This window comes from Pinus tabuliformis, chromosome J (assembly GCF_031772625.1).
Source record: "Pinus tabuliformis cultivar Carrire ecotype Pingquan chromosome J, CPIR1, whole genome shotgun sequence".
Classification (NCBI taxonomy): Eukaryota; Viridiplantae; Streptophyta; class Pinopsida; order Pinales; family Pinaceae; genus Pinus; species Pinus tabuliformis.
In genome coordinates this window covers 216,531,564-216,675,742 of record NC_142295.1, presented here as the reverse complement: position 1 = coordinate 216,675,742, position 144,179 = coordinate 216,531,564, and the positions used below count along the sequence as shown (strand labels likewise).

Below are 144,179 nucleotides of genomic sequence, written 5' to 3'. Positions count from 1 at the left end.
CTATGACAGAGGAGTTTACTTTAAAAGCTGATTTGGGAAAAGTTTTCTGTTTTACCATTATAAACCATTAAAGACCTGTTTTAAAACTTAGAATGCATTTATTTTCTTTACAAAAAGAGGAAGTCAACAGAAGAATTCTACTTTATTCAGAATCAATAGATATCTAGTTATATTAGAAATTTTCTTTCCCTTATAGAGATTCTATTTGAAAAAGTTTAAGTATTTTTATCAGTCCAGAGATAACTGGTTCTACCAACGAATCGCCAATTGTTGTGCCCTACAACAACCCCCCATTTCATAACATTTTCATTCACAAACAATTAACATATGAAATGGGTCCCTTTTAAAAATTTAATTGGCATTAATGAATTTGTTCAAAAAAGGTACGATAATCAAACGAATTTGTGAATGAGAGCCTTTTTGAATAAATATCAAGCAATTTTTGGTTAATGCGAAAAAGCAATCGCAAGATCGCATGACGCAATAACAAGAGAAACACATTTAAATATCACCTTGGTCCTTGCCGATGCGATATCGCTATCGGCGATCGGCGGTATTCAATGCACACACAAAAAGAGCACATATCTTACACCCCGATGCGATGTGATATCGGCAATCGGTTATCGGCGCTGCCTCTTGTGGAAAAACGCCTTAAGTTATAAGCCCCGACCCGATGCGATATCGCTATCGGTAGTCGGCGGAATCCCAAACACTTTCACAGGACGCGCAGGTCTTTTCCCCGATGCGATGTGATATCGCAATCGGAAGTCGGAAAATCATTTGACATACATCTGGTAATGTGCTCATGCGCTAATTCGATGCGATGTCGCAATCGGCATTCGCCAAAACAGCTCCCAAATGATAGTATCACTTACACCCCAATGCGATGCGATGACGTGTAATGATGATTAGAGTTCTTAAAAGGTGATTGCTTCAAGCTTTTAAGTTATATTTAAATCCGGTTGATAAAGCACAGATTTCAAAATGCCGTTAAATGCAGGGATAAGGTAATGCATGCGTATTTAAAACTTTGCCCCTTCGATTTAACGAACATTTACGATTAGACCTTTAAAAAATCTGTTGCACGCTTTAAGGGGTCATTCAGCCTAATAACGATGTAATGGTCATTTATGGAGCTGCAGGCCGTAAAATCACCATCATTGCATCTACGGTGTCTTCTTAAATAATTAGATCCGCAGCCCCTTTTAGAATTGATCTTGCCACGCTTCAAGTGATATATCTTTCCCGTTATGGATTGTCATTGTTATTTCCTCGTTACGATTTCTCTTGCATTTGTGTAGAGTTCAGCTGTCGACAGAAGCCTGAACATGATGGGGAAGAAGTTCAAGAAGGCTGCGGGTTCTACTGCAGCACCCGTCGCAGGTCAAGCTACCACAGTTTCAAAGAAAGGCCTAATCTCAGATACTACATGCACCGGTCTTCCTAGCACTACATGGCAGGGTACATATAATCTGTTAGAAGCCGAGCAACCGGCGAAGACAGTGACAGAGGCTAGCGTGGATGAACAAAGGAAGTCTGATGCAACTCTCAAAGACTTGGCCGACTCCTTTTTGCACAGAATAGCAGCAAGAGAGCAGGTCCTACCTTTCACTGATGTGGTACGCTGGGCGATCGAGGAAATTCCTCTCACTGATAGAACTTTTCATACAAGGGATGGAAGGATTTTCGGGTCATTCAAGCCTGATGACCTCAGGCAAATGTATCATTTGCCTGAACCGGAGCTAGTCTATAACAGAGCTTTCGTGGAGAAGTTCGCGAACGAGAATGAATCACCATCCGAACCCCTCCGAGATTGGAGGCAGAACCCAGCCAAACACAAGCATGAAAGTTCGGGTAAGTACTCCAATGCTTCTTTGGCTTCTCCCTATTGCTATGCGGGGATTATGATGTGTAGATTGTGGGGATTACATGACTCCGCTAATATCCATATTGACATGGTTCCCCTAATGGAAGCGGCTGTCAATAGTACAATTATGGATTGGGCCACTATTCTGTCTGATAAGTTGGTCATAGCTGTTCGTGAATTTAGAGCCAAAACCATAGTCAGCGAAAGGAAAATCCCACCGTTTTATTACTCTGCTTACATTATGGATACCCTGTGTTTTAATTCTGAGTTTCCTGTCCTCGGATGGAGATGGACCACCCATGATCCAACACCCATCCATTTGTACCATCGGAAATTGTGGAAGTCCTCTTACAAGGACCATTTGTATCAAATTTGCAATGGTTTCATGGTGCCCATTCACTATTCTATTTTCGACAGACCTATCCCAAGAATTTCTCATGAAGCTTCTTTTGACTTACCAGCCTTAGCAAATTGGTTCGGGGAAGAGCATTTCACCTATATTAGAGTTTTTGGAAGCAAAGCTAGGCCACACGTTCCCCCTTTATACATCCCAGACAAACTGTTAGCCCGGGAAATCTGCTACCAGATTATGTCCGAGAGTGTCACATAAACTCTCAAAGAGGAGAAGAAAAGAGGTTGGCCCTCTTTTCCTTTAAGAATTGGAGTTTATACTTTACTTAACTACAAGCATGCAGAAAAAGAAGCAACAAAACTCCAAATGATATCCCTGGCCACTATCCCAAACAGACTCTATGATCCAAACAAGACTGCTTTCATTGCCCTGGAACAGGCCAAACTGTCAAAGATTGTCCATCAAGAAGACGTGTTTGATGACCTGTTCGTAGGTGCCGGTTCAATAAGCCAAACCAAACAGCTTGCTGCAGTAAGATACAATGATGTGGCGTTAACTGAGTTTAATAAACTTAGAGAGCAGAGGTTGCAAACTCTGCCTCTAGATTTATTATCCACAACCCCAGCATCTTCTTCAAGCGAGCCTGGTCGGCAACAGATACGTTCACCTCCTGTTACAACTAAAGAACAGGATAAACATCAGGAGGAAAGGCAAAACAAGCTGCAGGCAGAAAGGCAGAAAAAGGAGCAGTTAGAAAGGCAGCAAAAGGCACAGAAGGATCAAGAGCAAAGAAAGCAGAAAGAGATAGAGGAACAGAGGAAGAAGAAAGAAGAAGAGAAAGCAAAGAAAGAATGGGAAGATAGGCAGAAAAAGGAATTGGAGGAGCAGCAGAGGGCAGAACAAGAAAAAGAACGGAGCAAAGCCCACACAGAGCAACATGAGCAAACCTCCACTGATCCTGAATTGATTAAAGAATGGAACCAATTCGATTCCATTATCAGTGGTAAGGAAGCCTCCAAAGACTCAGACACCTCTAAAACAAGCAATGCTCCCGATACTACTTCTTCTCAGGTTCTAGAAAGAACCAGCGGCCCACCCATTTCACAGGATGTCGAGGTAATCACTCAAGACCCGTCCGATCAAGTTGATCTCCAGGTGGAAGAAATTCCTCCCCTGGATATTTTCTACAGCCCAAAGCATAGAGCCATTGTTAGGCGCTCTAGGAAGAGACGAAGGCTTGATCAACCTTCTATTTCTCCTAAGCAAACAGTCACGGGCAATGTGGTCTGGAAAGGGGAATTGGACCCCTCCGATGATCTAACTAAGCTATCGCAATTCGCGGGAGCCTATTCGGCAGCAACTATCGACAAAGCATCAGAGGTAAGTCTTATGTTAAAGACTAAGGACCATGAAATTTATGCATTACAGGCAGAAGTAATTGAGGCGAAAAACAAGGCAGCATAGGTAGAAGAGCAGTTGCTGGCTCAACAACAAGAAAACAATTTGTTAACCCAGCAGCTGCAAATCGAAAAACAGAGCGCAGTCCAGAGGCAGAATGAATTGTCAGAGACATTGGCACAGTTGAGAACGGTGAATGAGCTGATAATGAAATCGAAAGATGAGCAAATAGATTAGCTATCGGTACAGCTCGAAAGCATCAAGGACGCCCAGAGTGTTAACGATTTCAAAGCAGAGGCAACTCGAATAAATGGCGCATTAATATCTCAGATCAGGCTCTTATGCCGACAACTTACTGACGCTGAGTCATTATGCGAAACATCCACAGCAGTATGTCAGCAGATAGAGAAAGCCAGAAATGAGCTAGATCAGGCCGAAGATACCATATCCGAATATCTTGAGTGGCAAGATTCTGAAGAAGGGAAAGTGGCAAACTTGCCCCGAATTTATGAAGCGTACAAGGACATACTCTTCATGGAATGGAACACCCAGGTAATGAAAGCGGAAAGGGCGGCCTCAAGATGTAAAATGATTGCCAGCAACATGATCAATCTAGTCAACGACACACTCTATCTGGCAAACATGATCTCCCAGTGCACACCTGGAAGCATAACAACAGCAAACATGCTTGAGCAGAGAAATTATCCTGATCTGGAGAAACAAGGAAGGTTAATCGCTGGAGTAAATACTTTAACCTCCGACGCATACTGGCTCTTTCTGATTAAACCACACTCTCAAAGGTCGGCTCTCAACTGTTTAACAGATGCCCTCTGATACCTGATTTCCGACATTCAGGATGCCACATATGATGCCCAGCTAACTTCGCGTCTCAACACTCCACCAGAAGTAGAGCCAATGCTGGCGATATGTCAGCAAAGGAGTAAAGGCAAAGAGACCACCGAATGAAGCATCGCCGCCGACTGCCAGATCGCCAGAAAAGATGATGATATTTGTTAATGCCAATTTAGTAGCTTTTCAGTTTTTTTTTAGATATTTAGATTAGCATAGTATTTATAGACCCTTTCATTGTTTTGGAAAGGGTCGTAAAATTTTGTAACAGACTTAAAAGCTGAAGTTTGCACTACTGTGCTTCAGCCTATATTCTTTTGTGAATTTCGACCAATAGTTCTTAATTTAACGAGAAGGCTGTTATATTCAATTGTGCACTATTGTCTCTTGTTTGGAATGCTTTCTGGTTTGAAGGAAGAACTGCGACATAGCGATTGATACACTGGATTGTTGAGCAGCTTACATGGTACTTTTATCTGCATCTGCATTCTTTCTTTTTATATGAATTGCTGTGTTATTATCTTTGCTATTGTTGAATACATGTATGCGATATAACAGCAAATCTTCATTTCATTTCACTATTGAATGTTTTGTGATTTGTTATCTCTTTTAATCATGCGTGTGTCAATAATATAAATGAATAAGTGTAGTAATTCGCTATTATCGCTCTGCATAACTAATTATGCAGAGCAATCTTAAATGATTTAAACCTCTATGCTTTAGTGTTAGAGTCATCTATATGCCTGCCTTAAAGCATAGATTATCAAACGCTACGCTTTGAAAGATTGATAAGACCCCAGGATAGATTTTAGTTGTTATATTCTTGCTAATAGTTTAAGTCCATCGCTTATCGCTAGAATAGTTTATAAGTCACTCATCCATCCCATTTATCTATATTTCTGGGAAACTGGTCCCATTATCCCCAGTCGGAGCCACTATTCCAAACGGAAAAGGAGCTGCACTAAGGTCCGGACCGGGTGGTTTCCCCCAATGTTGTTGCAACGATTTTCGGGGCATCAACAGGTCCTAGGATATTTTGGATTGGATTAGATGAGTTGTGTTTCTTCCCTTGCACTACGTCTTGAAAGAGTCTGATCCGTTAGGGTTTTTCAATCGAACGACTTCCTTGTATGACACTGATTTACTAGGGTTTCTAAAAACATGTGCTCCACCTCGCATTCGTAGATTTAAGATAATGGTGGAATCCCACACAATGACATATTCCTTCATTGTAATAGAGCCTTTTAGTAAATTCCCCTCATATAACAAACTTTGAGAAGGAGCAACTATTCCAAGGATTTTATGAATGCTTTGTTTAATATCTTCAACCAGATTCGAGCCCATGGTCTAGAGAAATATGGTTTGCCCCTGAAATTATTTAATAAAATCTGAAATGATCCCTCTTCCATCTTCATTGTCCTTGTGGTCATATTTGTGGGAAGGAATTGGTGGATTCTCCTGTTATGATCAAAATTTTCTATTAGGTTTTTTTTGATCTGGGATCTAAGGGGTCGAGATCCTTAAATCTAAGGGAAGGAAGGCCGTGGGAATCTCTATCAAATACATGAAAACCCACCACGAGTACAACACACCCTAAACAAAAAATCTTCTTGCCATGTGAGCCGCCTTACCCTAGCATTTTTCATGTCCCACAAAATATTCTAAAAAAATGAAATGAGGAAATCCACACGTTGGAGAATGTAGGGAGATGAACAACCAACCGGAAAATTTAAGTCAACCATGCAAAAATGGATGTGAAACATCGCCATCCTCTAAACATGCTTTGGAATATCGTTCAAATGCTTCCAGAATATGATCAAAAGTATGGCATATATGATCTATAACTAAAATCAAAATTGTTCAAGTCCCACAACGAGGAAGAAGGCACAAATGGAACTACCTCTCCTCCACTTCCTCTATTGTTTCTTAGTTTCCCTCTCTCAAGAGATTTGTGGTTACTAGTTTCAAAACCTACCGACATGCACCTCTCAACTGCAGAGAGAGGAGAATATTGCCAGATTCACCCTTACTTAGTCCAAGAGGATCAATCTTCCATTCTATGGTGGTGTTGGAAATGACCAAAGGTGATCCAGGAGGATCTCATCAAATCAGTTACACAGTTTCAGTTTCGCCGTCAGCGTTTAATCCGATGTCATTCAGCTTCGACAGTGTTTTTTATGGTTCAGGTTGTTCAGGTGATGTCTATGGTTTTCATGGTGTTCGAAGGATATGGTTTTGTACCTGGTTGTCGACATGTGGTTATCGTCAGTTCCACTAGGATATGGTTGTTGACATGTGGTTGTCATCCACTTTGTAGGATTTGGTTATTGACGGGTTTGTCGTCATGTGACGTTTGTTTCTAATGTTGCTTTGTGACATTTAGTTGTAAATGGGTTTTTTTTTATTTAATGTAAAGTCCTAATGACTAAAACCCTAAACCTAAGACATTATGTTAACCAAACCCTAGAACCTAATCATAAACCTCAAACCATACATTAAATACCATAAACCTATTGTAAAAAACATTACAATACAAATCAAAGGCATAACCCTAAGTCCTAAGAACCTAAGCCATTTGTTAACAAAGAACAATACAATACCTTAACCTAAGGTATAAACCCTCTTGGGTTATGTAATACAAAACATTACAAATAATAAACATAACAGTCATTAAACCGCAGCTAGACCGCGGAGTTTAGACTGCATCAGAACCGCACTATGTGAGCAGGAATGTTTACCGTGGCAGAGTTAACCGCAGTGGATAAATCACATGATAGAGTTAACTGTAACGTGTGAACAGGCGGAGACTATGCCATGTGAAAGACCAGTGGTAAGCCGTCGGGGTTACATAACTCTCAGTCCTAAACTGCGTGGGGACCGCGACATGTGAATGGAGATTGATAACCGTCAGAGTTATAATACATGTGAGCAGGAAACTATAATATGTTAACCACCGGAGCACCATCAACCGAGACCATCGGAAAGCAGTTGTCACATGTGTTGTCTCCTCCTCCGCGTGGTTAGCGAACAACTAACGGTCTTTGAGTTAATATAAAGTTTATATTTTGGTTTTCGTTATATTTTGTTCTAAAACTAATTGAAAGACCATGAATGATAACCCTAAGGTGGAAAATCATGACTAGACAGAGCCTTTAGTAACCAAAATTAGAGAAAAATCATTCCTAAACTCAGTGGAGGGAGTTCGAATGCATCTGGTAGGTTATAAATGCAATTTTGTTCATGAAGAGGACATTAGAGTGGTTTTTGAGTTTCATGTGCAGGTTCTGGAGGGATATAGGTTGTTTTATTTTCGGTGTAACATGAGCATCCAAAGTTAGAATTTGGAACTATGATAGGCATTAGAAAGTTGGTTTAGAGAGCTATCTTATGACAGTGACCAAAAGTGCCCGTGTGCACATTCAGTTTGGTCAAACTTCTGTGTAATCGACTTCTTCGTTTCAATCCTAATAAATCAGTCGCCCATCTTGAAAGTGGACCTGCAGACATATTCCATCAGGGACGAACTTCGTAATCAATCTTATTGTCTGGTATCATTGTGTACTTGTTGTTTTCACTTCTGTTTTGCATCTTACTTATGTTTGATCAATTGTCATAAAGTCATTCTTCTCAAGCAATTCTCATGATTTCAACAATTTAAGTTAACATTCATTTCATTGTTGGCATAATCAATTCTACTTCAATTTTAACATATGATCATTTCAGATCATATAATTTGGTGTTAGAGCAGGTTTCATTTGTAGAATTTTCCATTGAATGTTAGCCAAGTCTAAGTCACAACGTGGAGAAGGAATCCTTGAGTAGATTGATCCAGAGATTGGAAAGCGAAGAGTCGTTCATAAGTCGACCATGACAAGATCTAATGCAGGTGAAAATCTAGAAACTAAGATGAGTGATGAATAGTTTCAACAAGCATTCTTGACTATGCAATAGATGTTGGGAGAGCTTTGCGAAGACAATAAGGCGAGAGATGCAGCTTCTTCTTCAAAGACATCAAAGAAGGACAAAGGTAAAGGCAAGGTTGATAAACCACCTTCACCTCCATCATCTCCATCATCATCTTCTTCTTCTTATTCTTCTTCTAGTGTCGAATTTGAAACAGAAAAGAAACCTAAGAAAACATATATTTTGAAACTTGATGTAAAATTTGAGTTACCTATTTATGATGGCGAAATGAATCCTGAAAATCTAGATAACTGGATTAAGCAGTTAGAAGTGTATTATCATATTTAGAACATCTCTGACGATAAAATGAAAATTCATTTAGCTACACTTAGAATGGGGGGGACAACTTTAATCTGGTGGAAAAGTAAAACTCAGATAGATGTAAAGCGAAAAGGAAAAGTCATCTCTTCATGGTCTAAGTTTTTAAAAGCTCTTAGGAAACAATTATATCCTTTAGGATACATGCAGCAAGATATCACTGATTGGTAGCATTTGAGGCAAGGTAAAGAGAAGAGTGTTTAGGAGTTCAGAAAGAAAGCATTGGCGCTTGGTATTTCATTGGTTACACGTGAAACTTTGTTAAAATACTTTGGCAATTTACATTCATATTTACAGCATACATTATTGGTGTTTAATCCTGATGATTTTGATGAAGTGTGTGTTCAAGCCATACATATTGAATCAGGTGGCAGACCATTCAAGTTTTCATCACAAACATCCAAAGAGTTGGAAATCAAAGATTCCAATGACAATAAGGAGAAGAACAATTCGAAGAGAAAAAAAATCAGAGATAGCTCAGAAGGAAAGACCTACTTTTTCTCATTGCCATAGAATCGGTCATGATGAATCTAAGTGTTGGAAACTTCATCTAGAACTTAAGCCCAAAAAGTTCCTTAAGGAGAAGGATGAAAAGAAGGCAATTGCAGCAGTCTAGCAAGATCTAGGTTCCGATTCAAGTGATGAAAGGAGGATAACTGCCATGGTTACGACAGGTAAAACTTCTGACACTGGTTCAAGTTCGAATACTATTGCATCTTCATCAAACATAAATCCTTCAAATGAGGATAAAAGAGTTGAATTATTTAACATAAGGATAACTTCTAAGCACACAAATATAGATACAATGTTTGACAGTGGATCACAGGCCAATTTAATATATGAATATTTAGTTAAGAATTTGGGTTTGGAGACACGAAATCATCCAAGACCTTACCCATTAGATTGGCTAAATAAATCAACTCAAATAGAAGTCCCAAAACAGTGTCGATTAAGATTTGCCATTAAAGCTAATTACATTGATGAAGTGGAATTAGATGTGGTTCTAGTAGACATATGTGGAGTTGTCTTAGGAAGTCCTTATCTTTATGATCGTGATGCAGTATTTTATAGAAGAGAGCATAAATATCACCTTAAGAAATATGGGGTTGAATTTATTGTCAGGGCACATCAAAGTAAAAATCACTTGAATTTAGTTGTTGCTAATCAGATGAAGCGATTAATAAGTTCAAATAAAAGATTTGTAATCATGTGTGTAAAGGAACAACATAAGAATCAACATGATGTTTGTTCAAGTTATGAGTCTCAGTTTAAAGATAGTTTGATCAAAGAGGTAGAAAATTTTCCAGTTCTATTTAAAGAAACCAAACATCTTACTCATAAGTAGGGAATACAACATGAATTACAGTTGATGCCTAAAGGTCCTCTTCATAATGTCAGAATGAATCAATTCAGTCCAAGTTTGGAAGTAATAAGTTATAGGGATGCAGGTCAGTATTGGGGAAAGTCAGTGTTAAATTTCTCTTGTATTGTGTCACCAATTCATGTTTCAAACAGTTTGGAAGCCTCTTTTCAAGTGGAGAGGAAGCCTATTTGTTTTCATATCAAAGCCTTTTCTAAAGCAGTGTCAAAGTATCTAAGGGAAACTTATGCATCAGGGGAAAGTGCTAATCAATGGAACATCATTTAGATCAAATTCATTCCTAAAGTCGGTGGAAGGAATTCAAATGCATCTGGTAGGTTATAAAGGTATTTTTGTTCATGAAGAGGACATTAGAATGGTTTTTGAGTTTCATGTGCAGGTTCTGGAGGGATATAGGCTGTTTTGTTTTCAGTGTAATAGGAGCATTCGGAGTCAGAATTGGGAATCGTGACAGGCATTAGAAAGTTGGTTCAGAGAGCTATCTTATCACAGTGACCAAAAGTGTCAGCGTGCACATTCATTTTTGTCAAACTTCTATGTAATCGACCTCTTCGGTTTCAATCCTAATAAAGCAGTCGCCCATCTTGAAATCGAACCTGGAGACGTAGTCCATCAAGGATGAACTTCGTAATCAATATTGTTGTCTGGTATCACTATGTATTTGTTGTTTTCACTTCTGTTTTGCATCTTACTTATGTTTTATTAACTATCGTAAAGTCATTCTTCTCAAGCAATTCTCACGATTTCAGCACTTTAAGTTAACATTCATTTCATTGTTGGCATAATCGATTCTACTTCAGTTTTAAAATATGATAATTTCATATCAAAAGGCCTACATAATGTCAAAACATTAAAGCTCCTCTTGGCCTCCATCAGGATTGTTTTTTTGTTGTATTTTTTTTTATGAATAAAGCTATTTAATTCAACTAATAAAATTTTAAACCTGTTAACTAACAATATTTATTAATTTTGAACTTGTTAATTAATAATATTTATTATAAAATAATTAAGTTACATTTTAATTAATTAATGGTTAATAAGATTTCAGAAAAATTGCAAATTGATATATGAAACTGAAAAATTAATTGCCTACTAAGGGCCAAAGACTTGCATGAATTTTGGTGGGTAGTAACCACTAAAAAGTATGCACATTTTCATTTTTACTCCTAATTATTAAGTCTGCATATTTACATTTTTACTCCTACTTATTAAACTCTTGAAGAAAACATAAATAATGGTGTGTTGTAACAACTCTTGGTAAGTGGGCTGTAACGTTATGGTAGCATTTTAACAAGCCCTAGTGATGGAGTTGTATATGCATGTACACCAACAATGAGTTGGACTCATGAATTGGGATTAGTTTGAATAGCATTTAAAGTGTCTAAGAAAGTTTGAAGCCAACTGTGAGAGAACAAGCCCCAGTAAAATATCTTATTGTCATAAGATTGTGTGCTTGTGAATACATTGAAGTTGATAGCGACAAGTCTCAAGAATCGACTTTGAATGATTGGTGTTTGAAGGATAACAATAGCCTAAAGAAATATGACCACAAGAAAAAAGTTCCTTTTTTATTTATTTATTTCACTAACAGAATTTTGTTGAGTGTTTTCTATCTATAAGACATGGATAAAATTGATGGAATGGCATCCTTACTTACCATGACGTGAAAAGTTTTAAGTGGCATTATAAATTGCGTGAAAGCCTAAAATCCTCGAATCCAAAGTATTTTAACAAAGCGTAAACAAAGAGGGCCAAGACTGAGTATAGGCTGGACTATGAAGTAAAAGGGTTGAACAAAACTCTAGAAAGCTAAGTTGCAAGACATAGTTTAGGCCTAGTTGAAAGGACTGTGTTGAGGCCTATATACGAAGTTATCTAGAGGTAGAATCAAAAGTGTTGTCATTAATAAGACTTATTCCAAGGCAAGATAAGGCTTGGAAAGATGGGTTGAACTGAGTGTGATCCATTCACTTGTATCGAAACAACTTGGCAACCTGAAGTGTGATGTGTTGTATTAAAGTTTCTTTTAGAGATCATTGCTTGTATTACAGAAGCAAAGTGTTGCCTAGAAGTTGTACATTTTCATTAACCTTGTACTATATGGTTTAAGAATGGTCATTAACAAACATGTGTGGAACGCCCGGATGTGGGTGATTATCATGGTAATTAAATTGATAAGACGGTCGGATGGTGGAAGGGTTGGCCACATGGCCGCCTGCGTCGTCCCCCATGCCAACCTAAGATGCATTCAAGGCACCTTGCAGGCACCATTAAATGAGTCTGATAGTTGAGATAGCTCCACAACACTCATAGCCATGGCACCTGCAGATCATTATGCAATTCCTACCCCCTTGCTCCATTGTGTTTGCCCTCCGCAGGCCGCAGAGCCCTGCTCACGCACTGTAACAAGTAGCTGATGCTGGCTGCTAAGTTGTATTGACCTGGGCAATGGATTTCATTATTCTCATTCCAGACTCTGCAACTTAGCCCAGGCTCAGACCTCCTCTGTCCATTCTCTGCACAGTTATTCCACCAACCCCTCTGCTGCTAACCTTGCTCTCAATCCTGCCATGGCTCGCATCCGACATCGAATGCGAAGCAGGAGAGGAGGCACTCACGGCGGCAACATCCGCCCTCCGGCAACGCCCAGCCCTGACTCTTTCTCCCCTGCTTCTTCAGCTGACAATCCCAATCCACATAGCTCATTCTATGGCCGTTACCCAAACACCTAAAGTGGAAGGAGAAAATCCAGGCTCCAAGGTACAGGACAAAGGGATGCTGCGGTCCACACAGCCAATTTTCCCCTTCCTCCACATCTAACACCCCATACCACTCCATTCCGTTTTCATAACACCCTGAACTGACCCGTAATCACAACCACTGTTACTATTACATTCTCTAAAGAAATTGACCTGCAGGCACCTCCGCCTGAGCACAATGATGAGCAGAATAGGGAAGCACCAAGCAACAGGGGCATTCGCATCCCAGGAAATCAGCAACCTGACAAAGACAGAGCCACCCTGCATGGTAAATTGTTAGCTGGCAGTCAACCAACCGCGGATAGCAAACATGGTGACACGCAGGCCTCAGGAAGCCGATGGGGCGACACGTCTGGAGTGCATGCGGGCGCAGGTAGCACCGAGGGTGTCCATCCAACTCAAGGCAGTGGCATGTCAGACGAAGAAGATGATTGGTACAAATACGCATGTCCGATCGAAGAAGAACCGGCCCCAAACAATCTCTAGTCTCACCACTTGGCAGCCAGGTGTCGCCCTTTTTACCAGGTGGATGCTTCTCACGATGACTGGGAATTTTCGGTTAAGTGTTTTATGGTTATGTCTATGCAATGTCTTTTTGTTTTTTGGACAAAACTGATAACCCCTGTGTGGGTTCCTTTTTATTTCATGGACTGGTTTCCCCTTTGTTGGGGCAGTCAAGGCTAGACAATTTTATTTTGTGATGAATGATGCTCAGTACTATTGAGGCCATGCCTCTTTGTAATTAATTTTTTGTATCATATTAATAGAACAATATTACTTAGAAAAGAAAAAAAAAACATGTGTAGAAGAAGCCTTTGTGTGAGCATTAGAGGACAACCTGTAAGACTTATGAAATTGTATGCAATGGGAAGCTGCTAATTTGGCAAAGCACATTGATTCGAGCACTAAGGAATTTACTCTAGAGCCAGAGGGAGTTAAAGAGAAACCCTCCTTCACCTACTTTTTTGTATAAAGCAATAAATTCTAGTGAAGAGATTAACGAGTGGTCGATGATATTTAAAGGTTTGAGATGATATGATGGCAGCCTGTAATGGATTCTTTTCAAGGGCAATGATTGTTCCCATGACTATAGTGATATAATTTGCACATGACAAGTTTTTTGGAATTGCAAAGGGTTTCAAAGAAATTTGAAAACCCTAGAAGTATAGAAGGATATGACTTGTATTGAAGTATTGGTCCTAAGGGTTTGTGAAACCCTAAAATGAGACCTAGAGTGTCGAATGTTAATGGAGTTAGTACTTGGTTCATCTTCCTATTAGCATGAAGAATGTCTTAGCTTGTAGTTGAGCCTTTGGTGTGGCTAAATAACTCAAGGATTAAGAAACCATAGCTCATACAATTCATTTAAGGAAGGAAAGGAAAGCAACATGCATTAGTAGATGATGATGAGGACGAGGATGAGAATTTCTAGCTTGATGAGATTGCAAGAAGGAAATGATCAAGAGGGAGCTGACAATTTCCTACAATCATCAAATTAAAAGATACTTCATATCTTTCTTCCTTGATTACTTTATTTTTTGGTCAACCTCTTGTATTTGTATCTTTTACTTGGTTATAATCGTCTCTTCCATGTCCTCCTAATGAGGTTTGCAGGTACATCATGAAGGCTACCAAGGCAATTATTTTGGCAACAAATGGAAGCATCAAGAAGAATGAAGCCAAGTTTGTGGCAAGAGGATTCTCTTAGGAATGAGCATAAACTTAGCAAGAGTGATTTGTTTTTGAGAGGGGGAAATTATACATATGTCTAGAACCATGCTAGATTACCAAAAACACTTCTAGTTAGAGGTAGTAGGCCAACAAGGATGCCATGATGGAGGAATATCAATGATTGTGTTGAAATGTGAAAATAGAGTTAGTGGTGACTTCCAAGTGGATCTACAAGATCAAGTATGTGGTAGATAGTAGTATAGAGAAGTACAAAGAAAGATTTGTGGCAAGAGGGTTATCTTAGAAAGGGAGAGAACTATGAAGAGACATTTTTACTAGTCGCTAGGTACACTTATATTAGAACTATTATTTATATTTCTTATGTTATGGGTTGGAGGTTCCATCAGATGGATGTAAATACCACTTTCTTAAATGGAGTAATTGAGGAAGAAGTGTACATAGAACAACCTCATCGCTTCGAGGTACATGAGAGGGAGTCTCATGTTTGTAGACTGAAGAAGGATTTGTATATACTCAAGCAGGCACCTTGGGCTTGGTATTCTTAGATTGATGGATACTTCATGAGTCTTGGTTTCACCAAGAGTGATGTTAATCCCAAACTTTACTACATGGTTGTTAAAAGTGAACCTATGATCTTGTTATTATATGTTGACGACTTGTTTTTTGAAAGGAGTAGAAATTTTCATTGATCAATGTAAGAGGGAGTTGACCTCTAAGTTTGAGATGAAGGATATAGGTTTGATGCATTAATTCATGGAATTAGAAGTGTGGAAAAAGTCGGATGAGATCTTCCTTGGTCAAGGGAAATATATTATTACAATCCCTCATAGGTTTGGGATGATGGACTACAAGTCCATGGCCACTCCTATGGTGATTAATTTAAAGAAGTTGAGAGACTCTAATTCAGACTTAATGGATCCCTTTATGTATACACAATTAATAGGATCCTTGATGTATATGGTTAATACCATACATGATATTTTCTTTACAATGATCATTTTGAGCCAGTTCATGGTGGAACTTAGGCATGTACATTAGATTGTGGCAAAGCATGTGTTGAGATATCTACATGGTACAATCAGTTATGGATTGAGATATGTCTCAAATGGTGAAGTGAAACTGCAAGGATACACAACTTCTGATTGGGAAAGAAGCACCAAAGACAGGAAGAGCACATCACGATGCTTCAATTTGTGTTCTATTATGATATCCTGGATAAGCAAGAAGTAGATATTTGTTGCACATAGCACTGCAGGGGCCGAGTATATTGCAACTAGTCTAGCAAGTTGTGAAGCAGTGTGGCTTTGGAAGTTACTTGCAAGATTGTTTGATCAAGTGTTGGAGGTGGTTTAACCTCTAGATTCCTTGGTTGGTTTTGTTTGGTTTATCCCATGTGATCCCACATTCATGCTTGGAACATGGCACGAGGTTGATTGCCTAAAATAGAAACTTAGTTCAGCCCGATCTATGGTCGGGTGGTACGTGGAAGTCCTTGACTTGGTTAGTACTATGCATATGTTAATATGTGTTATTCTTTGTTGATGATCAATGAACATACGTGTTCATTTATTGATGTTTATATGACTAGTTTGTCATGGCTTCACTCTGGTTAAATGTTGGTTACATGCATGGTATATTTCTTGTTATATGATGTGCTCTTGATCTGGATCTAATTCATGGTTTGATTGCTCATGGTTGATTTATATGAATGCATGTGTTAATCTATGTTTTATTGTAGCTAGTGTGAGAGAGAAACAAGCCTTATTGATGAATATCTGATGAACTAATCAAAACAATGAACAAACTACAAATTCATCACCTACAAGTACCATAGTTACAAAGCGTTTGTATAAATGAATAATTTGGACTGCCAACTTCTAGGGTCGTAACTTTGGTATACAATCTTCATTTGACTATCGTAATACCTTGTTTCAAAGATCTCCATGAGAAGACCAAAAGAAAACATGTGAAATCAATGTTGGCACTTTTGAAGGCTTTCTGTTTTCCCTAAAAATGTCGTTTAGGCCCTCAAAATGGCCTTGGAAGTTTAGGACCTGAAAACTACCAAAAATAGAAAGTTGTGTTAATTTAAGGAAATGAAACTGAAAGGAAATTGTAACAACCCTTATCGAAATTCCATGTAATAAAGTTAATAAAGGAAAAATAATAACCAAGGCCATGGGACACTTATTCCAAGCTAAATTTTGGGCAAAACATCCTAATGTGGGTGTTCATTTGGTTTATTATGGCTAAGGAAATTGGAAAAGACAAAGGAAAAGGCTTCGGAAAGGAAAAATGACATTTTTGGCAATTTATTTATAAAAATAATGGAAATTAGGAGAAAAAGAAGGTGAAAGGTCACAGGTTACATTTGAGGAGGAAAATGAAGGAAAATAATAGAAAATTGAAGAAAATAGAGGCCTCATTAATAAAAAGGCTTATGATGATCAGTTGGTACTTTTTGTCAGTTCAATTTTTGAAACTCTCTCTATTCTCTCTCTCTCACTCTTGGACACTTCGAGTTTTCTTGGAGCACTCTACCATTGGATCAAGGAAAGGAAAGGAAGAACCAAGAAAGCAAAGATCAAGCAAGGAAGAGCAGCATTAAGCAACTACAACAGGATTATTTGCAGGTATCGATTTGCATGTGTGATTTCTTTGCTAGATTTTGCATGCATGGTACATGCATGTTTATATTTGGTTATCTTGTTGTCATTGGCATGGGTTTTGGCAGGTGTGACAATGTTCTTCAACCTTGCCTTTCCATTTCTGGATAGTCAGTGAGATGGGTTCTCTTTTATTTGGTTGAGTTGGATTGTCGGATGGTTTCAAAACTGAGTGAGGTGGTCTCTTAAAGAAAGAACACAAGGCCTAGGAATCCCTCGACCATATTGGGATTGCGGTGAAGCCAGATTTTGTGTGCCTCGGTGGGCCTAGGAATCCTTGACTAGTGAATGATGAGATATACGATAAAGCCTAGAGGTGTGTGCCCTCGACTAGGCCTAAGAATCCTCGACCTTTGTATGGTGGTATATACGGTAAAGCCTAGAGACTATGAGACAAACATATTCCTCACGGTGTAGGTGGAGAAATCTGGTGGCATCCATGCTTGTTTCGGGCTTGGTGATCTGGTGGGGATTGCGATAAATCTCAAGGAAACCTGGTTTGGTCTGGTTTTGAGTCCCACATCCATGCTTGGAATATTGACTGGCTGAAAGGAAGATTTGGTTCAGCCAATTTATGGTCAGGTGGTTCCTGGAAGTCCCATACCTGGTTGGCTTTTTCATTCACTAATAAGAGCTCTTTCTCCTTGGTATTTCATGTGTAAATGTACTAGCTTATATGTGGATTTTATGGCTATTATATCCTTGTTATTATTGTTGGTTATATGCTGGTTATGAGTATGTTTTATGATAGACTTGATGTATGTCTCTCATCATGTTTTGATTAGTAATTGAAAGTACAATTAATACATGGCCTAATAGATGATAATGCAACTATTGTCATATGGAAACAATGCTTCTTTATGAATATCATATAAGTATGAGACCCCCATTCTCAGATATGTTGTTATGGCCTATAGATTACATATTTGTGACATGTTTGACGAAATGCTTGTCATGGCTAGTAGGGGCTCAATCAAGTCACTGATCAAGTGTTTGCATTAATACCTTTGCTCCAATGCCATTTATCATTTTTGGAAGTTTCATGAAGTTCTGGGCAGTGCCTTGAGTCCTAGACCTAAAAAATTGGCACAAAATCTGGGGTTGCTCGCTCAGAACTAGCTGAAAAATTCCATAGTCATTGGCATGCCCTTGCTGTGGTTGCAACTAGAAAGGCTCAATCGCATGCATGGCTTGTCATGGGAGCGGTTGGGGGTCCATATCAATGAAATGTCAAGTTGTCTCAGGGGTTGGTGTAACGACCAAAAGTTGTATACGCAACAGAAATATTTAAAACACTTCGAAGACAAAGACATCCATCATAGGACAATAATTGTAAAATGTATATTGTATTAAATAATTTATGTAGGATGATTACAAATGAGAATGAGGGTCCTGTATATATAGCCAGGTAAGTACCCTTTCACGAACAGGCATGTCTATAGAGACATGCCTCTTTGTTTAGCTAATTATTATTTAATTACACATTATTATGATTATTATTTATTATCTATTTTTATTTATTTTTTCATAATTTATGTTCATAACATTGCCTTCACCTTCAAAAAGATTTGTCCTCAAAGCTTATTAATGAAGGATCAGATCTCTTCTACCGTTCAACATATCTTCTTGTTTATGAGATTTCATCTTTATTGATACAAGACAATATGATGTTCTGAGTGATAGACAGAATTGTAGTACTAAAAATGGATCGGACCATCCTAGATTAACCTTTTGTGGAATCTTCTGATCTCTGGGATTTTTTGATGAATTGTTATCATAGGGATGGGTTCTGCAAACTTCATTATTATTTGGAACATAAATCTATTTTTTGTGCTCTGAATGATATTGATACTTAGATTGATTGGAAAGTCTACTCTTGCGATTCAGATCTCGATAAAAAGCTCGTTTGGTTGGACTCTCCCTTATCATGTTAATGGTAGTTTATTGATTTCCTTCAGGCATTGTTGTTGAATTGATTATTGAATCCTCATTTGGAGTGTTCATCATTTGAATGGAAACCTTTGAGTATGTCTTTACTTCAATAGGATTTGGATTTGCCTGAATTGTGAGATTAGTGGAATCGGTGTTTGTTTCTTTAGCTTGAACTGCCACATCTGGGGATTTTGATGCTTCCTTTGTGACAAGTTCTTTGAATCTATTCTTCAATGATTTCTTATTAGTCTTAATTTTTTTAATCTCGTTAAGCAGATTTTGGTTATGATTTTTAGATGTAAAAGTTCTTCCTTTTCTGAATTGTTGACCTTGTCATTAGTACCCTTCCCTTTATCTTTTAAGTTTTTAATTTGTTCTAATAATCTTTGATTTAGGATCTTTAAACGTAAATTTTCTTCTTCCTTCTTCGATAGACTCTCAATAAATTTCTTCTTAGAACATTCATTTTCTTGCTTTAGTTTTTGTTTCTTAACCTTGGAATTTTTACTTTGTGAAAGCAATTTCTCATTGTGGTTCCTTAGATGCCAAATTTCTTCGTTGCATTCTGTTGATTTTGCATGAAATCGATTTGTGAGACCTTTATATTTCTTCTGTGAGGCTTCGTTCTTTTGTTGAAGTTTTGTGACTTCTTCTTTTAATTTTTTAATTTGTGTATAGGCGTTATCTTTATATTCTTCTAAAGTAAACAATATTCGACATTTGGGACAAGGTATTGTGCGATTTTTAAAAATCGACAAATACTGATCTTTTGCTCCACAAAATCAACATCTGGTCCAAAATGTAGAGTTATGTACGGAATCCATAGTTTCTTTGTTCATCTTCAAATTAGAATCTATCTTTCTTCACTGATGAGCTTTCTTTTGTGTTTGTCGCTAATCTTAGGGTTTAAAGGTAACCCCTTAACTTTTATTATTAAAAACTTCCTTCTATCTTTTATAAGGTACTCGCTTTAGATTTTTCTATTAAAATCTCAATAATTATTATTTGAAATATATAGAATTCCTTTGAATATATATAGAATTATTTAATTAAATAAATAAATTTATATATATAACTATATCAAGTTCTTAATATATATACATATGTGTGTGTGTAACGAGATTCGAATAAGCATGATTTAACCAAAAGACACATGCATCCGATGTTCCTAGTTCTTAATGCACATCGAGTCAACGTTGGTGTCAGCGTGGAATATGGTGCGGACAATGGAATTCAATGACAACAACATATGGCAGACATGCAGCATCAGATGAAAACAGTAATGGAAGTCAGTGGATGACAAAGTTTCGACCAACTGGGTGAACGGACGAATGATGGATGCGGTTGGGCCTCCGGTGACGGTAAGGGAAATGGGCAATGGTTGCAGCGTGGCAAAAATGAAATGAACAATGAATCAGGGTCAGCGATGAAGACAGTGGTTGTACAATTGGGTCGCTGAGGTTTTTTGCTCCAAACGGTTACCTGCAGTGGCTGGATCCGGATTCGTACGACAGGAAAATAGGTGACTTAACGAGTGGTGACAACAGGGATTTTGTTGCAGCTGCGTAGGTTGGTAGGTTCGGTTGTAGTGTAATTTCTTTGTCGTTGGTGTAGTGTATGGTGGCAGTAACAACCTAAAGAATTCACTATAGTTGGGTCTGATGTTGTCCGCCACACAAATTTTTATTTTTATTTTTTTATATTTATTCTTTTTTTGTTTTCTAAATATGTACTTTTTTCCTTTTTGTATTATTTTTATTTTTTTTCCTTTTATACCTTTCATGTTAAATATATTTTTCTTTTCGAGATTCTCTTTTTCTTTTCTTTCTTTCCTTTTTCTTCTCTCTTTTTTTTTTTAATTAATGATTTTTTTTATGGCCAAAGGCCTAATAGCGAAAATAGAGAAGAGGAGAAACTCCCAAATTCTGAGCGAAACACTTTAATTATATGGCAACAAGGTTGACAGAATGTTGATGGCCAAAGGCCTGGATCGGAGAATGAGGCTCTTGTGCAGCGGTTGATCTTACCAAAGGATCGAACACTCTGATACCAATGTGACGACCAAACATCGTATATGCAACAGAAATATTTAAAATACTTTGAAAACAAAGACATCCATCGTAGGAAAATAATTGTAAAATGTATATTGTATTAAAGAATTGATGTAGGATGATTACAAATGAGAATGAGGGTCCTGTATATATACCCAGGTAAGTACCCTTTCATGAACATGCATGTCTGTAGAGACATGCCTCTTTGTTTAACTAATTATTATTTAATTACACATTATTATGATTATTATTTATTATCTATTTTTATTTAATTTTACATCATTTATGTTCATAACAGTTGGTCACTTGGTAGGGTTGGTTGGCTCCAGAAGGTTTTGTAGCATGTGTGGAAGGTCAGGTTGGTTTGATTTTGTCAATTCCACTTCCTTAACTGTACATGGGGAGTTGCATAATATCATAGTAGTCTCTCATCACATGTTTACCCTAGCGAACCATTTAACTCGGGTAAATGTGGGAGGTGTGTGTTATTCCTTGGCACTTTTCAAGTCTCTCTGTTTTCCCTGAAAATGTCATTTATGCCCTCAAAATGGCCTGAGAAGTTTAGGACTTGAAAATTGCCAAAAATAGAAAGTTGTGTTAATTTAACGAAACAAAACTGAAAGAAAATAGTGTTGGGTCAAGTTAGGCTGATAACAATGTGATCATGTGTCAAAGGATGTTGCAGTTAGTTATGGACATGTCAACCCCATTGTCCATAAGTGTATCTTGGAAATAAGGTCATTGTTGGTATCAAAATATGACTATCCATTTCACTTAAAAATCCTCTTTTGATTATCATTTTTTACCATTTAACCTTCATATTCCAACTATAATCCTTAGAAACTAAATGATATGATGTCATTATCATTAGTTTTAGCTTGAAATTATTGTGTTAAAAATTACATTTTCCAGAAAATTACAAGAAGTTGTAACTTCCTGTAATTGCTCCATGGTTTGACATGTTGCATAACAGGTTGGCGAATTTGAAGATTGTGGGCATGAAACTAAATGTACATGGATGGTGGAAACCTATCAACTTTCGAATTTGAAGAAAATAGGTGTCTACTCAACACTGGTCAAACTCAGCCACTTTAGCAGAATTTCTAGATTTTGTGAACAAAATAATTTCCATTTTGAGAATTTTTGCATAAATGAAGGAACTGATCTAATTTCGACCTTCTTGGATGTAATTAATAGAATTCCGTTAGGATAATATGGAGGAGGAATAACTTCTTTTGTTATAGGATTTGTGATAAATAACCTATGAGGAAAGACTATGTTTCTGCTAGATTTTGGACACATGAAAGTATAGTTTATGCATTTTTAATTCTAGACTTAATACAAAATTCACTATCAAGTTTATACCTTCAGATCCAATAGTCAAATTCTTCTGAATCGTTTTCAGCGTGCGTGTGAAGTGTTGAAGGGCCCTCATCACTACACTGGTACACTCTGTCATCAGGTTTCTTTACTAGTTTCATAGATAGATTTAAAACTCAGAGATTATTTTATGTGCTGTGAGGAAGGTTATGTGATTGCAGTTATTAATTGGAAAGGATTTGCATTCATTGTGGAAAGAGCCTTGTAAAAGGACTCAACCAATGTTGATCTTGAAGATTGACATATATATGATTGTTGTTGTATAATTTCGATATTTGCTTATTAACTTTAATTTCAAAGATAGTTCACGGTTTGATTTCCAAGTGATTCAGATTTGTAATTGTTAAATTCAATTTGCATTTAGATAAGTGATTCTTGTAAGAGATTCAACTGTCATTGGTTTGCAACGTTACTTATCTTATTTGTTGCTTGGATTAGTTAGGTGTTGAAATTGCTTTGAACTGTTATGATCCAAGGATTGGAAAGGATTCTATTAAGCAAGATTCTTGTAAGGGAATGATAGGATTTTTAACCAGTCATTAATACTCTGTTTTGTTACTTAGACAATCAGAATTTCATTAGATTTGTTTTAATCTAAATTGATGCTTAAGTGTTTGAAAAGACAAGGAAGAACCTCTTGTAAGAGAGTATTGTTAATCTCATTTCACTAGGCTATCATTAGAACCTTAGATCCTTCTAGATCTATATACATTAGATGAGTGCCTCTAAGTGTACTTTCTCAGGTTGATAAAGGAATTAAGAGCTTAACTTACCTTAGTAAGTAAAGACCAAACATTTTGGCGCCGTTGCCAGGGAGGTGCAACTAGAAAGATTTAGAAAAAAATCTAAAAAACACTTAAAATCAACAAAACAACAAAAACATAGATTTAAATTTAATTTTTAGTCATGTTTATTTATGTCTAGATTTAGGGATGAGAAAGGAAAATTCACAAAAAACCCCCAACCAACAACTAACCCACCATTAGGAGCAGAACCATTAGAAAGGATTGATTACACAACACCAAATAGAAAAGTTATTGTGGAAAAACTTGAGGAAAAACAAAGATCAGGCCAAAGACTTACTCTCGTTGAAAGACAAATCCTACTAGCTCATGAGGCAAAGAAAAGATATATACCTGAGACTTCTACAGTAGGGAAACTAAAAGAGAGTAGTACAAGAATCCAACAGCCTATCTTTGAATAGATTTTCCCTCAAGAACTAAAACAAGAAGAAGAGATAGAAACCTTAGACAAATCACAAATCACAATGGCTGAAGACGGAGGATCCAGAGGACCTACTGCAGAACAACTAAGAGAGTATGAGAGACAAATGGAAGAAAGGAGAAGAAAAAGAGAGAATGAAGAAAAACAAGGAAATGATACTCTGTTTGGAGGAATCCAAATCCACCAGAGGCAGAGGAATCCACATTTAAATTTCCAATTCAAGATAGAGGAGAGTATATGGATGAGGAAATTAAAATGAAAAATATACCACCATCTGTATTACCAAACTTTTATGGTATGGCATTTGAAGACCCTGACTCGTTTTTGTTCTAATTTGACATAGTATGCCGAACCTATGGATATACCGATAATGCACATAGACTTTGACTTTTTCCTACTACATTAAAAACAATAGCACTTAGGTGGTTCATGGGGTAAGGTGAACATTCAGTCACTGATTGAGATGACATGAGAAAAATCTTTTGAAGAAGTATCAACCTTACTGTCGATCAAAAGATTCTAAAGATGACATCTTTAGAATGAATCAACAAGAAGATGAGACCTTAGAGGAATACTTGGAAAGATTCTCATATAATCTACAAAAATCAAAACATAGAACCATGTCTGTTGATCTTATTCGAACAATATTTCTTAAGGGCATTCGGGATGAGTATCTAGATGACCTCAATCTCATGGGTAAAGGGGACATTTCTAATTTACCTTTTGATGAGATTGTTGACTTGTGTCAAAAGTACTCTAGAAGTAGGGCAAGAAATGGAAAAAGAGCTATGACATCTAAGATCACTAAATCTGCCATAGGAAATATTACTAGAGTTGAACTAGGCAATCTATTTGAAGATTTCAAAACATACCTTTTAAGCACCTCGGGGAATCAAATAAACACTTTAAAAAGAAAGAAAAGACAATATGAACAAGAACAAGAGTTATCTATATTCTGTCCCAAATGCAAACGAAAACATGCTTTGAAAGAATGTCCTTTAGATAATGTGTAGATTTGTGGGTTTTGTACAGAAAATCATGACACTAAGGATTGCACAAAGATGAAAATTTTGCAGAATTATAATTTGGAAGCCAATGCAGAAATGGAGAACATGTATTTCATGGGAGCTAGAAGGCCATGGCAGCCAAGACCTCCAGGTATGTATCAAAATCCAAATCCAACAAATTATAACATGCTTGTTCAAAATTCTTGGAATGTTCCTATGCCTTGGCAAAATTGGTTTAATCAACAACAACAAACATATCCACAACAAGGATGGAAAGGATATTCTTATCCTCAGCAGTTTACTCAACAACAACCTCAGCAATATCAACAACCATTTTCTCAACCATATCCCCAACACTATCAGCAACAATATTCTCAGCCATATCCACAACAATACCCTCAGCAACCAGTTGCTTATCAACAACAAAATCCTCAACAAATCTTACCTGCTCCTCCACAAATAAATTCACCACAGCTACAATTACCATCCAACCAACCTCCTAAACCCACACAGCTACCAACTCAACCCATAGCTAACCCAAATAACCAAATAGATAGACCAGCTTACAGTGTGGATGAAGGACCCTTATACCCAACTCTGCCATTGCAAAACATTGAACTAAGGTCAGGTCGAACTCTGCAAAATGAAACTCCACCTGTTACAACGTAGTCACAAAAAGAGAGTCAAATTGATGAACAAGAAAAACCAACATGCAGTAAACAAAATGACCCAACACAAAACAATTTAGAACAGGGTCAACAAATCAAAACACTACCATCACCTCCATTTCCAGAACGATTACTTCAACCAAAGTTACCCACACCATTGCCACAATTCGATGTTCTTGATGAATTGAGAAATGTGTATGTCAAAATACCATTACTCCAGGAAATCAAGGATATTCCGATTTATACCAAAGCCATTAAAGAGCTCTAACTCAAAAAGCCTACAAAGAAAGGATTTGATCCACAAACAATACATGTTATTGGCAGTTTAGCTGGCCTGATGTAAAATATCATATCCATGGAAAAATACGTTGACCTAGGCATACCTAGAGTCATATCAATTATCAACAAAATTTCAATTCCAAACACTCTGATTGATTTAGGAGTTGCAATAAATGTAATGACATTGGACACAATGAAAACTTTGCAGCTAACAAATTTACAGTCAACCCCGATTGTTTTGGAATTAGCAGATCACTCTAAAGTCATTCCTGAAGGGGTACTGGAAGATATAATTGTTTCACTGGACTCTTGGGAGTATCTAGTTGATTTCTTAGTACTCCAGCCAAAATCCAATTTAGGAGGACACCCACTCATACTTGGCAGACCATGGTTGGCAACTGCTGATGCATTCATTGGGTGTAGATCTGGTAACATGATCATTTCTAGAGGCACAAAGAGAAAACAACTTACCTTGTACCCATCAGCACAAGCCCCAACAGTAACACAAAACCTATGGCTTGATGACAAATACAATGATAAGGAAGAAATATACTCTGTTTTAAGCATCAATCAAATATATGATATCGAGGAGAACAACAATGAAGATTTAGTGGAAATGTTTATCTCTCAACCTGATGTTTCAGAAGAGTTGAGAAATGAACAATACACTACTACAGATCAAATATTGGCACAAAGCTTTCAGGAAACTTGTACCATGTATTCTCTGAAAACATTATTTGAAGAGATCTTTCCAATCAACTCCATTACAAACACACAAAGCAAGACTATAGAAATCAGCCCAGGAAAAACATTGAACATTGGGGCATTTCTAGAAACATCTCAGGAACGGAAATTGCTTGATTTTCTTACCAAATACCAAAAGGCATTCGCTTGGGACTACACTGACATGCAGGGAATTCACCCAGAAACTTGCACTCACCATATCTATACAAACACTAGTATTCAACCAGTGAGGCAGCCATAGAGACGGATGAACCCCATGCTCAAAGAGATTGTAAGGGATGAATTGCAGAAGTTACTAAAAGTAAAGTTCATATACCCCATTTCTGACAGCCAATGGGTATCTCCGTTAGTATTAGTTCCCAAGAAAAATAGTAAGTGGCGAGTTTGTGTTGACTATTGAGAACTAAATAAGGCCACCCTTAAAGACTATTTTCCACTGCCATTTATTAACCAAGTTTTGGATACATTAGCTGGAAAAATGTCATTTTCCTTTCTGGATGGTTTTAGTGGCTACAATCATATTAGCATAGCCTCAAAAGATTATGCTTACAATGTACTACCATTTGGCTTGTGCAATTCTCCAGCGAAATTTCAAAGAGCAGTATTAGCAATTTTTGCTGATCTGGTCCACGAATGTGTTGAGGTATATATGGATGTTTTTTCAGTATATGGAGATTCCTTTGACAATTCTTTGCAAAATCTAGAGAAATTTTTACAACGATGTATAGAAACAAACTTATCTTTAAGCAATGAAAAATGTTATATGATGATAAATGAGAGAATAGTCTCAGGACATCATATTTATCCCGAGGGAATCAAGGTAGATCAAACCAAAATACAAATTATTGTCGAATTGCCAATTCCAACAAATCAAAAAGATGTAAGAAGCTTTATTGGTTATGCAAGCTATTATTAGAGATTTATTGAAAACTTTAGTAGGATAGCTTTGCCTTCGTTTAAACTTCTTGCAAAAGATGTGTCCTTCAATTGGAATGAGGCTTGTCAAAATGCTTTTGGGAAACTAAAAAAGAAACTAAGCACTCCTCCAGTTTTAAGGGGACCCAATTGGACTTTACCTTTTCACATATCAACTAATGCATCCGATACAGCGATAGGGGCTTCATTAGGGCAGAAATAAGATGCTTTAACTTATGCCATTTACTTTATTAGTAAAAATTTGACTCCTGCTAAACTCAACTACACAGTAACGGAAAAGGAAATGCTTGCAATTATATATGCGGTGAACAAATTTTGTCACTACATAATTGGATATGAAGTCCTCGTGCACATTGACCTCTCAGCCATTAGATACTTAATGAACAAACCTATTACTAATGGCAGGATCACCAGATGGTTACTTGTACTGCAAGAATTTAATCTCACCATACTGGACAGGCCAGGGAAAGAGAACCAGGTAGCAGATTACTTTTCTAGACTACAAAATCCACGTGAAGCTGTCCAAGTTGAAGATTCATTTCCTGATGAACACTTGTTTGCAATTTCAGTGTTAACTCCATGGTATGCTAATTTAGCTAATTACTTCTCCATAGGAAAAGTACCTCCATCTTTGAGTTCAAAGAAGAAAATACTCATCAAACAAAGCGCAAGATATTCATGGGTTAATGGCGATTTTTTTTACACTTGTTATGATATGATCATTAAAAGATGCATAAGAGAGGATGAAATTATTGATATACTAACATCTTGCCATGATCAACCTTGTGGTGGCCATTTTGCAGCTAAGAGGACAGCACATTAAATTCTTAGCCTTGGCTACTATTGGCCATCAATTTTCAAAGATTCAAAGAAGTATGTAAGAAGTTGTGACAGCTGCCAACGCATGGGCAAGCCAACCACCTCTGATGAGATGCCACTATAGCCACAAGTACATCTAGAGACATTTGAAAAATGGGCTCTCGACTTTGTTGGACCCATCAATCCACCATCCAAAGTTAAGAAGTGCATTCTTGTATGTATCAATTATGTGACTAAATGGGTTGAAGCAAAGGCACTTGTAAGGGCAACTAAACAAATAGTAGTCAATTGCCTTTTCGAAGAAATATTTGTTAGATATGGAGTTTCCAGAGAGATAGTAACCGACCAAGGAAGTCAATTCACTTCTAGAATGGTTCAAGAAATTACTAACAAGTACAAAATCAAGCACAGAAGGAGTACACTATACCATCCGCAGGCCAATGGCCAAGTGGAATCTACAAACAAGACACTAGAAGGGATCATGACAAAAACAGTGGCAACAAACAGGAAGGATTGGGCAGATAAGCTCAATGAAGCCCTCTGGGCATATAGAATCACTTGGAAAAACACAACAGGGTTTACACCTTATCAGCTAGTGTATGGCAAAGAAGTCATGTTGCCAATAGAATTTCAAATATATACGTGCAAACTGGCTACAGACTTAGGAATAGATCTCTTTGAAGCTCAGCAAGAAAGAGTCATGCAATTAAATCAGCTGGACAAGATGAGACTGCAAGCAGTGGAAAGGAATCCAATGATACAACAACAAAGGAGACAATGGCATAATAAATTAATTAATAAGAAAGAATTTCAAGTTGGTGACTGGGCATTACTCTTTGACTCAAAATTCAAAGACTACAAAGCCAAATTTACAACCCATTGGATGGGCCCTTATGAAATCATTGAAGTCTTTGAGAATGGATCAGTCAAACTCACCACAATTGACCAGGAAGGACAAACATATCTAGTAAATGGACATAGGCTCAAGATCTATCATAAGCCTGTCAGCAAAGAAGATTTCATGGAGACAGTATCACAACAAAAGGAGGTACAGATAGTACAACAGTCAGATGTAATATCTAAGCCTTAAGCATTTTATTTTAAAAAGTAAAAAACAAAAAACAAAACAAAAAATAATCAAAAATCAAAAATCAAAAAAACATAATAATGTTTAGATATGAAAACCAGATATGGCATACTCTAAACACGAATTCTTATGAGAAAACCAAGCAATTGGCTTGTAAGAATTCTCTTTCATTCAGTTTGATGTTCAAAATAAAATCATTTTCCAATTTCAATCTCAGAAAAATGACTTGAGGACAAGTCAAAACATCAGTAGGGGAGGAGAAAGTCTGAACTTCTTCATGCTTTCATCTCCTTAATTTCATTTCCAGCAGAAGAAGAGATTTGTCTTTACATTTTCTAATGGATTCTCAACAAGAAATGATTGTTGTTCAGTATTTGATCAAACTTTAAACATATCTCAGAAAGGGACCTGTTATCTATAAATTCTCATTTTTCAGAAAGGGACCTATTATCTATAAATTCTCATTTTTCAAAAAGGGACCTGTTATCTACAAATTCTCATTCTCAGAAAAGGGACCTATTCTATGCACATTATCAGAATGGGATCTGTTAAGAGGAAGATTGCATCTGCAAAGAAGAAGACTGCACCTAAGAAGAAGAAGATTGCAAAGAGGAAGACTGGACTGCACCTAAGGAAAAGAGACTACACTTAAGAGAGAAATGGACACCATCAACATTCTGCTATGCTTGAACATATCAAACAAGGAAAGCTAGCTTCCAAACAAAGACTTATCAGAGGGTTGTAAGAATTTTCATTTTAATACTTTTAATTTCTTTTATTAATTCCAAGTTTTAAATAGTGGTTTATGATGATTATTGATTTTAGTTTCTAATATCTAGCCTATCCTATATCATACATGCCTATTTTTATATCCTGTAGGAGTCATTCCTACTCTTAAAAACTAGATTTTATATCCTGTACATACATTTCTAGTTACATTAGTCCTATTTTCTATCTTGTACATATCACTAAACCTGATTCTTAAATCCTATCTTTTATCCTGTACATACATTTCTAATCCAACATTCAACCTACAATCATAAGTACCAACAGACCTACTAAAACTAAGCATGCATACTCAGAACCAATTAATTCAACAACTATAGATTAGAAGCCATCAATTAGTAGCTACAGATCCGAATTTTGAAAGATGGGATAAGGACACAAAGATGAAAGATTTATAAATTTTTATGGTTTTCAACCTAAATTTTTTTAAATCTAGAACATAAAAGATATTTGATAAGACAAAGGGTATGTTATCATAATGAGGATTAACGGTTAGTTCAGAGAAATCATAATGACCCGATGCCCTCACGATCTGAAGACGCCATAATGATCTGTAGCCTCACGATTTTAGTAAAGGGCTTGCACCATACCCAATTTCATCATTCCAAGACTGCTGCCAGGACTGCTCAGGACGTCATTAAAAATCCCTGTGTAAGGAACTGAAAGATTATCATTGAAGTATCTGTTGTGAGAAGGGACCAAGGGTTCGTTGCATAATCAAGTGTTGTATGGAGGCAACAAGGTTCATTATGAATGAAACCGTTGTGTTAAAAAAGGGAAGTAAACGTTATATTTATCACGGAGTATAGGTAGAAGTCCTAACTTGTAGAGAATGTTGCGCATTTCTCTTAGTGACTGGTAAGAGCTATTTAAAATTCTGAAGATTAAAACGAAATCCTCACTGAAATACGTATGGGTATAGCGTTACGAGTATGTTGACAATAACAATGTCAACATACGAGTAAAAGGGCCACGACACAGGGGAGATTCTATAGAACTGGTTGAAGGGCATTCCAATTTAATTAACAACGTCCTCCACTAAAAAACATAGACACGCATAGCACTCAGGCTCAGGTAGTATTCTTATCACAATTATTGTAAAATTATTTTTATATCATAAGGAAAATGCAGTAATTTTTTTTGCCGTAAATTCTTCTTACAACACAGGGTAACTGGAGGTAAAAAAACTTTTCTCTCATGGTAAACAGAATAGAGCCAGACCAATTTGACCCTTCAAAATTCCATAAGGACTGTATAGACACTTTTAGGGAAAAACAATGGCTGACATTTCTAGAATAATTTAATGGGCATAATGAGCTAACAGCAAGGGAGTTTGCCTCTTCATTCACTGGAGAGAGGGCCATTGTAGGAAACTTGTCTTTTAGGGTCTCAGAAGACACAATTGCTCAAGCAATAGGCATAAACCCAGAAGGGGAGAAGTATTTTAAAACAAAGCAGTTCAAGGATAAAACATGGACGCATTTCATATCCAGGACAAGGGTATCATCAGTTGACTGGAAATCAGGGATTCCTAGGAGTTGGCTCATTCATCCATGGGATGAAATAGTTTATGTCATTCAAAAATTTATAACCTGTGAGGGAAGATACAACATTGTATTTCTTTATCATATCAAACTGTTAATGCATCTAAGAGGGGACTGTGTTATAAGCTTGCCTTATTTTCTTTTGCAAAGCTTAACTAAGATGTCTAAGACCATACAAAAACAAAGAAAAAACAAGGATAGGAGTTTATATCACTATGGCTTGGTAAAAATCTTGATTGAGTTTGAACTGCAAAAGATAAGTGTGACATGGAAGAAATTCTTGGTGACTAATGAGTTTATAGCAAATGAGGAGCAAGCAAAGCAGCAAGATTCACAGGAAGAACAACAGAATTTAAAGGAAGGGCAGCAACATGCAAAACTATTGATTGATGTAGATGCTATAGAGGAAGACTTTTTAGAGTACAAACAAAGTAACTCTGCTCCATCTAGCAGCAGTATCAAGACAAGAAGAATGTGAAGAGAGGAAGCTGAGAAAGCTGAACATGATAAAAATTTTACTACCTACACAAGGAAGTCCAGAAAGACTAAGTTTGATCAGAAAGGGAAAATGGTGGAAGAAGATGACATTCTACAACAGCCCCAGTATGATTACATACAAGGATTGGAAATAAAAGACAAGGAAAAGGAACAACAAGAACATAAATTCTCAGGAAAAAAGAAAAGGAAGCTGGAAAGGAAAGTTGAGAAATTACAGCAACAGCGTATGGAATCAAAAGTTTTGGAAAGAGTGGTGAAAAGAGAAAATGAAACGCTCAAAATGCAAAGTAAGAAATTTCAAGATGAGAATGAAAAATTGAAAAATAAGGTTAAGAAACTCAAAGCTTATAAAATGCAAATCTGTAGGAAGGCCTATAAATTTTACCAGCAAAAGAAGGCAATTAAAACCAAGTATCAAATCTTAAAGACAGAGTATGAAGCCCAAATGAACATCAACACTTTACTTCAGGCAGCATAGGCAGAAGGTAGAATTTGAAAGGTTAGAATTCATTTGCACGAGGGCATGCAAAATCATCAGTTTGGGGGAATGTTGGTTTCAAATTATGACTATCCATTTCACTTAAAAATCCTCTTTTGATTATCATTTTTGACCATTTAACATTCATATTCCAACTATAATCCTTAGAAACTAAATGATATGATGTCATTATCATTATTTTTAGCTTGAAATTAATTTTTGAAATTATTGTGTTAAAAATGACATTTTCCAGAAAATTACAAGAAGTTGTAACTTCCTGTAATTACTCCATGGTTTGACATGTTGCATAACAGGTTGGTGAATTTCAAGATTGTGGGCATGAAGCTAAATGTACATGGATGGTGGATTACCTATCCACTTTCGAATTTGAAGAAAATAGGTGTCCGGTCAATGTTGGTCAAACCCAGCCACTTCAACAGAATTTCCAGATTTTGTGAACAAAATAATTTCTATTTTGAGAATTTTTGCATAAATGAAGGAACTGATCTAATTTCGACCTTCTTGGATGTAATTAATAGAATTCTGTTAGGATAATATGGAGGAGGAATAACTTATTTTGTTATAGGATTTGTGATAAATAACCTATGAGAAAAGACTCTATTTCTGCTAGATTTTGGACACATGAAAGTACAGTTTATGCATTTTTAATTCCAGACTTAATACAGACTTCATTATCAAGTTTATGCCTTCATATCCAATAGTCATATTCTTCTGAATCGTTTTCAGTGTGCTTGTGAAGTGTTGAAGGGCCCTCATCACTATGCTGGTACACTCTGTCATCAAGTTTCTTTACTAGTTGCATAGATAGATTTCGAACTCAAAGATTATTTTATGTGCTGTGAGGAAGGTTATGTGATTGAAGTTGTTAATTGGAAAGGATTTGCATTCATTGTGGAAAGAGCCTTGTAAAAGGACTCAACCAATACTGATCTTGAAGATTGACATATATATGCTTGATGTTGTATAATTTCGATATTTGATTATTAACTTTAATTTCAAAGATAGTTCATGGTTTGATTTCCAAGTGATTCAGATTTGTAATTGTTAAATTCAATTTGCAGTTAGATAAGTGATTCTTGTAAGAGATTCAACTGTCATTGGTTTGTAATGTTACTTATCTTATTTGTTACTTAGATTAGTTAGGTGTTGAAATTGCTTTGAACTGTTGTGATCCAAGGATTGGAAAGGATTCTATTAAGTAAGATTCTTGTAAGGGAATGATAGGATTTTTTAACCAGTCATTAATACTCTGTTTTGTTACTTAGACACTCATAATTTCATTAGATTTGTTTTAATCTAAATTGATGCTTAAGTGTTTGAAAAGACAAGGAAGAACCTCTTGTAAGAGAGTATTATTAATCTCATTTCACTAGGCTATCATTAGAACCATAGATCCTTCTAGATCTATATACATTAGATGAGTGCCTCTAAGTGTACTTTCTCGGGTTGATAAAGGAATTAAGAGCTTAACTTACCTTAGTAAGTAAAGACCAAACATTTTGGCGCCATTGCCGGGGAGGTGCAACTAGAAAGATTTAGAAAAAAAATCTAAAAAACACTTAAAATCAACAAAACAACAAAAACATAGATTTAAATTTAATTTTTAGTCATGTTTATTTATGTCTAGATTTAGGGATGAGAAAGGAAGATTCACAAAAACCCCCCAACCAACAACTAACCCACCATTAGGAGCAGAACCATTAGAAAGGATTGAGTACACAACACCAACTGGAAAAGTTACTGTGGAAAAACTTGAGGAAAAACAAAGATCAGGCCAAAGACTTACTCTCGTTGAAAGACAAATCCTACTAGCTCATGAGGCAAAGAAAAGATATATACCTAAGACTTCTACAGTAGGGAAACTAAAAGAGAGTAGTACAAGAATCCAACAGCCTATCTTTGAACAGATTTTCCCTCAAGAACTAAAACAAGAAGAAGAGATAGAAACCTTAGACAAATCACAAATCACTATGGCTGAAGACGGGGGATCCAGAAGACCTACTATAGAACCACTAGGAGAGTATGAGAGACAAATGGAAGAAAGGAGAAGAAAAAGAGAGAATGAAGAAAAACAAGGAAATGATACTCTGTTTGGAGGAAATCCAAATCCACTAGAGACAGAGGAATCCACATTTAAATTTCCAATTCAAGATAGAGGAGAGTATATGGATGAGGAAATTAAAATGAAAAATATACCGCCATCTGTATTACCAAACTTTTATGGTATGGAATCTGAAGACCCTGACTCGTTTTTGTTCGAATTTGACATAGTATGCCGAACCTATGGATATACTGATGATGCACATAGACTTCGACTTTTTCCTGCTACATTAAAAGCAGCAGCACTTAGGTGGTTCATGGGATTAGGTGAACATTCAGTCACTGATTGGGATGACATGAGAAAAATATTTTTGAAGAAGTATCAACCTTACTGTCGATCAAAAGATTCTAAAGATGACATTTTTAGAATGAATCAACAAGAAGATGAGACCTTAGAGGAATACTTGGAAAGATTCTCATATAATCTACAAAAATCAAAACATAGAACCATGTCTGTTGATCTTATTTGAACAATATTTCTTAAGGGCATCCGGGATGAGTATCTAGATGACCTCAATCTCATGGGTAAAGGGGACATTTCTAATTTACCTTTTGATGAGATTGCTGACTTGTGTCAAAAGTACTCCAGAAGTAGGGCAAGAAATGGAAAAAGAGCTATGACATCTAAGATCACTAAATCTGCCACAGGAAATATTACTAGAGCTGAACTAGGCAATCTATTTGAAGATTTCAAAACAGACCTTTTAAGCACCTTGGGGAATCAAATAGACACTTTAAAAACAAAGAAAAGACAAGATGAACAAGAACAAGAGTTATCTATATTCTGTCCCAAATGCAGACAAAAACATGCTTTGAAAGAATGTCCTTTAGATAATATGCAGATTTGTGGGAGAAAATCATGACATTAAGGATTGCACAAAGATGAAAATTTTGCAGAATTATAATTTGGAAGCCAATGTGGAAATGGAGAACATGTATTTCATGGGAGCTAGAAGGCCATGGCAGCCAAGACCTCCAAGTATGTATCAAAATCCAAATCCAGCAAATTATAACATGCCTGTTCAAAATTCTTGGAATGTTCCTATGCCTTGACAAAATTGGTTTAATCAACAACAATAAACATATCCACGACAAGGATGGAAATGATATTCTTATCCTCAGTAGTTTACTCAACAACAACCCAACAATATCACCAACCATTTGCTCAATAATATCCCCAACACTATCAGTAACAATATTCTCAGCCATATCCACAACAACACCCTCAACAACCAGTTGCTTATCAACAACAAAATCCTCAACAAATCTTACCTGCTCCTCCAAATCTTACAAAGCAAGACTATAGAAATCAAACCAGGAAAAACATTGAACATTGGGGCATTTATAGAAACATCTCAGGAAAGAAAATTGCTTGATTTGCTTACCAAATACCAAAAGGCATTCGCTTGGGACTACACTGACATGCAGGGAATTCACCCAGAAACTTGCACTCACCATATCTATACAGACACTAGTATTCAACCAGTGAGGCAGCCACAGAGACAGATGAAACCCATGCTCAAAGAGATTGTAAGAGACGAATTGCAGAAGTTACTAAAAGTAAAGTTCATTTACCCCATTTCTAACAGCCAATGGGTATCTCCATTAGTAATAGTTCCCAAGAAAAATGGTAAGTGGCGAGTTTGTGTTGACTATCGAGAACTGAATAAAGCCACCCTTAAAGACTATTTTCCACTGCCATTTATTGACCAAGTTTTGGATACATTAGCTGGAAAAATGTCATTTTCCTTTCTGGATGGTTTTAGTGGCTACAATCAGATCAGCATAGCCTCAGAAGACCAAGACAAAACAACATTTACTTGTCCCTGGGGCACGTATGCTTACAATGTACTACCATTTGGCTTGTGCAATGCTCTAGCAACAATTCAAAGAGCAGTTTTAGAAATTTTTGCTGATTTGGTCCACGAATGTGTTGAGGTATCTATGGATGATTTTTCAGTATATGGAGATTCCTTTGACAATTCTTTGCAAAATCTAGAGAAATTTTTACAATGATGTATAAAAATAAACTTGTCTTTAAGCAATGAAAAATGTTATATGATGATGAATGAGGGAATAGTCTTAGGACATCATATTTCTCTTGAGGGAATCAAGGCATATCAAACCAAAATACAAATTATTGTCGAATTGCCAATTCCAACAAATCAAAAATATGTAAGAAGCTATCTTGGTTATGCAAGCTATTATCGGAGATTTATTGAAAACTTTAGTAGGATAGCTTTGCCTTTGTTTAAACTTCTTGCAAAAGATGTATCCTTCAAGTGGAATGAGGCTTGTCAAAATGCTTTTGAGAAACTAAAAGAGAAACTAAGCATTGCTCCAGTTTTAAGGGGACTCGATTGGACTTTACCTTTTCACATCTCAATTGATGCATCCGATACAGTAGTAGGGGCTTCATTAGGGTAGAAAGAAGATGCTTTAACTTATGTCATTTACTTTATTAGTAAAAATTTGACTCCTGCTGAACTCAACTACACAATAACGGAAAAGGAAATGCTTGCAATTATACATGTGGTGAACAAATTTCGTCACTACATAACTGGATATGAAGTCCTTGTTCACACTGACCACTCAACCATTAGATACTTAATGAACAAACCTATTACTAATGGCAGGATCACCAGATGGTTACTCTTACTGCAGGAATTTAATCTCACCATACTGGACAGGCCAGGGAAAGAGAACCAGGTAGCAGATTACTTTTCTAGACTACAAAATCCAGGTGAAGTTGTCCAAGTTGAAGATTCATTTCCTGATGAACACTTGTTTGCAATTTCAGTGTTAACTCCATGGTATGTTGATTTAGCTAATTACTTGTCCACAGGAAAAGTACCTCCATCTTTCAGTTCAAAGGAGAAGAAAAGACTCATCAAACAAAGTGCAAGATATTCATGGGTTAATGGCGATTTGTTTTACATTGGTTATGATATGATCATTAGAAGATGCATTAGAGAGGATGAAATTATTGATATACTAACATCATGCCATGATCAACCTTGTGGTGGCCATTTTGCAGCTAAGAGGACAACACACAAAATTCTTAGCCTTGGCTACTATTGGCCATCAATTTTCAAAGATTCAAAGAAGTATGTAAGAAGTTGTAACAGATGCCAACGCATGGGCAGACCAACCACAAGTACATCTAGAGCCATTTGAAAAATGGGCTCTCGACTTTGTTGGACCCATCAATCCACCATCCAAAGGTAAGAAGTACATTCTTGTATGTACCGATTATGTGATTAAATGGGCTGAAGCAAAGGCATTTGTAAGGGAAACTGAACAAATAGTAGTCAATTTCCTTTTCGAAGAAATCTTTGTTAGATATGGAGTGCCCAGAGAGATAGTAATCGACCAAGGGAGTCAATTCACTTCTAGACTGGTTCAAGAAATTACTGACAAGTACAAAATCAAGCACAGAAGGAGTACACCCTACCATCCGCAGGCCAATGGCCAAGTGGAATCTACAAACAAGACACTAGAAGGGATCATGACAAAAACAGTGGCAACAAACAGGAAGGATTGGGCAGATAAGCTCAATGAAGCACTCTGGGCATATAGAATCACCTGGAAAAACACAACAGGGTTTACACCTTATCAGCTAGTGTATGGCAAAGAAGTCATGCTGCCAATAGAATTTCAAATACATACATACAAACTGGCTGCAAACTTAGGAATAGATCTCTCTAAAGCTCAGCAAGAAAGAATCATGCAATTAAATCAGCTGGACGAGATGAGACTGCAAGTAGTGGAAAGGACAACAATGATACAACAACAAAGGAGACAATGGCATGATAAATTAATTAAGAAGAAAGAATTTCAAGTTGGTGACTGGGCATTACTCTTTGACTCAAAATTTTAAGACTACAAAGCCAAATTTACAACCCATTGGATGGGCCCTTATGAAATCATTGAAGTCTTTGAGAATGGATCAGTCAAACTCACCACAATTGACTAGGAAGGACAAACATATCTAGTAAACGGACACAGGCTCAAGATCTATCATAAGCCTGTCAGCAAAGAGGATTTCATGGAGACAGTATCACAACAAAAGGAGGTATAGATAGTACAACAGTCAGCTGTAATATCTAAGCCTTAAGCATTTTTTTTTAAAGTAAAAAAAAAAAAACAAAAAATAATCAAAAATCAAAAATCAAAAAACATAATAATGTTTAGATACGAAAACCAAATATGGCATACTCTAAACACGAATTCTTATGAGAAAACCAAGCAATTGGCTTGTAAGAATTCTCTTTCATTCAGTTTGACGTTCAAAATAAAATCATTTTGCAATTTCAATCTCAAAAAAATGACTTGAGGACAAGTCAAAACATTAGTAGGGGAGGAGAAAGTCTGAACTTCTTCATGCTTTCATCTCCTTAATTTCATTTCCAGCAGAAGAAGAGATTTGTCTTTACATTTTCTAATGGATTCTCAACAAGAAATGATTGTTGTTCAATATTTGATCAAACTTTAAACATATCTCAGAAAGGGACCTGTTATCTATAAATTCTCATTTTTCAGAAAGGGGCCTATTATCTATAAATTCTCATTTTTAAGAAAGGGGCCTGTTATCTACAAATTCTCATTCTTAGAAAAGGGCCCTGTTCTATGCACATTATCAGAATGGGATCTGTTAAGAGGAAGATTGCATCTGCAAAGAAGAAGATTGCAAAGAAGAAGACTAGACTGCACCTAAGGAAAAGAGACTACACTTAAGAGAGAAATGGACACCATCACATTCTGCTATGCCTGAACATATCAAACAATGAAAGCTAGCTTCCAAACAAAGAAATATCAGAGGGCTGTAAGAATTTTCATTTTAATACTTTTAATTTCTTTTATTAATTCCAAGTTTTAAATAGTGGTTTATGATGATTATTGATTTTAGTTTCTAATATCTAGCCTATCCTATATCATACATGCCTATTTTTATATCCTGTAGGAGTCATTCCTACTCTTAAAAACTAGATTTTCTATCCTGTACATACATTTCTAGTTACATTAGTCCTATTTTCTATCCTGTACATATCCCTAAACCTGATTCTTAAAGCCTATCTTTTATCCTGTACATACATTTCTAATCCAACATTCAACCTACAGTCATAAGTACCAACAGACCTACTAAAACTAAGCATGCATACTCAGAACCAATTAAGTCGACAACTACAGATTAGAAGCCATCAATTAGTAGCTACAGATCCAAATTTTGAAAGATGGGATAAGGACACGAAGATGAAGGATTTATAAATTTTTATGGTTTTCAACCTAATTTTTTTTAAATCTAGAACATAAAAGATATTTGATAAGACAAAGGGTATGTTATCATAATGAGGATTAATGGTTAGTTCAGAGAAATCATAATGACCCGATGCCCTCACGATCTGAAGACGCCATAATGATCTGTAGCCTCACGATTTTAGCAAAGGGCTTGCACCATACCCAATTTCATCATTCCAAGACTGTTTCCAGGACTGCTTAGGACGTCATTAAAAATCCCTGTGTAAGGAACTGAAAGATTATCATTGAAGTATCTGCTGCGTGAAGGGACCGAGGGTTCATTGCATAATCAAGTGCTATATGGAGGCAGCAAGGTTCATTATGAATGAAACCGTTGTGTTGAAAAAGGGAAGTAAACGTTATATTTATCATGGAGTATAGGTAGAAGTCCGAACCTGTAGAGAACGCTGCGAATTTCTCTTAGTGACTGGTAAGAGCTGTTTAAAATTCTGAATATTAAAACAAAATCCTCTCTGAAATACGTATGGGTATAACGTTACGAGTATGTTGACAATAACAATGTCAACATACGAGTAAGAGGGCCACGACACAGGGGATATTCTACAGAACCAGTTGAAGGGCATTCCAATTTAATTAACAACGTCCTCCACTAAAAAACAGAGACACTCATAGCACTCAAGCTCAGGTAGTTTTCTTATCACAATTATGGTAAAATTCTTTTTACAGCATAAGGAAAATGTAGTAATTTTTTTATCGTATATTCTTCTTACAACATAGGGTAACTAGAGGTAAAAAAACTTTTCTCTCATGGAAAACAGAATAGAGCCAGAACAATTTGACCCTTCAAAATTCCATAAGGACTGCGTAGACATTTTTAGGGAAAAACAATCGCTGACATTCTTAGAAAAATTTAATGGGCATAATGAGCTAACAACAAGGGAGTTTGCCTCTTCATTCACTGGAGAGAGGGCCATTGTAGGAAACTTGTCTTTTAGGGTCTCAGAAGACACAATTGCTCAAGCAATAGGCATAAGCCCAGAAGGGGAGAAGTATTTTAAAACAAAGCAATTCAAGGAGAAAACATGGACACATTTCATATCCAGGGCAAGGGTATCATCAGTTGACTGGAAATCAGGGATTCCTAGGAGTTGGCTCATTCATCCATGGGATGAAATAGTTTATGTCATTCAAAAACTTATAACCTATGAGGGAAGATACAACATTGTATTTCTTTATCATATCAAACTGTTAATGCATCTAAGAGGTGATTGTGTTATAAGCTTGCCTTATTTTATTTTTCAAAGCTTAACCAAGATGCCTAAGACCATACAAAAACAAAGAAAAAACAAGGATAGGAGTTTATATCACTATGGCTTGGTAAAAATCTTGATTGAGTTTGAATTGCAAAAGATAAGTGTGACATGGAAGAAATTATTGGTGACTAATGAGTTTATAGCAAATGAGGAGCAAGAAAATCATCTAGATTCATAGGAAAAACAACAAAATTTAAAGGAAGGGCAACAACATGCAGAACTATTGATTAATGTAGATGCTATAGAGGAAGACTTTTTAGAGTACAGACAAAGTAACTCTTCTCCATGCATTAGTAGTATCAAGACAAGAAGAATGGTAAGAGAGGAAGCTGAGAAAGCAGAACAGGATAAAATTTTTACTACCTACACAAGGAAGTCTAGAAAGACTAATTTTGGTCAGAAAGGGAAAATGGTGGAGGAAGATGACATTCTACAACAACCCCAGTATGATTAAATACAAGGATTGTAAATAAAAGACAAGGAAAATGAACAACAAGAACATAAATTCTCAGGAAAGAAGAAAAGGAAGCTGGAAAGGAAAGTTGAGAAATTACAGCAACAGCTTATGGAATCAGAAGTTTTGGAAAGAGTGGTGAAAAGAGAAAATGAAACACTCAAAATACAAAGCAAGAAATTTCAAGATGAGAATGAAAAATTGAAAAAGAAGGTTAAGAAACTCAAAGCTTATAAAATGCAAATCTGTAGGAAGGCCTATAAATTTTACCAGCAAAAGAAGGCAATTAAAACCAAGTATCAAATCTTGAAGATAGAGTATGAAGCCCAAATGAACATCAACGCTTTACTTCAGGTAACAAAGGCAGAAGGCGTAATTTGATAGGTTAGAATTCATTTGCATGAGGGCATGCAAAATCCTAAGTTTGGGGGAATGTTGGTATCAAATTATGACTGTCCATTTCACTTAAAAATCCTCTTTTGATTATCATTTTTGACCATTTAACCTTCATATTCCAGCTATAATCCTTAGAAACTAAATGATATGATGTCATTATCATTACATTTAGTTTGAAATTATTTTTTGAAATTATTGTGTTAAAAATGACATTTTCCAGAAAATTACAAGAAGTTGTAACTTCCTGTAATTGCTCCATGGTTTGACATGTTGCATAATAGGTTGGCGAATTTGAAGATTGTGGGCATGAAGCTAAATGTACAAGGATGGTGGATTACCTATCCACTTTCGAATTTGAAGAAAATAGGTGTCCGGTCAATGTTGGTCAAACCCAACCACTTCAACAGAATTTCCAGATTTTTTGAACAAAATAATTTCTATTTTGAGAATTTTTGCATAAATGAAGGAACTGATCTAATTTCGACCTTCTTGGAAGTAATTAATAGAATTATGTTAGGATAATATGGAGGAGGAATAGCTTCTTTTGTTATAGGATTTGTGATAAATAACCTATGAGGAAAGACTATGTTTCTGTTAGATTTTGGACACATGAAAGTAGTAACTGTTTATGCATTTTTAATTCCAAGCTTAACACAGACTTCACTATCAAGTTCATGCCTTCAGATCCCATAGTCATATTCTTCTGAATCATTTTCAATGTGCTTGTGAAGTGTTGAAGGGCCCTCATCACTACGCTAGTACACTCTGTCATCAAGTATCTTTACTAGTTTCATAGATAGATTTAAAACTCAGAGATTATTTTATGTGTTGTGAGGAAGGTTATGTGATTGAAGTTGTTAATTGGAAAGGATTTGCATTTGTTGTGAAAAGAGCCTTGTAAAAGGACTCAACCAATACTGATCTTGAAGATTGACATATATATGCTTGTTGTTGTATAATTTCGATATTTGCTTATTAGCTTTAATTTCAAAGATAGTTCATGGTTTGATTTCCAAGTGATTCAGATTTGTAATTGTTAAATTCAATTTGCAGTTAGATAAGTGATTCTTGTAAGAGATTCAACTGTCATTGGTTTGCAACGTTACTTATCTTATTTGTTGCTTGGATTAGTTAGGTGTTGAAATTGCTTTGAACTGTTATGATCCAAGGATTGGAAAGGATTCTATTAAGCAAGATTCTTGTAAGGGAATGATAGGATTTTTAACCAGTCATTAATACTCTGTTTTGTTACTTAGACAATCAGAATTTCATTAGATTTTTTAAAATCTAAATTGATGCTTAAGTGTTTGAAAAGACAAGGAAGAACCTCTTGTAAGAGAGTATTGTTAATCTCATTTCACTAGGCTATCATTAGAACCTTAGATCCTTCTAGATCTATATACATTAGATGAGTGCCTCTAAGTGTACTTTCCCGAGTTGATAAAGGAATTAAGAGTTTAACTTACCTTAGTAAGTAAAGACCAAATAGTCATGCATAGTAACTCTCATCTCATGTGTTACCCTGGTGAGAAGGTTGAAGTGGGTAATTGTGGGGTGGGGTTTTACAGTTAGCTAGTGGGTAGAGTGAGTGCCCCATAGCATCAAGCAAGTAATTTTACCATTAAAATGCCATGTGACAACATGGGGGGAATGGTAAATTGGCCCAAGGCTTCATCATTGGTCAAGGATAATTAACCTTATTTCAAGCAACAACTTGGCTAATTGGTGACCTAACACTAGTTTTGTTTTATCCCGATCAAGGGGTACCTAACCATGTCGCTAAAGGGTATTTGGCTAGTGGGTGACTAAATCCTTTGCATGAAGTTGATGCAAGATGCATTCTGCATGGTTCTATAATAGAACATGAATTGGATGAATACATTAACATAGCTAGCTCATTCAATCTTTTCTTTGGATGGATAATTTTTTCAACAAAGTGGAGACCTGAAGAAGTCAAGGTGAATACCTCCCTAGCTAAGAGGGAATGCTGATTTTTGGGTAGCTTTGGGAGGTATTCCCCAACTACATAAGTCAACTAAGAAAGGAAGTTAATTTTAATTTTTAAAGTGCTCAAGTTGACCCTAATTGGTCAAGTTGCCCCAAAATTTTTGTGTCTCTTTTCTGCTTGGTTGTCTCTTTATGGTCCTATTATCGTTATTTCATTACTATTAAGATTTTCTATGTATAATTGCTTAATGATATATGTGGAGTAAGACAACTTGATTAAGAAATCATTGGAAAGTAATTATCATATTAGAAGATCAATTTCTCTTAAGAAAATTAAACAATTCACACAAACAATATTTACCAAATTACAAATTTGGATCATAAATTGCTATTTTTAATGCAAAATTAGATTCAATGCTCTCAAATGCCCTATTGCATTTAGACTGTGCAATGCCAACATTTTATATTTGCAATTCAATTAATCTAAAATGAGCCTTGATATACTTTATGGAGAAAATACCATTTTTCTTTCTTTATATTTTGGATGGTAAAAAGAAAAATAGAAATTCATATAACATTTAGATTACAACAATATCCATATATTAATATTCTAAAAACCAATCCAAGTTTTTTTGTTTGTTTGTTTTTTTTTTTTTTTTGTCGATCAAAAGTTCAAACGTTATATTACCTTGAAAAAAACATTACATACATCTGTTTTTTCTACTGCTATTCCTGCCTCTCTCTGATTGGATTTGTTAGAAAGGAGAGTTGGGCTATGAGATGCAAAATTAAACAATTTACCCTTTATTTCTAGAGGGATACGTAGCCAGATAAACCAAAATATAGAAAAAAAGAGAGAACAACCTATCAATTTCATATCAAGTTGGCTAATGAGGGAGATGTCGTGGTAGACTAGCAAGAGGATCCTGTAGCTCGTGCATGTGGAAGTCGATGTGATCCAGGGATGCCTCTTGCTTGCAGATGTTCATTTGTGTGGCGTAGGCTTCTGCAGATATTATCTTTCTATTTCAGAATTTATGCCTGGATAAACTTAATGTCATTGAGGTATGCCACCATTTTGTTGCGGTCCTCATAGCGATGGTTGCACATGATGTCCATATTTTTCTGAATACTCCTCAATTGTTGAGAAATTGAGTCCAAGGAGGCTGGCTGGATGACAAGTCCCAGGGAGAGGGATGGGTCCTAAGTGATTCCCTCCTCTCTATCTATGCTTGTTGAGTTCTCCTCACTGGAGGAGGAGCCTCCTCTCGCATGGTCCCTAGGGTGACCCTACTACTGACCCCCTCTGCACTATCTCCCCCTTTGTCGTTGCATGTTTGCAAGAAGGAGGTCACGCCCAAACTGAGCTAGCCCGCACATAGAATTGTCCATCGGCTCTTGTCCCCCTTGGTCGCACATGGAAGGATTCAACCAATTATCCCTACAGCAAAAGAACTTTGTAGAATCAACATGATACCATAACCCCACTCACTTTCGAAGTCAACACATAAAATACAAGAACCCAAACAAGAGAGACTTAGGGCACCCTCGCCCTAAACCACCAAATGTAGCGGCTAAAGAGCAAAGGTTGAAGAAAATACCCCAATGTTACGCTTGTTGAAACCAGGGCAACCCTAAGTGGACTAATTAATCCCACCAGACTCCCAAAATTCCCACAAAGCGCCCAAGGAAAGTACAGAGAACCCCCCAGTGGAGGCTGTACTACCCACCCAAGGATGACCACTAAATCGCACCACCTGAGGGTTAATAGACCATCCCATACACTCAAATCCTCAAGGCTAGAACAAGATTCCCATAGAAAATTGAAGACCCCTTCTATTAGAAAAACAATTACCTCGCCCAAACTGACGAAGGGTGAATGTTGAGCCTTCCACCTTGGCCCCAAGTAGGGTTGATAGGGAGCCCAAATTCGATACACCAAACCATGCCTCCTACCCAGTAGTAGCTCATTTGTCGGACACGAGAGTGTTTTTCCAAGCATCCAGGCACCACTTTGTGTGACTTGCTCCACCCAAATTGCCATGCTTGGGTCCCAGGAAAAATCAACGAACTAAACCAAGCATCCGAGTCACCTTCCTTGTTCTAGCCTCCAACACCCCGCCCTTTCAGCTTTTGACACAAACCTAAATATATGACAAAATTGACACCACCCTTCTCTGTTGCTTTTCTCATCGCCCGGTCCGCAAAATAATTTTCCTCCCAGGCCAGCTTAAGACTTTAATACATGAACACTCCCATGACATTCTCTAACAGGTGGGAAGCCCAGTCGTGTCCCATCTATTGCTTTGCATGAATGAAAGGTGGTCAGGGAGGGTGGGGATTCCAAGGCCCCCTCATCCAAGGGTTGGTCACCTCCATCGGGGGAATACAAGTTAGTAAAATTAATGAACAAATCCTAAAAGAATATAATTTACTAATTAAATTTAATTAATTACTTTGATTTTTAACTATTTTTCTTACAAAACTTATAAACATGGTATTAAATATATAAGGGGCAGGCCTTGCGCTCCCTCCCTTAGGAACCCAAGGCTAAAAAATTGACTTAAAAAATAATTATTTAGTTATTTATATTATTATTTCATCAATTCATATATCAACAAGTGCTACATAGAAGCTAGTACCTATCACTTAGTTTAAATATAGCTAAATTAAAGTAAAAATATTGAATTCAAGTTAGTGTTAAGGTTTAGAATCTAGTCAATTTAGGTTTTACTGATTGGTAGATTGAGGTATTTTGTTAATTGTAATTTTGCATTGTGGTGGTAGAGAATCCAATCCTACCTAGCAACAATAATAATGTCTTATTATAGTGATAATGTTTTTGTTGAGAAGGTTGTCTAGAAGGTTTTACATTTTCTGTGTAAAGTATAAATAGATATATTTTAAAGGGTAGTTGTTCTTGCCAGATATATATGTGAAAGATAGGTTGAATATATTCCTTAAAAAATATAAATATTAAAAATGAAGTTGCTTTATTTACTTAGTTATTTGTTATTTGAATTGATAACCATTTAAATTTATTATTATTATTTTTTTATTGGTTTCTTATTGATTTTTTTCCTTGGAAAAAATTGTAACATTCCATTAAGTATGGAAATATACATTCTGTAAATGCAGATCTTGCATATTCAAAAATAGGATCCAGAGTTCGACTTTTACTGACCAGTGAAAACATAACCAAAGAGTGCACTATATGTAGTGTTGTAATGCCCATACATATCAGGTAAATATAAACAAATTGCACTTGTAGATAGTCCATAAAGCAACATAGATCAAGAAAAAATATCACAAAAAGATAGCAACTTAATAGTGCAGATTGTGTTCAGAGTTTCTAGTCTACCTTCTGTGAATCTGACTAGTGAAAACATGACCAAAGAGTGCACCGTATGTAATGTTGTAGTGTCCATACATTTAAGATATATATAGAAAAATCCTATAGCTGTAGATAGTCCACAAAGCAACTTAGATCCACAAAGAATATCACCAAAAGATAGAAATATTTTTTTACTGTAGTTGTGTCCATAAAGTAGCATAGATCCATAAAGAATATCACAGAAAGACAGAAACATAAGAGTGTTGATTATGTTATGGATTTATAGTCATCCTTTCGTTAAAGGACGATGGAAATATTCATGCGTCTTTGCACCTAATTGTTTTGAAATCTTCCAAATGCCCAAAGCTTGTTCAACACCTGCCTTAGATAGTCTGTGTGCCACTATGTTCATGTCCTTGTAGATATGACAACATGCGATATGATCAAAAGAGAATTTTACATGTAGAATTTCCGCCATAATAAGTAGCGGTGTGTGATTATGGCATATTTGAGTTTTATTGTATCAGTTAATAACATTCATAGAATCACCATAAATCTATAGTGAACTACATTCCTTCTCAATGGGAAAACAGAGGAGTGGTTTTAATGAGAGCATCTTTGCATAATTGTTTGTGTCCTAGCCCAAACCAATCTGAGATTTATAGAAGTCATAAAAACAAAAGAGTAGTTTTAATGAGAGCATCTTTGCATAGTTGTTTGTTCCCCAGCTTAAACCAATATGAGATTTATAGAAGTGATGTTCATGGAGATACGTGATCAACCCACCTCCACATAATCCATCGTCATGAGAGACACCATCAGTAAATGCCTAGGGAAGAGAGTAGTTTATAGATTCTTTTGAAATAACTCGGGGAATATGTGAAGTATCCGTGGAAGGCAGGTGGGAGAAAATTATGAGAATTTGAGTAGCCACATGATCAAGGGAAGTGACTTGGTCCGGAAAGGTTACTGATTTCTTATTGATATAAAGTGAAATTCTATAAATTTTTACTATAATTTAATTTATTTGTTAAAATTAATTTCATTTTCATGTGCTTAAACCAAATTTTGTAATAAACAATAAATACTTAGGTAATATAAACAAGTGGTTTTTATTTTTAAAATAATTATATAGTAATTAAATGAATCTATATTAATTTTTTAAAGTGTCTAACTAATTTTCATATATATTAAATAAAATTTATAGTTTGAATCAATTTTCACTTAATTATTAATGGGTTTATTCGTTATTTTCTTTTTGAAAGAAAAAAATTGTAATTTTATTCATTGGGAATGATAAAATTACATTCTATAGGCACGCTAATTGTGTGCATGCATTTAGAAGTCATATTAGATGCATATTGCATTCAAAGGTATAAGCATTTATGACTTATGAAATAGTAAATAAAAGAAAATACAGTAAAAATTACATTAAAATGCCAGAGTTACTTTTGCGAAACATCACTAAGCTTCTCCTTTTTGTTTTTCTTCTTCTAAACTTTTTCTAACCCCTAGGGTTGGGATCGACAATTACCATTGCCATCTCTTTACCCTCTGTCAGCAGGGCACTTCTTTATCTGAGTTTGAAATCTCATAAATATATATTCTCTATGTTCCACCTGCACCCAAAATGTTGTGTATTTACTCATTCTGTTGCATGCAACTTGGATCATTGCTATTTCGATACCTTTCTCGGAAAGACTTTCTATTTTGTGTTGATTCTTAGCTCCCCCACCTACTGGTGTGCCATGTTGTTTAAGTAGATCCATGTTTGAAGGGTTCTCTATCGTTTCTTCTTCTTCTTCTTGTGAAATGTGAGGATTTGAAACCTGTCATCCCTTTAGCTTTTGGGACTATCTCTTTTCCCCTTTTACGACTTTCTTAGTTTGTGGACATGTGTTTTGCAGGTGTTCTATTTGAAAATAGATAAGACACCTGAATGTTGTATTTCCAAAAGCTAGTGATTAGGTCCACTGAAGATTATTATGAGTCAGGTGAATGCGATTAGGTATACCTTTACTAATGTTTACATCTCCACAAATTCTGACAAAAGTGAAAATTCCTTTTTTCTTTTCTTTTTACAGTTCTTTCCAGATCCATCTTTATGAACTTTCCTAGTGTATTTCCAATTCTCTCTGACACTTGGCGATGCCAAAAAGGAAGAGGGAGGTTGTGGTCTCACCCATACCAGTATTTTTGAGACCACCATTGTGGTAGCATCGGATTTTGGAAAACATGGAGTTATGAAGAGCCCTGCTCTGCCCCAAAACCATGGCCCCTCATTTAGAGTGAATTCTAGATCCTTTTGTGTATCAAATTGGAAAATAAAGAATCCCTTAGAGCATAAGTAAATATCACAGTTAGGGGTCCAAGTGGTGAATAACCAATAATGTAGATCCTTTGATTAGGGCCAGAACCCATTGAATTTGCAAATAATAGCTCTAGATTAGAGAACATTGAAAAGGCCATTTACCTATGGTAAAGTAACTGTTATAGTTAGTGCCTGTTCCATCATTTCAATGTTGTAAGGTCCTGGGATATTTTGGATTGGATTAGATGAGTTACATGTCTTCCCTTGCACTACATCCTTGAAAGAGCCTGATCCATTGGGGTTTTTGGATCGAATGACTTCCTTGTAGGACATTGATCCACTAAGGTTTCTGAAAACCTGTGCTCCAACTTGCATCCATAAATTTAAGATAATGGTGAATCCCACATAATGACATATTCCTTCATTGTATTAGAGTCTTGTAGTAATTTCCCCTCATATAACAAACTTTGAGAAGGAACAACTATTCCAAGGATTTTACGAATGCTTTGTTTAAGATCTTAAACCAGATTCGAGCCCATGGTATAGAGAAAGATGGTTCCCCCCCAAGATACTTTAATAAAATCTGAAATGATCCCTCTTCCATCTTCATTGTCCTTGTGGTCAGATTTGTCGGAAGGGATTGGTGGATTCTCCTGTTATGATCAAAATTTGCTTTTAGATCTATTTGGATTTGGGATCTAAGGGGTTGAGATCCGAAGGAAGGTCATGGGAAGCTCCACCAAATACATGAAAACCCACCACAAGTATAACACACCCCAAACAAAAAATGTTCTTGCCATGAGAGCCGCCTTACCTTAGTAATTGTCATGTCCCGCAGAAGATTCTAAAACAATATGAAATCAGGAAATCCCCACGTTGGAGAATGTAGGAAGATGCAAAAATGGATGTTCAACACCGCCATCCTCTGAACTGCTTTGGAATATCGTTCAAATGCTTCTAGAATATGAACGAAAGTATGGCGTATATGATCTGTAACTAAAATCAGAATTGTTCAAGTCCCACAATGAGGAGGAAGGCACAAATGGAGCTACCTCTCCTCCACTTCCTCAGTTGTTTCTTGGTTTCTCTCTCTTAAGAGATCCACAGTCACTAGTTTCAAAACCTACCAACATGTGCCTCTTGATTGCAGAGAGAGGAGAATATTGCCAGATCCGCCCTTGTCTGCACCAAGAGCATCAATCTTCCAGTCTATGGTGGCGTTGGCGGTGACCAAAGGCCTACAAAATGTCAAAATGCTAAATCTTCTCTTGGCCTCCATCACAATCTCTTTTATGTTGTATTTTTTATGAATAAAGCTATTTAATTCAACTAATAAAATTTTAAACGTGTTAAATAACAATATTTATTAATTTTGAACTTGTTAATTAATAATATTTATTATAAAATTAATTTAAATATTATAAAATAATTAAGTTACATTTTAATTAATTAATGGTTAATAAGATTTCAGAAAAATTGCAAGTCAATATATGAAACCAAAAAATTAACAACGCTTGGTAAGTGGGTTGTAATGTTATGGTAGCATGTTAATAAGCCCCAATGATGGAGTTGTATATGCATGTACACCAACAATAAGTTGGACTCATCCCTTAGATGTCCTCCTACCCAAGTGAGAGTAGAACATGAGATCTATAAAACATACAACAAAGGTCTGAACCAATTCCCCCAACACATGATTCTAAAAGTAAAGCACTAAAAGTAATCTAAAAACTCTTAAGAGTAGAGTTTTACACACACATACACCACTGGTAAGTCAAACTTAGAAAGCCCTTGGATGCTCTTTGATTCTAGTGAGAATGGAATGATAGATTTGTCGAACATGCAATAAAAGTCACAACCAAATTTATCAATACACAACTTTAAAAATCATATGTTGGTGGTAAGCCAAGAACATTGAAGGATGGCCTTGTATACAAATGCAAACCAATAGTAAGTGGAACAAACTTATAAAACCCTTTGTATGTCTTTTTATCTAAGTGAGAATGAAACATCAAATATTAAAAATAATTTAAATTGTGTAACATCATAAGGATACAAATCCAAAATGCTAATATGGTATGGGATGTTTGTATCATTTAATCCAAACGTTCCATCTTTATGACACATCTAATAAAAATGTTTATTCTTTTAAATATGCTAACTAATGTAGCAAGCTATTAGGCCAAGTCCACATTTTTATCATGACATGGAAAGTTCATAACAATTCATTACAATTTTTGTTTTGTTTTTAGGGGGACATTGATAAGTAGAAGATATAATCATTGTTGCCACCAAGGATCACAATGCATTGTTGCTAAAAAAAAAAACCTCTTGACTCAATACGATAGCTTGCAAACCATACCAAGCAAAGTTAGCCAAGATTCATAGTGGTAACCTTTGTGAGTATGAGCATTTTCCAAATCAACCATGTCTTTAAAAAGATAGATAACCAATATGTATTCATCTTAATATTATATTTATTAATTATAAAAACCTAAAATTTAATTTTAACATAAAATAAACTTACATTAAGTGGGCTTAATGATTAAGAATACACGTTTCTTCCTAAAGGGACACACTAGGTTCAAATCCACATGAGGGTAAAGTATGTACACCTTCATAGAATTTAATAATAAAATAATAAGCTGGTCCATTATTCCACAAATCAGGATCTCATACAAAAATTTGGTGTCTAACTTAACCATAATCTTAAAATTAGATTATTATTAATATTTTATTATTATTATCCATTTTTAAGTTCACACCAAGCTGACACCAAATTGGTATATAAGACCCCTTGTTTGTAAGACAAAGGACCCACCTCTGCTTTATATAATATTTTAAAATTATTTTATTGTTAGATCTTAGGCTTTTGTGATCCATAATGTAGTAAACAAGTTTTTCGATTAATCACATCATAATTATTTGGTCAAGGTTTCGAACCAGCTAATGTGGTTCATCTTCAGGACAAAGGTGAAAAAAATCCATAGATCCTAAGGAATAAATAGCAAGGGAGCATGAGGGTCCAGAGTTAGCAGTTTAGAAACTAGCCGTTAGGAAATTAGTTAATTAATTAATGAAATAATATATTTTTAATTTTTAATTACCAATTAAAAACTAGCCGTTAAGTGTTTATATAAATGTTTAACTATTTGTTAATAATATAAAATTATTATATATATATATATATATATATATATATATATATATATATATATATATATATAAATAATAACCAAATAAAAAATTATTAATAATATTAAATTATTATGTACCCTATTTCGTATCATACCTAACAAATAAATCAATAGATGGAATAATAAAAGTAGAAATATTTATTAAGAAATATGATGATGATGATAATGGTTAACGTTTGCTGAGACCAAACAATGATCTATCGGACCTAAATAAACAAATTATTTATTTTGATTTAAGATTTTATTCCTATGCTCAAAAAGCTTGGAGAGAAGCCTCCCGAGCTCACTATAATTTTGACATTGTAAAAGGCTAGGAAGGTCAGTGTTGTAACAAAGATTGTGAAACTGAGATCTAATGTGGTTGTACGCAGGGCACTCTAAGAGGAAGTGGTTTTCATCCTCGATGCTCCTATTCTCACATATATGGCAGATCCTTTCCATCCATGGCGTTTTAGGAACTGTCCAACGACCTGTTTCACTATGGAGCTCATGAGAATTCGTTCTAATCTTTGCTATATTAATTTTCTTCTTTGAGCTAGTTAAAATAGAGAGATACTTTTGATCTTCTAGGGTGGGGTTGATGACCTTCTTATAATAACTTAATTTTCTTTTAGCCGCTAAATCTTTCTCACACCACAATTTTTCTTTGAACTTAGAAGTAACAATATCTTTAATGGACCAAATAAGAAATAATATTAAAGAGTTACTGATATTAATAACCAATTTTTATTCCTAAAACAAATTAATATTCTCTCTATTTCGAAAGCAGATATAATATAATATCTACTAATAATATAAATATAAATATATGAAATTACTTAAAAAAAAAAAATCAACGTACAAGCGTTGGAATCCAGCTTTTACTTAGCTTTAACCTATCATCCCTATTGAGATTGACATAATGCTTCTCAATTTCAATCGCCTCTTTTAGCTTCTTATGGTGGAAATGATCTACCCTGACAATGACCTTTGCATCCTCAATGCAAACATGGTGTTTATAGTTTTGAGCATGCTCAGCAAGAGCAGATGAGCAAGATTGGTTGTGCCTGATATCACGACATTTGCATCCTCAATGCAAACATGGTGTTTATAGTTTTGAGCATGCTCAGCAAGAGCGGATGAGCAAGATTGGTTGTGCCTGATATCACGGGAATGCTCCTGGATTTTTTATTTGGTTATTATATATATATAATAATTTTATATTATTAACAAATAGTTAAACATTTATATAAACAATCAATGGCTAATTTTTAACAACTAGTTTTCAATTGGTAACTAAAAATTAAAAATATATTATTTCATTAATTAACTAACTAATTTCCTAATGGCTAATTTCTAAACGGCTAACTCTGATCCTATGCTCCCTTGCTATTTATTCCTTAGGATTTATGGATTTTTTCACATTTACCCTAAAAATGAACCACTAACTAGTTCAAAACGTGGACCAAATAATTATTTTATTATATAAATTATTTTTTAATATAATTTGTTAATAATAACTTCAAGCATTTACTGCGCTGTAAAGTGTACCTATTTTTATGGATATAATCATAGCTTTAAATTTAAATTTAAATTTCATAGACCATATCAAAAGATCAAACTGATACTTCAACAAAAGCATACATATTTATTTAATTCTGCTAACGAACGTGAAGAACGAGCCGTACAAACCGAATTTTATTCAAAGTGTGACGGGAATATTTTTTTAATTTTAAAATGGGAATACACGCAACAATATTATACATATAGATTATCCAAGATTGAGATGAATGAGCCCATCTTTGTGTATTTATGCTGTTAGAACAGCAAGGTGGTCGATTAGTTTGAGGATTGTTCGTTAGGCGTTCTTTTCTGCGCATGTATATATACACACAGCTTCATATATTTCGTTTCAGGACAAGGTGAATTCTTCACCCAACGACAGGTAGGTACGGGAGTTTTGATGAATTTTTCGTCTTTTTAATAAACTAATAATAAACCATCCCACCTGTCGTTCATTTCGATCAAAACTCCAACAATTTCTTTATGATAATATCTAGGAGTTGAATCAGTCATTCCCTCAGAACCAGTTATTCCCTCAAATGATGTTTTATAGCGATTCTGAGCATTTCACTGTTAGTGGGTATTTGTTTAATCATCAAAGGTCATTTCATGACATCGGTGTTGCAGGAGACATTGCATTTTATTCCAATATTGGTCACATTATTATTGTTTTGTCTGAAACATTGCAAATAAATTGATATGTTGGTACCTTCTAGCCTTCCCTTCAAACGGTTCTGTTGGATTACGTCTTATTTGAAAATTCGCTTCATTCTTGATAGGTGCAGTTCAGTACAATGATATAGGAATTGGGTTGTGTGGAGAAGGTTGGCTGCTTTACGTTTGAGCGGAATTGATTTGGAAAAAATAACATATGGAGGATCAGGGTCTTCAGGGTGTTCTTGAAGGTAGCCAACCTGTGGATCTTGAGAAGCATCCCTCTGGATTAGTTCCAATCTTGCAGTAAGTTATCTTTAGCTCTAACATTATTGAATTGAAAAAAGTAATAGATTTATAGATTGTGATCTCTTCTATCTCTTTGTAATTGATTCCACTGGATTCAATCGATTTGTATTTGAATATTATACCATTTAGTATAGTTACAGAAAGGATATATTGTTTCAGACAACGGCACTTTCTATCTGACTTGCATGTGTTAAGGATGCCGCCAGCAATCATCCTGAGCCAGGATTAAACTCTCCGTGAGATTCATAGTTCCATTACTGATAGGTTCCTTCCTTTTAGACAAAGCCGAACGATACAAGAGCCTATGCTAGTTGAACTAGCATAATAGGAAAAAAATTGATTTGGGAATGTGTTTCATCATTCCCTAGTTAGCATGGTCCTTAATGCTAACTTTTCTGCTATGGGTTTCATCTTTCAATGACCTAAACACACTAGCTTTTGCAGATTTGTTCTGATATGTACTTTTGCGATAGAAGGAAATATATTCCAAATACTCATTCGAGAAGTCCATTTTATGAAGTTCAAAGATTCAAAAGCATGATTGCAGATGGCTGTTTGTGTCATGTTTGAAACTTGACGGTTCCTTGTTTTGCCTGTTTATGAACCAACTACGATAGGGCCTTATGCAAGCAGTTTGTACAAAAGTTGAATAATTAATACGTTGCCTTTTTTCTATGAATTCAAAAATTTGTTTTGGTGACAAATAGTTTTTTAACTAGAGGCAGGTTATGAAATGGAATGCATTCTTGTATGCTCTGGAGTACTGTGCTCTTGAATTGAGGTGCATATGTTTGGGTGCTATCCTTTTACCTGCAATTATGTAGGCCTGCCCTGATATCTCAACTTGTTTTTGGTTTGCAATGACGAATGTTGCACATTCTGGGAGTCTTCACTGTATTTCTACTGACAAATGTTCTCCTTGATTGACTCAAATTTGGTATATTTACTCAACTATTTTCATTAAGATTCTTTCCCGCAACTGGCAAATATTCTTGAACTGTAATTTGACGTTTTTGATTATTTCTATATGCTTCGGTATGTATCTGTTGGAAGCTTTTCTTGATCTGATTACTTTAACCCTGTGAAATTATACAATGTTTTGATGCTTTCATCTATCTTCATCCGAAAGATTTGAATCTGGAAAGTACTTTTTGCATATTAGGGCCTTCTCAATGTTGAAGACATTTCTATAAAGTAAACTTCTAGAAATGAAATTTAACGTGTTGTTTTTCCACGATACTGGTGTCTACGATAGAATCTTAAATCATTGATGCTACCAAACCAACTATCACAACAAGTCTACTTTGCACAACGGAATATAAACAACAGTAAATCTACTAGTGCACAAAATATACACAATTTTACAATAACCCAACTTCGTTATATTAATCCAACTGAATAATACAACAGTCTAGGGCTCCCGCACCAGGGATAATGGCCCTCAAATATACACTAGTAGAAGAATACAAAATACAATACATTGACAATCTAGCTGATGTAGCATGCAATCACAGCTGCTTTGTCATATCCTGTACACTATGGGTCCTTTGTTTCCGTTCTGCAGCATTGCCTCTATCAATGCACCAACTCCTTTAGGCCACTGAACCCAGTGTCTACAAACTGCCCTCTAACTGATCATAAGTCCATCTACAACCGGCACATAGGGTCTTCATGCTCACTAGCTGCTCCTTCATCCTTCAAGGTCACAACACTTTGGGACTTCTGCCCACTGATGCTCAGCTCTATTGGGACTTGTTCTTCCCACTATAGTCTTCCTGCACTGCTCCAATGAAGACAAACATAGGGCAGGAGGGCTGCCACTGATCATCATCAAATGACTCTTCCTAGCTGGCCAAACCTTGAGCTCCCCCAAACTGCCACTCCTAGCAGCCACTTTTGTCCATCAAGGTGCTGCACTTAGGGCTCAGACTTGGGCACTTTCACGCTGCCCTCCAACAGATCTCAAATTCCCAATACCACACAAACAACTTGTCCAACCTGGACAGCATCCACCTAGCAACAAAATTCTACTTGAAACATTAATGTACCTCTATTTCTGAAAATGATGCAACTGCTGTAGGTTTGAAACCTGGTTAGGGCTTGATTGCAGTCCTCAACAGCCCACTCAAACTCCTCCAACAGTCCTTCCAATCACTGCAGCTTGCCTCCTTCCTTATGCTGCCTGCCCATGCTGCCTGTAGCTTGACTTTGCTATGAGAATTAGGCCTTATGGCCCCTCCAACAAGCCAAGAACGGGCCTGCAGTGCTCCTGCAATTGCCTCAAGGCTTGCAGCCTATCAAGATTCAAAACAGGGAGGAAACCAACCTTTCATGCATCTACTATCCCAGATTTACCTCGGCCTGCCTCTGCTGCACTTCAGACCTGCCAAAACCCATAAACAGACCCCAAAACAGCCCTTTGCTACCCCGGCCCTGTCCTCTAGTGCTGCCGCTGCCATAGAAGATGTTTCCTTTGAATTTGTTGCACTTGGGATGTGAGAAATGACCTCACAACTCACTCCTATTTATATCTCTTCCAAGGGCTCCAACGAACTGCCCGTTAGGGTTTGTCTAGCTGTCATTAGGCCTCTTAACACTAGGCCGACTTGATCTCTCCTTGTGCAAGCCCACACAGATACTTCAAAAATTAATATCTCATGTTCTACAACTCAGATTTTGATAATTTTCACTGCCCCTTTCTTCTCTAAGGGTCCTCTAACACCTCCATGTGTCAAATCATCGAAATGCCTTGTGGTTCCACACCCACCAGCTTGGGTGCAAAGCCCACACCTTGGGTTCCAAGCCCACAAAATACTTTTGTGGCACTCCAACCTCCAAACCCTGAACCCTAGGGCTTGGAGTACCTCCCAAGCTACCAAATCTCAACATAACATCCTGAAGTTAATGAAACTATATTTTATCTTTGAGGATTCATTCAGTAAGTCAGTAAAAAGGTTTTGGTTTCTCTTATTGTGGTTATGATTGGGAGCGTGTATTCATTTTCTGAATATCCTCTGGTTTGTTTGCAGACTCCTTTGAAAAGGCATCATTAATTGCATTGGACTGTTCATCTCACCTGTGACATTGTTGTTTTAGGAATGTAGTTTCAACAGTCGATATGGGTTGCCGGCTGGATTTGAAAGAAATTGCTCTTCATGCTCGCAATGCAGAATATAACCCCAAGGTACATACCATTCAAATAAATGAGTGACTCTTTTGTTGCTATTTGTTCAAAAATTAGATGTCTGTAATTTTCACAAATGCACATGCAGTATGTATATATACATAAATCAAACCCTATTTGTTAAAACTTAAAACAATTAGATGTCTAGCGAGGCCTTTTCCCTGTTACAAAATAAAGAACAGTCCAGGATTGCATCAGCAGTTAATTTAAAATTTGAACAAAAATGGGTCAGGCAATAGATATTGACTGCAATTTTTGGCTAGAGAATTTTTTTCGTTGCAAAACCCCTTTTCAAATGCATAGTGTACACAACTAATGAATATCAGCAATTCAATCAGAGGATCTTTAGCTACAATGTCCTGACTGGTGGCTATCTATTTCATCAAAATCATCCAGGACTTGCACCTGGGCTCATCTGCAAATAAGAGTGCATTAGCATAGGAACTTACCTTATCAGCACAACCACCTTATCATGGAAATTAGTGTTGCTGCGTTAACACAACCTGTACTTTGAAACATTGCATCAATCACATTTTTGAAGCATGAACACCTTGGAAACAAGGGGAATAGTCAATAATGTTTCTCTTTTGGGAATGGTTTTTAGCCGGATTCATGGTAATTTCTTAGGAGATGGACTTGTTTTGGTCAGTTCTGTGCATAAAACCGCCAGAATTTTACTGGGTCACATGGAACAATGCATCTTGTTATCTCTCAAATCTTCCTCCAGGAAAACCTGAGGCAACTTAGAATCCAACCCACTCACGTGCAAGGCTTCTCTCACTTCACAGCTGGTGCATTTGCAGCTGTACGGTGGTGTCCTTGTTTGTTGTATCTAATCTTAGTTTCAGATGTAGTGACAGATTGGAGAGTAACATTAATACATTTTCATAGATTTTTGTGATTTTCTATTCCAGGATTGGCTAATGCTTGTGAGAGCAAGCTCATTGTAAGAAGCTTTCATAAAAAAATACATTAGTGAATAGAATCTTGGTAATATGATACAATAATCACGTCTTCTGTTCTTCTAGCCTCTTTCCTTCTGCTATAGGATACAAGAATTTGGAAATGATTCTTAGATGGATCTTATGGGATAAACAAGGAGGGAAGAGAGGCCCCTCACTAGTATCATGTAACACTTGTACATTGCCAAGGGAGGCTAGAGGACTTGGCTTGAGTGATGTACAAATTCAAGGGGCAGAGCTGGAAACTAAAGCAATTGTCAAGACTACAAGAGGAAAGGTGGCTTGGTAGACTCTTGTTCATCATCGCATATCTAATTCTATCTGTGTAGAGGGCATAAACGGGTCCTTTTAGGGTCTGCAGTATAGTTGGTGTAGCTGGTGCCGCCACAAGGATTTAACAAGTTTGGTGCTTAGTGTTGAAGGAACTACATTGGATTTTGAAGGTCCTAGAAGTGGATGGGACAAGATCAATTTGGACTTTTCCTTCAACTAGAGGGTATATTGTTAAACTCCTTTTATTCTAAGAAAGAGATCAGCCAAGAGAGGCTTCCACCAATGGGGGCACTTGTGGGACAAAGATGTGGATCTATTTGGACTTTTCCTTCAATTAGAGGGTAGATTGTTAAACTTCAATTATTCTAAGAAAGAGATCAGCCAAGAAAGGCTTCCACCAATGGGGGAACTTGTGGGACAAAAATGTGGGTGGTTGGTTGCTTCAGAGAATTACTAGTTATTTTTTTTCAAGAGGAAAAAAACGCACCATCTTTTATTAAAAACAAAAGATAGTTACAAATGCATGGATCTTGAATCCCAAAATTCTGATTACAGTGCAGTAGGAGCGAATAGATCTATTAGAGGTTGTTCATCACTAAATACTTGAAACAAAATGGAACCCAAAGAAACAAACATAATAGATCTCTTTACAAACTGCTATTGCTAAAAACTTCAAACCTGATCATTTGTAGGAGCAAAAACAGCATGGCAAAAAAGACCAAAGATAAACCAACTCGCGAGAGAAGACTTTTAGGAGGAATGTCCCTGATGATGTTGGAAAACACCGGTCTAGAGACAAAGCAAACAAAAACGTCGGTTGAAATCATCAACAGGACCACCCAAAATTTTCAAAGGCTGGAGCTTAGGTAGCAACATATTGACAGAGGCTGCGCCATCAAACCAAAATATGTCCAGATCGCAAAAGGCCAGAATCAAAACCCTAGATCAAAAGTAGCCAAATGGAGCATGGAGAAATGTGTTAGAAGGCAATCTGGTCGAGCGCAGAAGAAAATTTGAAGAAAATTCCTGAAAGTGAATCAATCCTAGAGCCGCAGAGCATCAACGCTTAGACGAAACAACATCTTCTCTGTTTTGCTCACGGAAAATGTGGGAGAAAGAGATCCGATGAAAGGACAGTGTCAGAAATCTGATTCTTTGTTGCTAGTTAAGGAGAGTCGGAGTCTAAAGATTGCAGCGATTATTGACCCAATCAATAATTACCCTAGAGTCCCCAAAGATGACAATATCTGATAATCCAATCCAAGTAGTGCAGAAGAGGGTGCCCCATAATGCCAGAAGCTCAGCCCTGGTGTTTGAGCCCTTACCATTGTACCAAAAGAAGTTGAAATGATGAATATGGTCCAGATAGATAGCCATACCACAACCACATAACCCGAATGAGTTGGTGCCATCGAAGAAGCCAACAGGGAAAGAAGTCCAGAGGTCTATAGAAGAGCAGGGGGAGCAAGGTGAAAAGGAGGGCATAACAGAGAATTCCTTATAGAATGCCACGATCGAAGAGCTAATCCTGAAAAATTCTGGCTGAATGGAATCAAAGATAAGGGCATTACGAGCTCTCCAGATGCCCCACATAAGAAAAAAGGGGAGAGTCCTGAGGTTTATATGAACAAAAAACCAGTGATGGAGGCAATCAGAGATGTGTGACCAGACCGGGACAACATTGGAATCGAGGAGTCTAAGCACTTCAAGCCAAACCGATCTGGAAAAAGGGCAATGAAGGAAAAGGTGTGTGATCTCCTCACCATGTTCCCTGCAAAGGCAACAACGTTCCAGACCCAGAAAACCTTGCTTGGATAGGTTATCCCAGGTCAAAATCCGATTATGGGCCACCAACCATAGAAAACTCAAATGTTATAGGCTATTGATAAACAAATCTTACAAAACATTGTAAGGTCATTCCTTACATTAGTTCATTTTAGGAACTTTATTATAAGATCTCACAAAATCATCCAAGTGCACCTCAACTTAACAAAAGTTGGGCTATTCATTATGTTCAAATTTAGATGATTTAGGTGTAAAGATATATTGAAACCCCACTCTACCATTAACGCTAGGGTGGATGGTTTTCATTGAACAAACTAGCCATTAAAAATTGGCTCCACCACTTTGCTGTAATAGATGGTTTGGGTGTGATTTGTAATATAATCAAGCAGAGGCCTATGATTTTCATTAGGGTATGCACTTAGCAAAGAAAGCCATAATGAAATCCCTGATTGTCGTGGGAGACTCAATCACAATTATGAAACTGATGGGCATTTGATAGCAAACTTGCTTCAATTATAGCCCGAATCTAGAAGGAGGTTGGGAATTTGCATAAAATCTCATTTTATTAGTTCTTATGAGAGCACAACCAATAGGTTGATTCTTTGGCTAATGAACTTGCCATTGTCAAATTAGGTGTCCCATGAAAAAGATGAGGGGTGCATGAAATTAACTTTGCTTTGGGACTTGAATTCCTTGGCTAGAGTCTTCATTGGCAAGGTGGTATAATGAAACATTATATAGGAGATTCTAGTTGCCTTGAAGGGAGGAAGATCATTTGTCTAGAAATGAACCTGGTAAGAGTGTCCCTTAGTCTTTTTCTAGTTTATTAGATTTTTTGCCTATTAGATTTATCTTTGGGCATGCATAAAGTGCAAATGTTTCTTGATCTTGGTCCTTGGAAGATGGATGTATTTTGTGTTCATTTCCTCTATTAGCATTTTTCACTTATATTTTGGTATTTTTGGAGCGATTTCGGCATAAACCCTACTAGTTCTTTGGCTTTTGCTTGCATGCTGGTCTTTCTCTACTCAAATATCCTTCAACTTGGTCTTGGGAATCTATGGTCAATTGGCACTTTGTTTTGGTGGTGTAATTTATGGAGTAGCAAGTCTACATTTGTTTGTTCAAACAGGGATTTCTTTAGGTTAATCCCTTTGCGCACTAGCTTGATCCTAGAAATATCCTTGGCAAGAGTTGGCATCCATGGTTTTCTTTAGTTGTTTCTCGCGTGGATTATAGGGAAGCTCAAGAGTTGGCATCCATGGTTTTCTTCAGTTGTTTCTCACGTGGATTGTAGGGAAGGCACGAGGAGTCCATATAATGTAGCAGACCCTCTTTTTTTTGGTGGCCTCTAAGGTGCATTAAAATGGACACCAATGCACTTTACAAAATTTGATAACCATGATTACCCTAGTGCAGCGAAAGCAAAAAATTTGTTTTGGAAGTAGAATGTAATATGCTGAGGAATATGATCACCAATCTAAGTAAAGACTCCCACTCTGCTTCTAATTGCAGGATGTCAATAAACTCTATCCAAGCAGATTTAAAGGAGAAATACACAATTCATCAAATGATGCATGAAAATTTCAATCCTTAAGTGACTAATATCCTTATTTCCAAGAAATCTAGCATGCCTACTACGAAGCTACACTAGAAATCCTAGGTCTTATGGCATAAAAGAGATTGGCCATCGTTGTCACCTCAGTGACCTCTCTCTAGCTATCCAGTGTTGGATGTTATCTCCACATGGGAGGCTTCCCTAAAGAAATCACCTAGCAAGATATTTGATAAACAAGGGCTCAAGGGAGTTATAAGATTTAATGGTTATGGAGGAGGGTATTGGCAAGGACTTGATGGTCATGATAACAGATACGAGCAATCAAGCACACTTTCCACCAACCCCAATGGCCTAGGAGAGGGTTGTTATAAATTAGGGATTTTATAATATGCATGTTTACTACATGCAAAGCATATAAAAACCAAGAAATAACCAGTGTTCCAAAGGGTCGCGTCCCCCCACCTGGGGGTCGAGTTTCCTAGCTCCTTCGCGCTCCGGGGACTTGGGGACAAGAGGGGGTCGTTTCCCCACGCTCCCAAAAAACAGGGTACGCGAGGAAACTTGAAAGGGGTTGTTTCCTTCATTTTTGGGATCGTTTCCTCCAATTGGGGTCATTTCTTAGGCAAAAGGGGTCTTAAGGGTCATTTCCCTAGAAAAAATTCGCAAATTTTTTATGAAACAAAAAAATCATAATTTTAATATTTGTTGACCTACCGGGAAGGGTTTACGTTATGTTCATTTCACATTTAATTTTCTATTTTCTCCTTCATTGAACTGAACACTGCCGCCATCGCCAAGTAGCCTTTTGTTTGCTCCTTCATTGAACGGAATGTTGTCGCCATCGCCAAGCAGCCTTCTACCTGCTCCTTCGTTGAACGGATTACCTTGAGAAATTATGCTCATTTATCTTTTGATATGTTCTTATGTTATTTTGACTCTATAAAATTAAAAATTTTGACTCTTGATGTATCAAACTTGACTTTTATAATTTTATTTCAATATTCACTATTCAATGTTCATAGTTGGAAGTGGAACATCAATATGGTTTAAATTTTAAAGTTTAAACATTTATAATTTATTTTCATTGTGCATTGTTAGTAAGTTAGTAGAATAGTAGTTACATTGTATAGTTACAAACTTACATGAATGATGTATGATTATAATTTATATGATAATGATATCAATGATCATGCTTTTTCGTTTTAAATTTGTTTCAGTTATATGATTCATCGATTTATATTTTATATTTATAAGTTTTTAAGACCCCGACGTCCCCCCACGTAAATTGGTGGGGAGCTTTTGCGTAGGCCGCTCTTGCGTATCATTGCTCCCTCGCCTCCTCGTCCTGGAAACTTGGTGGAACATTGGAAATAACCTCTGAGGAATAGATTCATTAACTCATCAAATGATATAAAGGGGTAAGCCAGGGAAAAGAAAACTTCTGTAGTTTTTAATGGTTTAATATGCAATAAACAACAATAGAAGCCTAGATGTCAATCCTAATTTGGGGACAAATTATACAATTAATACTAGATTTTGCCTTTTCAATTTATTAATAAAATTTTTATCAACAGAATAATGACATATAAATGCAAAATTACCATAACATGCAAATTAGAACCAAACCCTAACCGTAGCTACCAAGAAATTAGAAGTGGAAATTTAGGATGTTCACCACAATTAGGCTAGTGCCTTCACTCAATTGAGCAATGGAGTTGTTTAGGGCAAGGTCTATGATGGAGGGCCTTGGATGTAGAGGGTGGAAGACTAAATTTCTTCTCTTAGAAACCCAAATGACTTCTCGGTATGGGAGATTTAAAGTCAAAGGATGCAGGAACCAAGTTCCTTTGATGGATCCTTGCAAGACAAATTTTTAAATACCATAAATAATCAATTGAGCAATGGAGTTGTTTAGGGCAAGGTCTATGATGGAGGGCCTTGGATGTAGAGGGTGGAAGACTAAATTTCTTCTCTTAGAAACCCAAATGACTTCTCGATATGGAAGATTTAAAGTCAAAGGATGCATGAACCAAGTTCCTTTGATGGATCCTTGCAAGACAAATTTTTAAATACCATAAATAATCAAAATTTCAAGAAAGATATTACACTTTTTAATATGGCACAAATAGATACCCTGATTTAAGAAAATAACATGCAAAATGGAAGAAAATTGACAATAAAATTAAACAATTCGAAAAAGAATTGCATAATCAATCCCAAACAAGTCTCTCCATGCAAAAATTTGCCTCTTAAGACAATTCGCTCCATTAAATTTCCATTGTGTACAAGAGAAAAGTACAAGAGAGTTATTGCTTACTCTTTAGAGAGAGAAGAGTGAGTGAAAATGTGATGATACAAAATGACTTTCCTCTATTTATATGAGGGAAACCAAGTCACTTTTCATAATTTTACAATAAAACCCCTAAAAAAGTTTTCTTGGAGCATTCATCTAGGCCTAAAGGTCACAAGCCGACCTTAAGATAGCTTTAAAACATAAGAAATACGTCAAACTCTCCATGAGTTGTCTTCACTCCAAGGTACATCTCCTCTATCATGATATCATTATCAAGAAGGCTCATGTTACCCTTATAGGACATCTAGGGATGATATGGCTACCTCTTGGGCAAGTGTTGGCATCTAAGCATGGTGTGCTAGCCCTTCTAAATCATCTTAGTGATCTTGATCATCATTTGGGCTCTAGAACAAGGAAACACTCATCAAATAGAGTTAGGGCTAGCTTGGGGGCATCCTGGGCACATCATCAAACAAACCAATGCCTTGGCTTCTTGGTTCAACATTTCGACACTTGCAGGTGTAACAAGGGGGGTACAACCATGTGGAGGCTCCTCAAATCCCAATGCTCATCTTAGGAGGGCAACATTGGGGCTAGAAAGTCATATTTTCTCCCAATACTAGGCATGACATCTTTTAGGTAGTGCTGGAGAGGTACCATGCTGGTGACTAACCAGATCAAAATTTTCAGATGCTGGTGACTAACCAGATCTCACCTTAACAGCGAGTGCGGATCAGAATTATTAAACCTGCGAGTGCGCATGAGCAGAACCTGTAGGAAGATGCGATTTGGGTTGGCATGGTGCAGCAGAACATACAAGCGGTATTTGGGTTGGCGTGGTGCAGCAGAAGGTCGTGGCAGAACGGCAGATCGAAGATCGCAGCAGAACAACAGAATGGGACCACACAGATCGGATGTGTTTTTCGGACAGTAGAACAGGACCACGCAGAACAACAAAACGAGACTGCTCGCATAAACGACAGAGACAACCGTAGAGTATATCCACATCCACAGATATGGATATACTCTAGTAATGAATCACCTGAAACGTGCCCTCAAGCTTAAGTGAGATCAGCATCATCAGGGAAGAAAACCATTAAAATATCATAGTGGACCATTTTCAATGTTAGGGGTACAAAAATAGTTCACACAAACCTTTCCTTCTAATGTCTTTCTAGCTTAGGATTTGTAAGCAAGTTACCACACTTAGCTTAGGGATGATTATACCATCGGCTCTATTAGGTGCTTCTGGCCCCCAAGGGAAAGGACATTTCATAGGTAGACCTGCCAGTCCATAGGTCCATGTGATAAAGGTGGTGATGGAATGGGAAAGACTTCAAGGAAGATGGCCATAGCCATGGTATTGTCTGATGGAGGTCCAACATCTCTAAGTGCTATAATGAGAGGAGGGAGCAATTGTGGATGTCAGATGAGCATGAGTTAGCCTTTTCCTTGGCCTTTTTTTTCTACCCATCTGGTGCGCTTTTGACTTTAATATATTTCTTTCCTACATAGCTTAGGAGGCCTAACTCGCATTTTGCTTTTCCAATACCTCTTGAAGATGTAGTAGTTTACCGCTCATCAGGGCTGGGACATTCAAGAGTTCCTCTTAGATAGAGCATGAGGATTTGAGGAACTAGGTGATATCCTCATAAAGTATGAGGCTATTCCCTCTTCTTTCGATATCCTTAGCTTGTAGAGTTCTTGCCTTAGAGAGATAACTTCTCCTGCAGTGCTTACAGAAAACAACTCTACCAATTTGTCATATATTTCTTTTGAGGTGTTGAGTTTAGATACATATGGAATGAGGGGATCCTTGATGGATTCTATGAGAATCCTTTGAGCCCTCAGTTCCCCTTTCATAAACTTTGCAAGTGCTTGAGCATCTTCTTTTGCTGGTTTGGTGATAGATCCTTTGATGTGATCCATTACCTCATTTTCAATGAGATTCAGATCTGTCCTCTTCTTCCATGCAAGATTGTTTGAAGCCCCAACCAATTTGTTGCTTTCCTTTCAAAATGACATTTTGACAGATTCAAACATAATATACTTACTTGAGAAGATGCTTCTTCCACTTGATGCCTCTCTTGAATTTGATGATAGTAAAGATGATAGAGAACTTCTCCTTGATGAAGATAGATCTCTTCAAGAGTGATCCTTGATTCCACAAAGAAGTAGATTACTTTAGATATTTTGATGGTGATGTCCTTGTTGATGATGATCAATGATGACTTCTTGATGATGTCTTCAATGGTAAGGACCTTGCTTGAGAGGGAGATCACTTTAGAATCTTGATGACAATGTCCTTGATCTTGCTTCTCTAGAAAGGAACTTGATGTATAAGTCCTTCAACTTGAGTAGTGTCTTTGAGGCACCTTGAGATGACTTGAGGATTCTAGTGTAGTCTTTATCTTTGATATAGGGTTTTGATACTTCTTTTGAAGATCTTGACTTCAAGATGATCTTCTAGATTTGCTTTGATGCCTTCCTCGAGATTTGATCCTTGAGTGTCCCTTGATAAGATGCCCTTCCTTGAATTTGTAACCTTAGCTCTGAAACCACATTGAGAAATCTAGGGCATAGCAATTAGGTGATTTCTCTTCTATTGGTAATTGCTTGTGAATGCTTTTTACTTCTTTAGATTAGGATCTATTTCATTAGATTATTGTAGTGTTCTTCTTCATCAAACAACTACCAATGCATAAACAACAAAGAGACGAGACACAGAATATAGGCTATCAGCTAGGGCCAAAACCTCTCCCACTTGAGAGGAAAACCCAAACAAATTCTTCTTCTTTTAGAGACTTCAATTGACAAATACCAAGACCAAGACCCTTAACCTATTTGCCACTGCAAGACCAAGACACAAAGCTTCCTTGATGAGATCCTTCTTACTTGAGTCAACAATAGTCAAACCTCTGCTTCTTCCTCCTTCTTGGCTACCCTTTAGAATTCATCTTCCTTTTTCCTTGCTTCAGACCTTTAACCTTTTTGGCCCTAATTCAGAAACCCTAGCTGCAACACTTTTGAAATTGTCACTTTCTATATAGTGCCTGTGACTCCTTCGCTTAGGATAAAGACTCCTTGTTTGACTCGACTTCTCTTTTGACTTGTCCTTCTCCCAATTTGGTTACCTAGATGACTGAAATCCCTTGTCCCTTTTTCCTGTGGTAGACAGTCTTGTAATCGTGCACCTGTGGAGTGATATTAGCTCTAAAAACAAACCCAAACAACTTTGATCTTCCTTGCTTCTTCTTCATTGGCTATGAGACTCCTTTCTTAGTGATTCTCGCACTTCTTATTGCAGACTACTCCTTGGCCGAAATTTTGTCTCTGAAATGAGGCCGAGCTACCCTATTTATAGTGGTTTGCCCATCAAATAAGTCAACTTGAACTATGGGTGAGCCGACATGTCCTTTGGTGTAGATCCATTACTCCATCTTGAAGCCGACTTGAAGGAGATGCTTTAGCTTGGTCTTGGAGGGCCTTTTTATTCTTTTAATGACTCATACAAATATGTAACATGCCCAAGAAGGGTCCTTCATACATGACATTGACTCAATTTGACTTTATGACCAATCCTAAGGGCTCACAATGGGAGCCTTACCTAAAAATAAAATTCCTTGCTCATGAAACCCATGAGACAAGCATTACAATAATAATTTTATTTTTCTTCTTTGCATCAATTACATAAAATCACAATTACACATGTCATTATGAAGACTGAACCTAGTTACACTTTTCAACACATATGACTGTATGGATTTGTATGGTATTGTTAGTACAACTGTGCAATATTGTTTCAAATGATTGTCTGAACTGTGCGTTTCCTAGAAATGCCTCTTTCTTGGTCACCTACTCTCTGTCTCTCGGTCTCAGTCACTCAACTTGCTCAATTGTTGATGTGTGTTCTAAGCCTCTACCTTGGCATGTCTTTATAAATTTGGCAGGGAATCTATTTTTGAGATTACTTCTAGTCCAAGTCATGCATGAGATACACTTCTATCAAGAGACCTCTGTGGTTCACTTAGACCTCAATTGTTCAGTCAAACTAAATATAAGATTATGATGCCACTTTTGAAGTACACCCCTTGACCATATCACTTATCAAATTCACTTATTAATTGAACGGGTGTCCTAGGAATTGTTCCTCCCCTTAAGGCCTTTTCTTTCACTGTCATTGGAAGCACATAATAGAGGTAGTTGATAATTTCGCATTCCTAAATTTGGAAACCTATATAAGGTCATAAGCTATTGTGAAGTTTGAAGATACCTAATGTGGTCTACTTACATGACCTTTACATTAAATGTCTCGCTTCTTATGTTACATTGACTCTACATGATGGATTGATCTTAGTTGATTCCTTGAGTTGTGCTTGATCATTTTAGATACATACACATGGTCTTTTAGAGGACGTTGGAGACTTGTTGATGGATGTTGGAGCCTTGAAGCTATGACATTGCATGGATGGGCTTGATGTACCACTTGAGGAGGGCATAGAGTCCCTTGATGATACCATCATCCTTTGATGACATTGACCATTGATGTGATGATGTTGCTCTTGTTGATGATGCTACACCTTTTTGGAGAGGTCATGGAGCCACTTACCTTGATGATGTCATGAGGATGCTTGAGGATGTTGCTTTTGTGATTGCACCTTTATAATGATTTGACATTTATTTGAGCCAACCTAGTATGATTTGATGGTGATGTGGTACTATTTGATGAGGAGACATGACCGTTGGAGGGTACATTAGACCTTTTGGAAGGAGATATGCCTTATGGCGCATTTTTACTCTACTATGGAATTTGCATCACCCTTTCTTGGCTTCTACACTTGAACATGTGCCATTTTGGAGGGAAATCTTCATGTTTTAGCATTGTATTTCCATGTTAGAGGTATATTTTGGGGTCAGATGGAGACATATCCATGTTAGAGTGTTTAGGAATAGGAGCAAGGAGGAGAGAAGGTGAGAGGATTGAAAGGAGAGAGGCTATACCCTCTGACCTGTAGAGAGTTAGTGAGGGGCCATACTACGAAGGCATTCTCTCACCGACCATCTCTTTGGGAAGGGAGCAAACCAATTCAAGCAAGTGGTTATTAACTATTCTAGGATTTCCATGGTGATTCCCATGGAATTTTCGTGTTTCAGGGGATTTTAGCCTAATTTGAGGTAAAGTGCTTAGTTTCCCTAGTACAAATATGGGAGTGCTTAAATTCTTTGGATGATTGCACACATGAGAGAACACTTCTATTGTACTTTCCTCCTCTCTAAATTTGCTATGGAGCATGTGTTGAGCAACTTTTCTCTTGGGGTATTTTGTGATGTGGATGGTTCTCTTTCCATGGATGATTACTGATGATCTTTGAATGCTATATACTATTCAATGTGAGTTATCAATAAGGATTATTAAATATTCACCATAGTTTTGTTGGTGTTTTTATCTCTTAATTCTCACTGAAAAAGGTTCTTTATCAAGCTCTCTTGAGTTGGCCTAACTTAAGCTGCCTCCCTTATTTGTCTTTGAAAACAGGACACTATGGTTAGAGGATTAAGGGACATAAGTTAGTCTCCCTTAATTTCTTTGAACCCACATCCATCTTTTTTCTTCCAAGGTTGTTACTCCTAGATTGAGAAAGGTGTTGGAAAACTAGTTAGGGCAACAATGTTTTCCTTAAATGAAATTTACTTGTGATATTAGGATTTTCTTCTTAATTATGATTATGTTCTCATTATCAAATAAATGCCAAAAACAAAAGTGAACACAAGATATAGGCTCCACGCTAGGGAACAACCCCATCAAGGGGAAAACCAATTAGAACTTCTCTTCATATCAATTTTCAAAGGACACTGCCAAGACCCAACACAAGACCTCTCACTCCCATCAAGATACAAGTCAACCAATCGGCCAATCTTCACTTCTGCAACTTCGACTTCTCTATTTTTGCAAACTCCAGACATGTGGGAAACCTCAAGAATTTCGCATATTTCAAACTTCCAAAACTTCTAGGGCACACTGTACTTTCACATGGCTCTTCTAGCATCCTTCGCATGCATCTCTAACTACAGACCATGTACAAAAGAAGTATCCTTGAATGTGTCTCTAATGGAGGTCGAAGTCTCTCATAAATCGCCTCCTTCCAAGTTGCTTCTCCAAGCCCACTCTAGGCTAACTTCCAATGGCTGACTAACTTGTTCTTTGGGAGCTCACCTAGACACTTCTATAAACAAATAATTTTTCTTTCTTTGATACAAGTGCCCAAGTGGGTCTTTTACAAAATGATAATGACACTTTGACTCAAGAAAAACCTAAGAGCATACAATGGATGCTCGACCTAGTAATCAAAGACATAAGCATGAAACCCATGCTTTACAAAATAATTTTCCTTTACATCTTTTGATCAATACATAAGAATTACATCATGACATAAGACAAATGACAATTATGAAGACCGAAACTAGTTACAATTTCCAACACTCCCTCTTAACTAGGGAGGTATTCATAATTGTCCAACTGGTACAAGGATAGTACTCCATTTGAAAAGTTCTTATAAGAAGAGATCCAGATTGATAAGCATCACTCATCATAGCCAACATTGTCACATTACCCAAGGCCTTGACAGGTACACTCTATCTCTCACAAGATCAGAGCACAATGCTGGGAGGCATTCCATAGGACACCATACTGCCTCATCATGGTACATACTCCACCTAGGATACCCGAAGTAATCCTACCACCAGACCATTCTTATCCAAGTCCATGTGACTTAGGATCTTCATCCTAATCCATCACATTACATGACTCAAGAATGTTTGTCCAAGATGCTTATCCAATCCAACATTCTCCTTATCCATGTCCATGTACTTGAATTAAGACATCAATCCTAATCCATCAAAGTACATGACACAAGGAGAACCAAACAAGTTATCATTCTCCCTATCTGTGATGCATGCACTAGACTTACGACTGTTAGTCCTGGTCTAGTACATGACACAGGGAGAACCAATGTCCAACCATACTCCCTCTCAATCAGGGAGGACATCCCTATTCTCTTTTTAATCAGAGAATAGATCTTGCTCCTATTCAAGGAGACTCCTTTTACTCCCTCTCAAACCTAGAGGAGATTCCCAACTTCAAAATCACAGCCACAAGTCCTCTTACTTGTCTTTCATAAAAGCACCAACTATCAGTTCATTATAGCTTGCATGGCTCCCTCACATCTCATTGTACAAAGCATGCTTCCTTTCATGGTATCATGGGTCACAGAGCCATCTTCTCATGATAGATTCAAGTTATCCATCTTGCACATCACTTTCCTCTCGACTTTATCAACGAAGGCATTCTATTGAACCATCCCAAACTTCAAGTTGATCATAGATTCCTTACAAAAGTGATCTCCCTTTTAGATGGTTAGGTTATCTTCTCACACTACTACCTTCCAATCCCAAGATGAGCACATCTTGATTTTCATAGATGTCAAGTACCAGATGTTGAGCAATGAGCTTTCCCTCAATATAGTTGAACTTGTCTTCAACTGTTATTATGTACCCTTGCAATATCTTTCCAGGTAGCAAAATTATATGTTAACCAGATAACCAATAATAGATATCAACATCGGATTTACCTCGTCATGATGATCTTCTCAACAAAGTATCAACATCCTCATGGTCCATCTTCATATGAGTCTACCTTTATGCATCAAAGTTCCTAAGGATCCAACTTGATTACAAAGTTACCATATTTCCTTTAATGAACTTTGATGGCATCAATTCCCTCAGGGTCTTTACAGTTCCCTCCATTCATCATGCTCTTCATGGCATAAGATCAACTTTGCTTATCTTTCAATATTCACTAACAAGTACCACCAAGAAAAATATACAAGTGCAAGAGCATGATTATGATTTTTACAGTCTAGGGATTCCATGGTATTTTAGAGAGGGAGAACCCTAAGGTTTTTAGATCCAAACCCTAAGTTCCTTGATATTTCATTTTGAAACATCAACCCCAGGGTTTGAACTTTGAACCCAAATTTTCATCCAATTCCACCCTCACTAGGGTTTGCCAGACACCCGAGACTATCTACAAACCATAGAACCAAACATGTCCCATTAACCCTAATACAATTTATGTCAGATCATTTATGTATAAAAAGCAATTATATATACCTTGTAGACAAGGACTACATACCTCAGTCCTCCATGAAAGTTTGCTACAAAGCCTTCTTCACAATCTTCTTACTGTTTTCAAGAGTAAAAATTTCAAAGATGCCAAAGCCAAAGACTGCCTTCAAAGGTACTGCAACTTCCATGGATGTCATGATATTTTCAAGAGCAATGCTCTACACAAGGTGACTAACTATAGCTTCTTTTGACTTCCATAGTCCTTCAAGCTTGGTACCCGTGCTTCTACCAAGTTTAAAAATCCTTCTTTTAAAAAAAATAGGTCTGGTACCTATTTCTTCCAACCAAGCATACTTCCTTCACCAATTTGAATTTGAATGCAAATATAGATGCAACTTGTCTGCTTCCCATTTTCACTATATGAGATTATAGAACAGGCCTATATAGGTCGGCATAGATTCAATGCTAGGCGTCATTCCTATATAGGACTATATCTATGTTGTTGTCCCTTCACATTGTAACCATAAGATGTCTTCCAAACAAGGCCTTTTAACATGCCTTACGAATTTCAGAAGATGGTAATAAGGGTGACTTTTTCAGCTTCCTTTTTGCGTTCCATGGTTCTGTCATTGACACCGAGGTCCTGACCTCTTTCGCTGTAGGTTTTGGTCCTTCTATACAAAATTATAAGGTCGCTTTTCATTGCTTCTGAGGTTTGACAAGTACAAGATTTCAACCTAATTTAGGCTTCTAGGATCTCTAAAAAGATGAAGTGTAGAGCCTTATGGTCTTTTATTATTTTAATTAGCGAGCAATATAGGGTATGCAAACTTTTGTCTCGGTCCTTATCTGATTAGGTCTTGTCACAATGCTTCTAAAGCTCGACCTCCTAGCACAAAACCTTATTATGATTTTTGGATCCTTGAAATGATGATGTGGATGTTTTATCCAGACCTTCTTGATGCCTTAAGAACTTCGGAACTCTGAGGTGATAAAATGGGTGTCTGGAATAGGCTTTACGTCCTTTTCAAGACCCTTGAACTTATGCACAAGCCTTCAGTCTTCCTTACAGGACCCTCAACCATATCTAGGCCTATTACCTTGCTTCTTGGATCCCTGGAAAGATGAAGAAGCTACCAACTGAGTGCTTTTCGATTCCTACAAACCTTTGGCCTCCTTGAACAGGTCTATGGTCTAATCACTGAGGTCTAATCTCACTGTTGCTTTCTAGCTTGGATGGCAAGTGTGTACAGAACTTTAGTTTCACCCTCTTGTACAAGGATAACCCTTCTTATTGTGATCTTCCAACTGCTTACAAGATGAACCTTAGCTCTGATACCATGTTGAAAAACTGGTTAGGGCAACAATGTCTTCCTTACATGACATTTACTTGTGATATTAAGATTTTCTTCTTAATTATGATTATGTTCTCATCAAATAAATGCCAAAAAAAAAGTGAACACAAGATATAGGCTCCACGCTAGGGAAAAACCCCACCAACGGGAAAACCCATCAAAACTTCTCTTCTTATCAATTTTCAAAGGAGACTTCCAAGACCCAACACAAGACCTCTAACTCCCATCAAGATACAAGTCAACCAACCAACCAATCTTCACTTCGGTAACTTCATTACTTCTGCAACTTTGACTTCTCTATTTATGCAATTTTGGACCTGTGGGAAACCTCAAAATTTTTGCATATTTGAAACTTCCAAAACTTCTAGGGCAGAATGTACTTTCGCATGGCTCTTTTAGCATCCTTCACATGCCTCTCTAACTGTAGACCATGTACAAAATAAGTATCCTTGAATGTGTCTCTAATGGAGGTCAAAGTCTTTTATAAATAGCCTTCCAAGTGGCTTCTCCAAGCCCACTCTAGGCCGACTTCCATTGGTTGGCAAACTTGTTCTTTGGGAGCTCACCTAGACACTTCTAAATATAAAAAATAAATTTTCTTTCTTTGATACAAGTGCCCAAGTGGGCCTTTTACAAAATGATAATGGCACTTTGACTCATGAAAAACCTAAGAGCATACAATGGATGCTCAACCTAGTAGTCAAAGACATAAGCATGAAACCCGTGCTTTACAAAATAATTTTCCTTTATATTTTCTTTTGATCAATACATAAGAATTACATCATGACATAAGACAAATGACAATTATGAAGACCGAAACTAGTTACAATTTCGAACAAAAGGCACTAGTCTTGTCTCTTTTATCAATCATTTAGATTTCTAAAACTCATTTTTTTGTTCTAGTGTGAATTAAGGTTCAATTGTAGCAAAATCATATATTTTCAGTATTTATTGACTTAAAAGTTAATTTCCTATGGTTAGAAACTGTTTGAGATATATTTGAAAAACAAAAATGTCATTTCAAGTGGATTTTTCAACCATAAATTAGAGCTGATGTCTAGGGTTTTAATTGTTTTTATATGCCTTTTTGTTGGAAAATGTAACTAGTTTTGGTCTTCGTAATTGTCATTATACTCATGTCATTATGTATATCTTAAGTATCAAGCAAAAGAAGAAAGAAAAATATTATTTTCAAGCATGGGTTTCATGCTTCCCTTGATTGGTCAACTAGGTTAAGCATGTTCTTCATGCTTCTAGGGTTTGTCATGTCATAAGAATAATGGTCATGAGTCAAGAGAGTCATTATCAATTGTATAAGACTCTATTGGGCAAGTTGTAATGTGTAAAAGAGTTTATTTTTGTATCTACAAAGTCAAGAAGATCTCCAAGACCAAGTTGGCCCTACCATGGTGAAGTCGGCCTAGAAGAGGCCTATTCAACTCCTCAAGAAGACTATAAATAAGAGGGACTTCGACTCATTTGGATCACTCACTCACACAAGTTCGATATGCAACAAGATAAGAAGAAAAACAAGAAAGCCTAGAAGAAGGAGAAGTCTAAGCGAAGAAAGAAATCTTGGAAAACATCTTTTCTATCCACGTGCAAAGTTGTCTAGGGTTTTTGTGCAAATTGCAGGGGCCAAAGTTGTAGGCCGAAATTGCAAACCTAAAGTTGCAGAGCCGAGATTTTGAATGAAGCTGCTTTGATAGAGTTTGACCTTCACTAACTTTGGAAGACTTTGACTTGTTTGGAAGAGATCTTGTTGGAGGGCTGACTTGGTTCTTGGAGGAGGTTTTGACTTTGGTCTCGGGGTCTTGGATTTCTCTTTTGAACCGATTCTATAAGAAGAGAAGAGTTTCTTTTTGGGTTTTCCCCTTAGAGGGGTTTTACCCTGGCTTGGAGCCTATATTTTGTGACCACTGTCTTTTATGATCTTCATGGTTTATGCTCTTGATAATTGTTTGATGAAAATAATCTAACAAATAATAATAAGAAGATAACATAAGTTCACAAGCATTTATCTAGGATAAGGAGAATTTGTTTTAATAGATGCCCTAGTAGATTCTCTAACATGGTATCAGAGCTAAGGTGAAGAGAAGGCAACTTGAAGATCATTGTTGTTGGCATAAGTAGAGGACGTCCATTGAAGGACATCATTTGCAAGGACACAAGGAAAGACTCTAAGAAGACTTTAAGGAGGGACATAAGAAAAGGATATAAGGAAGACTACAAGAAATAGGAATCAAAAGGAACATCTTGAAGGAAGGTTGCTACTCCTCTTTTGAAGGCTTTGTATCTTGAAACAAAATATTGATCTCTCTTGGAAGGCTATCATTTTAAAGGCTTGTTGGAAGACAAGAAAGCATCAAGAATCCTAGGAACATCATCCATTCTTTGGAGCAATTTGAATATTGTTGAAGGCATCCTAGAAGTCATCACTCTAGGGCATCTTTGAAGTCGTTTGAAGATTCTTAAAAACATCCAAAGAGCACAACATCACAAGAAGTATCTCTGATTTGGCCGCAGATAAAAGGAGCTTAGCGAAGGTGAGGAGTTTTGTTTTTGGTTCATTCTTGAGACTGCCTATGCCGAGTTTGATAGAGGAGTACAGTTGAGGATATGAGGAGCAAATCTAGATAGATCTTGTGCATGGTATTGGGGTGTTTTCTCTTTGTTTAGGCCGCAGACTTTCTGTGGGATTGCAGGTAGAAGGACTCTCTCTAAAGAAAGGCCAAGAGGTCTAGAAAGGCTCCATAAACTCTAGGCTACGTACATAGAAGTGCCAATGCAGTCGATTGAGGAGAACGCAAGTTTGTAAGGAGGGTTTGCAGAAGACTATTAGGGCTAATGCGTGCCCTAACCAAATTTGACATAACTCAATGAAAGTACAACAGGTTAGAAAATATCCTTGAAGAATCAACTATATAGAACAAGGATGTCAAAGGATGAGGATATGCCCACATATCTCATGAAGATCTCACAATTAAGTGATCAGTTGCAAGGGATTTGGGTAGTCATTTCTGATTCAAAGATGACTAGATGTGTGCCAAATTCTTTTTCATCCGAATGGAGCAGTTTTGTGACTAGTGTCTACTCAAGGAAAGACACTACTCCATTTGATGAATCTTGGAAGAAACAAGGATAAAGGTGAAGGATGACATCGAACCAACTGAAAAGTATCTAGCCTTTATTGTATAATCCAAGAAGAAGAAGAAAGAGAAGTTTGGAAATTCTAAAGGAAAACTAGATATGTCCAAGATTCAATGCTATGTCGCAATGAGTATGGACATTTTAAGAAGGGACTGTCCAAACAATCCACAAAACATGAAAAACAATAAAAGGAAGGAAATGAGTGGATCTCACATAGCTGAAGAAAAGGAAGAACCTGAGAAAAAGCCAATTGGTGAAGATCCCAAGGATCTATACTATTGAAGGAAGCTTCATCTCTATGAGGTTTATGTACAATTTGTCATTCTTTTATTAGAAAATAGCAATTAGAGCAACATGCATTATTGCATTCTCTAGAAGAGTTTTGATTTTTGTAGTATCATGAATGGAAGCATGGCATCATAAAAGAAGGCATATGATAGTAGAGTCTACATGATCAAGTTGCTTTGTAAAATGTCATCTAGCTAACAAGAAGGAGAAGATTTGGACCATCTTGCACATTATAGTTCATTGAAGTGTTTTATATCATAATGTTAGAGGTAGTCCTCTTGTAGAAAGGATCATGAAGATCCTCTAATAAGAACCATCATTTTGGAGGGTTCTTGGAAGAAGCATTATGACTAGTATATATTACATCTAGTATGGAAACAATAGTCTTGCAGGATGAAGGTATGCAGATGATCGAGTCATAGTTTGAAAGGCAAAATTAAATACTTTCAACTCTTAAGGGAAACTTATCTTCGATAAGGAAAGAAGCAAGCTCATTCAAAGAAAGGATGGCTAGATGGTCAATTGTATAGAATTCATATTTACAAGAATTTTGTAGAAATAATTGGTCATGAGAATGTGCTTGATAACATAAGCATGAAAAGGATTCCATGTAATTACTCGACACTTGGAAGAAGGAGTTTAGCATGCTTTGGAATGGTTAAGGATCAAGACTCTTCCACATAAGTGACATGACCTAGACATGATGATATTGATCAACATTAAATGTGGTTTCCTGAAGAAAGAAAGAGAGTTGATAATGACAACTCCAAGGAAGAAGAAATTGCAGCTTGCTGGTTAGTTTGTTCAATGGGCACTTTGATTACAAGTAATTAGCATGGAGAAGGATCTTTGGTAAAAGATGAAGATAGACCATGCGAAAGGATGTTGATCTCAAAAGTAGGAAGAATCCAAAGAGGCCATCATATTGAGGTAATTTTGATATTGTTGTCTTGGCTTTGCTTATCTGGTCAATATATGTTTTGCTACCTAGAAGGAAATTGCAAAAAAGCATAATGGCAGTTGAGGCAAGTATATCTATAACTGTTGGTCTTGAACTCAATTCAATGAATACATGGATTGAATGGATGGTTTTGGTAATCCTTGAAGGATTGTATGGTCAAGATGTGTGAAAATTTCTAAATTTAACACATTAGAAACTGTAATATCTGGTTTATTATCTCCTACTTGTTCTTTACATTAACAAGTTATTTATATGCATAAACATCGAAAAAAACACAATTGCAACCTTCACAAACATACAGATTAACAACTGAAATAAATTGAGACAACACAAGGGACACCGTTATTTTTGGACAATCGTCCCCAGAAAAACCCAATGCGGGAAAACCAGTGCAACAAATATGATGGTTTTATTATTATGCAATTTTTTGAATACAACTAGGGTGCCAAAAATGGCTCACCTTTAAGAGATTATCCTCAGTAGAAGTACCTTTCTCCGGAGACAAATATTACGGTTAATCAACAACCGGATGATTGGCCCCACAACAACTTCTACTGTTCCTTAACTGGACAGTGAAAGCTGCTCCAAGCTATCTTCTGGAATTGTGTCACCCTCCTATAGCTCTGCGTCAGCTGATCAACTCCCAGTCTGGCCCATAAAATCACCTCAGCGCAACCTCTTCAACTCAGTGTCGGCTCTGCAGCTCTATGTTGTCTGCGTCAGCCTCTGCGGCTTCTGTGTTAGCCTCTGCGGCTTCTGCGTCAGCCTCTTGTCCATTTTCATCCTCTGCGCTAGCCTCTTCAACCTCTGCGTCAGCTCTCCTAGGCTATGCACTGTCTCTTTGGCACTTTCTTTGCCTCTTTGATATGTATTCTTGGACCCCTGTCGAACTGCTCCTCGCTGCAACAGATCACTAACTCGATTTCTCAGCAAACTCTGCCCTAGAAAATCGAATTGATTTATCAACTTGGTGTTTCTCCAGCTGACCCTCAAGCCTCTTATACTTTTCCTGTTGATGATTCAATGGCTGAGATTAAGTCCCTAATAAACGACTAAGATTAGATTTGGCTTGATCCTCGTAAGTTTAGACTTATTAACCCCATTAATACACAAATATTTTTTATTAATACACATAAATATTTTAATTTTCCCAAGTTTAAACTTATGAACCCCATTAAAAATATCAATTATTTTAATATCTCTCCATCCGGGTGGAATTTCCCCAAACGATTTCTGGGTCTTGGATATCTCATGTGCCTTAGCCTCTCCACCAAATTTCATGGCTAGAGCACATCCGATGCTACCAAAAATCAACACTCCCTCTTAGCGAGGAATGTGCTCTAGTAATACTTTACCATAGAAGCATCACACTGATCTTCCGCATTGGTACTTGCGTTGATGCTTGGACTGTTGCCTCACATCCCCAGCACTGTTGCTTCATGTACTGTTGCCCATGACACTGCCACTGCTAAATCTGTACTATAGCTCCCTCCTATTGTGCTGCCCATGCTGCCACTAACAGTGTCACTGTTAACTGTTGCACTATAACTCAGTTACCGACAAGTAAGTACCTGTGCTGATGCTTGGCCTGCTGTCTCACATCCCCGACACTGTTGCTTCATGTACTGTTGCCATGACACTGCCACTGCCACTGCTACATCTGTACTGCAACTCCCTCTTAATGTGTTGTCCATGCTGCCCCTAACACTGTCACTGCTAACTGCTGCACTGTAACTCAGTTACCGAGAAGTAAGTAACTGACTTCTCCCAGCCGCTGACATTCTGATTCCCAGTCAGTCTGGAAGCCTCGTGATGTTGAAGCTGCTTCTGCTGCTACCCCATGCTCCCTCTGTTGCCACTGCGTTGCTGCAACCTCTTCTATGCCTCTCGCACTGTTGCAACTTCTACTACATTGCTACAGAACTCTACACTCTAGCCCTGCCTTGCTGCTCCACCACACTTTGCTCCACCCGACACCTGTCATCATGCTACTGTCGTTAAGGGCTCCCATAGCCAGATGTGATCCAAGAGTTTGGGCACCTCAAGGATCCTGCCTTACTCCTGTAGTCTTTCGACTACAGCTCTATGTCACCCCACCTCTTCTCTAGAGGCGCATGAGCACTCATGGCATAATCGTCATCAGTTTCGACATCCTTCTCTGCCTTTGAGTCAGAAACTTTTACCTTGCCTTTCTTCCTAGGGCACTGAGATGAATAATGTCCCAGCTCCCCACAATTGAAGCACTTGACCTTGGAGATGTCCTTCTTCTTCCTCTTTTGAACCCCCTGTTGTCCCGCAGATGCTAAAGCCGCATCCTCCTCCTCTTTCTTGACTCGAACTCCTTTACCGCTACTCCCCGCCTTAGTCAACCTCCTAATCTCTTCCTGTCGAAGAGATGCCCACATCTCCTCCCAACTGGGGAGAGTCGCTCTGCCCAAAATGTTTTGGACAAATGTCTCCCAGTCCTTGGAGACTGCATTCAGAGTAGTCCTGACCATAAATTCTAGATCCGATGTAGACCCCACAGAAGTAAGCTGGTCGCGAATTCCTTGCAACATGAGGAGGAAGTGATTTATCTCCTCTCCTTTCTGCATCTGATATGACCTCAGCTGATTCTCCAACAACATCTTCTGCTGCACGGAAGAGCCCTGGTATAAGGTGGTCAGGGCCTCCCACATCTCCCTTGCTGTGTTCTTCTCAGCAATATGTGGTATGACATGATCTTTGACCCCGTCTAGGATCATGCATTTCGCCTTCGCCTCGACCTCCTCATACTTCTCATTAGCAATTGGGTCAACTGGGATAGCTATGGTTTTCAAGGCATAGTCCTTGATGCGATGTTTATCCAGGATTGCTAGGATCCCGACCTTCCAGATGACAAAATTGGAAGCCCTGTCTAATCTGTCCTGTTCCCTCAATTTGTTCACTGCCATCTTTGCTCCTCTTCTAGACTCCCTTTGAGTCTCGATTTCCCACTTGGAAATCCTTCGACCAACTATCGAACCACTCCTCTCCAATCCTCCGTTGCCGCTGCAACTTGGATCTAGACCTCTTGGCTAGAAATCTGTCGAGGTAGTGCTTCCCTCTACCTTGGTTTCGTCTCCTTAGACACTATTATGCTCAGACAGAAACAACGTCCCACTAGCTCCTCAAATCACAATCTGCAAAGTTCCCTTAGCCCCGACAATTGAAGAATATGAGACATTTAGGCTTTACACAATCATGACGAAGGCTAAATTTGCTCCTCCGGCCAATTGCGTCAATCCTACCTGGCTGAGAAGGATGACGTGGCTTTGCGTGAGCCTCTTCTCCCTCTCTTTGCCTCTGTGCTAGCCCTTCTTTTGGCTCGAAATGCTGACGCAGGCTCTTCATGAGCCTTTGCGTCACCCTCTAAGCACTGTGTCACCTCTTCTCGTACTGCTTCAGCTCCGGAACAATGCTGTCTCTCGAGAAAACTGCTTCTGTTGCAATTTTTTTCAGATTTCTTCTACTGGCGTCTTTAGTCCTGCTGTGATTTGCAATCACTCTGATACCATGTGAAAATTTCTGAATTTAACACATCAGAAACCCCTACTGCAATATCTGGTTTATTATCTCCTACTTGTTCTTTACATTAACAAGTTATTTATATGCATAAATATCGAAATAAACACAATTGCAGCCTTCAAAAACATACAGATCAACAACTGAAATAAATTGAGTCAACACAAGGGACACCGTTATTTTTGGACAATTGTCCCTGTAAAAACCCAATGTGGGAAAACGCTGCAATAGATATGAGGGTGTTAGATCTAATAATTTTGTGATCCATAATGTTGATATCAGTCTTTTGGATTAATCACATTGTTAGGATTGGTATAACAGTATCTCCATGCCAGTTCTCATCACTTCCTTGCTCAGAAATTCGGGGTTCTAAGCACTCTTGCTACCTGCGCTCTAAGAATCTCCGATGATATCCACCTTGATCAGGAGAAATCTCATCTTCTTGAAGTTTTTAAAAATAATGGGTATAGCAGACCCCAGAGCCTCAAGGCCTTTCACAAAGCCAGCAAAGCGCCTAGAGTAAAACCCACTCGTGCTGATCCTATCTTGAAGGTTCATCTCCCGTATATCTAAGGGACCACGGATAGGATTGCCCATATTCTTAAAAAGATGAATGTCTCTTCTTCTTTCAAACCTCTCCAAACCATTAAAAATTCCCTTAGATCTGTTAAGGACCCTATTGACCCTAAAGACACAAAAGGGGTCTACCTTATTCCCTGCTCCTGTGGTATCCCCTACATTGGAGAGATAGGTAGGTCTATTAAGCAAAGAATCGGTGAACATGCAACTGACATTCGACACAATCGCTCTCCCACATCAGCCCTTGCCGAACATGCTGAGAAATCGAAGCACCATCTCTGCATTGAAGAATCCAAAGTCATTGCTAGGGTTGATCATTTCCACCACCAGAAACTCAGGGAAGCGATTGAAATAGAGAGGCATGCCAAAAACCTTAATAGGGATGATGGCTGGAAATTAAGTAAAAGCTGGATTCCAGCTCTCTCCTCTTGACTCTTCCTCCCTTCCCTCTCCTTTCCCCTTTTCGTTCTTTCTGGATCTCCCTTCTTGCCTTTGGGATTTTCCCCCCCATTGTTTTGAATTAATTTTCTTTAATTTCTTTGTTTGCAATTGAAGTATATTTCTGATCTAAACTTATCTTGGCTTTTAATCATTATTTCTGATCTAAATTTATAAGTTGTTTCATTTCATTTCATTTATAACATTTCATTTCATGTTAGATATTATTTGTTGTAATGGTTACACTTAGCTTACAAGTACAACTTTGGTGATCAATAATGATAAATGTTATATATTGAATTTTGAAAACTTGAAACTTTAAGATTGATGAATCATGATTCATGAGACTAAATATGTTGTATGTTACTAACTTGTGGATGTGGTTGATGAAGATTATAACTTCTAGATGATTGTTGTTATATTGTTCAATCTATGTTTTTTATATCTAATTCATCATTCTACATGTTTTTGTTGACATATATGCATCAAAATATAAAAAATATAAAAAAATATATATTTTATATAAAAAATGGTTCGGGATTCACTCCCAAACCAGGAGTTTTTGAAAATGTCGCCCCCACTCCCGTTTTCGCTCTCGCTCTTGTTTTTGCTCCCACTCCCCGTTTTCGTTCCCGCTCCCAAGCAACGTTGGTGCAACCTCTTCAACTCAGCGTGAGCTTTACAGCTCTCTGTGCTGCCTGCGTCAGCCTCTGCGACTTCTTCATAAGCCTCTTGGCCCTTTGTGTCCTCTGCACTGGCCTCTTCAGCCTCTGCGTCAACCCTTATTGCCTTTGTGTCAGCCTTCTTAGGCTCTGCGTTGTCTCTTTGGCACTTTCTCAGCCTCTCTGATATATATTCTCGGCCTCCTGCCGAATTGCCCCTCGCTGCAACAGATGACTAACTCGATCTCTCAGCAAACCCTGCCCCAGAAATTCGAATTGACTGATCAACTTGGTGTTTCTCCAACTGACCCTCAAGCCTCTTCTTATACTTTTCCTGCTGACGATTCAACGGTCGAGATTAAGTCCCTAATCAATGGCTAAAATTAGATTTGGCTTGATCCTCGTTATTTAGAACTTTCTCACCAATTTCATATTAATACACTTTAATATTTTAATTTTCCTAAGTTTAGACTCAGGAACCCCATTAAAAATATTAATTATTTTAATATCTCTCCATCCAGGTGGAATTTCCCCAAACAATTTCTGGGTCTTGGAGATCTCATGTGCCTTAGCTGCTCCACTAAATTTCATGGCTAGAGAACATCCGATGCCACAAAAAATCAACAAGATGTTTACATCATCTTGGGATTAAGGGGTCGCAGTACAAAGAGATAACTCGATGTTCATATAAACGATGAAGATCACTTTCATGTCTAAAGGAAGTTATATCCAAGCTCTACTTTGATGGGCTAAATATAATGCCTTTGTTGATGATGACTATAGGAAAGTGATATGGAAGGGTGAGGGCCTGAATCCTATCATGGTTTGGCTCCAGTCCACTCAGGAAGATGAAAGCTCAATTTCATGAAGATACGAAGAAGAGGAGGAGCCATGTAGCTACTTGAAGATCTCCATGAAGGACTCATAACTGATGCATTAATGAAGACGCACTAGAAAACTTCTCAATTGAAAGGAAGTAAAAGAATCTCCTCTACTTTAGAGAAAGTAAGAAGTCTCCTTAAATGTTTGAAAAGGAGGAAGGATCTATTCCACAATCAAGAGGGAATTAGGTTCTCCTCTCTAGGTTAAGAGGGAGTGATGTTATTAATCATATTCTCTTCACGTGTCATGCACTAGGCCACTGCGAACAACTGTACGTCTAAGTGAAGGCCATGGAGAGAGAATGGTGGATGAAGGATTGTATAAGCATCTAAGATTAATACTCCTTGAGGATATAAAATCCAATATAGGAAGTAGTCTTGTTGACTGACACTCTTTGAGGATTGGACAGGTATCCAAGACAAGAGTGGTTGAAGAGGACCAATATTCCTTGAGGATTGGGAATCCAAGATAAGAATAATCTTAAAAGGACTTACCTTGTGGACATCCAAATGGTGTATGTACCTTGAGAGGTAGTGTGGAGTCTCACGTAAAGCCTCCCAACATTATGCTATGATATAAATAGAGTTTGTCAAGTTAAGGCCTTACTATGTTGACAATGATGGTTATGATGATGATGCTTAAAGATGGCTTACCAATCCGACTCTTCTTATGAGAACTCTTTAGTTTGAGAAAATCCTTGTACTGGTGGTACAATTATGAATACCTCCCTACTTAAGAGGGAGTGTTGGAAATTGTAACTAGTTTTGGTCTTCATAATTGTCATTATACTCATGTCATTATGTATATCTTATGTATGAAACAAAAGAAGAAAGAAAAATATTATTTTCAAGCATGTGTTTCATGCTTCTCTTGATTGGTCAACTAGGTTAAGCATGTTCTCCATGCTTCTAGGATTTGTAATGTCATAAGAATAATTGTCATGAGTCAAGGGAGTCATTATCAATTGTATAATATCCCATTGGGCAAATTGTAATATGTAAAAGTTTATTTTTGTATCTAGAAAATCAAGAAGACCTCTAAGACCAAATCGACCCTACCATGGTGAAGTTGGCCTAGAAGAGGCCTATTCAACTCCTCAAGAAGACTATAAATAAGAGGGACTTTGACTCATTTGGATCACTCACTCACACAAGTTCGATCTGCAACAAGATAGGAAGAAAGAAGAACAAGGAAGCCTAGAAGAAGAAGGATAAGTCTAAGCGAAGAAAGAAGTATGGGAAAACATATTTTTTGTCCACACGTTTAAAGTTGGCTAGGGTTTTTCTGCGAATTGCAGGGGCTGAAGTTGTAGGTTGAAATTGCAGACCTAAAGTTGCAGAGCCGAGATTTTAATTGAAGCTACTTTGACAGAGTTTGACCTTCGCTAACTTTGGAAGACTTTGACTCATTTGGAAGAGATCTTGTTGGAGGGCTAACTTGGTGCTTGGAGGAGGTTTTGACTTTGGTCTTGGGGTCTTGGATTTCTCTTTTGAATTGATTTTATAAGAAGATAAGAGATTCTTTCTAGGTTTTCCCCTTAGAGCGGTTTTTCCCTAGCTTGGAGCCTATATTTTATTATTTTGTGTCCACTATCTTTTATGACCTTCATGGTTTATGCTCTTGATAATTGTTTGATGAAAAGAATCTAACAAATAACAGTAAGTAGATACCTAAGTTCAAAAGCTTTTATCAAGGATAAGGAGAATTTGTTTTAATAACTGCCCTAGTAGATTCTCCAACACTTTTCACTGCATTTAATTGTTGTAAATAATTGTTTGTTTACTCTTATTTTTAACCCCCTTTCACTTTATTATCATAGTTTTTGGGGCTAAATTTGTCACTGTCATAAAATAGTCTATTGTTGCGAAGTGTAATTTCTTGATTGTATGTGTTTGGGGACCTTTTTGGAGCCTTTATTGGTGGACCTAAGCCTCTCTAGAATACCCATAGGACCCTTTGAACTCAAATATGGAAATCTCTTCCAAAATCCACCATAAACCCTAATTGATTGATCTCCTAGATTGGTCTTAATTGAAGTGGAACTCTTTGGGGGCGCTTGACTTTGTTTGTTTGTGCCATTTTAGCCCTAAAAATTGCTGGGAAAACCTTCGTTTTGTTGGACATCCATCCTTCACGAAATTGCATTGAGTGGTTGCATAGTTGTGACACTCCCATTGTTTCTCATCATCTCGATCACTTAGTGAGGCTTTGCACTAAGATGCTAGATTTTGTTATAATAATACCTAAGGGGACACTTTTTTTTAATGGAATTAGACCCACTTTGTAGTTGGTGGGAAAAAAATAGGCCCACTATGTAGTTAAAGAAAATGGATATAATAATGAAGGGTAATCAACATAGACCCCAAGGAATACGTATGAGAAAGTTAAAATATACATGAGTACCGTTATATGGAGATATGTTGGATGTTGAGTGTTGTATTGTAGTAGTTATTCCTTGCATAAGTAGTATTTCTTGGTCCTGCCATACCTTAAGGATTCTGTTTATATTCTTGTGTCTATTATTATGTGGTTGCATTTTATTAATTTGAAGTTGAAGGTTTATTTGTTATACTTTATCTACCAAGGCTTATTGTAGGCTCTTTAATTGATTCAAAATAAGAATGTTCTTTGGAGGATGTGCTTAACATGTTAACTTCAACCGTGATGATCTTCTATATAAGTGGAAGGCTTTGTTTCTTAATCGATCATTTCAACTTCTACTTGAAACTTTGACTCAGTCTCTTGTTGGTCATCCATTTGAATTATCATTTCTCATAATTAATGAATTGAGGTTACAAGTCTTCCTCCTTTTTTTTTGACTATTGGAACCTTTTCCTCAATTGTTGATTCTCTTCATGAATTTGTTGGTTGATGGTGCACATTTCTTCATGCCTTTACATTTTTAGATCCTTATTGATTAGTTGATTTGCTATAACTTCTATTGATCGAGGATTCACCATTCTAAGACCAATACTATCCTTAAAGTGAGTTGGGTATCTTGAATCATTGTTTCTCAAAATGGATTTCTGAACTTAGATTAATTCTCTTTGGCTTGCAATGAGCTTTATACTTTGCTGTTTTGGTTTTGGATTCACTTTAATTATCTTATTACAACAAATTTTACCACACTGTCTAAATAATAGTTGCAATACTTAGCTCTAAGGGTTAGCTCAATTGGTCGAGTTCTTGTTGTTAAATCACCTTGCTAATGGGAGGTTGCGGGGTCAATTCTCCTCGATGCTCTTGGGGTTAGGCTCTGCTAATGAGCTGACGGGAAGTAATCCCTTCGGGTGGATCTACTCGGATAGTTTCCGAGGATGTAATAGCCACTGATTTTCAGTGTCCGAAAAAATAGTTGCAATATTTGTTGATTGTTATTGTGTGAAGTCCCAATAAAACCACAAGTGCATTGCAAAAATACGTAAACAAGTACACAAATTCAATGTAGATATTTTTTAACTCTAGAGAAACTGTTGATTTGGGGTAGCATCGGATGTGCTCTAGCCATAAAAATTGGCGGAGAGGCTAAAGCACATGAGATCTCCAATACCTAGAAAGGGTTTGGGCAGATTCTAAACAGTTTGGGAGATATTAAAATAATTAATATTTTTAATGGAGTCCCTAAGTCTAAACTTTGGAAAAATAAAATATTAATGTGTATTAATATAAAATTGTGTTAGAATGGTCCAAAAGTCATGGATTAAGCCATATCTAATCTTAGCCATTGATTAGGGACTTAATCTCGGCCGTTGATTTGTCAACGAGAAAAGTATAAGAGGAGACTTGAGGGTCACTTGGAGAACAAACTGAGCGAGACCAGTTAGTTCAATTTTTGGAGCGGGGTTAGTTGAGAAATTGAACCAGTGGTCTAGAGAGCAGTCAGGAGGCAACAAGTACGGAGCAGAGAGACAGGAGATCAACTTAGAGGTAGAAAAGGCAGACGCAGGGCCAGAGGAAGCCACGTAGAGGCAGTAGGGACTGCACAGAGGCAGTGAGGCCTGCGTCATCCACGCAGAGGCTACAGGAGTGACACAGAAGGCCAGAGAGGCTGCGTAGAGTCTCAACAGGCTGACACAGAGGGTTTCAGGTCATGCAGAGGGCAGTAGGGCTGACGCTTGGTTCAAAAGAAGTGCTGGAAAATTTGTCTATTTGTGGGTAAGCTAGTTTGGCACCCTGTTGTACTAGAAAATTGCTGAATAATAAAATCCTCCCTTGTTGCACCGATTTTCCCACATTAGGTTTTTCCGGGGACATTAGTCCAAAATCACTGTGTCAATGTGTTGATTCTTGTGCATATGTTTGTTTCTGTATTATGGTGTGATATCTGCAACAATATTTATTTTAATGTTTATTGAAGTAATTTCATGAATAACTTATGGTGAAATAAGTAGGAAAAATAAATCAGTTGTTGCAGTGATAGAATTTTCACAGAAACCATTGGGGAAATTCCAACAGGAGAAAGATGCTTCATTCCTGGTCTCATGATGTACTAGATTACATTACTAATCTGTAAATTGTCGCAGATAATCCATTGGAACAATTTATCACATGAGATCTTATAGTGAATTGTGAAATCTCCTATATATTGTATTTTATGTGAAACTTCCTTGAACTGCAATAATTGAGTATTATTCTCCTAACTTAACATTTTATTTGTCTTTTGTTAAATTATTAACGACAAATAACGAATAAACCACAGCGCAATTCTTCACCAATAAAAATATGCTGCGGAAATAAAATAAGAACTGAGAAATAGATGCACACACACAATAAAATTGACATCATTATTTTGGACTAATCGTCCATGGAAAAACCCTGAAGGGAAAACCGATGCAACATATGAGGGTTTTATTATTATGCAATAGGTATAGAGAATTGCAACTGGATGCCCAATTGACAATCCTTTGACAATTTATCTCCACTGGAAAAATACTAGGAAAATTCTTTTCCCTCACAACTACTTGATCTGGTCTCTCTGACAAACTCGCACTTCCCAGCTAATTCGCTTTGCTGGAATGGAAATGCGCACTTCTTGCTGGAAAAGTTTCGTGTTGCCTCCGGAACAGCTCCAGTTGAGTCGTCATGCCTCTCTCTTCCTCTGGAAACAATTCGCTAGGCCTCCCAAGACTAGGTCTGAGCACTAGCAATTGAATCAAACCTCCTTCATCCAACTCGCATTGCGAAATTGGGCAACTCACATTGTAGAATACAATCCCCTTGCTAGATAATTTGAATTCCCTTTTTCTCCTCTGAAAATTGGAAAACCTCCTCAAAATTTCTCTAGAAATTGAAAAATTCACCTTGCTGCAAACCCCTGCTACTCTCTTTCCCTGGCTCAAACTGCGTCCTCATTGAAAATTGCGAACTGGGTTTGTTGAACTGCCTTTCACAACTGATCACACTGATGCTATCTCCAAGCTCTTTGACTTCCTCTTATAATCTCTTTTGAGATTCATAGCTTCAGGGGTACTCCAAACCCTAGGGTTCAGGGTTGTTGAGGAATTGGCACCACAAAAGATCTTTGTAGGCTAAGAACCCAAGAGGTGGGCTTTGCACCCAAGCTTGCGAGTGTGAAGCCATGCATGGATTTGGACACTTGGCACTTGGAGATTGTAGGGCACTCTTAAAGGAGCAAAGGGCCGCTTGAAGCACTTAGAGAGGCCTTATGGATTGAAAGAATAATTTTTATATGTTTCAAGTGGGCTAATTGTTCTAAAATTTAAGTTGGCCTTAAATGAAGAGACCCCTCTTGAAAGGGCTAGATGTTGCCCTAAGGAAGCATATAAATAAGTGACAAGGGAACCTCATATAGCAGATCACCAAGATCTAATTTATCATACTGAAGGAGCATCTTGTATGAGGTAGCTGCAGCCATAAGGAGGCTTAGCGAAGTTAACGAGAGGGTCTGTTTGACGTGTTTCTTCTTGTGACTGTTGAGATGAGTTAGTAAGAGTTGGCAGCAAGTGAAGAGGGCAATTATGCACACGTTTTCATGGAATACTTCTGTGAACAAGGTCAAAGGTATACATGGCTATTTCAAGAAGGGCCGAGGCCTATTTGAGGAGCTATGCTATGGCCAAAACAAGAGAAAATAAGGCTACATGCACCTAGAAGTATAGCGCTGGTTGGACAGGCCTTGTAGGAGGGAGAGAGAAGTGTTTTGAGGATTGGTTAAGGGTTGATCTAGTGTCCTAACCAAGTCCAAAAACTATAGAACAAGTGTGCTTAGGTCGAGTTGCAAACAACTGAAGAAGAAGTCTTCAAAGAGGAATGTATGTCATTCAAAGTTAGTGAGTTTAGTAGGGTGATAGTCCAGGGTGGACAATTCTGTTTGGGCATCTCAAAGAGCATATTGGAGGGCTATAGGAAGGTGTCCTGTATTCCCTAAGTACAGTCACTTAAGGACTTTAAGGACTGTTAGAAGGGCAAAGAAAGAGAAGCCTAGTGGTTGATCCCTTGAAGGAAGAAGTGGAAACCTAAGAGGGCTAGTGAATCAACCCTAAGTTAACAATTGGAGAAGTATGTTTGATAGTCATAGTAGGCAACCCTCCATGCCCTAAGTTTTCCTCATTGGAGCAACACAAGAAGGCAGTAGAGGGTAGAAGTCCGTAAGAGCTAAGGAGCAACAATGGGTAGTCTAGGAGTTGTTCACAAACGAAGTTGTGAACAACTCACAAGAAGACCTATGTGTTGATTCATTAATGAACTAATGATGAACTAGAGGGCGGTTGGTGAGTCGTGTTCAGTGACCTAAAGGAGCAGGATTCATTGATAGAGGCAGAGCTGCAGATCGGGAGCAAAAGGATCGGCAGATGTGTTCAAGACATGTGGACTGAAAGGGCTGCAAGGTGCTACATCGGCTAGTAGGTCAAGTGTTGTCTTGTTTAGGGTAGATTAGTTGTCGAAGGACTAACACCAAACCCTAGTTGTATATTCTTATATCAGTGATTGTATGAGGGCCATTATACCTGGTGTGGGAGCCCTAGATTGTTGTATTAAAGTTTATTAATATAACGAAGTTGGGTTGAAAAATTGTAAAAAGTTGTCTATTTGTGCACTGGTTGATTTACTGCTTTTTATATTCCGCTGTGCAAAGTAGTTTGTTGTGGCATTCGAGTTGGTAGTGTAAGAGATTCTAAGACTCTAACCCAGATTCTCTAGTGCTGTGGAAAAACATGGTATAAGAGCTACTTTGAAGGGCCAGTGAATCAGAGTGTGCATAGCAAAGCAACTTAGAGGGACCTAAGATTGTCTAGATTATGGAGCAGAGGTTTTCGTTGAAGACATGAAGATGTGGTCTTGACTGGATTGGCAATGAGATAGGCTAGGAGTTCTAGTGGATTGGTGGAGAACCTGGTGAACAACAATTTTTTGTGTGGCAGGTTGTTGATCATGGACTTCCTTTGACTTGGAATGGATTGTTGGGACAACTGGAGGATTGTTTTGGCATGGACGAGATTGGTATGATCGAGATTGCTTCATGTGATGGAAAACATATTGGCAGGCTAATTTCTTCTTTGGGCAGTGATGTTGCATGTTCGAGATTGGAGGGATGAACACGTGTTGTGTTTGACCCAGGAGGATCAGTGCTTGCAGGAATGGGTTGCGGTGATGATGGCCCATGTTTGACCGTAGCTCAAACTAACCTTATAGGACACAAGATCAATAGTAGGTTGAGTGAGTGGAGATCATGTAGAGTTTGAGGGAGTCTAGCTTTAGAGGGAGCAACCCTATGGAAGTGTTAAGATCTTCAGGTTCAGATGAGATAAGGCAGAGGCACTATTGAGATAGAGTGGTTCATTCTACTGAGTATGTTGTAGTGGTGGACGCCAGATGGGCTAGTGTCGCTTGTGACGAGATACTTCCTAGTGTTGGAAGTACCTCCCTCGCTAAGAGGGAGTGTTGAGATTGGTAGCTTGGGAGGTACTCCAAACTCTAGGGTTCACAGTTGTGGAGGATTTGGCACCACAAAATGGCTTTGTGGGTTAAGAACCCAAGAGGTGGGCTTTGCACCCAAGCTTGTGGTTGTGAAACCATGCATGGACTTGGACACTTGGCACTTGGAGATTGTAGGGCAGCCTTAAAGGAGCAAGGGGCTGCTTAAAGCACCAAGAAAGGCTTTGTGGATCGAGAGAAAATAATTTTTATGTGTTTCAGGTGGGCTAATTGTTCTAAAGTTCAAGTCGGCCTTAGTTGAAGAGACCCCTCTTGAAAGGGCTAGACATTACATTAAGGAAGCATATTAATAAGTGAGAAGGGAACCTCATTTAGCACATCGCCAAGAGCTAATTCATCATAGCGAAGGAGCATATTGTCTGAGGTAGCCGCAACCATAAGTAGGCCTAACGAAGTTAAGGAGATGGTCTGTTTGACGTGTTTCTTCTTGTGACTGTAGGGCGGAGTTGGTAAGAGCTGGCAGCGAGTGAAGAGCGCAGTTTTGGGCAACTATTTGGGTGGAATACTTTTGTGAACAGGGCCAAATGTATACGTGGCTATTTCAGGGAGGGCCGAGGCCTGTTTGAGGAGCTGGACTATGGTTAAAACAACAACAAATAAGGCTGCATGCACCTAGAAATATAGCGCTAGTTGGACAAGCCTAGTAGGAGGGAGAGCAAAGTGTTTTGAGGACTGGTTAAGGGCTGGTCTGGTGCCATAACCAGGACGAAAAACCAAGTGTGCTTAGGCCAAGTGGCAGACAACTGAAGAAGAAATCTTCAAAAAGGCATGTATGCCATTCAAAGTTGGTGAATTTAGCAAGGTGATAGTCCAAGGTGGACAGTTTTGTTTGGGCATCTCAAAGAATAGATTGGAGGGATGTAGGAAGGTGTCTTGTATGCCATAAGTACAATCACTTCAGAAGAACATTAAGGACTATTAGAAGGGCAGAGAAAGAGAAGCCAAGTGGTTGATCCCTTGAAGTAAAAAGTGGCAGCCTAAGAGGGCTAGTGAATTAATGCTAAGTTGATAGTTGGAGAATGACGTTTGACAGTCATAGTGGGCAATCCTTCGTGCCCTAAGTTTGCCTCATTGGAGCAACACAGGAAGGCAATAAAGGGAAGAAGTCCCTAAGAGCTGAGAAGCAATAGTGGGCAGTCTACAACTCACAAGAAGACCCTATGTGTTGATTTGTTGATGGACTAATGATTAGCTAGAGGGTAGTTGGTGAGCCGTGTTCAATGACCTAAAGGAGCAAGATTCATTGATAGAGGTAGAGTTGTTGATTGGGAGAAAAAGGACTGACATATGTGTTCAAGACACTTGCACTGAAAGGGCTGCAGGGTGCCGCATCAGCAAGCAAGTCAAGTGTTGTCTTGTTCAGGGTAGATTGGTTTCGAAGGATTGAAACCAAACCCTTTTTGTATGTTCTTGTATTATATGAGGGCCATGGTCATTGGTACATGAGCTCTATACTGTTGTATTAAAGCTTATTAATATAATGAAGTTGGGCTGAAAAATTGTAAAAAGTTATTTATTTGTGCATTAGGTGATTTACCGTTTTTTATATTCCGCTGTGCAAAGTATTTTGTTGTGGCATTTGAGTTGGTAGTGTCAGAGATTCTAAGACCCCAACCTAGATTCTCTAGAGCCATGGAAAAACAACAATCTCTCATTGAAGTCTCAACGACCATGATTAAATCTCTATTGATGACTAAGATCAATTAGACTTTATCAATAGAATTCTCTAGAGCAATCTTGATCCACAATGCATTTGACCAACATATCCCATTGTTTCCTAAATCCATTCAAGACTATACGCACTAGTTTTAGTTCAGGTATTATTTCTCCTACAATTGCCATCTCATCTTGTAGCTGAGTGATCCTAGTCAAATAGGAAGCTACGCCCCCACCCTTGGACACCTTTGTGCTGTGTACTTGGTCTTTTAGTACCATCTTTCGACTTTGATAGTTGCTCTGGCACAACTTGGTAAGCACATCCCACATTTCTTTCGCTGTATTCTTCTCGGACAGATGTGGAATAAGATGGTGTTTGACTCCATCTAGAATTATCCTCTACAGCCTTGCTTCTTTCACCTCATGTAGGTCTAGGGCAATAGGATATGAGACTGGTGGAACAACTGTGGGATTTACATTGCTCCAAAGTTTATTTTCCTTGAGGATGGATGTGATTCTAACCTTCCATTGAAGATAATTTGAGGACCCTTCTATTCTATCTTCATAGTGAACATTCGTAACCATGATTGACTAAACCCTTAAACATTTGCTTATCGAAGACTTGCAATTTCTTGAACCAGTACTTGTGTCAAACACTCTTGGTTTCCTACTCAGAGACAACTGCTTTGATACCATGTTAGCTTTCTTGAACCCACGTCAGATTTAATGTCCAATAAAATTATACCCAAAACATAAATAAAAGTCAATTTCTTTAGATTTGAATTTTATGACAATAAATACACTAGGTTACTAACTCAATATGCACAGTAGAAATAAATGAACAGTAAACCAGACACAATTTGTTTGACATAATTTTACCCTGGAAACCCCAATGTGGGGAAAACCAACAAACTTGGGCTTTTATTTCGCTTCAGTGATTATAGCAAGTATTTTTCAAGAAATTTACAACAATAATTATACTTCAAAATTTTATATGATAACCAGCTGTGTACAACTTCCCTCGACCCAGTTGATTCGTTGTACAACCCCACTCTGCACAGCCTCTTTGACCCAGTTAACTTGCTATACAACCCCAACACAATTCGACCTATACGACCCAGCTGAAATCAGCCTATATGGCCCAGCCAAATTGACCCAACAAATTTGCCTGGTATGGCCTAGTCAATTTGGCCTGGCTCAACCCAGTTAAATCGGCCCAATTCGATGATCCAAATGGATCCTAGAATACTCTCTAAGTCTTCAAAATCATTCAAAAGATCAAAATTATCGCATGGGCAAACCTTCATAAAACAACAGAAAACACTATTGGGAGGCGAAAAACACAAGAAAACAGTGAAAAACAGAGTATTGGAGGCTTGAACAGTGAATGCACAGGAGCCGTCGGATCTAGCTGATCAACGGTCCAGATCCGATTGGCAAATCGCAATCGGCGGTGGCAAAGGGAGGCTATCGGCAGAGACCCCATGATATATGCGACTGCAATGAGCGGGGTCAACGAGGATCGTCGATCAAGCGCGCAGATCGACGACCCATGTTGCATCGCAAAATCGCTATCGGCAAATACAATGGAGCAGGATTATATACATGTACATATATGCGATGTGATGGCGGGACCCGATAACAATTATAAACGAAGTTTGATACATTTTGCAACTCGGGTAATGTCAATTTCCTTTGTATTTGTGATTTTCGTTAAATAAACGAAATATAAAGAATCAAGCGCCGATGCGATGAATCGGACCCGAAAGGGGTTTATTAATGCTGTTGAATACTATTTCAAGTCCGATAAAGTGGGCTTTTCAATGTTTTAACACATTTTTAATATAAAAGGGAAATCCACGAAACAAGTGGGATTTCGTGAGGCTAAAGGCGGTAAGTAGTTTGGGCTGGGCTTCGGTCGATTCCATACATAGACTGCCACGTGTCCAGGCTGAGGAGAGAGGAAACCACCCTTATCGGGCAGTTAACATCCTTATGACAGAGCCGCCCGAAATGAACCCCAGCCATTGGATCTGGATCTCCCAGATCAACGGTGGAGATGCGATATCGCTACAAAGGCGGACTCAATAAGAGAATAGGACGCATTTATGAATATTTGAAGTCCGGATGAACAGTGTTTTGGTGGTTTTTCCTGTGTTTGAATGCATTTCTCTGTGTAAACAGAGAATGGCCGTTTCAAGGATTTCAAAGGCCCGATGCACTCATCCGTTGCAGAACAGGTGGCCACCTCCCCTAAAGACATTATGCAATGATTATTAACGCTCATAAGGGAGATTCGAGCGGACAGAGGCCGGGAGACAGAAAGCCGAGAAGAGGAAACGAACAGGCAGCGCAGATTGGCTTTAAAAGCCACAGACCGATAGAAACAAAGGCAGGTAGTATTGAGAGCAATGCTGCGACAGAGCAATAGAGACAGAGAGTCAGTAAGGAGAGTCTGTGTACTCAAAAGAGACTTGGGGGATCTAAATAAAGCCTTATTGTTTTGTATCTATTGTGTGAGGCTCAATTTGAGCTCACTGTTGTAAAACTCTGCTTCTGAAGACATAATAGAGAGGCCACCATTGAAGGCTGGACCAGGAGTATTGGGTGAACTCCTTATTAAACTTGTTGTGTTTATGTGTGTTGTATAGTATTCTTCTTTAACTGCTTCATTGTCTATGTATTTCGCAATCTTATCGATCCATTGCATAAAGTAACATAGGCAAATCCATGCACATGAGTCTGTAATACCTTAATCATTATCGTAGATCTCATTATTAGATCAAGTGGTATCAGAGCTTTAGGTTGCTAAGGTTAGACAAGCTTGTGCTGGATTGGTGAATGATAACTAGGTCAAAGCTCAAATTAGGAGAAGGAGAATTGGTTGAAGCTAACCTAGAAATAGGAAGAGTCTATCCTAGGAGGGAAATGGCAAAAGAAAATCCCTTGGAATCAGACTCTCAGTTCATGGACAGTTTCATGACCATGAGAGCCATGGTAGAAGAGATGTATCGAGAATTTAAGAAAGGTCAAAGTGAAGATTATTCAACCTCCAAACAAGACAGAGGAATCTCTTCTAGATGGCCATTCTGAAGGCAAAGGGAAAGGAAAAGAGCCTCCTCTAACAACACCTCCTTCTAGCCCTTTGATTAAATTAGATGTAAAATTTGATTTGCCAATATATGATGGAGAATTAAATGCAGAAAAGCTAGATAACTGGATTAGACAGATTGATGTATATTGCAAGGTGCAGAACATCGATTTAGAAAGGAGAAAGATTCAGCTAGCCAACCTTTGCCTTGGAGGAACTGCCCTAGTGTGGTGGGAAGGCAAGACACAAGTTGATTTGAAGAAGCATGGTAAAATTCTTTCTACCTAGAGTGAATTTGTTTTTGCCATTAAAAAACAATTCTATCCACTAGCTTATATGCAGCAAGCTATGATGAGTTGGCAAACTCTTCGCCAATTAAAAGGGAAAAGTGTAGATAGCTACACCCAAGAATTTAGAAAAAGAGCTTTAATTCTAGGCATTTCTCTAGACTCACCTGAAACTTTACTGAAGTATATAGATGGTCTACACAGCTATTTGAGGCACACCATTCTCATGTTTAACTCTACTAGCATAGATGAGGTAGCCGTTCAGGCTACACATCTAGAGGCTAGAGGCAAGAATGTGAACCCAGAGATTGGGGGATCATCAAAACCCACTGCAAGCAAGAACAAGGAAAAGAGGAAGTAGAAATGGAAAGAGAGGAAGACAAATGCTATATAGAAAGACAAACCTTCATGCACTCACTGCAAGAAGGATGGACATGATGATGAACATTGTTGATCTTTGCATCCGGAGCTGAAACCCAAGAAGTTCGATGGCAAGAAGAAGAAGACTGCTACTGCTATACAGAAAGATTTGGGGTTAGACTCAGGTGATGAAACAACAGTCACAGCTGCAGGTATAAAAGGTAAAAATTCTGACGCATCTACTAGTAATTCTGCACAATCTAATGATAATGAAGAAAATGAGAGGAAAAGACATGAGCTTTTTCATATTAGAGTTATTTCCAAGCATCAAAAGATTGATACTTTATTTGATAGTGGCTCACAAGTAAACTTGATTTTTGAAGCAATTGTAAAGAAGTTGGGACTAATAACCACCCCTCACAAGAAGCCATATCCATTAGGTTGGGTATGTGATAAAGCAAAGCTACAAGTGACTAGGCAATGTAAACTTAGGTTTGCTTTTGGATCAGCATTTGTAGATGGGGTTGAGTTAGACATAGTTCCCTTGGATATATGTGGTATTGTTTTAGGAAGTCCTTACTTGTATGATAGAAAAGCCATTTTCTATAGAGCTAAAAATAAGTATCAACTCACAAAAGATGGAATAGAATATACTGTAAGAGTTCATCAGCTCAAAAATAACTACACTCTCATTAACTCAGGGCAGTGAAAAGAATTGTAAATTCATGCAAGCAATTTTTACTAATGATTGTAAAGGAAAAGACCCCTGATAAAACCAATGTATTTGAAGGCTGTGATGCTAAATAGAAAGCTGGCTTAGAAAAAGTTGTTTTAGAATATGATATCCTATTTCAAGAACCTAAAGGTTTGCCACCCAAAAGAGAAATTGTACATGATATTAATTTGCAGCAAGATGCTCCATTGCCTAACATCGGAATGTATAGGTTATCCGCTTTAGAGAATGAAAAGATCAAGAAGCAGGTACAGGAGCTGCTCGAGAAAGAGTTCATAAGGCCAAGCACATCACCATGCAGATCTCCAATTGTGTTGGTGAGAAAGAAAGATGGTTCATGGAGGATGTGCATTGATTACAGAGCATTGAATAAAATAACAATCAAGAATCATTATCTTCTTCCTCGCATAGATGATCTATTAGATTAGTTAGAAGAAGTTGTTTACTTTTCCAAGTTGGACTTGTGTGGTGGCTACCATCAAGTCAGAGTTGCAAAACAAGATGCATGGAAGACTGCTTTCAAAACAAAGTAAGGGTTGTATGAATGGCTAGTTACGCCTTTTGGCTTAACTAATGCTCCTGCCACTTTCATGAGAGTAATGAATGATGTACTCCGACCTTTTATTGATGATTTTGTAATTGTATATTTAGATGACATTCTTGTTTTTAGTAAAACATGGGAAGAACATTTGAAGCATGTAAAGCAGACTCTAGATGTTTTGGAAAAAGAAAATCTCTATGTTAAATTATCAAAATGTGAATTTGGCAAAACATCTTTGAATTATTTGGGTCATATTGTAGGGGGTGGTGAATTGAAGATAGATCCCTTTAAGGTTGAAATCATTGTGAACTGGCCTAAACCTAAATTTTCTACAGAAGTTAGAAGCTTCCCAGGAGCAGCACAATATTGGAGAAACTTTATTGTTAACTTTTTCTTGATTGTAGCTCCCTTACATGCTTTGACAGGATTGAACAAGGCGTTTCAGTGGAGAGGCAAACAATAGAGAGCCTTCGACACCTTGAAAGAAAAGATTAGTACAACACCAGTACTAGCATTGCCAGATCTTCAAAGACCATTTGAAATCGAAACAGATGCTAGTGACTATGCCATGGGAGCAGTGTTGATGCAACACGGTAAACCCATATGTTATCATTCTGAGACATTTAATTCTGCAGTAGTTAATTATCCCACATATGATAAAGAATTGTATGCATTAGTGCAGAGTGTGAAAAAGTGGAAACATTACCTATTGGGCAAAGAAACAGTTATACATACTGATCATCAACCACTTCAATATTTACACTCACAAACTAAATTGTAGCAATCAAGACACTATAGGTGGATGGGTTTTCTACAACAGTTTCATCTTGTCATCATATATAAGAAAGGCATACACAATAAAGTTGCAGATATGTTGTCAAGACCAATCATAAATGCATCTACTATACTTAAGCATAACTCAGTATTGCATGAAAGCTACATTGAACAATATGCTCAAGATGTAGATTTTAAAGATGTATATGCAACTTTAAGTCATGGCAAACAAGTAGAAGAATTGGATTATCATGTTAAGGACCAACTCTTGTAGGATTTGGGAAAGTTATGCATTCCTCAAACTGAAAGGGTTAACATAATCCGAGAAGCACACACTTCTCTAATATCAGGTCATTTTGGTGTAAGTAAAACAATTGCACAGCTGCAAAGATTTTCTTATTGGCCAAGAATGCATGAAACAATTTCTAGATATATTAAAGGGTGTACCATGTGTGCTAAAAGCAAGCCCAACAATAGAAAACTAGGCTTATACACTCCACTTCCAGTTCCTTTTCATCCTTGGGAAAGTGTTTCCATGGATTTTGTTGGGGGACTGCCAAAATCTAGAAAGGGTCATGATTATTTATATGTTATTGTGGACAGGTTCAGCAAAATGTGTATTTTAATACCTTGTAACAAGCAGATTATAGCTGAACAAACAGCGAAGTTGTTCTTTCAGCACGTCTGGGTGCATTTTGGGTACCCACTTCCATTGTATCTGATCGAGATTCCCAATTTGTTGGGAAGTTTTGGTCAAGTCTGTGGGAATTGATGGACACCAGACTGAAGAAGAGCACAACCTTTCATCCACAAATAGATGGTCAAACAGAGGTGGTCAACAGGACAGTGATCCAGTTGCTCAGGGGTTATTGCAGCAAGCATCCCAAGCTTTGGGATGAACATTTATGTTATGTGCAACATGCTTACAACCGTGCTAAACATTCTTCTACACAGAGATCTCCTTTTGAGACTTGTTTTGGTTTTACACCAAGGTCTCCCTTGGATTTTGTCTTTAGTAAAGACATAGCAGTTGATGGACACAGTGATGTGGACAAAGCAACCAAGTTCATTGAACAGATCCAAGAAATTCACCAGGCAGTGTAGGAACAGCTGGAAAAGAGCCAAGCCAAGTACAAGGCAAGGCATGATAAGCATTAGATGGAGCATAGCTTCCAAGTTGGTGATCAAGTTTGGTTGTATATCAGCAAGGAAAGAATGCAAGGTGAAGGAAAGAAGCTGAAACCAATAAGGAATGGGCCTTTCAAGATACTTGAGAAAATTGGTGAGAATGCTTTTCGCCTTGATTTGCTAGCTTACATGCACATCTATTCAGTAGTTAATGCAGAGAACTTGAGACTATTTGAACCTTCTTTGATTGAAGATCCTGAAGAGCAAAGTCAGTTGCCTTCTATTGATGATCTGTTGCCTGAATATCTCAATGAGTTGCAGGAAGATACAGTTCTGGACAGGAAGGTGAGAACTACACACAGTGGGGATGTTGAGTACCTGAGAATTGGACTCAAAGGTTCAAAACCAAGCAATGCAAAATGGATAGAGATTGGACAAGTGAGGAAGTTGTATCCTCACTTGATTGATGCTTAAAAACCAACTTTTGGTGGTCCAAAAGCCTTTTCAGTGGGAAGGCGTGATCCAAATGGATCCTAGAATACTCTCTAAGTCTTCAAAATCATTCAAAAGATCAAAATTATTGCATGGGCAAACCTTCATAAAACAACAGAAAACACTATCAGGAGGCGAAAAACACAAGAAAACAGTGAAAAACAGAGTATTGGAGGCTTGAATAGTGAATGCACAGGAGCCGTCAGATCTGGTCGATCAACGGTCCAGATCCGATTGACAAATCGCAATCGGCGGTGGCAAAGGGAGGCTATCGGTAGAGACCCCATGATATATGCGACTGCGATGAGCGGGGTCAACAAGGATCGTCAATCAAGCACGCAGATCGATGACCCATGTTGCATCGCAAAATCGCTATCGAAAAATACAATGGAGCAGGGTTATATACATATACATATATGCGATGCGATGGCCGGACTTGATAACAATTATAAACGAAGTTTGATATATTTTGAAATCCAAGAAATGTCAATTTCCTTTGTATTTGCGATTTTCGTTAAATAAACGAAATATAAAGAATCAAGCATCGATGCGATGAACCAGACCCGAAAGGGGTTTATTAATGCTGTTGAATACTATTTCAAGTCCGATAAAGCAGGTTTTTCAATGTTTTAACGCATTTTTAATATAAAAGGGAAATCCACGAAACAAGTGGGATTTCGGGAGGCCAAAGGCGGTAAGTGGTTTGGGCCAGGCTTCGCCCGATCCCATACATAGGCTGCCACATGTCCAGGCTGAGGAGAGAGGAAACCACCCTTATCGGGTGGTTAACCTCCGTACGACAGAGCCGCCCGAAATGAACCACAGCCGTTGGATCTGGATCTCCCAGATCAACAGTGGAGATGCGATATCGCTACAAAGGTGGACCCGATAGGAGAATAGGATGCATTTATGAATATTTGAAGTTCAGATGAATAGTGTTTTGGCGGTTTTTCCTGTGTTTGAACGCATTTCTATGTGTAAACAGAGAATGGCCGTTTCAAGGATTTCAAAGGCCCGATGCACTCATCCGTTGCGGAACAGGTGGCCACCTCCCCTAAAGACATTATGCAGTGATTATTAACGCTTAGAAGGGGGATTCGAGCGGACAGAGGCTGGGAGACAAAAAGCCGAGAAGAGGAAATGATCAGGCAGCGCAGATTGGCTTTAAAAGCCACAGACTGACAGAAACAAAGGCAGACAATATTGAAAGCAGTGCTAAGACAGAGCAATAGAGACAGAGAGTCAGTAAGGAGAGTCTGTGTACTCAAAAGAGACTTGGGGGATCCAAGTAAAGCCTTATTGTTTTGTATCTGTTGTGTGAGGCTCAATTTGAGCTCACTGTTGTAAAACTCTGCTTCTGAAGACATAATAGAGAGGCCACCACTGAAGGCTGGACCAGGAGATGTAGCCCAGGAGTATTGGGTGAACTCCTTATTAAACTTGTTGTGTTTATGTGTGTTGTCTATTATGCTTCTTTAACTTCTTCATTGTCTATGTATTTCGCAATCTTATCGATCCATTACATAAAGTAACATAGGCAAATCCATGCACGAGTCTGTAATACCTTAATCATTGTCTTAGATCTCATTATTAGATCATTCGACCCTGTCAAATTGTCCTAGTTATGCCCTGCTGAATTGACCTGTATAGCCCAGGTAATTTGGCCTCCTTGCCTGCTCACTGTCCCTAAATTTGACTACTCGTTGCCCTATTTGTTGATACTCTCTTTCTATTAGTTCTTCCTCCCGATCTTTAGCTGAATGCCCAATCTCTAGTGCCAATTGAACTACCTATTCAACAACCTATTTCCTCGTTTATAATTTTCTGGCCTAATCTCCAAAGTGGTGGAGGGTTGAGATTGCATCTCCACACTTGAGATCTATGGTCAGGATATAATCTCAAGTTGACCTTTTTAACTTTATAAAAATTGGCCAATAAAGTCAGATTAAATTAATGACTTTATGTCTAAGGTTCAAACTTAGGAAATAGTTAAATAGTTTGCTGTGAGAGAATTTCTGATGATTTTCTGCATGTCATGGCACTTGACCAATGCAAAATCACCTTCCAAGCTACATTTTCAACATATGTAAAGCCTCCAATAATAATGAGTTTTCGCATAATGCTAAGGTAGGTGGTTTTCCCCAAGTAGAGTGGGAAAGAGTTTTAATAGTGATAGATACTATTTAAATGTGTTGAGAAGGGTGTAAATGAACATTGGTTTACATCAGCTCCCTATCTCTCTCTTTTGTCCTTGTACCCAAAGCTTGCCCATTGTTGGTCTTGGATTACTGAATCCACTCAATGGACCCATTTTGGTTCATGGAAATATGATCTTGCAAAGTCAAATGTCTGTTCTAGTATTCTATGAAACCTTTATTTGAATTAAAACTTAGTGCTTTAGAATATTACAAAAGTCAGCATGTGGCAGTATCTACATCAGTAGAACAATTTTATGCAATGCTAACTGTAATACCCTAGATTCGAATTTCAGCAAGTATCGAATTACTTATAAATTTGAAAAACAATAATGTATAAAACTGAAGCTGCACCTACCTGAACTGCTGGCTGTCTTCCGGTTTTGCTGCTGAACTGGAAATCCTGAACTGCTGGCTGATTTGATCCAATTTCGGGATGGCCAATACCACCCTACCAGACAGAGCAACCTGGTTGCTCAATCCAGAGAAGCTCTCCACAGAGGCTCTCTGTCCCTCCGTGCCCAGAACTTAGATCACTCAAGACTCTGCCATTTCAAGGTTACTTCTCCTGATTTTTGCTGATCAATCCTCAATCCTCCTCCGGTTTTTCCTGCCCCTGCTCCCGGGTCAGGCTGCTGCTATAAATATCCCCCCCTGCCTGGCGGTGGCCGCCCTCCCACTTGCAGCCACCGCCCCTCAGCATTGAAGTCTCTCTGCGATATTTCTTGCAATCAATTTTCAGTAGGTAGGGTAGTCTTTATTAGTTCAGATATTTTGTTATACGACCCATTATATGTGATATATATATATATTTTGATTGATATCCCTGTTGGCACGTTATGGCATAAGTTCATAACTTTAGCTTATATATATGTATATGCATGACTTTTCTTTAATACATAGTATAACTTTAATGATATTTCTTATAACATTTTATTTAATATATTTTACAAACATTAAATGTTTTTTACTTATAACATTTTATCAAGTATATGCTATAAATATTTAATGATGTATATATACTTATAACATTTCAAAATATGTTATAATCATTTAATGATATATATATTTTTATTAAATGATATTTGTAAAGTCTAACTATATATCATAAAATTTAATGTATGTATATATAGATATATTCATATATTATAAAGTTTAACATTTTTATTAATGGGTCAATTAGATGGGTTGTTACATACATTCCCCCTTCTGAAAACTTCGTCCCGAAGTTAGAGCTTTAGGTTCAAGGTTTTAACGGTCATACCCTTTTCTATCCCGGACCCCAAGCTATTCAAAACTCATCCTATCCTCCCTAATCTCTTCTGCTCCCATCCTATCCGTCCTCTACTAGAGCATGCCATGGCGCCAATTTATTGACCTAACCATTCATAACACAAAGGTAACAGCGTCGGCTATACCGACCCGATTCCCAGTAGGCATCCGGCAGTCATCATCACACGTCTAGGGGAGCGTGACTCGCACAGTCCTCCCATGACTCCAGGTTCCGGAGGATAAACAGTGGGTAACACCTCCACCCCTCCAGTAGTATCAGGGCTACTACCCTATCATAGAATCACTTTGAGCTTTAACTGATCTGAGTTCTGTCATCACGTGGTCATCTCGAAAATTGGATCAATTATCTGCAATCGTAGTTTATCTGCAGTTTTACCTGCAATCTTATACTTACCCAGCATTTGTAAGATGTGCATCAGCATATTCGAAATAACTTATGTATTATCTACATATAACAGAATTTTGTTTATTTGCTCATGCATGTATTCTGACTTTTCTATAGGGTGTATTCACTTCCTGTCTTTTATTTCAGTTGCTCGTTTTGTCATGCATAAAATAAAATAGATTTATATTGTTCAATTTCTACCAGAAGTAAATTCACTTGACAGTCTTAATCTTTACTTCAACATTTATAATTGGGTAATATAATCACATATATTGTTTTGGTATCCATGTACCAGCAGGAATTTAAACATATATTATTTTGGTATCCACGTACCAGCAGGAATTTTAAACATATATTATTTTGGTATCCACGTACCAGCAGGAATTTAAACATATATTATGCCGCAAAGTTTCGTACTTATCACTTATCATTCAAATGTTTTTGGTTCTCTGACAGAGGTGAAGTAAATATATATACTAAACATAGTGTAAAGTTCTTCAAAATGGACATAAACTAGGGTATCTCTGACATATGTCCTCTGTATCCTCCCAAGTCGCTGACCCAGGACTATACTTGTCCCACTGGACCTTAACTTGGTCCACCAGGCGGTTCCTCAGCTGCCGAACTCTACGTTCCAGTATACGTAACGGTTCGACCGTTATGACTCCCTCGTCCGAAACCTGCAATTCTTTCCACTGGATGTTATGAGATAGATCAGCTACATAATGTCTTAATACAGAAACATGAAATACATTATGAATTCTATGCAGGTGGGATGGCAGGGCAAGACGATAGGCAACAGGTCCAACTCTTTCCACGATTTTAAACGGTCCTATAAATCGGGGTGATAACTTTGTCCCTTTCCCGAATCGAATAGTACTTTTGTTTGGTTTGATGCGGACGAAGACCTGGTCCCCTACTTCATACCTCCTATCAGATCGGTGAGCATCAACATAACTCTTTTGTCTATCCTGTGCTTCCTTTAATCGTTGTCTAATCTGTCTGACCTGCGCTTCCATTTCATGGATTAATTCTGGTCCTATTATCACTCGATCTTCTAACCTGTCCCAACTTAACGGAGTTCTGCAAGGTCTGCCATATAAAGCTTCAAATGGAGGCATCCCAATTGAACTGTGATAACTGTTGTTGTAAGCGAATTCAACCAAGGGTAAATACTTTTCCCAGTGGGATTGCTGATCCATTACATACATCCGCAACATGTCTTCAAGTACTTGATTTACTCTTTCAGTTTGCCCATCAGTCTCAGGATGGTAGGCAGTGCTTAAATTTAGCTGAGTACCTAAGGCTGTCTGCATGCACGTCCAGAATCTGGAAGTGAATCGCGAATCTCTATCGGATATAATCTTCTTAGGTACTCCATGATATCTAATAATTTCGTTTATGAATACTCGAGCCACGTCAGTAACATCATAAGTATCTCTTACCGGAATAAAATGGGCGCTTTTTGTTAATTTATCCACCACTACCAGAATGGTATTGTGCCTTTGAGAAGTAAGAGGTAGTCCAGTGATAAAATCCATAGAGATGGTCTCCCATTTAGACATAGGAATGTCGTGGGGCTGTAAGAGACCCGCTGGGTGACAATGATCTGCGTTTACCTGCTGACATTCCAAACATTTTGCAACAAATTGAGTGATATCCCGCTTCATGCCTGCCCAAAAGAAGAGTTTCTTGGTATCCGCATACATTTTCCCCACTCCAAGATGAGCACAATATACGGCTTTGTGAGCTTCCCTGAGGATGGTATCTCGAAGATCTTTATCATCAGGAATGTACATCCTTCCATGGAATCGCAAGATCCCATCGCTTTCTAATTCATAACCCTCGAACTTAGATTCTTTTGCCTTACTCCCTTCAAGACTTGCCCTCACCTTTAAATACCAGCTGTCTTTTATAAGGCGATCCAACACTCGCTGTCTTAAGTCCACCTTAATGGGTATGAGAGAAAATATTCGGGGTCTCCTGCTTAAGGCATCGGCTACCACATTTTCCTTTCCCTTAATATATGATATTCCGAAGTCATACTCACTTAGGAATTCGCTCCATCGCCTTTGCCTGGCATTTAAGTCTCTTTGGGTGAACAAATATTGTAGACTTTGATGGTCGCTTTTAAGTGTAAACTTTCGTCCTACCAAATAGTGTCTCCAGATCTTTAAAGCTAGCATTACAGCGGCCAATTCTAGATCGTGAGTAGCATAAAGTTCTTCATGAGGTTTTAGCTTTCTGGAAGCATAAGCTATCACTCCCCTATCCTGCATCAATACTGCACCCAGCCCTTGCTTGGATGCATCAGTACATACTGTAAAGTCTTTGCCCATATCAGGGACTCTTAGGATTGGTGCGCTGGTGAGTAGTCTTTTGAGTTCAGAGAATGCATTATTACATTCCTCGGTCCACTCATACTTAACACCTTTACGCTGGAGGGTTGTGATTGGCTTCGCGATTTTGGAGAACCCTTCCACAAATCTCCGGTAATAACCTGCTAAGCCCATAAAGCTTCGTATCTCATGTGCATTTCTCGGTATTGGCCAATCCATGATCGCTTTTACCTTCTCAGGATCTACTGAGATTCCTTCACCTGATATGATGTGACCCAAATAATGAATCTTTTCCTGAAAGAAGGAACACTTGGACAGTTTTCCATATAACTGACGTTCTCTGAGGCAGGACAATACTAACCGCAAATGCTCCTTATGCTCTTCTTCATTCTTGGAATAGATGAGAATATCATCTAAAAAGACTTGTACAAATTTATCAAGATACTGACGGAAAACGCTGTTCATAAGATTCATGAATACGGCTGGCGCATTTGTTAACCCAAATGGTACCACAATAAATTCATAGTGCCCAAAACGAGTCCGGAATGCCGTTTTAGAGATATCATTTTCAGAAATCCTTAGCTGATGATACCCTGATCGAAGATCAATTTTTGAAAAGACAGAAGCTCCTTTCATTTGGTCGAAAAGGTCATCGATTCGCGGCATAGGGTATTGATTCTTTACTGTAGCTCGATTCAAGTCTTGATAGTCTATGCATAATCTTAAGGATCCATCTTTCTTCTTCACAAAAATTACAGGAGCGCCCCAAGGTGAGGTACTGGGCCGAATAAGCCCTATATCGAGTAGTTCCTTCAACTGGATTTGCAATTCCTGAAGTTCTGGAGCTGTCACTCTATAAGGCGTTTTAGAAATCGGCTGGGTACCTGGCTTTAATTCAATAGTGAGATCCACTTCTCTTACCGGGGGTAATCCTGGTAGTTCCTTTGGAAATACATCCGGGAACTCGGCTAACACCGGATATTGTTCTAAGGACGGTCCCTTTTCCTGGCTTACTTCGTGAATTGCATAAGCCTGACAACCCTTCCTTAAACAACGCTTCACCTGCATTGCCGAAATGTAGCGCAAGGAAATTTCTCTCTTGATTCCTTGAATTTGGATTACTTCTCCCTCATCATTTAAGCCCAAAATCCTTTTTCCATAACAATCTACCCACGCTTGGTGAGCTTCCAGCCAATCCATACCTATGATAAGATCATACGTCCCTAGGGCGGTAACGTACACTTTTAGTTTAGTCGAACAGACCCCTAGGTCAATTTTGCATTGATCCACACTCAAGCCCACGGTTTGGAGTTCTCCTGAGGCCATTTCCACTTGGTGGAAATCATTTTGTCTACGAGCTGCCAGCCCACATTTGTTTAATGCATATGACGAAATGAAACTATCTGTGGCACCAGTATCAAATAAGATTTTGAGTTTTACACCATTGATAATACCTGAAGATTCCACTACAGTGGATTGATGGGCTGCTTGGTCGTGGTTGACTACTGCATGAATCCTATGATTACTTCGCTTGGCTGATATCGGCTCCCTCCCAGTGCTTTGCAATATGTCCGATGACGCTTCTGGGCAGTTACGCTGGAAATGCGGCCCCCCACATCCCCAACAATTGAGCTGCGCTGGTCCTCTTGAATTAAGGTGTGAGTTTCTAGAGAACGAGCCGCGTCCTCCCATGCTGGTTCCTCTCACACCCCTTCCTCTACCGGTAGTCCCTCGCGATGCCCATGGTCTGGTGCTGGACGATTCTGCAGCTATAGTGTTTACCGCCATGGGAACTCTTGTCCCCATACCTGGGGTATACCTGTTACTGTAAGGTGGCCTCGAGCTACCTCCTCTGAAAAAGTTCCGGGGAGCCTTCCCTGGGAGTCCTGATTGTAAAGGCCCTGCTGGCCCTATATCCTTTTTGATTCCAAGGTGTTCTTCTGCATAACGGCTACATTCGACTGCCTCGGCTACCGATGATGGTTTCCACATACTTACCAAGGCTCTGATGCGAGGGTTTAACCCAAATATGAAGCGTTCAGCTTGCCGTTCATCAGAGTCTAAGTAGGGAATGTATTTTACCAGCTCCATAAACCTTATTTCATACTCTTCCACCGTTTTACTTCCCTGAATTAGTGTATGAAAGGCTCTGGCTTGCTGCTGTTGAAAATATGGAGGTAAATACTTTGCGCGGAACCTTTCCTCGAACAGATCCCAAGGAACGTTGTCTGATGTAAGGTGTAGCTGCTTTTCCAGGTTTCCCCACCAAATCAGGGCACTTTCCTTTAGTTGAAACACGACAATTTTTGTCTTTGCTGAAGGCGAATATTCTCTTAACCTAAAGCACCGGTTCATCCCTTCCAGCCATGCCTCAGCGCGTTCACCAGCTCGACCTCCCGAAAATTCTGGGAGTCTAATTTTCTGAAGCTCTCTAGAGTTGTCTTCTCTCGATCCTCTGGGCTCCAAATTATGTGGTTCCGCTGAACTGGTGGCTACATGCTGAGATTCCTCTCTGTTTTTAGCCTTAGTTGATTCTTTTAATGTTTCCAACAAGGCCTCCAAAGAGTTCATTATCACAGCCAACTCTGGCGCTTGAGCGTTTGATGTTGACGGCTGCCTTGGTGGTGACGAGGGTGAGGGGGATGGCGACGGTGGCGGTGGCGATGGCGACGGTGGCGGCATTAACGGTGATGATGCTGCCTGGTCACGTCGTCGTCGCTCATACGTCTTTACCATAGTAATGGTCCCTGAACACAAATAAAATGTATATATAAATAAATAAATATATAAAAAAATGAGGCGGATAACCGAATTTTAACACACTAATTTCCTTGCAACTTCACATTTAAAACGGGTATAGTTTTGCTATTTTTACCTGCTAGGCGGATCTTACTGGTACCGAGGTCAAGGAGGGTGGCCACGCGACCTCCTTGTCCTAATGTAGGGTTTTCTAAAAAAAAATAAAATGAATAATGCAGAAGTGTATGGTTATTAGCCCCTAAGGTAAGACCTCCAAAGTTTATTTACCTAATGACATCCCCAAAACGAAAACAATGTACATCGGTAACATAACTGTCATACCTCAACCTGAGTATAACATTTAAGGGGGTCATCTGTATCCATACCCTGAATAAAATACAAGGGTATGTATTAAATCTTTAGTTTGTATGATTACCGGCATTGACAACTTGGCAATAAATTGCAAGCAGTTTGCTATAGGTTCTAACATGCTGGTGCCTCCACTGATTGGCGCATGAATTAGCTAATTGAATTTCCAAAAGTCAGAAGTAATCAACCCAGAAGTAGTTCTTCCTTCGGGTGATGGAAGTGTGCCAATTTATCGATTCCTGCCATGACAAAAAAACCTAAGGGCAGAATGGTTATTATACCTTTAATAAGAAAATTCAGTTCTTGATAGAAGATGTCGCGGATCTGCTGGAATACTAAGGATTTTCATTTAGCTGTGTCGTAAAGGTTTCATCAGCATCACATTTTTCAATCGTGTGAGTTTAAAGCTTCTGACATGAACCATGACAGGGAGGCACACATGGCCAGCAAACTCTGGGCTTCGATAGCATATCTCCTTGTAATCAAACTGTTGTTTTGTTTTCCTTGCACTTTTAAGTAAATTGTAGTGCTTTGTTATTGGTTTATAGTTGTAATTACAAACTACCATTTTGTAAATGTTCTCACATTTGCAGATTCAATAAAACTTAACTCTGCCAGAATATTGCTGTGGTTGTTCCTTACTGTTGGTCTTCTGCAGCTTCTATTGTCACATGTTTTGTAGGTATTTCCTACACTATAAAATGGAATTTCATCTTTATCCAGTAGTGAAAGATCTCCTGTGATTAAAAGCAATAACATCTAGATTATGTAAACTATCTATTACCCGAATGTGATCTAAGTCACCTGGTTCATGTCCATCTCGAAAAAAAATAGTCAGTGCAAAGCGATGTGATCAAATTCAGCCTTAAGTTCGAGGAAATAAATAATCCTAAATTTGAATTTAAATTAATTTAATTGCTGTATTTTAAACATAAATGAATTTAATCAAATTTTCAAAAGAAATGCTCAACTTTAATGCACTTATTCAGCTGTCCATGAAATTTGCCGAATTCACAAGGATTAAATTCAGCAAACATGGTGACTTAGCATGTGATCCATAACTGAACTGTTAAAAGGATTAATTACTTGAGAATCAGATTTGACTGTAACATATCATTAGTTGCAATCTTGCACTCATTTTCTCTAAGTTTGTCTATGCATCAATATGTTAAAATTTTGTTATGGTTATTAGATTCCTGAGTCTCTTGGATTTTTACTCGAGCCATTTCAAAACCTACAATGGATTAATTTTGCATGCAAATATTTATTTCTCTTCAGGTTTCTATAATTCAGAATCCAGATGACACAAGTTTCTTAGCTGATGGTCCCCGAAACTCAAAAGGTAGTGGGGTGTTTGATGGCTCTTTCTGCCTTATTTCTTCATTCATAGATACAGATGTAACACCTCTTTCTTAAATATAATTTATATTTATTATTCTCTGACCTAATCATTAGTTTGGACAAGGCAAACACTAATCACTTTACCTTGGTTTATTTCTCTTCCTATATATGCTTTTGCTATGTTTTGGACTTCATCAAATTGATTTGGTGGTCAAGGAGGGCACCTGCACACTAGTATTGAGTATTTCAGTTCCTGAAGACAGACTATGCAGACGGCTAATATATATATCATATATGTGATATGGATTTGCATTTGGTATATCGTTGGCTTTGATATGGTTATTATATCGTATATATATTTACAATATAATATATATCGTATAACCTCGAAACTTCACCTCGTTTAACATTTGTTTGGACTCTGGCGATTTATATGAATACATTTGATGCTTAAGGGATAAAAAAAAAACGACAACACTTAAATATAATATCACCTCTACGGTTAACAAGATCCATCCGTCGCCCAATTGGTGCGTGCATTCCGACAAGGTCATTTCTACAGCTGAAGCATGCTCAATTCATTGATATTTCACCCGGTATTAAGCCTGGGTTTTAATAGCTTGAGAGCGGGTTCACACTCTAGGGGTGGATTCCGCAGAAGTGTTGCCAGGAAGATATGCTGAAAAAAAAATTGAAGTCTGCTTTCATCGTGGAATCAAAAAATTGGGTTTACTACAACCAATTTTTGCAGACAACCGAATCCATTTTTAAATGAAAATTTTTAAAACATCAGTTATATAATAACCGCATATATATATATTTTTTTCTTTAAATTAAATCATAATAAATATAATATCAGAAAAATAAAATGAACCGACATAAATTAAATATGTTCGAAATACGCATTTGTCATTTAGGCTGCTATTTACGGTGGAAGTTTGGTGTTCGATTCACGCTAACGCTAAGAGTTGAGATCGAAAGTAAAGTGGACAAGTATCGAATACGTAACCCACGAGATCAACCGCCCTAAAATTAACACGCTAAGAGTTGAGACCCTCCCCCCAGACGCTGATGCCAGACTATTGATATAGAGGTCGCCGTGGGAATAGCTCAGTTGGGAGAGCGTCAGACTGAAGATCTGAAGGTTGCCGCGTATGAAACGACTCCACTGCTTTAGAACAGGGATCATTCTTCCTCTCCTTCGGTAATTGCCATCGGTGGTGGATTTGGTGGGATAGCAGCTGTTCGTGGTCTTCGGAATGCCTCAGGTTACATGGTGTGTGTAATAAAAATCCGCTGGTTCCTGAGATTGGCAAATCGGGTCTCCCATTGTACCGAACCAGCGGTGATAATTCCGTGTTATATGACCATGATCTAGGTAACAGTGGGCGCACCGCACTGGACCGCAATATACGTCAACGCAGTTTTGGTTATCTGTTTAAGGAGTTTGGATAGTATAAACAAGCGGAAAGTATAACACGATTCCGACTTGCCGTATTCACCATCGGCCAAACGATGAAAGCGGAAAAAATACTCTTCTGCCTTGCCGGTTTCGAACCAGCGACCTAATTTCAGCCAAATTTCAGATAACCCGCAGGGATTACCTACACAGAGAATGGAAGCGATGCACAAAATGTGGCGATTCCGAATCAACTAAGGGAATTTTTATGCCGAGTTCATACGGGTCGGTACCTGGTTTTGTAAATTTTGCTCTGTCGAACCTCTGCAACAGAGTAATTGCAGACACATTGCAAAAGTTGATAGAACAGCAGAAAAATTACCAGGGTTTGAAAACTATAAGGCCCTATGAGGTCGGCAGGGTTTGAACTTTGCTCTGATACCACGTGTAATACCCTAGATTCGAATTTCAGCAAGTATCGAATTACTTATAAATTTGAAAAACAATAATGCATAAAACTGAAGCTGCACCTACCTGAACTGCTGGCTGTCTTCCGGTTTTGCTGCTGAACTGGAAATCCTGAACTGCTGGCTGATTTGATCCAATTTCGGGATGGCCAATACCACCCTACCAGACAGAGCAACCTGGTTGCTCAATCCAGAGAAGCTCTCCACAGAGGCTCTCTGTCCCTCCGTGCCCAGAACTCAGATCACTCAAGACTCTGCCATTTCAAGGTTACTTCTCCTGGTTTTTGCTGATCAATCCTCAATCCTCCTCCGGTTTTTCCTGCCCCTGCTCCCGGGTCAGGCTGCTGCTATAAATATCCCCCCCTGCCTGGCGGTGGCCGCCCTCCCACTTGCAGCCACCGCCCCTCAGCATTGAAGTCTCTCTGCGATATTTCTTGCAATCAATTTTCAGTAGGTAGGGTAGTCTTTATTAGTTCAGATATTTTGTTATACGACCCATTATATGTGATATATATATATTTTGATTGATATCCCTGTTGGCACGTTATGGCATAAGTTCATAACTTTAGCTTATATATATGTATATGCATGACTTTTCTTTAATACATAGTATAACTTTAATGATATTTCTTATAACATTTTATTTAATATATTTTACAAACATTAAATGTTTTTACTTATAACATTTTATCAAGTATATGCTATAAATATTTAATGATGTATATATACTTATAACATTTCAAAATATGTTATAATCATTTAATGATATATATATTTTTATTAAATGATATTTGTAAAGTCTAACTATATATCATAAAATTTAATGTATGTATATATAGATATATTCATATATTATAAAGTTTAACATTTTTATTAATGGGTCAATTAGATGGGTTGTTACACTAACAACAAAGTGATCATTAATTTGGATGTTATTCAAGGTCAAGTTGCCTTTCAATAATGCATTATAATAAAACTGAGACCTGGAGATCTCATAATTTCACAATTGAATTCAGAGGAGGAAGTGATGTGACAAGCATATATGAAATCAAAATCAGATGAATAGGTAAGCCCTTGTTGTAAAAAAATAACATATAGGGTGCTTGATTAAAGTGGCTAATCGGAAGAGATATGAATATGAAGCTAAAATCACACAAACTTAGAAATGAAGAACTGAAGGTCCACAACTGAATTAGAGTTCATTTATTCTAATGCTTTTTATGCTATCCTTTCTTTAAAAAAATGTTATTGCACTGGCTTGGCAAAACTCGTGAATTACTGAAATTTTCAGTTTGTGAAATTGGTACCTTCTGTTGAGAAATGTAACTAGTATCGGTCTTCATAATTGTACTTGAGTCATGATGTAATGTATTTGTCAAAGGGAAAAAAAGAAAAATGATCTATTGTAAAAGAAAATTATTTATTAGCATGGGTTTCATGCTTTATTTATTTTGTTTTTAGGTCAAAGCCTCCATTGAAGGATTCTAGGGTTTGTGTCTTGAGTAAAAGTCTATGTCATAATGTAAAAGACCCTTCTTGGGCTCATTGTGTCAAAGAAAGAAATTTATTCTATGTATTTTAGTCATGAAAACCCCTCCACCAAGTTGGCCTGAAGCACATAGAGTCGGTTTCATTAAGAGCTACAACCACTATAAATAAGAAAGTTACTTGACTCATATGGTGATTATTATCATGGATTCAATTTGCAACTTTGAAAGCTAAGAAAGAAGTACGAAGAAGCCTAAAAAGGAAGGAATTCTACAGCGAAGAAAAGAAGTCTCTTGTTTAACAAAAAGGAAGATGAAATCTCTGTCTTGCTACCACACGTCTGAGTAAATGGTAGATACTAGATATTGCAGGGGTTGAAGATGCAGAATGCGAAACATAGATCGAGAATTGCTAAAGAAGAAGGAGAGGGCCGAGATTCTAATCAACAAGGTTTTTGGAAATTTGACTTCATCATGAGAGGCAGACTTGATGGTTTGGAGTGAGGAAGGTCTTTTGTCTGGTCAAAAAGGTCTTGGTTGTCTGATTTGATTTGATCCTTAAGAAGAGAAGAAGAATTTCTGGGTTTTCGCCTAGAAAGAGGTTTTTCCTTGGCTGAGTGCCTACATCTGCTATTCATTGTGTATGATCTTCATTTTTTTGGCATTTATTTGATGATAAGTAAACTAACACAATCAACAAAAGTAAAGTATAATTTCACAAGTAAGCGTTGAGTAAGAGAAATCAAGAATAAGTTATCCTAATGCTGCCCTAATGGATTTCTCAACATGGTAACAACGCTAAGGACAGGAGTATAAAATGGTAGCTAGAGGATCACAATAAGACTAGAAGCATTAGTCCACAAGGCCAAGTTCCTAGGAGGAAAACCGAATTGAAAAGGAGCACTTTTCTGAGAATGATTACAAGACTAGTCTTTTGCAATTAGGCCGCAGACCTCAGTAATTAAGATCGCAGGACTGAACTTAATAACTACAACAATGAAAGGAGCCGAATAACATTTCTTGGATGTCCGAATAGTGAGGCTTTAAACCTTGTCAAGGCTAAGATTGTTGGAAGAAAAAGTGAAGGTTTGTGCATGAAATATAAGATCTGAATTGACCTCAGTAATTCGAACTTTAAACCATCTCCAAAATGGGAAGGTTCTCTTTGAAAATTTCACCACTAAAATCCTATTGCAACAACTAGAATTAATTCTTCTAATTATTAATTAAATTAACAATTTATTTGCTACGACAAATATCAAATAAATCGCACTGCAACTTTCACAAATAAAGCTGCGGAAAATAGTAGCGTAGGAAATTGACAAATAATCTAGCACATACACACAAAGTTATGACACACTCATCTTTGGACAAATGTCCTTGAAAAACCCAATGTGGGAAAACCGGTGCCACAACTGAGGGTTTTATATTATTATGCAACAATGAGAAATTCTGAGTACAATTGGATGCCGAAATCTGGCAATCCTACAGAGAAAAATACTGGCAAAAATCTAGTGAGGAATTTCCTCACCCCCACAAGCAATCCATGCTTCGATTACAGCTCCAAGTGAGCCATCCAAACAACCTCTGCATAGGCCTGCATAACCCTTGCGCAGTCCCTTCTACGCACTGCCTGAATCAATTGTTTCTCAAGTCGTTTAGTCTGTTGCTGACTGGGAAAATTCCTTTCCTAGCCTTTGAAACGTCTTTCTTGGCCTCTGGAATTGAAACTCTACTGCTCCCTAGTAGGATTGAATTGCCTTTTAGAGGCTTCTGTGCAACCCTTGCACAACCTCTCTGTGGCTACCTCTCTTCTCTGCAACGTACTCGCCAGATCCAAAAAACTTTCCTCCAGTCTCACTGTCCCTGCGTCTTTGTCTCTGCTTCCCTTCTGAAGCTCGAACTATTTTGGCTACTGCCTCTGGAAAATTGAATTCTCCAAGGAAATCAATCTCTGTGTGTCTGACAAGTGTTTTCTCCATCTACCCATTGACTTCTTATAATCTTCTGTTGGACCTCCAACGACCAAGATTAAAACTTAATCAAGGGCCCAAATTATTTCTCAGTTGATCTGTGGGAGTTTCTAGATGATTCACACCTCATCTCAATTAATATTGATTAATTAATCCCTTTTCTTAAGTTTAGACTTAGGAAATAATTAAAAATAGGTTAATAATCTAATTGAGACACTTCTAGGTGGAATTTCCAGAAACAATTTCTGGGTTATGGAGAACTCTTATGTTTTATCCCCTCCAAAAAGTTTCGAGATTAGAACACCTCTGATGCTACAAAAACTAACACTCCCTTTTAGCGAGGAAGGTGTTCTAGTGCTACACCACTGCTACAACACCCTGTCTCTATATCCCCTCTGTCATGCTGCTGATGTCTGGTCACTATGACTCATTGCCATTGCCCACCAACAACTGCGCAACTTTGATGTTGCATCTGTGCTACTATTGACCCTGCTATACCGTTGCCAACTCTAACAACTACAACTCCCTCTCATCTTTTGCTGTTGCAATTGCAACAACTACCACTGAGAAGCATCCAAAACACTGAATCATCTGTCTACTGCATCTGTCTCCTGAGTCCTAACTACTACTAGCTATTGCACTGTACACTGAAGAATCTGCGCCGTTGGTAACTCTGCATTGTGCCACTCTGCACTGCTACCAACATTGCACTGCGCTCCTCATCACCTGACTGCTACTAGTCTACCACTGTCATTCGAGAATTTGATTGCATCACTGACATTGATCCATCCTACTACTGAATATTGTGGCCCCCCGTAGAAATGTAATGATCCATGAGGGCACCTTAATGGACCTTGCCCATGTCTGCGCTGCTCGAGGACTATAGCTCTAGATTGCCCCACCTCTCTCATGTAGGTATAATTGCAAACATCGCGAAATCTTCCTCTAGTATGGAGGACAACTTATCGATCTCAGCAAACGTTGTTTCCTGGGTCTGCTTGTCCTTCTCCCTGAGAGGACACTGCGTAGTGTAGTGGCCGAACTCATCACATATGAAGCACTTGACCTTTGACAGGTTCTTCTTCTTCTTCTTTCCTCCCTGTCCGTTATTGGGACCCTTTGATGTGAGGGCCACATTTTCCTCTTCCTTCTCACCCTTCATGCCCTTGCTGCTGCTACCGCTGTTGATGGAACTCTTTAGAAGAGCCTGCCTCAACTCCTGTTGTAGATCGGACCACATCCTGTCCCACTTAGGCAATGTGTCTCTGCTCAAGATAGTTTGGGCAAACACTTCCCAATCATCTGAGACACTATTCAGTGCCAACCGTACGAGCTTTGTGGGCTGGGGTGCCTCCCCAATGACTGCAAGCTGATCTTGGACTTCCTAAATCTTGGTGAGGAAGCCATCTATGTTTTTTCCCTTCTGCATCCTTATGCTCCTCAGCTTCTCCTAGAGAAACATCTTCTGCTGTTCGTAAGAACTCTAAAATAGCTCGGAGAGAGCATCCCACATCTCCTTGGCTGTACCTTTGTTTGCCACATGTGAGACTAGATAATCTCAAACTGCATCCAAAATCATCCGCTTCGCCTTCACCATTTCTTCTTTGTATTCCTTCAGTTGATCGACATCCTGGGGTATTGCTACCACATTCTCCACATAGACTTTTAGGCCATATTCATTTAGAAGGAAGGACATCCTAGCCTTCGATATGAAATAGTTGGAGGCACCCTCCAATCTATCCTGATCTTTATGCCTAGCTATGGCCATCTCTAAAACTGGTCGAAAATCTCCCTCTTTCCCTCTTCTCGACTGTTGGATCTGCTACACGCACTCCCTTTTGGAGTGAGGAAATTTGCTCACAGCTACTACCAATCTGCAATTGGAAAAATTAGATGTCTAAAACTCAAGATCCCCTGAAAGAAATCTTCCCTCTACGTGTGCTCTTTCTCTTCCACTCGACACTGATTTTGCTACTGCAAATTGTTGCAAAACCCTTTTGTGCCCGCACAAGGAATCTGCCCAGCGAAAATGCTTGAGCTGCTGCTCCCTATGCGTGCTGGAATTACTGACTCTGGCAAACCAATTTTTTTCCAACCCGCACTGAAAAATTGATTTGCCTAGCAATTCGAACTACCTGGCTTAGGCTCTGTGCAATCCCTTGAAAAATTGTCCTGCTGCTCCCTCTGAACAGTGAATTCTTCTATCCGCTTCTGAGCTTCCTTGTCTGATCATTCACGCTCTAATACCATGTTAAAATTTCACCACTGATATCCTATTGCAGCAACTGAAATTAATTCTTCTAATTGTTAATTAATTTAACAATTTATTTGCTATGACAAATATTAAATAAATCACACCACAACCTTCACAAATAAAACTGCGGAAAATAATAGTGCTGGAAATCGAGAAATAATCTAGCACATACACACAAAATTATAGCATAGTTATTTTTGGACAAATGCCTCCAGAAAAACCCAATGTGGGAAAACCGGTGCAACAATTGAGGGTTTTATATTATTATGTAGCAGTGAGAAATTCTGAGTACAACTGGATGATGAAATCTGGCAATCCTACAGAGAAAAGTATTAGCAAAAATCTAGTGAGGAATTTTCCTCACCCCACAAGAAATTTGGGCTTTGACAACAACTCCAAGTGATCTATCCAAACAGCATTTTCGTAGGCTTGCGTAACCGTTGCACAATCCCTTTTGCGCGCTGCCTGAATCAACTGCTCCTCAGGCCGTCTAGTCTGTTGCTGATTGGGAAAATGTCTTTCTTGGCCTCTAGAATGTCTTTCCGACCTTTGGAACTGAAACTTTTCTTCTCCCTAGCAAGATCGAATTGCCTCTTAGAGGCTTCTGTGTAGCCCTTGCACAACCTCTCTGTGGCTATCTTTGCCTCTCTGCAATATACTTGCTGGATCTGGAAAACTTTCCTCCATCATTACTGTCCCTGCCCCTCTCTGTCTCTGCTTCCCTTCTGAAGCTCGAACTCTTCTGGCTATTGCCTTAGGAAAAATGAACTCTCCAAGGAAATCGATCTCTGTGTCTCATAGGTGTTTTCTCCATCTACCCATCGACTTCTTCTTATAATATTTTGTTGGACATCCAACGACCAAGATTAAAACTTAATCAAAGGACCAAATTATTTCCGAGTCGATTGGTGTGAGTTTTTAGATGATTCACAACTTATCTCAATTAATTCAGACTAATTAATGCCTTTTCCTAAGTTTAGACTTAGGAAATATTTAAAAATAGGCTATTATTCTAATTGAGATACTTCTAAGTGAAATTTCCAGAAACAATTTTTGGGTTATGGAGAATTCTAGTGTTTTATCCTCTCCACAGAGATTCAAGACTAGAATACTTCTGATGCTACAAAAACTAACATTATGTAGGTAACCAAATCACATTTTCAAGACATCTTCTATGGATTAAAGTTAGTCCTTATAACCTGCAAAGAGAAGGACCTAGATCGAATTATTTAAAAAGCATTAAAGAATTGCTATAAAGCTACAATCACCCCAAAATTAAAGGAGCCGAGACCTCTGTGGAATAGGACGAGAATCTGTGTATCAATATATAATGTCTGAACCTCAATCAAAGCTGACCTAGAAGAATCTTATGTGAGGAGAATTCTTTTTGGAAGCCTGTAGCAACTTCTCCATTACACAAGTTATGCTAGTCCTAGTTTAAGAATCAAAGAATGCTACAAGAATCTTGATAGAAAGTTCTCTATGCATAATCCATCTCTGTCTCAATAAAGGAAGCAATGAGAAGAAAACGTTCATCTTAAATTTGTGAAAGGAGCCCTAAAATCCTCATCACATACAAGCAAGTACTAAAATTACTCTTTCAAGCTCAATGGAATATCAATCTTTCAAGCATGAAAGACAAAGGTATGTAAGTGTTGAGGTATGTATAACTATTTCATTTGCTAAGAATTTGTTATCTTAAGGTTAGTTGATTGTATGGTTCTAGGGTTGGCAAGCCCTCATTGAATATTGTTAATGCGTAGGGTTTGTAAACCCTAGATAGTACATATGAAAGTCTCACTCTCAATCACTTGTTCCCTATCTCACAAATGTCTAGGGTTTGTAAATAATCTGAGATATATGTAAAACCTTGACAAGAATGAAATTAAATGATGTCTAGACTTTGTAACTCGAATCCCTAGGAACTCACTCTCTTAAAAGTAATAGAAACCCTATACAATCATCACACTATTGTACTTGTATATTTTGGTTGTGTTTGTCAATAAATATTGCAGGTCTATAATAAGAATGGTGACTTGGTAAATCGAGTTGTATCCTTGGGCACAAGTTGACTCATAAGGAAATGAACCATGAAGATGCTATCATAATTCAAAGGGAGCCCTTCAATAAGAAAACCTTATAAGGTTTGTAAAAGGAGTAACTCAAGGTATGTCTACAACCACATGATTTGTATCTAGTCTTCTTTATATTAGAAGGGAAAAGGAGTAACTCAAGGTATGTCTACAACCACATGATTTGTATCTAGTCTTCTTTATATTAGAAGGGTACAAATATTTTTTGAAATTTTCTTTATATTACTAATTCTCTCATTTCTAGGGTTTGAATCATCAAGATTCTTGTTTAGCGTGATCAATCTCTAGATTAAATCAACCCTTGTTGTATTCTTAATCTTTTGTAAAGCCCTAACCTTTTGGGTTCACTATAAAACCCTAGCCTTTTGATGCTTAGGGTATGTTGATGTAAATGATAAAACCCTAGTCTTCTTAGGGTTTGTTGATAAAGTCTAGATCATATAATGAAATTATAATCTCTTAATGTATGAAACCCTAGCCTTTTAGGGTTTGTTGTTAATGTCTAGGTTATATAATGAGACTCTAGATTTTTAGGGTTTGATGAATTAGGGTTTATGACAAAACCCTTGCAATAGTTAATATAAAATCCTAGGAATGAAACCCTAGCTTGGTCGAAATTGTTGAATATCTAACATTGAAGTTTGATGTTTGTATCTAGAGTTTATGACAAAAACCCTCATCAAAATTGATATGAGATTCTATGGCATGATAATGAAGCCCTAGATGTAAAATGCTTTCACTATGATTGAATTTACTTGCTAAAGTTTAGTTTTGATAGAATCTAGGGTTTGTGAAAAAACCCTAGCATACATTGTTGTGAAAGTCTAGGGCATGAAAAGTGTGTCCTTTGTTGAATATAAACCTAACTAGGTTTAGGTTTTGATATCTAAATTCTGATTCAATATGCTCCCATTATGTTGACATGCTAACCCTATATTGATAAAGTTGACTTCATGCTCTATATTTGTGCTTGGTTGAACTTGTTGAAGATTTGAAGGTACATAGTCTTTAAGATGTTAAAAATGCTTACCTACCTCATACTTGATGATGATGTTGAGCATGATGGAAAAAGGGAGTTGTAAGAATCTTGGTAACATTGAAGTATACATCGTTGATGACCTTGTTGCAAAGTAATGATAGAAGGAAGGTTGAATTTCTCCGATGTTGTGATGATGCAAAAGAAAGAGGCTGTATGGCTGAAGTTGATGAATTTCTCTCCTAAGAAGTTTGGATAAAGAAAGTGTATATCTCCCTAGTTGAGAGGGAGCCTAGTAAAACTGCCCCCATAATTGAAAACATGATGAGAAGGCCATGAGGATGTTTGAGATCAGAGAATAGTTGAAGCACTACAGATGGTTATTCAAAAGTTGTATTCGTGATTAATAAAGTTGTGATTGATGATGTGAACAAGAATTGGATATTTTGGAAACTGTTGACACTGAGTTTGGTGCTGCTGGAAAAATTGAAGAAGGAGGCTTCCATCGAAATGTGTTTGGATAATGTGATGACCTAAGCTACATTAGAATAGTTGAAAGACCCAGAATATTGTGCTAGCATACAAAAACATGTACATTGAAAGTTTGGATACTGATTGGGGTCATGAAGCTACCGTATGTGCCAACAGATGAACAAGTAGCTGATGTGTTTGTTGGTCAATAATTGTCATTGATGTAAATATGAGCACTATTGAAGGTCATGACATGAATGATTGTTGGAGACCATATGATGACACACTTGATGATATGGATGATGGTTGGAGACCACACTTGAAGCCCTAATGAAATTACCCTAACCCTCATTCTAGTCCCATTGACCTTATACATGAAAAATCCAAATATTACCAAAGTCTGTACTACATTTCTTGAACAATCATAAAGAAAATTGTTTTATATCATTTTGAAGACATCATTTCACAATGGCTCCTTCTCCAGCATGTAGAGGACTTTTTTACCTTTCCAATGAGCCCTCACTCACCCTCTAACTCCTCATAGTCTAGGAGAAAATGAATTTTTAAGGTAATATATATCCTATTTTCTCCCTAGCTGAACTATGCTCAGTTACTCATGTTGGCCTCCCTCCATAAGACGTGTCCCTTCATTTTAAAGCCAAAATTCGTATAAATACAAGATCAGACTGTTCATTCTATCCATCAATTCGGTCAAGGACAATTCAAAGAAGAAGACAAGTTCACAACTTGTGAACTAAAGGAGGCAGAAGATCAAATTTGAAGATTTGTTTTTTGGGTTAAGAAAACTGTGATTGATACTGTACCATTAGACCTATAACAAGAGGTTGTGCCCTCAATTGAAGACACTAACTCTCGGACAGGTGACAAAGGAGTATGCCCTCAGATCAGTGACACTAGCTCTTGGAATTAGAAGCATGCTCGGAATTAGAATCTACCTACAGGATTTTGAAATAGTAATAACAGAGTCTCAAATTACAGTCTTAGGGGTTCAATATAATTATTGTTGGGAGGCTCAAACTAGGGTTATAGTTGAAAACTTAGGCTTGTCTTGTGATAAATCATTTCCTGTGGCTCAGATTTATAAACAAAACCTCGGATATGTAGTGTCACCTTGAAGCTGCAAACAAGAACAATCACCCAGGCTTTCAGCTTGTCTTGAAGGACAATTCACTGTATCACTTAAGACAGTCAACTCAGATCATTTGATTTGGACTTTTGGTATCAACAGTTTGATTTGAGGCTCGTTCACCTTTGAACTTGTTGTAGTCTTGACCTATGGTATATTGCCTCATACCTGTGGAGACTCATAAACTCTAGACAGTAAAGAGCTCATGAAGAATTGAACGATGGAACAATGATGAATGTGAAGAATTGGATGATGGAACAGTGAAGGATTAACTGTTTTGGAGCTTTTGGACAAGTAAAGTATTGGACAGTGAAGAGACTTGTGGAGCAATTCAAGTATGTCACTTATTCATTTTTATTCAAAACGCTAAAGGGTTGGTTCCCTAGGGGTTGGAGCCTCTAAAAACAAGATTTGAGCCTTGGGAAGAAAAGGGTTGGAGCCTCATAAAATTCCAAGTTGGAGCTTGGCAATAGGTTGGAGCTTGGTATATTGAAGGGTTGGTGCCCTCAAACATCATTGTACTCAAACTTTTGTAAAAGAGGATTGGTGTCCTCACTTGTTCACAATAAAATTCTCATTATTATTATTTTTTATTATAATTGTGAAGAATCTTAACTGATAAACATAACAATTGAAAAGAAACACTGATTCACCCCCCCTCTCAGTATTTCCAACAATTGGTATCGAAGACACCTTCATAATCAGCCTAACAGCTGGAAGAAGGATTCTTAGTCACAATGGTCAGTAAGGATTCAAGAAAAATCCCTCAATTTGATGGAACAAATTTTTCCTTTTGGAAACGTAGGATGACATTTTATTTAATGTCTCTTGGACCAAAAGTATGGCAATCAATTCAAGATGGGTATAAAGTTCCATCTCCTCCACCAACTGATCCGGATGGAAGGAAAATTTATATAGCAAATGCCAAAGCACTAAATTCCATAACAAGTGGAATTTCTGATTTAGAATTTACAAAGGTTATGAACTGTGAATCTGCCAAGGAAATGTGGGACAAGCTTATTGGTATCTATGATGGAGACTCCAAGGTCAAGAAGGAAAAACTTCAAACTCATAGAAGACAATTTGAGTCTTAAAATGGATGACGAAGAAGACATTGCAACCTTTTTCCTCCGAGTGGATGAAGTTGTCAACTCACTCAAGGGTCTAGAAGAAATCGTTGAAGAAAGCACAGTTGTCCAAAGGACTTTGAGATCACTTCCAGAACGTTTTGATTCCAAAGTCAGTGCCATAGAAGAAATAAAGGACTTGGATGACCTAAAAATGGACGAACTTCATGGGATTCTCATTGCATATGAAATGAGAAAAGGAATCCCAAACTCTAAGGAAGCAACATTCAAGGCTTCAAGAACATTGAAGAAAGGAAGAATTATAGCCGTGATGATTCTGATACTGAAACAAAACTAGCACAATTCGTGAAGAAACTAAGGAAGGGGTCCAAACTCAAACATAAGTTTCCTCTCATTTGTTTTAAGTGTGGTGGAATAGGACATTATGCTTCAAAGTGTGCTCATAAACATGATTGCGATGATTATAAAAATAGGATGTTCAAGAAGAAAGGGTCAAATAAGAAGAATTTCTTCTCCAAAAAAGATGACTCCGATGAAGAAGAATTCGTGATTACAAAGAAAAAATCAACTAAAAATACCTTTCTACTCAAAAGGGATAATGATGACTCTGAAGAAGAAGAAGACTATGCTGGAAGTAGTGAAGTATTGTTCATGGCGTTTGCAAATGATGATGATTCAAGAAAAGAAGATGAAGGAAATGTAGATGAATTACTAATGAGTGCTATTGAAGAAAATGAGAAATTAAGGAAGAAGATCATTTCTCTCAAAATAGAAAAGGAAGAAGCAAAAAAGGAAGAAATTTTGAACAAGAAGCTAAAAGAAAGAGAAGAAATATGCGAGACACTTGAAGCTGAAATTGTCTCTCTAAAGAAAGAGTTGAATTAGGTTAATAAGAGCTAGCAAAGCTCTCAAACTCTTGATAACATCCTTAATACTCAAAGATCACAACATGATAAGAGTGGAATTGGTTTTAAAGGTGAATCATCAAGTTCGAAGAAGAATGCCAATGAAGAAATCCAAAGAAGCTATGCTAACATCCTTTGCAATCATCCAAAAGAGAAGTTGTTCCACCAAGAACAAAGATCCACTTACAACAACCCAAGGAATGAAGGAAAGATATATCCAGAAAAGAATGTTACATCAAGTCAAGGCTATTCTAATAGGTATCAAACTATCTTTCTTGGTTGTCTATTGTAAAAATGTTGGTCATCAAACTAAGCATTGCAAGGCTTATAAGGATAATAGCTCAAGGAGATATAGGGCCAATTATCAAAGCAAGCCACTTAGCTCAAAAGAACAAGGTCAAATCAAGACCCATAATTCTTTTGATCCTTTGGCTAAGTATGACCTAGCATGTTCAAAATGCAATGATTTTGGCCATGATACACAAAATTGTCCATTTATATAGAAAAAGGAAGAGTTAAAAAAGGAGGAACCCACTACCAATAAATGTGGCCTAGCTTTATGTGCACAAAGTGATGAAAATCAATGGTTTGTGGATAGTGGGTGTTCAAGACACATGATAGATGACCAAAAGAAGTTTATCTCATTAAACAAAATGATGGAAATGTATCCTTTGGAAGTGGATTCACTAAAATTGCCGGAAAAGGGACGGTTGCTCTTGTTAATGGAAAGGGAAAAGCACAAAACGCATTACTGGTAGAAGGACTCAAACACAATTTTCTAAGCATTAGCCAAATTTGTGACCAAGGACATAATGTTATCTTTAGTACTAAAGGCTGCGAGATACGAAAATCCTCTTCAGGAGAACTTGTGGGAAAAAGAGTGAGAACACCAGATAAGGTATACATTTTAAGTAAAATTCAAGAAGAAAAATGCTATATGGGTCAATAGTTATGGCGCAAGCGATTGGGAGATATAAACTTTGACAACTTGGTTAACATCAACAAAACAAGTTTACTGAGGGACATTCCAAAAATTATAAAATCTGGAACAAGTTGTGTGTGGCCCATGTCAACATGGAAAGCAAACTAGAACTTGCTTCAAAACCAAGGAATTCTCAACATCAAAACCTTTGGAGATCATACATGTAGATTTATGTGGACCAACCAGAACTCTAGCACCACAAGGTGAAATGTACTTTTCTCTATTTGTAGATGACTATACTAGAATGATGTGGGTGTTCTTTATAAAGTTTAAATCCGAAGCTTTTGAATGTTTTAAGAATTTCAAAGCTCTTGTGGAAAATGAAAAAGAATAAAAAATCAAGTGTCTTAGAACAGATAGAGGAGGAGAATTTACTTCAAAGGAATTCAATGATTTCTGTGAAATGCATGGAATAAAAAGAGAACTTTCCGTAGCTAGAACTCCTAAACAAAATGGAGTAGTGGAAAGAAGAAACAGAATTGTGCAAGAAATGGCGAGAACAATGTTACTAGCAGCTGATTTGCAAGCCAAGTTTTGGAGAGAAGCAATTGGGGCGGTAGTGTATACCTTGAATAAAGCCCAACTAAGACCAAATAATGACAAAACTTTGTATGAATTATGGAAAGGAAGACCTGCTTCAGTAAAATATTTTAGAATTTTTGGAAGTAAATGCTTTATGAAGATCAATGATGACTCACCAGGCAAGTTTGATTCTCGTGTTGATGAAGGAATATTTTTGGGATATTCTACAAGGAGCAAAGCATACAAATGCTACAATAATCGACTATGAAAGATAGTAGAAAGCATTGATGTAAAGATCGACGAGGCGCTTCCAGAAAAGGAAATTGAAGTTCGTGAAGAAGATTCTATTCTTGAAGAATCTGAAGAAGATACAACAAAGGAAGAAAAGGATCAAGAAAGTCAAAAGGAACCATCTCAAACTCCATCAAAAGTAAAATTTGTTCAAAAACACCATCCGGAAGAACAGATTATTGGGAATGCAGATGATGGAATACAAACCCGAAGAAAGATGACAAATACACCAAGAAAAGATGATGTTGCCTTACTATCCATGGTAGAACCAGAAAACTTTGCTCAAGCTAGTAAGGACCCTCATTGGGTGAATGCTATGGAAGAAGAAATGTTTCAAATCGAAAAGAATGAAACATGGGAACTTGTACCTCATCCAAAAGATAAAAATATTATTGGAACCAAGTGGGTGTTCAAAAACAAAATGAATGAAGATGGACAGATCATCAGAAATAAGGCAAGGCTTGTTTGTAAAGGATACTCACAAATTGAAGGAATTTACTGTGAAAATTCCTCAACAGGAATTCCTACTGCAACAAACTGATGTTACTTCTCCTACTTGTTAATCCACAAGTTATTTATTGTGTTCTCTAGCAAATATCGAAGTAAATACTACTGCGACCTTCACTTAATTAAATATTATGTGAAAAAAATAGACCGAGCAGGAAAGAAAATACAACACAATAGACACTGTTATTTTTGGACAAAAGTCCCCGGAAAAACCCAATGCGGGAAAACTGGTGCAAAAGTTATGAGGGATTATTATTATTAAGCAATAGTTATGAATACAACTCTGGATGCCCTTCTGGAAATCCAGTTACAGAGAAAAAGACACTGGCAGAAAACTTAGTGAGATTACCTCACTTCACCTGGCAAATCCCGGCTGATCCGACAACTGAACTAACTATCCCGGACTACAACTGAGCTGCCCATTCGCAGTAACTGTGTGGGACTGCGTGGAGCTCTCTGAGGCTCTGCGTTAGCTTTGCGCTGGGTCTCCTTGCCTCCTGGAGCTATGAAGTCAACCCTGGCGAGTCCGGCAGCTCCCCGACAAATTTCAAACATCTACTGGAAGATAGCTCTGCCTCTGCGTTGGCCCTTCTGGCTCTGCGTCAAGCACTGCATGGGCCCTCCTGGCCCAATGTCAGTCCTTCCTGGGTTTGCGCTGCCTCCACTAGTGCTTCTCTACATCTCTGTTGAGTATTCGGGGTTCCAAAGAAGGTACTCCAACCTAACTATCCCTGCCCCTCAACTGCAAGAAATCTACTCGATCAGAATTTCCTCCTGAGAACTTCTCACTTCAGAAATTCAATCTCTTGATCTCTCGGCGTGTTTTCCAAATGACTCTCAAGCCCCTTCTTATATATTTATGTTGAACAACCAATGGCCTAGATTAACTCCTAATCAAAGTCAGATCGTTTTGGCTTGATCTCTGTCTTCTTCTAGAAGTTATACCCACAACTAGATTAATACCCATTAATATTTTAATCTTCCTAAGTTTAGACATAGGAACTCCATTAAAAATATTAATTATTTTAATATAATCATCTCTGGGTGGAATTTTCCAAAATACTTTCTGGGTTCTTCGGAATACATGTGCCCAAGCCTCCTTGCAAAATTTGAGGCCTAGAGCAGATCCGATGCTACCCCAAATCGACATTGACTTTGAAGAAATTGTTGCCCTGGTAGCTCGATTGGAAGCTATAAGGTTGTTTTTGGCATTTGCTTGTTCAAAAGGATTCAAATTCTATCAAATTGACGTGAAATCAACATTCCTGAATGGTGACCTAAAGGAAGAATTCTACATGGAGCAACCGGAAGGGTGTGGTCTAATAGAAGGAAACGACTTCGTACGTAAGTTAAAAAAGGCGTTATATGGATTGAAACAAGCTCCTAGAGCTTGGTATGCAAGATTGGATCATTATTTACAACAACAGAGCTTCAAAAGGGGAGTGGCAGGAAGTAATCTCTACATGAAAATGGACAAGGATGAATTACTAGTCACCCTTGTATATGTTGATGATCTGATTTTTGCCAACAACAATGATGAAGTAAGTGATGAATTTGCTCAAATCATGTCGAAGGAATTCAAAATGTCTATGATTGGTGAATTATCCTACTTCCTTGGATTACAATTCAAATTAAGGCAGGTATGTTCATATCCCAAGCAAAATATCTTAAAGACATGCTTAAGAGATATGGGATGGAAGAATGTGCTTCTATGAGCACAACGATGACTACATATTGCAAATTAAGCAAAGATGATGAATCCCCTTCAGTGGATGCAACTCTTTATAGGTCAATAATTGGAGCTCTTCTATACTTAATTGCTTCATGATCCGATATTATGCAAGTAGTGGGAATGGTGTCAAGGTTTCAATCAACTCCTAAGGAATCCCATTGGTTGGTTGTGAAAATAATTCTTAGATATTTGAAGGGTACTCCTAATTTTGGCTTATGGTAACCCAAAAGCACAACTCTTTCTGTGACAACTTACACCGATGTTGATTGGGTTGGAAGCGTAGACGATCGAAAAAGTACTAGCGGAAATGCATTCTTCATCGGAGATTGTTTAGTATCTTAGCTCAACAATTTTTTTTTCTATATCTCTCTCCACAATTGAAGCCGAATATATAGTTGCTGCAGATTGTTGTACACAAATATTGTGGATGAAGGAAGCATTGAAAGATGTCAACATAGAGACTAATCAACCAATCATCATCTATTGTGACAACACCAACACCATCAGTCTTTCAAAAAATCCAGTAATGCACTTGAAGACAAAACATATTCCAATCAAATACCACTTTCTCCATGAGCAAGTTGCTGAACAAAATATCAGATTGGAATACGTTAATACAAAGGAACAAATTGCAAATATCTTTACAAAACCCTTACCACGAGAAGCATTTGAATATCTTCGCCAAAATATGGGGGTCATTGCTCTTGCATCACATTAAGAGAACACATCGACAGGGGTAGAAGCACCATGACAAGGGGAGCAGCATGACAAGAAGTAGTTTGATAGGGGGAGTACTTGGGCACCCCATTTGTCATTGATGTCAAAGGGGGGGAACATGTTGGAAGAAAGAATATTTCCGTCAATGACAAAGGGGGAGATTGTTGGTCAATAATTGTCATCGATGTAAATATGAGCACTATTGAAGGTCATGCCATGAATGATTGTTGTATACCATATGATGACACAATTGATGATATGGATGATGGTTGGAGACCACACTTGAAGCCCTAATGAAATTACCCTAACCCTCATTCTAGTCCCATTGACCTTATACATGAAAAATCCAAATATTCCCAAGGTGTGTACTACATTTCTTGAACAGTCATTAAGAAAATTGTTTTATATCATTTTGAAGACATCATTTCATAATTGCTCCTTCTCCAACATGTAGAGGATTTTTTACCTTTCCAATGAGCCCTCACTCACCCTCTAACTCCTCATAGTCTAGGATAAAATGAATTTTTAAGGTAATATATATCCTATTTTCTCCCTAGCCGACCTATACTCAGCTCTGAAACCGGATTCTTTGTTTGAGGGCCAAGTGTCTGAATCCGTTGAATCGGATTCGATTCGACCTATTTTGTGTTCAGATTTCATGACACGTCGTGTCCGAATGGGACGATTGAATTCAGATCGTGTCCCATTTGGACACATCGTGTCACGAAATCCAGACATGAATCTGGCAAATTGGGACCGCGCGACCATAAAAGGGCGGAAATGCCTCTAATTTGTATCATTTTGTGTCATTTCTTTTGCAATAGGTGAGCTATGAGTTTTCCGTTAGGTGTTTGGAGCAAGGAGCCAAGGGTTTGGAGTGCTTTCAAGGAGGTTCAAGCAATACGTAAGTGCATTTCCTCTCTATTTTTTTCCATTTGTATTACAACAGTTTGTATATGCATTTCTTTTACAAATTTGTGCATGTTTTGTTTATTTTTTTTACAGTTTTCACGGTTCAATCAAGGGCAACAGGTAGGGGGCAAAGGAAGGGGAAGAATGTCCCCATTGGAGATGCCCCTCGCCCCCAATTTCATTAGAGTCTGCTACAAGTAATGTTGAGGGAAGACTTCCTTCTAAAGGTAATATTGAGAAATCTCCCTTTTGGAAATATGTCACAAGAGAGGATGGGCCAAGCAGCGAGGTGAAGGGAGGAGGCAATGTGAATTGGAGATGTAGCTTTTGCCACAGTACTTTCACAAGCACATATTTTTGTGTGAAAGGCCATTTGTTGGCTTTACCAGGTTGTGGAGTTGGAGCTTGTACACAAGTTACTTTACAAAAGAGGAAAGAAATGGAAAAAGAGTTCACTGTTGGTATGGCAAATGTGCTGCAAAATTAAAAAAAAAACCAAGAATGATGACCCCCTTCCATTTTTGAGGAAAGGCATCAACAAATTTCCATTTGAGAGTTCTAGAGGGGGAAAAGTAGCGAAAAGAAAGACAATTTCACTTGGTCCAATGGACGAGATTTTTCAAAAAGAGAAACGGGAAGAGCTTGATCTCACCATTGCCTTTTTTTCTATCAAAACTTCATATCCTTTAATGTTGCACACTCACCTCTATTTATTGAGATGTGCCGAGCTCTTAACTCACAGGTCCCCATCATGGTATGTGCCTCCTGGTTCAGAGAAGCTTAGAACCACATTGTTGACGAAGGCAAAAAAAGAGTGCAAAAAATGCTTGAGCCTATTAAAGCATCATGGCCAACATCTGGGGTTAGCATTGTTTCTGATGGATGGACAGATCCAGCGGAACACCCACTCATCAACTTCATGGTGTCTTCCTTGAATGGTCCAGTTTTCTTGAAAGCAGTGGATACACTTGAAGAATACAAGGATGCACAATATATGGGTGAGTTGTTTATTAAAGTCTTTGAAGATGTAGGTGTTGATTCTTGTGTGAAAATCATTACAGATAATGCACTTGTTTGCAAGTCCCTTGGCATGATTGTAGAAGCTAAATATCCACAAGTGTTTTGGACACCTTGCATTGTCCATTCATTGAACTTAGCACTAAAATCCATTGCTTATGATGTGCTTTGAATTGGTAACATTATTGAGGATGCACAGAATATCCGTAACTTTGTACAAAATCATACAAATGCTCTCACTATCTACAAGGAGTACAACAATCTATCATTGTTGAAGATTGCGGATACACGGTTTGCCTCTTCATTCATCATGTTGAAGAGGTTGAGGGAGGTCAAGACCGCTCTTGGGGCCATGGTTATTTTAGATTTTTGGTCTTTTTGGAGAAAGACATATCAACTAGCCTCTAAAAGAGTGAAGGACACAATGCTAGATTATGCTTGATGGGAGAGGGTAGATCTAATTATTCAGATCATGGACCCTATCATTTCTTTGCTTCGATTTGCAGATATAGACAAACCCGTTCTAAGAGAGGTTTATGAGGGATGGGATTCCATGATTTAGTTTGTGAGGAGCATTATTCTATAGAGTGAGTGCCTCGAGTATGAGACATCACCAGAGGCCTTCTGTGGTACTATACAAGATATTCTTGCTAGCAGATGGGACAAGAATTGCACACCTTTACATTGTTTGGCTCACTCATTGAACCCAAAATACTATAGCCATGAGTGGCTGACTTGTGGACCTTCCCGTAGATTTCCTCCTCACATGGATGGCGAAATCTCACAAGGGATGAAATATGCATTTAGGTGGGTTTTTCAGGATAGGGCATTGCTTGATGAGGTGGAGGATGCCTTTGTAGATTTTTCCATTGGCATTGGTCGATTTGCAGGATATGATGTGATTAGAGACAGGGGGCTAAGAAGCCCTATTCTTGGTGGGCAAATCATGGGGCAACAAGCCCTCCTCTACAATAGTTAGCCATAAGGCTCCTCTCTCAGGTGACTTCATCCTCTTGTTGCAAGAGGAATTGGAGCACATATGGGAATTTGTATAGTGTTAAGAAGAACAGGCTTGAGCAGTCCAGGGCAGAGACAATGGTGTATTTGAACACCAATGTTCATCTTATTTACAAGCAGAGGGAAGAGTGGTTGAAGGGAAAGACAGATGTGGGATGTCTTTCCTGATGATATGGTTCTAGACAACAGCGTTGAGTTGGCATTGGCCAACATGGATCCCAATGATCCAGTGCTAGAGCCTATTAGATTTGATGATGGTGATATTGTAGAGGGGTCATCCTCCACTCCAACAGATGTAGAGGTGACTTTGGATATAGGGGAGGAGGAGGATGTAGAGGAGAGCAGTGGTGACCATGATGATGAGGATAGTGATGCTGATTTTGATGATGACTATGAGGATTGATGACTCATGAGTCATGGGCTACCTACTGCCTTGAGGCTTCTATACTTGTAGTTGTTTTGTATTTTCTATTTCTATTTTCCATTGGCATTGCACTACCTATGTAACACATTTTGATTTTGATGACTTAATGAGAAAACTACAACTATCAGTGTCTTTATCTTACTATCTTGTCTTTCTCCTATTCGATCATTGATGAATTGAATATATATTATGATTTATCATTTATGAATTTAGAATTTATGATTCATTGATTTATCATTTATGTGACATGTATTTGAATTTTGTATGTACTATGCATGCTATAATGTTACTAACTTTGTAAACAGTAAAACTTACATCTAGATAAAGATCTATGTTTGAAATCAATGAATTTGTATCATTAATGAGAATTTGTGTAAGAAATATCTAATTTTTAATATATATATATATTTTAATAAAATAATATATAACGTATCCAAACGTGTCCTGTTCCGAGGGGTCAACGTGTTGGAATCCGACACTCGAACCCCTGTATCTAACGAATCCCAAATCCACATGTTAGGTTACTTAGATACTCAGTTATTCATGTCGGCCTCCCTCCATAAGACGTGTCCCTTCATTTTAAACCCAAAATTCGTATAAATACAAGATCAGAGTGTTCATTTTATCCATCAATTTGGTCAAGGACAATTCAGAGAAGAAGACAAGTTCACAACTCGTGAACTGAAGGAGGCGAAAGATCAAATTTGAAGATTTGATTTTTGGGTTAAGAAAACTGTGATTGATATTGTACCCTCGGACCTATAACAAGAGGTTGTGTCTTGAATCGAGGACAAGTTGGTGTATTGATAAATGTCTCTAAATTGGTTAAAAGGAAGAGATTAAGTTTCATAAAATTGCTTGTATGATGATGGTACTTGGGAGGACATCATGGCTTGGTTAGTATTGATATCTCAGTTGATGTGTAGATCCCAGAGGGAGGGTATCGGTTGGAGTTCTAGTTAGTGTTTATACTTGGATCATTGTAAGGGTTGGTGTCAGGTTATGGAGGCCTAGATGGTATCCTGTTAGATGGATATCAAGGTTGTAGCCTGATGGTACCTATAGTGGCAAATGCTTAGATGACACCTTAGTCCTGGTTGGGAGGATTTGGCAATAAGGGTGTCCCAATCATTGTGTATGTTGTTGTATTCTTTTGGAACATTTCAAATTGAGGTCAACCTTGAATCGTTGAACAATTATGCATACCTCCCTAGTTAAGAGGGAGTGTTGAAAAATGTAACTTGTATCGGTCTTCATAATTGTACTTGAGTCATGATGTAATGTATTTGTCAAAAGGAAAGGAAAGAAAAATTAGCAATTGTAAAAGGAAATTATTTATTAGCATTGGTTTCATACTTATTTTTTTTAGGTCAAAGCCTCGATTGGAGGCTTCTAGGGTTTGTGTCTTGAGTAAAAGTCTATGTTATAATGTAAAATACCCTTATTGGGCTCATTGTGTCAAAGAAGTAAATTTATTCTATGTATTTTAGTCATGAAAACCCCTGCACCATCAAGTCAGCCTCAAGCACATCAAGTTGACCTGATTAAGAGTTAAAACCACTATAAATAAGAAAGTTACTCGACTTATTTGGGTATTATTATCATGGATTCAATCTTCAACTTTGAAAGATAAGAAATAAGTATGAAGAAGCCTAAAAAGGAAGGAATTCTATACCGAAGAAGAGAAGTCTTTTGTTTAACAAAAGGGAAGATGAAATCTCTGTCCTGCTGCCACACGTGTGAGTAAATGGTAGATATTGCAGGAGCCGAAGGTGCAGAATGGAAAGCATAGACCGAACTATAAAAGAAGAAGAGGGCCAAGATTCTAATCAACGAGGTTTTTGGAAATTTGTGTTCATTATGAGAGGCTGACTTGATGGTTTGGAATGAGGAAGGTCTTTGTCTTGTCAAAAACGTCTTGGTTGTCTCATTTGATTTCATTCTAAAGAAGAAAAGAAGAATTTCTAGGTTTTCCCCTAGAGAGGGGTTTTGCCCTGGTTGAGTGCCTACATCTGGTGTTCATTATGTATGATCTTCATGTTTTGGGCATTTATTTGATGATAAGAAAACTAACATAATCAACAAAAGCAAAATATAATATAACAGGTAAATGTCAAGTAAGAGAAATCAAGAATAAGTTATCCTAAATCTGCCCTAATAGATTTCTCAACACCTTCGTGGATATTTTCATAATTCCATTGATTGCTAAGCCACATTAATTTCAAAGCTAGTAAGACTTGACTAGATGCCAAATTCAAATGCCTACATTGTATAAAAATTCTCATTAATACATGCATACATACACCCAGTTAAATTTATATCCTTTGTAAGAAAATTACAACTTGATTTCTTTTAAAGATCTGTTTAGGGTTGTTTAATTATTCATTGTCTTTTTATTCACTTGCTGAAACTATCGGCTAATATTTTTTGCAGTGCACTTTTCTTGTCCTTAGATTAGTTTTTACTATCATAGTGGCCTTGTTTTAGTTTTTACCCTCATACGACTATAACAAAGCAATGGAGATTTGGATATGACAGTGACAAATGACTTCCCACAGTAATAAAATATGTTTGTTTTGATTTTCAAATTTTAGTACTTAAATTGACAGACACTTGATTGTTCTTCTGTTGGTTTGCAGCGGTTTGCTGCTGTCATAATGAGGATAAGAGAGCCTAAGACAACTGCTTTGATATTTGCCTCTGGAAAGATGGTAATTACTTTGAGATAGATTCCTTGATAGTAACATGATGAGTGTTAGATTTGTAGGCTGTTTGATTAATTTCTCTATATTCTAAAAAGCATTTACAATACATGAAAATGAATTCAATTGGAAAGCTCATGATATCTATTTGATATTTTTTTCTAATGGGGGAAGATTAAAACAATTTTGTTTCCCAAGAGTGTTTAATTGATTGGATTTTTTGTTGTTTTTATTTTGGTATTCTCCTGTTCACTGATTTTTGCTATATGCAGTTTCCACCTCCCTGCTTGTATAGCCTTACCCATAGTCTCTGGTTTTCTATACAATACAAATATCACTATTTGTAGTACAATGCAATCATTTTCAAAATCAACACTAATGAACCTTTGACATACTAACTTCAGCATAAATCCTGTCAAACTGTATCAACCAGTCGTACTCTTAGTATTGTAGAAGGCAAAGACGATTTATTGTATTCAGCTTTACTGCAGCTTTGCCTACTAATATTCTCAGCATAAAACCTGTCAAATTGTTTCTGGTATTGAGAATATTAACAAAATCGCTGATCATGTGCTTTAATCATTGGACTGAGAAGTGAGGAGCTCTTACAGCCCATTGTTGAAGGGATTTTCAACTCTTTGTCGTCTGTCCATATAATGCTAACAGAATAAAATGAAATATATTTTGACCTCCAAAAATATTTGACTGTTTGTTTATTTTAAACTACCATACATCCATCTCAACCCAAAATATTTTAAGCAACAATAGATTTGGAACTGGCTTTTTTTATCCCTCTCACATAATAAATATGGGGTTTAAATGTGTGATTTTTTTGTAAGCTTGGCAGGACTACATTTTCATCATGTCCAATATATCACCCCGATCGGGGGTGGGGGGTGCGGTGGGATGCCAGGGAATTGAACCAGTGACTTTACATCAAGGAGTGCCTTAATAGAGCACCCGATCACCATCTATCCAAGACGCCATGGACAAATGTGTGAAAATTGAAACTATTACGGCAACTGGAGATTATTCTTCTAACTGTGAATTTAATTATGCAGTTTATTTGCTATGACAAACAATGAATAAAATCACAACTGTAATTTTTACCAGAAACATACTGCGGAAAATAAAATGCGGGAAACTGAGAAATTCCAGCACACACAAAAATTTTGACACCGTTATTTTTGCACAATTGTCCTCGAAAAAACCCAATTTGGGAAAACTGGTGCAGCGAATGAAGGTTTTATTATTATTCCTCAACAACAAATTTGAGTACAATAATTTGGACGTCAAACTGATAATCCAATCTGAGATAATCATTGGCAAAATTCTTGTGAGGATTTTTCCTCACCTCACAGTTGATTTCAGCTGCCGAAACTGGCCCCTCTACAATGCGTAATTCCTTCTGTGTCGGCCTCTATGCAGTGCTTGCGCATACCTTGCTGCTACTGCCTCTGTAAGCTCCTGAAATCTGTAGTTCTGCTTCTCTCTGGCTCTGGAACTGATTCACTAGTCCTCCTGATCAAAATCCCGGCCACCAACAACTGAATCGACTGCTCCTCTAGCTAGATTGAACTACTATGTTGCTGCTGCCTGCGCAATCCCTTTAAGAAAACTCGCACTCCCTCTTATTGGCTCTTCCGGAACTGGAAGACTTCCTCCGGAAATGTTGCTGACCTCCTCTACCACCTGCTACTCACCCTCTGGCTCAATGTCCTTTGCTAGATCTTTGCTACTGAGAAAATCGAATTGCCTGGGCAACTGAGTATTTGCATTGGTGTGTTCTCTATCTACCCATCAACCTCCTCTTATAATGTCCAGTTGGGACTCCAATGACCAAAATTAAAACATAATCGATGACTGAGATCATATTTGGATCGATTCGTGTAAGTTTCTAGATGATTCACACCTTATCTCAATTAATTCTGATTAATTAACCAGATTTCTTAAGTTTAAACTTAGGAAATATTAAAAAATAAGCTAATAATCGAACTGGGACACTTCTAGGTGGAATTTACAAAAACAATTTCTGGGTTTCAGAGATCTCATGTGTTTTAGCCTCTCCACAAAGTTTGAAGACTAGAATGCCTCCGATGCTACAAAAAACTAGCAAGATGGATCTATGCTTGTGTGTGTGTGTGTGTGTATAGAGAGAGAGAGATTGATTTCTCTTAACTTGATAATTACTTGTAAATGCGTGTTGGCTTCTTTTTACTTATATTATTTTCTTCATTAAGTAATTATACAAAAGTGCAAAATATGAAGATCACAAAGAGACAAAGAACACTGTTAATTAAGCTCCAAGCCAGGGAAAAACCCCACAAGCCAGAAAGCCTAACAATCCTTCTTATAGAATTAGATCAAAATGAGATATCCAAGATCGAAGATCAAGACCAAAAACGTCCACAAAGGTCCAAGTAAACCCTCCTACAATCAAGTCAAAGTCAACAAAAGTCCACACTAATCAAACCTTCTAAAATCTAGACCAATCATGAAATTTTCGGACCTGCAGTGAAGGATGAATTTCGGACCTGTAATTTTCACAGAGATGCCACAAAATCTTCGGATGCGTGAGCAGAAACAAATTGAAAACCATAATTTTATCTCTCCTTTGAGTTCAGCTCTTTCTCTTCTTGATTAGGCACATAAATTGATAATATGATTGGGGAGTGAATGAATAGCTCTAAGAGGTCGAGTTGACTCTTATATATAGCTATCTAGGAGGGTAGAATAGTTGCCACGTAGGCCGACTTGGTCATGTGTTGACTCTATCACTCAAAACAAAAATTCTTTTTTTCTTCTTACAAAAGTCCAAATGGGACTTGACTCATACATTTCTTTTGACTCAATATAATTTCTTTTTGACTCTATATGTAGGAATTTATAGGGTAAGTTCCTCAGATAGAACACCAAAGGACACCACTTACAAACAGATCACAGATCAATACACTCGTGTTCTTGATGTGGTTAAAACCCTCAAAGAGGGAAACAATCCACAACTTGAGCCAACGCGACCACTTCAAGCAATTTATTAATGTAAAAGAAAGAAAATTTTCATAAGTTTCTCTCATGAACAGTCACCCTACAAATGACCCTCCATGCTCTTTAAATAGATATCATGGACCAATTCGGTGTTAAGCCACAAATCAAGTGTCGGTAATACTGAGGAGTGTTGAAATTTGGTACCAGAGGACAGGTGGTTCCGTTAGGCTTTGATCTTTGGCCTAGGGAAAAGTGTCCAAAAGAATTTAATTTTTCTCCTAAAGTGACTTTATAATTTTATAAAGCTAAATCTAATTTAAAAGTGACTTTAAGTGATAAAGTTATTAAGTCTAATTTTAAAGTGACTTTTATAAAGTCAATGAAAAATTAGAAAGGAAAAGTGACTTTGGAAATAAATGACTAAGTGGGTCTTTATTAAAGTGGGGAGAATTAAAAAATAGAAAGTGAGATTTAAATGAACATTTAATCTCAACCATTGATCTAAATCTATTTCAGCCATTGGATTTAGAGATCACCCAAAAGTCACTTGGATCACCCAAAAGTCACTTGGAGCTATATTAAAGGAGGAAAATGAGGAAAAGGTCATTCATTCTTTCATGAGCAGATTGGGAGAAGGAGAGCAAGAGAGCAAGAGAGATTTCTGAGCAGGGAGGAGAAGGAGACAGCAGCTTGGCACACATTCCAAGGCAGCAGTTGAGCAGATTTGTACAGCTGATTCAGCACATAGTGAAAGACAGATTTTTGCACAAAAGTCGAGGAGCAGTTTGCTGATTTTTCTGCACACAAAACGGAGGCCGTACAGCATTTATTGCTGTCCTGTTTGCTGTAATTTCCAGATTGCTGTGAGGCACGGGAAAGGAGATAAGTTGTAAATTTGCTTGCTGATTTTTTGCTGAATAATTCTCACTGTAAAAAGACAATTTTCAGAAATAAAGAAGAGCTCTCAAACTAGTTTTCCCCAAGAGTTGTAGGGGGTTTTTCCAGGGTCAAGTTGACCAAAAATATCAGTGTTTTAATGTGTTTTAATGGCTGTTTTTGATTGCTGATTTTTAATTCTGCAATTTCCAGCATTCTGAAAAATTTCCAGAATTTGTGTTTTCAGCAATATTTATTTTTTTCAGTCTGTTAAATGTATGGTTATGGGAATGGGCATTTAACTACATGGGAGAAATAAGGAGAAACTGAAAACCCGGGTGGGAAAACATAAATTTTTACATGGTATCAGAGCTTGAGTGCTGAAGGGCAGTTTGGGACAGCAAAAAGAAAAATTACAGTTGCTGATTTTTCACTCAGAAAATTCCAGCAAGCTGATTTTTTCATAAACAACAGTTTTATCTTTACTATAGCAGTGCTATTTTTCAGTTTTAGGACAGTAGGATGTCATTGGGATTGAGGGTGGAGGATAGGCTGGATGGGCATATAAATTACAGCGTTTGGAAGGAGAGAATGCAGAGTATCTTTGAGGAGGCAGAAGTCTGGGATATCATGGTGCATACCGCACAGAACCCTGTTGTTGTGCCCACTGATGTTACTCAGTTGGCTGAGTATAAAAAGAAGAACAATAAGGGTAAGAGGCTGATTCTAGATGGAATCAAAGACCATTGCATTCCTCATGTGAGAGGAAAGAGCAATGCCCATGAGATGTGGACAACATTGTCCAATCTCTACCAGAGTACCAATGAGAACTGGAAGATGGTCCTGAAGGAGAAGCTGAAGAACATTAAGATGGGGAATGATAGTGCAGCTATATATCTCACAAAGATTACCAATGTGAGAGATGAGTTGGCAGCGATTGGAGAGGCCATTCCATCCACTGAGTTGGTGCGTATTGCAGTGAATGGCCTCCCCCGTTCATGGTTGAACTTTGTTGATGGGGTTTGTGCACGTGAGACCCTTCCCACATGGGAGAAGTTTTGGGATGATTGTATTCAGACAAAGATCAGGAAATGACAGCTTGGGGCAGCCAAGCCAGTTGAGCAGGATGAGGACGTAGCACTGGTGGCAGGAGGCAAGAAAGGCAAAGGGAAGAAGCAGGCTTCCACAAGCGGTGGTGGGGGCAAAGGCAAAGGCAAAGGTAAACAGGGGAACACACAGAAGGACTATTCCAAGGTGAAGTGTTGGAATTGTCAAAAGATGGGACACTATGCAGTTGTGTGTCCGGAGAAGAAGAAGAAGAAGGGGAAGAACCAGGACGTGGCAGCTTCAGCAGAGATTGAGGACTTTGCAGGTCGTTTTGACCGGGAGTTTGCGTTCACTACGTGAGAGTCCTCTAGTGCAGGATCACCTGCCACACAGGTTCAGAGGGAGCATGCTTTTCCCTCGATTAGTGGAGCATCTACAGGTATCTGGTATGTGGACAGTGGGGCTTCACGTCACATGACAGGAGTCCGTGAGTACTTCTCAGAGCTTTCAGAGAGGCACTGATATTGAGGTAGTACTCGGTGATGACAGAGTTGTTAGAGCAGTCGGGGTGGGGACAGTGACATTTCAGAGGGAGTCCAAACCTCCCTTGAAGGTGTCAGAGGTTCTTTATGTGCCAGGGATGAGGAAGAACCTCGTATCCGTCTCAGCTTTGGAGGACAGAGGATATGAGGTACTGTTCAGGGGAGGACAGGTGTTGATGTATCCCAGGGGCACTCCAGCTGATTCAGCTAGAGTGATAGGTGTACGCCATGCAAAGGTGTACAAGTTTGCATTTCAGCCCCTTTTGGCATTGAGCAGTAGTACCGACAGCAGAGCTAGCAATTCTGAGCTGTGTGAGATTTGGCACCGCAGGATGGGACATATGTATCATGGAGCCTTGAGGACATTGCGGGAGATCACTACAGGTGTGCCAGATTTCAGTACTGATCACTTTGA

General features: G+C 37.9%; 1 protein-coding gene across 1 annotated transcript; it reads left to right on the top strand.

Moving 5' to 3' along the window:
- Nucleotides 1-54,666: 54,666 nt before the first annotated feature.
- Nucleotides 54,667-138,341, top strand: LOC149226474 (TATA-box-binding protein-like). Its single transcript, XM_089380206.1, has 4 exons — nt 54,667-54,934; nt 55,332-55,512; nt 58,612-58,699; nt 138,252-138,341. Exons 2-4 carry the CDS (start codon nt 55,424-55,426, stop codon nt 138,339-138,341), a joined length of 267 nt encoding a protein of 88 aa, XP_089236332.1. The 5' UTR covers nt 54,667-54,934; nt 55,332-55,423.
- Nucleotides 138,342-144,179: the final 5,838 nt, after the last annotated feature.

Excerpts from the sequence above, each read along its gene's own strand:
- LOC149226474 (XM_089380206.1), top strand. The coding sequence starts at position 55,424 with ATGGAGGATCAGGGTCTTCAGGGTGTTCTTGAAGGTAGCCAACCTGTG. Across the intron at positions 55,513-58,611 it reads GGATTAGTTCCAATCTTGCA|GAATGTAGTTTCAACAGTCG; the intron begins GTAAGTTATCTT and ends TTGTTGTTTTAG. Across the intron at positions 58,700-138,251 it reads ATGCAGAATATAACCCCAAG|CGGTTTGCTGCTGTCATAAT; the intron begins GTACATACCATT and ends GTTGGTTTGCAG.